The sequence below is a fragment of the Lepidochelys olivacea genome, assembly GCF_965140295.1.
Source record: "Lepidochelys olivacea isolate rLepOli2 genome assembly, chromosome: 10".
In the NCBI taxonomy this organism is placed as follows: Eukaryota; Metazoa; Chordata; order Testudines; family Cheloniidae; genus Lepidochelys; species Lepidochelys olivacea.
Window position 1 is genome coordinate 83,524,466 of NC_140420.1, and position 123,432 is coordinate 83,647,897.

At 41.0% G+C, this 123,432-nt stretch overlaps 2 protein-coding genes across 3 annotated transcripts; both read right to left on the bottom strand.

The window, feature by feature from the left end:
• Positions 1–1,282: 1,282 nt before the first annotated feature.
• On the bottom strand, positions 1,283–22,098 carry EIF3J (eukaryotic translation initiation factor 3 subunit J). The gene is made up of 8 exons (XM_084641781.1): positions 21,959–22,098; positions 21,769–21,875; positions 10,438–10,495; positions 10,084–10,175; positions 9,353–9,467; positions 6,175–6,333; positions 4,421–4,494; positions 1,283–2,330 (listed from the first exon to the last, which is right to left on the bottom strand). Exons 1-8 carry the CDS (start codon positions 21,981–21,983, stop codon positions 2,199–2,201), a joined length of 762 nt encoding a protein of 253 aa, XP_084497907.1. The 5' UTR covers positions 21,984–22,098; the 3' UTR covers positions 1,283–2,198.
• Positions 22,099–38,185: 16,087 nt separating this feature from the next.
• On the bottom strand, positions 38,186–109,657 carry CTDSPL2 (CTD small phosphatase like 2). Of its 2 annotated transcripts, none has more exons than XM_084641367.1 (13): positions 109,477–109,657; positions 76,143–76,352; positions 70,578–70,716; positions 68,818–68,967; positions 68,131–68,346; positions 67,236–67,314; positions 66,828–66,939; positions 65,805–65,891; positions 48,427–48,489; positions 48,243–48,322; positions 44,497–44,623; positions 40,221–40,316; positions 38,186–39,722 (listed from the first exon to the last, which is right to left on the bottom strand). In XM_084641367.1, the coding sequence occupies exons 2-13, from the start codon at positions 76,326–76,328 to the stop codon at positions 39,657–39,659; spliced, it is 1,401 nt and encodes a 466-aa protein (XP_084497493.1). In that variant the 5' UTR covers positions 76,329–76,352; positions 109,477–109,657; the 3' UTR covers positions 38,186–39,656. The 2 variants fall into 2 exon arrangements, with proteins under 2 accessions (XP_084497493.1, XP_084497494.1); XM_084641368.1 differs by lacking the exon at positions 109,477–109,657 and adding an exon at positions 83,665–83,780.
• Positions 109,658–123,432: the final 13,775 nt, after the last annotated feature.

The window sequence follows — 123,432 nt, forward strand, 5'->3', positions numbered from 1 at the left end:
CCCCATGAGTTGTAATACTGGGGAAAAAGTCAAGAAAATAAAGACTGATCACAAAGCTAGAATGATGCTAATGCCTTTCAGAGCATGTAGAAATACACTTGAGATAAAAAGGATGAAGGCTGTAGAGCTAGCTGCACCTCTGACCACCACTTGTCTCTAGATGCATCCACATCTGACTAAGCTCTAGCCCTGCGGCAGTGCACAAGGCAGGCTTTGCTTCTGATCCTCCAGCAGAGATGCAAGAGAGCATGTTTGCCAGGAACAGCTCTGCCAGCTGCATCTCCCTCTCTCAGTAATGACTGTTTAGTGTCCTTTGATCTTCAGGCTTCCAGCTTTGGTTGGCAAAACAAGTCTTGTAACTTTGGCTGGAGCCTGGAATTATCACCCCCCCAACTCATAGCTTGGGCATTATCCAGCAATGACCCCCCACCATGTTTCCCAAGAGATGGCTTATTGGGAGACATTGTATCCTCTCCCTCTGGGGTTTTGCATACATCCCTGCTATTAAATATTCTAATATAGCCATAAACTATCCCCATAACCAGGTTACATACAGTATTCAGGCCCATGCCCTTCAGACATTCCATTAAATAAATAGTTTTAAACTACAAATCTGGCCCTTAACAAAATTCCAGTTTTGTTTAAGCTGGAGCTCTGTGTAATGCAGAAATAGAAAGACCTGAGACTACAGACTGAGCAGAGATGTCACATCTAACATTCTTTCGCCCTTTAGTTAAGGGGCAAGTGATACGAACTCCCACCATATGGAAATCTCCAAAGGTCCACTAAGCCCAGGCTTAACATTCCTGACATGAAGGTTAAAAACTAAACAAAATTTTGTGCACATGTATCTGAATTCAGTGTTAAGGATGATGTCCCAAGTGGTTTTGTAACCTTTCCTTGCCATTGTTTTTAGTAAGGTGGGGTGTAATAGTATGTCTTGTTTTAAATTGCTGCTTTAGATTCAACTAAGGTGTGGAAACAGATTTCAAATAAAGGGTCGCAGTGCTGAATACACTGCAATCCCATGCCCCAGTTCTGTTTCATTATACTGCCAATTTCAAGGTTCATTCATTTGGAACAGTGAAGTAAGCCACACCAAGAAACGGGACATGCATACTAGACTATAGGGACAAGCTGTCTGGTGGTCACTCACTGAAGCAAGCAGCCACTTCATATTGAAGAGACTCCTCTTTCCTCTTGTCAGCTTAGCTATGTGGCCCAGAAACACTGTTCTAGAGCTTAGTTAACACTAAAATAAGTACTCCCAATACACAGGCTCTGAAGTCCTCACAATAGTGATTTTATTAAATTAGTTGCTTTATAAAACATTGCAGATGTCATAATTGTTAACATAACAATTTGCCCAACTGTAGTAACTGTTGCAGTTTGCTAAGCAGGTTTTTGTAAATGAAAGAAAATGGTAAAGTCCTGTGAGAGTTCTATCGCAGCCCATGAGAACAAAGGAAATTTGGTTCTCAGATAGACACTTAAACCAGGCAGTTAACTGTTAGAATAACCAACCCATACAGCTGCATTAGTAGAAATATTCAGATAAATGTAAACTGCTTATACTCAAGATACCACAAATCATTTTTCAAATGCAACAAGGAACTATTTTCTTGTTTTGACCAAAATAAGTTTTATTTTAAAATGTCATGCTTTGAAAGAATGGGTGCGTATCAAGTGATTAATTTTCAGGTGCAGTATCCTTACTTTGAAGTTAGCAGTCCCCTTCACAATCTATTTTTAAAAAACCCAAGCTCTAACTTAGACAAAGCAATTTTAATACTAAGTGCACACCATGCCTTTGCTGCAAACTGCTTTTGTTCACAAGGTAAATCATTCAAGGAGGTACAGTTAAGGCTGCATTACTAAACTGTGCTGGTAATAATACAACTTTTGCTGTGTTGAAATTCATGTCCAACTTAGTGGTTTTGTTACTATGAAACCAGATAGCAACAATTAAAAACATTATTAGAATTTTGTTTTTTCTGTGATTTATATAGGAATGGAGTTTCATCATTTCAACCCCTTGACGACACAGGTATCCCAATGCTTTAGCACCACCCTGTCAAAGAGTTAAATAACCAGCACAAAGATACTGCACTTCCAATTGTAGCATTTGGCAGAATTTAAAGGAAAAGAAGTTGTGCTACATGTTTAAGGGCAAAAGAAAGACAACACAAGGAAAGATGTCACATGAAGTCTTCAAAATCTTGTACATATCCTCCGTCATATCCTCCATAATCTGCCAGATCATCTTTCATAGTGGCCTTTAAACCACCTCCAGGCACAACCCCTTTTTTCTTCTTTTTGGCTTTACTTTGCTGAGGAAAGACCAAAAAAGCTTTGGTTTATTTTAGAGTAAGTATTAAATGTAACATGCTAATTTCCCTGAAGTGCTGGTAAAAAATATGAAGAATATTAACCCGAGCATCCTGACAGTTTCCTATCTGGGAACTAAATACAGCACACTTCAATTCCCCTGTACTTCTGATCTGTTAGCTGGCAAAAGTGTTCACTTCCTACCACGTAAGGCGTGTGCACTACTGCTGTTGAATTTTACCCCAGAGGCAACTGAATTTAAGTTCAACTCTTATTCATGGCAAACACACTATGTCTAGCAGACTCGCCTCACCATAATCAGAATAGCAGCATGTACTCTATGGTACACTGGAACACCCTTCACCGAACTTATTACACTATCTGCAGCATAAGCTTATTTTCCTGAAGGAGGGGAGACACTTCCCAAATGCAAAATTACAGATGTTCAGGTTTATACGGTTACTGATTTAGTTGGTGGGAATCTTTATTGTAGAGTTTTATATGGCTTCCCATCACCATAGTATCAGAGCACGTAAAGTCAGGAGCAAAATCCCGAGTGAATTGATGGAGTGTCTGGTTCTTCTGTTTTAAGGTAAAAACTTTGCTCAGGTCTGGTCTTTTTGGTTGGCTGATTTAAAAAAAAACGAAACATGATTCAGCCAAGATCACTTACAAGTGGTACGTTGTGAGCTTCCTCCAATATTGTACATTAATACTCCAAAGAGCTACAATATTGTGAGTTACTGAGTTGAGGGGCAAGCTATTTCCTGTATGCTAACATTAACCACTTTGGTAAATTCTTCGTAAATGGATGGGGCAAAGGTGCCAGGCACAGAAGGATTAATAGAAAAGTTAGCTAGACCAAAGAAATAAATACCTGACCTCCAAATCTGAGATTTGATTTAAAAAAAAAAGCACCAAGTTTAGCATCCTGATGAAACTCAGCTACCAAAATCAGCAGTGAAGCACAAACAGCATAACTACGTTCAGCCACAACTGCACCTGCCCTTCTCTTAGCTTTGTAAATAGACAGGGAAGTTCATCTCACTAAAAGTCTAGTTCTATTAGAAATGCAGAATTAGTTCAATATCACTCTACAGATGATTTTTATAGCCAAGTTTACACTGTTACTCTTCTTTTGAACTAAACCATTTATTGTACATTGCCACGAGAGCAGTTTGGAGCACATGCCTAGAAAATGTTTCCAATCACCCACCAATTTTGGGTAGAAAGTAGCAGAGTTGTGCATTTATGGAGCATTTATTATTCACGTTGAAGGCCCAGAAGCAGGTTGCTTCCTTCAAAGAACTCTCTAGTATAAGTTTTGAAACCAGTCTCATTTCAGTTATCTGCTAGGCAGTATGGCTTGGATTTGCCAGTTAATGTTCAGTTAACTATTTTTTAAAATTCTGGTCTCATTGACCTTTAGCTATGCAATTCCCTCACAACTTTAATGTTATAACTTTTGCACAAGAAACATTTTACACAATCTGTATAATCACAAAGCACCAATTATCCTATAATCTGATACAGTGTTATCACTCACTTAATGCTTTTTCCACTTAAGTTGTATGGCACACCAGAGAGGCATACTGACATGCTAGCTAGTTCTGTTATCTGCTGTTAAGTCACTCTGATCACATTGATCTTAGTTTTATTAAAGGTTGAGGATAAAGATTCAAATTACTTCCATAAACACGTTTAACTGATTCTAGTTTTCTGGTTTTAACTAAAATATACGCTTCTCCCACCTTTCCAGGACAACTGGACACTTCCACTCCAGCACAGAGGCCAAAAAATTGAACAGAATCAGTGCAAATATGCAAGGAGGTAAAGTTAAAGATTACTGGCAGAACGGTGCTTACTTTACATGAGTGTACTTACGTTTGAGACATTCTCAAGTTTAGCTCTAGGACGATATCCCAAATCAGAATTTCAATTTCAACCGTCTTCTCATTAACAGTGTTAAGTCAAAAGCACATTTGAATTCAAAACCTAGAACCCCTTAGATTTATAGAAGGTGCACATCTTAGTGCATACTGGGATTATGCAAGTTATGGAAAGACAGTATAGAAAGATGCAGAAGTCTTACCTTCTCTTGTTTTTGTTTTTCACTGCATAGCACTGTCAAAGCATTTGTGATCTTTTTCAAATCATCAACTTCCACTACAAAGAGGAAGAAAATTAGACTTCTACCAATGTAGTTTTCAGAAAGCCTTCAAATAATCATTGAATCCTCTAAAATCCATTAAGTGGAGATTTATATCTGGTAGTTTACCCCTTTAACTGGAGTCAAAATCTCATTGTTAACACTAGGGCAATGTTGATTCTTGGCATCACAGTCGAGGATCTCACATCCCCTTGATAACTTGTGTAATGGGCAGCATAAGATGGCCAACATAATAATCAATACATTTAGGAGGCCAACATTTGAACACAGTTACATCTTATGTTTCTAAAGCTTATGCTTCAAGGTTTCAGTCTGCCATTGGTAGGGGTCAGCAAGTGATTCCCCCTCCCCCAAATCCATGTTAGTTTTTAAATCTTCTTCCTCTGGATCAGGAATGGCAATGGCTGGGGATGGGACATTGGGCAAGGGGGGTTAGGCCTCTGAGATGCCACTGAGAATTCTCTCTCAGGTGCATGGCTGGCTGGTTCTTGCTCACATGCTCAGGGTCTAACTGATCACCATATGTGGGGTCAGGAAGGAATTTTCCTCCATGTCAGACTGGCAGTGACCTTCGGGGGTTTTCAGCTTCCTCTCCTGTGTGGGGGTACTGGTCTCTTGCCAGGATTATCTGGGTACGTTTCATTTTCCTGCCATTATGGGGGCCTCAAGCCCTGGTGCACTTCAGTCCCTCCTATTCTCTATCTGTGGCACATAAATCTAGTCTCCTGTAGGCTGTAATACCTGGTCTCAATTGGATTGTTCAGTATAGCTTGCAGGTGCTGGGGGACGTTGGAGGCCCATGATATACAGGAGGTAAGACGAGGTTATGTGGTGGTCCATTCTGGCCTTAAACTCTATGAGCAGCACATTATGCCGCTAGATTTGTAATATGGTCAACTGTTTGTGCCTGAAGGTAAATGTTTTGCCTAAAATAAGTTTGAAGGCTCAGAGAGAGAGAGAAGCATCCAGGTGGAGAGGGATGTTACATGCACTTAATGCTCAGTTTGACACTCCTTCATGTTAGAGGATTTGGACTCCAATCTAACAGTTCAGCATCTGTTGCAGTAGGCCAACCACCCACAATGTATTTATATGACACACGCCACAATATCAAATTGCCACTACACTGAAGGACAGGATGTACAAGCACAGGAAAAAGGGAAGTCTCAAAACAGAATTACGCACCAAATATCTCAGCCATCCAAAGCAGTCAAAACAAGTCACCTGTAGTTTTATTTCAACAGACAGTTACGTTTTGGAATTAAACTGCTCTAAATTTCCAGTGTTATAGGATCTCATTCCCCTACTGAGCTATTTAGAATTAAATGGATCGGGGAGCCTTTTCCTCTTCTTGAATAGAGGTTCTGCAAGGCTGTGTAAGACTTAGATCAGTACAAAATTTGCCTATATGTTTAAGTGGGCTATCCTGACCTGACAGCACCATTCAGAGAAGATCAATCACAGAGGAAACACCACCTTCATTAAAAGATTAACAGCATGCAAGTACTGATTCTCAGTCAGGTAGTAGTCAAAAATAGTCTCTGGGAGGGGTATCAGTGCATCATTTAATGTAGGACTGCATAAATCCCAATTCAGTTTTACTTGATTAATATGTTTACTACTTTAGCCCTCCACGGAATGTGCTAGGAAATCTCACACTTGAAATAAAGACTTACATGAAATACATACGTCTCGAACTAATGCTTCCAAAAAACTGGCATAATGTAGAGATTTTTCATACTGTGTAATTTTTTCTTTTAATAATTTGCCAAACTCCGTAAAGTCATCTTTTGAAGATGGATTCATGGCATCTATTCCACAAGTATTATTTACACCTGCAGTGAAAAACATAGTATCAGAGAAAATATTGGTGCATTTAACTGTAGTTTGTGTGGGAGGTGAGACTGACCACACAACGTAAGCCCTCTAGCCACAGAGCAGGTAATTTATCTCTACTCCCCTTCAGTTCCTTACCTCAGCTGAAATGACCAACAAGGCAGCAAGAGCCCAAACAACTTCAGTTACTAACAATTCATGCTGGATTTGAACTAGTGATTTAAGTGAAAGGCTACATATCCCATGAGTTGTACTGAACCACCTACTCTGGAATAGTACTGGAGACAGTATTTTCTCCTTACATAAATTCTAGGCCTCAAGCCTGCAGTACTAGGTTTAGTTGGGATTTTTTAAATTGACTATTAGGATTGTGACTTTTCTCAGGCTGTCAAGCGATTAAAAAAAATGAATCGCAATTAATCACACTGTTAATAGAATACCATTTATTTAAATATTTGTGGATGTTTTATACATTTTCCATTATTGATTTCAATTGCAACACAATACAAAGTGTACAGTGCTCACTTTATATTTATTACAAATATTTGCACTGTAAAAAATAAAAATAGTACTTTTCAGTTCACTTAATACGGGTACTGTTGTGCAATCTCTATCATAAAAGTTGAACTTACAAACTAAACAGAATTATGTACAAAAAACCCTGCATTCAAAAACAAAACAACGTAAAAACTTCAGAACCTACAAGTCCACTGAGTCTGACTTGTTCAGCCAATTGCTCAGACAAATAAGTTTGTTTACATTTACAAGAGATAATGTTGCCCACTTCTTAGTGTCACCTGAAAGTGAGAACAGGCAGTCGCATGTCACTGTTGTAGCCAGCATCGCAAGATATTTACATGCCAGATGTGCTAAAGATTCATACGTCGCTTGATGCTTCAACCACCATTCCAGAGGACATGCATCCATGCTGATGACAGGTTCTGCTTGATAACGATCCAAAGCAATGCAGACCAACGCATGTTCATTTTCATCATCTGAGTCAGCTGCCACCAGCAGAGGATTGATTTTCTTTTTTGGTGGTTCGGGTTCTGTAGTGTCCGCATCGGAGCATTGCTCTTTTAAGACTTCTGAAAGCATGCTCCACACCTTGTCCCGCTCAGATTTTGGAAGGCACTTCAGATTCTTAAACCTTGGTTCCAGTGCTGTAGCTATCTTTAGAAATTTCATATTGGTACCTTCCTTGTGTTTTGTTAAATCTGCAGTGAAAGTGTTCTTAAAATGAACAGCATGTGCTGAGTCACCATCCCAGACTGCTCGAACATGAGATCTACGGCAGAACGCGGGTAAATCAGAGCAGGAGACGCACAGTTCTCCCCCAGGGGTCAGTCACATGTAATTTACCCCTTATTTTTTTAACAAGCATCATCAGCGTGGATTCGTGTCCTCTGGCACGATGGCCAAAGCATCAAGGGGCGTATAGATCTTTAGCGCATCTGGCACGTAAATATCTTGCGACACCAGCTACAACAGTGCCATGTAAATGCCTGTTCTCACTTTCAGGTGACACTAATTAAGAAGCAGGGAGCATTATCTCCCATAAATGTAATGTGGCAAATTGCTGGCACTACTTTGATGGGTCTCGCGCTCTCTCTTCTTGGGGAGGGTTCAGGGCACCATTTCTCGCCCCTGAACTGGGGTATTAACTGCCTCACTAGTGTCCTAGAGGAGGGGAGTGGAGAGGGAGGGACCCAGGCCCACCCTCTACTCCGGGTCCCAGCCCAGGAGCCCTATGGATAGCGGTAAACCACTTGAACTAGCGGTTCCTTCCCCTGGGCTACTTCCCTCTCCTGCCCTTCAGCTTGTGGGGCTTCCTGCCCTCCCTCTGCACAAACCAGGTGTCTTTTTACCTAGGGTCTTAGACTTCTTAGCCCACCGCAGCACTTCTCCAAACTCTCCTCTGCTTCCCTCCAAACTGCTCTCTGCTCCAACACCAATCCACTCTGCTTCAACTCCTTCCCTTGTCTGATTGAAGCAGGGGGGTTTTATCAGGTGACTGGCTTCAGGTGCTTTAATTAATCTATAGCAAACTTTCTCTCCTCTACAGGGAATAAGGCTCCCTTCTAACACTCTCCTGCTGCCCTCTGGCCATGCTGTATCACATAAAACAAACTTGTTTCTGTTAGCAATTGTCTGAACAAGAAGTAAAACTTAGTGGACTTGTAGGCTCTAAAGTTTTACATTGTTTTGTTTTTGAGTGCCGTTATGTAACAAAAAACCCTACATTTGTAAGTTGTACTTTAATGATAAAGATATTGCACTATAGTACTTGTATGAGGTGAATTGAAAAATACTATTTCTTTTGTCAGGTTTCAGAGTAGCCGCCGTGTTAGTCTGTATTCGCAAAAAGGAAAAGGAGGACTTGTGGCACCTTAGAGACTAACCAATTTATTTGAGCATGAGCTTTCGTGAGCTACAGCTCACTTCATCGGATCTGATGAAGTGAGCTGTAGCTCACGAAAGCTTATGCTCAAATAAATTGGTTAGTCTCTAAGGTGCCACAAGTCCTCCTTTTCTTTTAGTTTCTAAAGACATTGTGTGGTGCTTGAAATGAGAGAGTCATTATGATCTATACTTCCAGATATAAGTAGACATGTCATTTGAACACAAACTTCTGGCTGATATCAGCGTAACTCACATCCACTGTGACGTTTGTAATGTCGGACTCCAAACTATCGAAAGTAATTGTGCTAGTTATACAACACACATCACAGATGTTCCCCCAAACATACTGTGTCTTAAAAGTTCTCAACACCAAAAGGCACTGATTCTTACCTACGACTGTCTAGACAGTTATGAAATAGCTTTAGCTGGATGCCAAGTTTCAGCCTGATATTTTTATACCAGTAAGAGTAATATCACAGCAGTCCTGCTTTTTTTGATCAATATACTGCTTTACTTGAAAACTAGATTTAGAATTGATTGCAGTTAACTTTCTAAATTACTTCTCCCATACTGTACCACCAACTACTTGCTTGGATTAGGTGTATCCACACTTACCAAACGTTTCTTTCGCTAACTCAAGATCTGACTCCTCTTGTAATTTCTTTAGCCGTAGTTTGTCTGCTAACTGTTCTTCTGGTGTAAGTTCTTTAGCTTCCTCTGGTGCCTCTAACTAAAAAAAAGTATAAAAAGTAGCATGATTGACCCATGGCAAGTCTTCCATTTTGGTCATTATTGCTAACCAAGCATAAGCAATCTACTTAACTAAAAGTCTTCAAATAATGTCAGCTTACATTGGTGGCAAGTGAATTACATTTCTTGCCCAGGAATGGAGCAGCTGCAGGTGTGGTCATTTCAACAAGCTAACTGAACAACATGCTTCTGCTTGAAGTAATTATTCCTGAAGTGCAGGCGTTCTGTTCTTAACAGCAAGCCTAACCTGTGTTTAAACATTCCAAGCTGAAATGCTGATAACCACAAGCATGCTACAGGCATAAAAATACCAAAACCCTCAACAAAAGTAATTTCACACAATGGTGAGTATTATAAACTTAATGTACACACTTAGAAGAAGGATGGAAATAGGATAAGTACTATTTCAAACTCTTAGATGTTCAAGTTCTTATACAGACTACATCAGGACTATTCTTTCCTAGATAACTCGCTGTAGGGCCACGTTGTAAGTATCAGTCCTTTAATTCTCAGACTACATTTGTTTTTCTAGACTGAACAATAAGCAGATCTCCCTCTTCCCATAAAAAGCTAAAATCCTGACAGTGACATCTTACTCTTTTTTTAATCTCCTCTTGCTTTTTCTTCAGCTGCTTTTCTCTCTCTTTTATTTTTTCTGCTATTTTCTTCTTTTCTGAAACTTTTGATTCTGTAAAACAGTGAACAAAGCCCTTTTAAAGAAATCTAGTGCATAAAGAACATTGTCACAATGTGGGGAAAAAAGCACCTAGAGCTACGATCCAATTCAGAAACCAGAGGTGACTAATGTGAAAAGCATGCACTGTCATCCACACATGCACAACCCTTGGTCTATTATGTCCCATAAATACAGTTCATAAACTTGGAACACAGAAGCCAATGTTCTTCTTTGTTCTGTATACAATGAAGTGTGCTCCTCCCACAGTCCTCACCTGCTTTTATCTCTGTCTCTTTTTCTTCTTCCTCCTCCTCTTCATCATCCCAGTTATCCTACCAAACAGGAAGGAGTATGAGTTATCAGTATTTATATCTTACTTCTGAACCACTAAAGGTATTGTGCAGAAAGAACTGTCTACACTGCACTTTCATCATTAAAACTTTTGTCGCTCAGGGGTGTGAAAAAAAACAACAACCCTGAAAGACAAATTTTAACAGCAAAAAGTGCTGGTGTGGACAGCGCTTTCTCAGCAGGAGCCGCTCTCCCATCAATGAAATTACCGCCCCTCATTCGGAGTAGTTTTATTTTGTCTCTGGGAGAGCTCTCTTCCGGTGACAAAGAGTGGCTACACTGCGCACCTTGCAATGGTGTGGCTGCAGAGGCAAAGCCGCACCATTATAAGATGCACAGCGCAGACATGGCCTTAACGTATATCGCAGTAACAGGCAAACTCATGTTCACCACAGTTACAGAAGCAAGACAAAAAAATGCCACAGTCCATTTGCTGGGCAAAAATTATTATAAGAAAAAAAATTAATTATGAGTAGATATCTGATAGAATGACTTGATTCTTCTCTATAGCACATCCGTCACCAGAAACAAAACAGGCGTAACAGAATATAGAGGACACTGATTTTGTGCCATAAATTAAGCATTACAGAATCAGGGCGGAGAGCCCTGGTAGCAGCAGCAGTGTTATTTGGTGATTAAATCTGAACATAAGCCACTTAGTGCCCATCAGGGTTTAAAAATGTCAAAAGCTGCCATGACAGGCATACCACTTAATGCACCAGGGGGATGACAAACTATCAGTATCTGTGACAGGAGCACTGTTAGATTCATAGAGTTAAGGCAGAAGGAACAATTATGATCAACTAATCTGTCAGTTTCAGGGTTAACTACACCTTTGATCCCCTTCCTGGTCTTCCTCGAGGGCACCCACTTAAGATTTTAGGCTTCCCAGCCATCACCGCTCTCACAGCGGAGACCTGCGTCTCTCTCCTTTCAGACTAGAGGTTTAGGTTCCCTCTGCACCTCACTGCGATTTTCCAGCAAGTCTGCCCAGGATCCAGCACCTGTGGTTAACTCTTTCTCCAGGGGCTATAACATTGTACACCAGGTACCAACCAGCCTTCACAAAGCAAACGACATTTATTCTTGGGGCAAAAGCATGACAGAAAAAAAAAATCTACATGCATGCTAAAAGCCTACCAGAGGTCACTTCCAGCCCCATCATGGGGCTCTGCTGTGCCTGTCTCTCAAACTCCACAACTGGGTTTGCACCCTTGGTTACATGTTCACATAATTTTTGGGATCAGGAACCAGACCCCAACTGGATAGTTCAACTATTTCTTTACACAGCTCGGGCCTTTGATCTCCAGTCTCAGGGAATTTTACTAGTCAATGGCCCTCTCCTCAGGAGTAGCTTCAAAGGAGGGGGGTTTACATAACCTGAGTTGCATAATTTGCATTAACCACTCCCTGGTTAACAACACTTATTGTCCTTAAAGTCCCTGCCTATCTAGTACATTCAATAGTCCTTTGAATTCCTTACACTTCCAGTTCTGACATGTCACACTGACTTCCTGCGTACCACAAAGACAGAATTTTGTCCAGTAATTCCAGCATTGAACCCATAGCTACTGGTTGAGCTGTTACAGCTTATCCTTTAGAACATCACTCAATCCTGATTTAAGGACTCCAAATGATGGAGAATCCACCATGTCCCTAGGTAAATGTTGTTCCAATGGTAGATTATTCTCACTTTAAAATTTGCACTTTGCCTAGTCTGAATTTTTTCAGCTTCAACTTCCAGCCACTGGATTTTGTTACACTTTTCTCCATGTGATTAAAGAGCTGTTTACTGTCATATCTCTTTTCTATAATTAAGTCACCGCTTAGCGGTCTCTTGGATAAACTGAATAGATTGATATTAACTCTCATCAAAAAGCGTATTTTCCCAATCTCAAATAATTCATGTACTTTTTCTGAACTCTTTCCAATTTTTTCCATCAGTTTAAAATGTCCCTTAATGGTCTCACTAAAGCTATACAGAGTGGTACAAACACCTACCTATCTCTAGTCAGCATTCACCTGCTTATACATCAAAAGATCATGTTAATTCTTAGCCAGTGCACTACATCAGCTCACGTTCAGTTGACCCCAACATTTCTTTCAGAGTCACTGCTTTCCAAAACATGGTTCCCCATTCTATAACTGTGATCAAAATTCTATTCCTAGGTGTATGACTCATGCATTAAAATGCACATTGTTCAAGTAAACCCTGCTTACCAAGAGAGACACATTGCTCTATAGAACTAACTCTTCAATTATTCAATACTTCACCAATTTGCATCTGCTACAAACTTTGCCAGCAGTGGTTCCTTCCAGATCATAAGATATTGAATAGATTAGGCCAGGAATAGATCCCTGCAGGACTCTGCTCAGAACATCCCCACTGGATGTGGATTCCCATTTAAAATTATTTTCAGATCAGTTTAAATGCATTTAATCTGTGCTGCTTTGATTTTGTAAAGGGTAATGTAGTCAGAATGTTAGGCAGTACTAAGTCAGCCTCCTTACAAAAATCTAAGTATGTTAACACAATTATATTCTCACCTACACTTAACCTCAACAAATAATATCAAGTTTCACAAGACCTGTTTTCCTTCAAAGCATGTTAATAGTCAGTGTGTTACCATACCAGATTACCAGGTGTAAAACAAACAAAATGAAGTATTACCTCACCTACCTTGTCCTTGGAATTGAGAGATTACTATAAGCCAAGGTAATCATAGGACTGGACGGGACCTTGAGAGGTCATCTAGTCCAGTCCCCTGCACTCGTGGCAGGGCTAAGTATTATCTAGACCAGGGGTCGGCAAACTTTTTGGCCCAAAGGCCACACTGGGGTTGCAAAACTGTATGGAGGGCCGGGTAGGGAAGGCTGTGCCTTCCCAAACAGCCTGGCCCCTGCCCCCTCTCCGCACCCTTCCACTTCCTGCCCCTATCAGAACTCCTGACCCATCCAATCCCCCCCTACCCTCTGCTCCTTGGCCCCTGACCACCCCCTCCCAGGGCCCCCAGACCCTACCCTCTATCCAACCCCCCCACTCCATGTCCCCTGACCCCTATCCACACATCCTGGGACTCCCACATCTATCCAACCCCACCATTCCCTGACCACCACCTCACAAACCACTGCCCCATCCAACACTCCCTGACAGCCCCCTGGGACTCCCTGCCCCTTATCCAACCCCGCTGCCCGCCCCCTTACCATGCCACTTAGAGTGGCAGGACTGGCTTATTGGAAAGCCTGGGCGGTGGGTGGGTGCAAGCCGCACTGTCCGTGCGGCGCCATAACTACGGGGGAGAGGGGTCAGGGCCTAGCCTCCCTGGCTGGGAGCTCAAAGGCAGGGCAGGACGGTCCCACAGGACGGATATGTCCCGCAGGCGGTAGTTTGCCCACCTCTGATCTTGACCATCCCTGACAGGGGTTTGTCCAACCCGCTCTTAAAAACCTCCAACATGGAGATTCCACAACCTCCTGAGGCAATTTATCCCAGTGCTTAACCACTCTGACAGGAAGTTTTTCCTAATGTCCAATCTAAACTGCCCTTGCTGCAATTTAAGCCCATTGCTTCTTGTCCTATCCTCAGAGGTTAAGGAGAACAATTTTTCTCCCTGCTCCTTGTATCAGCCTTTTATGGACTTGAAAACTGTTGTGTCCCCTCTCAGTCTTCTCTTTTCCAGACTAAACACACCCATTTTTCCCCCGCAATCTTCCCTCATAGGTCATGTTTTCTAGACCTTTAATCATTTTTGCTGCTCTTCTCTGGACGTTCTCCAATTTATCCACATCTTTCCTGAAATGTGGTGCCCAGAACTGGACACAATATTCCAGATGAGGCCTAATCAGAGCGGAGTAGAGCAGAAGAATTACTTCGAGTCTTGCTTACAACACTCCTGCTAATACATCCCAGAATAATGTTCGTTTTTTTGAAACGGTGTTACACTGTTGACTCATATTTAGCTTGTGGTCCACTATGACCCCAAAAATATGACTACTGTTACTGGAAATTCATGTCAACTAGTTGAAGTGTACTGGAGGGGAAGCTAGAATCAGTCTTACAAATGCCAAATAGTCTTAAATTAATATGTAGATGAACTTGGATGTCCTGGTACTTGGCTCATCAAATCACAGTTAAAAACTGAGGTCTGCTGTCTCATACTAGTGGTTAAAGTGAGGTATTGATGCTTAGTTCCATTATTGTCAGGGCATCAGATAAACACTGTAGCACAGCAATAAGAATGTAAACCTTGAATTTTGCAATCGCTAAGCTTACCTTAATGGGTAACTATAGATCAGTTAGCTTGACGTTGACCCCAGGCAAAATTATGAAAAGGCTGATGCAGGATGCAGCCAGTAAGGTAACGTCTACGTTGCAGCTTCGAGGGAGCCTCCCGGCCTGAGTAGACAGACTTGCGCTAGCTCATCTCAAGTATAGCAGAGTGGATGTTGTGACTTGCTGGCAGCTTGGGCTCGCCAGCCCACCCAACTCCCCGAGTCGGAGAGGTTACCCAAGTCTCAGCCGGAGCTGCAACGTCCATACTGCTATTGTCAGCGTGCTAGCTTGTGCTGAGCTAATGCAAGTCTGACTACGTAAGAGTGGCCAGACTGGGTCAGACCAATGGTCCCTCTAGCCCAGTATCCTGTCTTCTGACCGTGGCCAAGGCCAGGTGCCCCAGAGGGAATGAACAGAACAGGCAATCATCAAGTGATCCATCCCTTCTCACCCATTCCCAGCTTCTGGCAAAAAGAGGCTAGAGGCACCATCCTTGCCCATCCTGGCTAATAGCCATTGATGGACCTATCCTACATGAATTTATTTAATTCTTTTTTGAACTGTGTTATAGTCTTGGCCTTCACAACATCCTCTGGCAAAGAGTTCCACAGATTAACTGTGCACTGTGTGAAAAAAAATATCTTTTATTGGACCAACTTCTGTTGGTGAGAGAGAAGCTTTCAAGCGTACACAAACCTGAAGAAGAGTTCTGTGTAAGCTCGAAAGCTTGTCTCTCTCACCAAGAGAAGTTGATCCAATACAAGGTATTACCTCACTCACCTCTCTAATATCCTGGGACCAACATGACTACAACCCTGCATCTGTCAACTACACTTATTTCATAAACAGCTACTTTCACAACTGTTGCAAAGTACAGTTTACAGATTGCTTCCTCATCTGATCCCATCCTTCACAGATACACCCTTTCTAAGAGTGTGTGGTTGGAGTGAAATCCTCATGTAGAAGTGGGGTGCTGTGATCATGAGATTTTGCAAACTCATTTGCAGACAATAATGGGTCTGGTTCAAGCTGCTTGGTATCTTCCTGAGGAACCCTCTCTAAGGGGAGTTGTGGGCAATTGTTCCTCTGCCCCAAGGACTCTCTCATGGTATGCCACAGGAGCCTACATGGTCACCTCCCACTCAGTGTGCATATGCTGCTGCTGAGAGGTTTAGTGAGGACACATGGGCTGCAGTGCATTTAGCAGGCTGATGACCCCCAGCACTACATCTCTATCACATCTGACCCAGCTAGGACAAACCACATGGTGCCTAGATGAGAGCAAGCTGAGATTTAATCCAGACAAGACTAAGAATCTTCGCAGGCTGGGAAAAGCAGCTGGAAGGATTTGCAGAATTTGTATCCGCACCCCTTACAGAAGGATCACAATCAGTTGTAAGACAGGTAAACAACTTGGGGGTGTTAGACCCTGGGCTGCTCCTGGTCCATGAAGCGCTGCAGCCAAGAGTGCTTTCTTCCCACCTGTGCCTGCCAAGAAGAGTGTGACCTTTCCTCTCCAGTGCAGACCATGCCACAATTATCCATGTCTTGTCATCTCAAGATTATATTGCTGTGATGCACGCTACATGGAGCTTCCCCTTGACCTCATTTGGAAGGTGAAGCTAGCATAGAATACTGCAACTCACTTGTTAAGTTTAGTTGAACACTGGGAGCATATTAGACCAATGCTTTATCATCTGTATTGGGTTCCAGTGAACATCTGGTGGGAATTCAACATGTTGATTTTAAAATGGTTTTAAAATAGACCTGACTGTATGACTGAGCATCTCTCCCCCAGTGACATGCTGCCACAGTTGAGATTAGTAGAGGCACTCCAGCTGCACTTCTTTCTAGATGAATGAGGCAGATCTGCTAGCAGGGCATTTTCTGTGAGAGATCCTGTTTCAGGACTCACTGCCCCACCTTGGTCTGCCAAACCTATCCTATCCCCTTCCCCTGCCTCCTGCACTTCTCTAAACTGCTGGGGGGCACTCAATTGAGGTATATATATTTATGGGCAGTCCTTTGTGATTTTTTATTTATGGGATAGGTGTCCAGGGCTCAGGATGTGCACCTACAATTACATTCTAGAAATCTAAATACATTTCATTCGGAGAAAACAAGTTTCACCGTCTGTTCATTGTTATGCGAACTGAGAAGTCAAGTGACAACACATCCTTAGTTTTCTTCATTCCAATGTGACACTATTACAATGTAGTTTAAATCATTATAAACATATTTGATTAAGTTTGAAAGAGTTTCAAATGACTAAATGAGTAATAATCCAGCTATAACATATGGTTAGTGAAAATGTCCCCCTTTCCACATAAATGAACCCCATACCAAACAGAAGTAATCAGCTGAGTGCTATACATTTATATGTGGTATCATTTGTAGCTTTAATGCATGACAATTCAAGTTCTAAAAACAAAGCGTTCTTGGAAAGTGACAGGATACTGCAGTGTCTGAGTCCCTGATGACTTCTATTTTAAACAGAACTATCAGAAATATTGATCAAGGAAATCTCTAGACTGTTTCCCTGAATGTGTTTCCTAGTTCTGGCTCCTTTAGCGACAGGACTGCCGAAGAGCAAATACACAGAAATTTCTTGGCAGCAGGTCTGTTTTCCTGGTAATTTCTGTATTCCAGGTAACATTTTAGAATAATTTCCTTTTACTTTAAAAGGATATCTTAGTTGTAACTTCTGCAGCATCTAAAGTTTCTCCAACTCACTAGTTACAATAAACCTTGTAATCCAAGTATTTTCAGGGAAAAAAACAAGATCCCAACTCCTAAATTGGCAATACGAAACTCTAAAGAATAATGAAACACCCTAAAGAGAAACTACTAGTTGGAAAACACTAAGGGCCTATATTTAGGTCACTTTGCTTTTGCTTACTGTGCTGTAGTTTTCCTTTTTACTCGCCAATTTTGGAAGGAAAAAATATCTAGAGCCCAGGCAAACACCTAGCTTGCTGTAGATTCTTCCCAACTTCTGCATCTACTACATGAACACAGATCAGAGTACAACAAACAAGATCATTAATTGTAGTATTCCTTTTCCCCACTCCCTCCAAATACACCCTAAACTTTTTAATTTTAAAGCCATAGGCATTCAGAGGAGTACTAGTAGAGGAAATAAAATGTCTTATGCTAAAATAGCCACGTAAAGCAGGAGTCTTCATATTTTTGGAAGGACTACGATTTTGTCCAGTTATTGTTTACTGTCCTTCAAGAAGTAGACAGCTGGAAAGCACACTTAAGTAGCTGTTATTAGAAAGATGTTCAATTACAGATAGTAAACGCTTGAGTTTCAGGGAAAATGTGAAAAGTAAAGCCTCTTTTGCCAAAAGTTTTTGGGGCTGTGAAGCTCCAATCCAGGTTGTCAATACTCTTTTTAAAGATTGGTGTAAATACTGTGCCCTGAGATATCTTTAACCATTTTGCCCAGCAGGGTCATGTGTGTGGAAGAAAGAGCATATTTAAAAGCTATAGAGCGTCCAGTGTCAATTTGTTCTATCACATTTATTAAGCTTCACCTTGCAGAATAGGCGACATTACGCTAGCATGAACACCATCCAACCTTAAACTTTCAGAAAGCCTTTGACAACGTCCCTCACCAAAGGCTCTTAAGAAAAGTAAGCAGTCATCGGATTAGAGGGAAGGTCCTCTCATGCATCAGTAGCTGGTTGAAAGATAGGAAACAAAGGGTAGGAATAAGTAAGTCAGTTTTCACAGTTGGAGAGAGGGTCCTCCAAGTATCTGTACTGGGACTAGTGCTCTACAACATATTCATAAATGATCTGGAAAAAGGGGTAAACAGTGAGGTGGCAAAGTTTGTAGATGATACAAAATTACTCAAGACTGTTAAGTCTAAAGTTGACTGAGAAGAGTTACAAAAGGATCTTAGAAAACTGGGTGACTGGGCAAGAAAATGGCAGACGAAATTCAGTGTTGATAAATGCAAGTAATACACATTGGAAAAAACAATCCCAACTACACATACAAAATTATGGGGTCTAAATTAGCTGTTACTACTCAAGGAAGAGATCTTGTAGTCATTGTGCATAGTTCTCTGAAAACATCCACTCAAAATGCAGCAACAGTCAAAAAAGCTAACAATGTTGGGAATCATTAAGAAAAGGCTAGCTAAGACGACAGAAAATATCATATTGCCTCTATATAATTCCATGGTACACCCACATCTTGAATACTGCGGGCAGATCTGGTCGCCCCATCTCAAAAAAAAAAAAGATATATTGGAATTGGAAAAGGTACAGAGAAGGGCAACAAAAATTATTAGGGGTATGAAACAGCTTCCATATGAGGAGAGATTAATAAGACTGGGACTTTTCAGCTTGGAAAAGAGGTGACTAAGGGGAGGGGGGGGTGTATATGATAGAGGTCTATAAAATCATGACTGTGTGACGTAAATAAGGAGTGTTATTTACTCCTAACAAAAGAGCTAAGGGTTAACAAATGTAATTAATAGGCAGCAGATCTGAAACAAACAAAAGGAAGTATTTCTTCACACACAACACAGTCAACCTGTGGAACTCTTTGTCAGAGGATGATGTAAAGGCCAAGACTATAACAGGGTTTATAAAAGAACAAGATAAGTTCATGGAGAATAGGTCCATCAGGGGCTATTAACCAGGATGGATAGGGATTCAAAACCATGCTCTGAAGCGTCCCTAGCCTCTGTTTGCCAGAAGCTTGGAATGGGCGACGGGATGGATCATTCAATGATTACCTGTTCTGTTCATTGTTCTGAAGAACCTGGCATTGGCCACTGTCGGAAGACAGGATACTGGGCTAGATGAATCATTGGTCTGACTCAGTAAGGCTGTTCTCAGGTTCTCAAAAGAAGTCTTCACAACACAAGTAATACATTTTATCTATTTAGATTTATACTACATAGAAGAGCCCAAGCCCCCGTCACCACTGATGCTCAGAAATACAGTGCATGCACAAACGGTCAGTTATTACAGATAGCACTACCTTGGTGCAACATGAACAATCAGTGCCAGAGTCTTCAATTAGCAAGAATCAATTACTCTAATCTGAACTGCTTTCCTCTTCCTGCCCATGTCTGAACAAACGATAAAATATTAACCTTTTTCAGATATCTAGTGATCAGTACTAAGATTGTCTATAGCAATCGCTCAGTGTCTTGATTTGAAACAAAAGCATGATTCAATGTTTAACTTTGGACACTAAATTTACCAATTTTTTTGGTAAATACTTCCACAGAACCAGATACCCTTTTGAAGAGTCCTATATTCCAGATGTAGTATGTAGCTCCAGTTGCTGATATCTGCACTCATGATCTGTCCAAGCTGTAATAAAAAGATCTGGAATTGTTGAGGTATCTATCACTCAACTGATCTTTCTGGTTAAGGAACATATGGGAACTACACTGCATGGGATTTAGACATTTTAAATGTTTCTGATTTAATAGAGCAGATTTACAGTTTGACATTTAGTTCAAACTCTAATGCAAAAGACTAACACTGAAATACAGTGAAACCAGCTCCATGATTCTCTAGTAGATAAACCCCATTTTAACCATCTGAACACTACCTAAATCCTAAAGAAACCATGAAGGAATGCCTAGTTTCACAAGATTGAGAGGAAGTCAGAAGAGACAACACTAGGATGGAGGAAAGTTTCTGGCCTGTAGGAGATAGTGCCAAGATGGGACTATTTGGAAGAAGTTCAGATATTCAAGCCTCCCTCAGCCTGTCATCCCTCTGTACCCACCTCTTCCCCAGATGCTCCCTCAGGCTAAGAGCCTGCAAGGGGGCATGGAATAAAGAGCCTCTCCAGAGGAGAGGCCAATAGTTGAATACCATCTGGCAGATACCAGAGCAGTTCTGTACTGAGAGACCTGCCAGCAGCTTAGAGACAGCAGGTGGGGGAAAAAAAACAAACCATGACCCTCCATTCAATGGGACAACAGACACCTTTTGAGACTTAACTGACAGGGGTTTTGCTGTGGAGCTGGGAAAGAGGACTGGTTGCTGGGAAGGAAGTTACAGAAGGGAAACCATGTTTATTCAACTCAGAAACCTAAGAACAGGTACAGGTCTCAGTTGGGGGTTAAGCGGCCCATTTACAGAAATACATTCCAGAGGTTTTCTAGTCCTGTTATTTGACCTTCCAACTTTTGACCACCCATTGCACCAATTCAGACAGGTTTCAATGCATATGAAACTGCATAATACTGACTACAGAACTTCACCTAATAACGCCTACATCGAGCTCAATTGCTGATGGAACTAGAGCATATTTTTTAAAAGAACATACTATCTTAAAGACTTCAAGCGACCAAAAACCTGCCACATCACTGTCCACCATTACACCTATCACTCAGGCGCCTAGTGTTAGCATAACTTTGCCAGCATTATTCTGCCACCTCTCAGCGCACAAAGAAGGGTGAATCTAATCCGTCCCCACAAGCTCACCTGACAAGTTTTACTCATCTGCTAGGAGACTCCTTGAGTCTCAGTCTTAATTAGGCCGTTTTTAAGTCTCTCCTCCCCTTTCCGAAAAGATTTTGCTGACGGTGTCAGCGAGACGCTGGCACGCCATTGAGCCAAGGGGGCCCACGTTTCGACAGCCCCTCGCTCTCCGCCCCGGCTGCCCCGGGCCACCACCCGCCAAGCACCCTCCCGCCCCAGCCGCTTTTAAGCGACGGGTTGGCGGGCTCGCCCGGAGCGGGAGCGTAAGCAGGGCGATAAGGGCGCCGGAGCCCCGCCGCACCATCTGGCGGGGAGCGATGCGCCCCACCCCCGGCAGCCGGGCGCGGACACATGGCAGCCTGCATGGCCGGGGCCGGCTCCGGACAGACACCCGGGGGGGGGGGGCCGGGCCGCCCCCCTCGCGCTCCCCAGCCCCCGCTCTCCGCGCGCGGGGCGCCCCCGCCCGGAGCTCGCTCCTCCGCCCGGGCCCCCTCGCCGCCCCCGCCCGGGCCCCCACCTTCACTTCGTCCTCTTCATCCTCCCCGGCCCAGCGGTCCCCGCCGGCCCCCGGCGTGGGCACCAGGCGCTTCGCGACCGGCTCCGCCACCTCGAAGCTGTCGGCATCTGTGGGGGAGACGAGAGCGGGTTAGGCGGGCGGGCGGGGGAGGGGAGCCGGGCGGGGAACCGAGGCCGCAGCCAGCACCTACCCCACGAATCCGCCTCCGCCGCCATCTTGCCCCCGCGGAACAGGCGCCTCCCGCAAGCACAGCCAGAGCGCGGCGGCGTGAGTCAGCCCCAGCCGCGCCAAGAGCGTCCCGGCCAGCCCCGAGCGCGGGGCACGCCGGGATAGCGGCGGACGCACAGGGGGAGGGGGCGGGGACTGGCGAGGGGGCGGGGCGGGGACGCGCTGACGTGGCGCAGCGGCCGCCTTGAAATCCCGGCAGGGGGGCGGCGGTTGGACACGGGGCCGGCAAGTCCCGCCTGGGGGCGGATCGCGAGGGCGCGCGGGAGAGCGAGGCGCGGCCCCGCCGCCTCTGGCCGGGGCTCGCGCGGCCGGGCGTTGAGGGGGGTCCCCTCAGAGCGGCCGGGCGTTGAGGGGGGGCCGGGCCGAGGGTCCAGCGAGCCCCGGGACCACGGCCAAGTGCCCCAGAGGCAGTGAGACCCGGGGGTCACCCCGTGGTCCCTCCCCCGTCGCCCATTCCCAGCTGCTGGCAAACAGAGGCTGGGGACCCCCTCCCTGCCCATCCTGGCTACCCGCCCCTGACGGACCTGTCCTCCCTGAACGGATCTCGTTCTTTTTTGAACCCTGTCATAGTCTTGGCCGTCACAACATCCACTGGCAAGGAGTTCCACAGGTTGACTGTGCGCTGTGTGAAGAAATACTTCCTTGGGTTTGTTTTAAACCTGCTGCCCCTTAATTTCATGTGGTGACCCCCCCCCCTTAGTTCTTGTGCTATGAGGAGGAGTAAATAATACGTCCTTATTTACTTTCTCCACCCCGGTCCGGATTTTATAGACCTCAATCATATCCCCCCTTTGTCGTCTCTTTTCCAAGGTGAAAAGTCCGTGTTTTATTAAACTCTCCTCCTAGGGAAGCTGTTCTGCACCCCTAATTATTTTTGTTGCCTTTTTCTGAACCTTTTCCAATTCCAATATATCTTTTTTGAGATGGGCCGACCACATCTGCACGCAGTATTCAAGCTGTGGGCGTACCATGGATTTATATAGAAGCAATATGATATTTTCTGTCTTATTATCGATCCCTTTCTTAATGATTCCCAACATTCTGTTTGCTTTTTTGCCTGCCGCTGCACATGGAGTGGATGTTTTCAGAGAATGATCCACACTGACTCTAAGATCTCTTTCTTGAGTGGTAACAGCTAATTTAGACCCCATCTCAGGGGTCTAAAAGCTTGAGCAAATTATGAAAAAAATCTTAAAGCCATTAAAAGAGTAGATAAGTTAACATATTAAAATACATACTGGAGAAATTCATCCCTATTGGTTTCAGAGTAGCAGCTGTGTTAGTCTGTATCCGCGAAAAGAAAAGGAGGACTTGTGGCACCTTAGAGACTAACCAATTTATTTGAGCATGAGCTTTCGTGAGCTACAGCCAAGTGAGCTGTAGCTCATGAAAGCTTATGCTCAAATAAATTGGTTAGTCTCTAAGGTGCCACAAGTCCTCCTTTTCTTTTATCCCTATTGGAAACAGCTGCAACGTCTATCAACTTGTCTAGGAGTTGCACCCACTTACACCAGATTTCTCTCTCTTTTTCTAAAAAAGAAACATTTAAATGCAATCCACAGTGTTTTGAAAATGCTTTCCTTTATTAAACATATTTATACACTATTCAAGCAGAGGAAAATGCAAACAATAAACAACATGAATGATGAAAATAAATTAAGACTGCTACAGTTCTTTTAGACTTACCATCCTGTGCTGTGATGCAGTCAATTCTAAAACAACTCATCAGGGCTGAGCAGTGTCTGAGTGAGTACTAGGATGGGAGAGACGCAAGAAACCCACAGGTGCTGTGGTGAGTGGAGTTGGTGCTTTAGTAAAGGGAACCTTCTGAGAGCACGAATTCAGTACTGACTCAGTGGGAAGAATGCCACCTACTGTGCTTCTGTGGGTACTGTCATTTGCAGGAAGGTCTTGACTAGTGCTTGAAGATCTCCTTTGCAGTGTTGCAGCTGGGTTGGTCCCAGGATATTAGAAAGACAGGATGGGTGAGGTAATATCTTTTATTGCACCAACTTCTGTTGGTGAAGGAGAGAAGCTTTTGAGCTGCTCGCACAGATGTCAGGTTTCAGAGTAGCAGCCCTGTTAGTCTGTATCTGCAAAAAGAAAAGGAGGACTTGTGGCACCTTAGAAACTAACAAATTTATTTGAGCATGAGCTTTCATGAGCTACAGCTCACTTCATCGGATGCATGCCGAAAGCTTGTCTCTTTCACCAACAGAAGTTGGTCCAATAAAAGCTACTCCCTCACCCACCTTGTCTCTCTAAAGATCTCATGGCACTTTGAATTCAGCCAAGACATGAGGGTTAACCCCCTTGTCTTGCAAACTGAGCATTTACATCTTTCTTCTGAAATTCTATGAGTTTAAATTGGATTTCATATTCTTCACTTCCTGCCTTAGACTGTTTGCAGCATTGATGCATGTAGTTAAACAATTGTTACATTTCAGTCTAGAATTGGTTGTATTTTATGTAATATGTTGCATTTGATTATTTTTAAAGCACACTGAGATCCTTCAGGATGCAAGGGGATCTTTAAATCTAAAATATGATTTAATAATCTAAAGTATTATTGACAGGTAATGAATTTTTAATGCAATTTTTGTCTTGACAGTGACATCTTTTACTTTCTAAAGGTGAGTGGCTCATATATGTCTTCTTAGAAGCACTGAAGTGCTGTTTGTAAGCTCTGACTGGTTGAGCTCTAATTTCAAGTGTGCTGTGAGACATGCTTTTGATACTAAATTGGACAAATTTTTAAACTAGATATAAATTTGAAGTAAACCACCCAGCATGAGGATCATCCTTTGAAACTAGCAAGAAATTAACCATTTTTTCCCCTCAAGTCCTCCTAGAAGTAGTGTCCGGAGTAGGATGACCAGACAGCACTTGTGAAAAATCAGGACAGGGGGTGGGGAGGTAATAGGCTTCTGTATAAGAAAAAGCCTCAAATATTGGGACTGTCCCTATAAAATCAGGACATCTGGTCACCCTACCAGAGGCATCTGGAAATCAGCTTATACAGGAGTGTGTAATTGCAGTTGGTAGTTTATACTGCTTGATTTGTCATTTGAGAGTCTTTAGCAGAATACTTTTGGCTGAGGCACTGTGATCACCATATACACCAGACCCTCGCTAGAACATGCATCTATATAGTGCGAATTCGCATATAACGCAGTTGCGGCCATGGATCCCAAATTTAATCACTTTAATTGCAATTCATTTTAACGCGGTCCCCGCATTAACACGGTACCGCGCATGGATCCCAAATCCTGTGTTCTAGCGAGGGTCCGGTGTATGTACTTTTCATGTGCAGAGTAAAAAGAGGCCAAAGCTAGCCCAGAAAGAACAATTTATGCCATTCTTTAAAAACAAATCCAACTTTTATAAACATAGCATATAATTTAAGGTTCAACTCAATAAAAATTAGCCATCCCTACTGACTACCTCTGCGGTGGTAACTGCAGAATGCCAAAGGCTTTCCATTGCAGACAGCAACATGAAGTGCCAAGGGACAATGCTGCTTGAAGCTACTGTGTTGGAGGGAAGAAAGGAAGTACACCTTTCCTTGCTTTCTGGTGTGGCAAGGCACCTCCTTTGTCTCGCCAGAGTTAGCACTTCCCTCTCTGGCAATGGTGGGCCTGGGGTAAATTAGCCCCACTCTGGGCAGTGTGCCTTCCCTCTTCTGTGCTCTTTTGGCTGTGTTTTCAGGGTAGGCCCCAGGGTCAGCCTAAGGGGTGATCCTTACCCAAAGGAAAAAGGAAAGAGCGTCTTGTAAACCCAGAACCAAAAAGGGGATTCCTTTCCCTGCTTTCTCACTGAGGCAGGGTGTCATCCTGGTGCTTGCCTTGGGGTGTCAGTGCTTCCCCTCGCAGGCCCTTGAGTTTGGCCATTCCCCTATGGGAAAGAACACAGCCTCTCAACCTGGAAGAGCTGGTTTCCCTGATGCCACTAGCCTGGCATTAGCTTGTCTCTCTCTTCCCCTTGCTCTCCCTCAGAGGGGTTTTTAAAGGCCTCAGGCAGCCCTTAATTGGATTCAGGTGTCCCTAAGTGACCTGAGGTAACCCCTTCTCAGCTTGTCAGAAACAGGGCCCTTAACATTCTGCGGCTAAGATATTGGCCTTCCAGGACCCTCTTGCAGCCATCCGGCCTGACTTTGTCCCACTGGCAACTGTAGTTTAGGCATTGTCAAGGCTGATTCCCTACTCTGGCAGTTTGAATGCAGAAAGTGGTGGCCCACAAGGATTCTAAAAATTAATACTGGCCACTCCAGGCTTGTATTAAACTCCCAAGATTACAGCTTTTCTCTGACCTTGGATGGGTAGATGCTGCCACCACCCAAGTGCAAAACCCCCCTTTTTGGAACCCAGGAAGGTGCACTTGGGAATTCCTTCCTATGATGGGGTAACCTTAAACCCTTTTCCCCCCACTCCGGGGAAGGGCTGAGAAAGAAAGCAAAGGAACTCAGCTGTTGCCACCAGCTAATTAAACAACATGTACACAAACCTCTTAGGACACAAAATCCAATCCTGTTCTTAAAAAAGGTAAATTTTATTAAAAACAAAAAGAAAGAAAATACATTTGAAAATTCAGGCTATTGCTAGATTTAAAAACCCACTTACAAGAATTAAGCATCAAGAATAACCCTCTTGAGGTCCAGCTTAAAGGTTACAAGCAAAACAAAAGCATTTTCGGTTAGCACAGAGGAGTCCACAAACCATAAAGAAACAAACAGAGATAAACCTAATTGCGTCTTCCTGGACATTTCCTGATCTCCTTACGTATCTGGGAGTTTCAAGTGAGTAGTTTCTAGGTATGAGTCAGATGATTTTTCATACCTGGCCCCAAGCTTCTTACAGCATAGTTCCAGCCCTGTCTCTGCTTCTCCCTGAGAACAACAGACAGACAAACAGACAAAGGGGAAGTTTTTTCCCAATTTTAAAAACTTCTAGCTCGTTTGGTCAGGTGTCCATTGCCTTCCTTTTACCTATGCAGGGACATTTTTTTAACCCTTTACAGGTAAAGCAAGTAAAAAACAACTACTAAGAGGGATTTTATAGCTAACTGGCTGGTTGTCCATAAAAGGGAGCTACCCCACCACCACCACCACACACTCACACACACACCCCCTTTCATTTATCACAGGCATACACTCGATGACGAGAAAGGGGCTAGAGGAAGACACTGATTAGAAACACTGTGATAGGTATAGAATAGAAGAGTTTACACTGTAAAGCATTCATTTAAACAGATTTGTATGGGTCTAGAATGGGGTCAAGATAACATCTTGGTCAAAGACAGAGAAACAATCTGCAGGGTTTGAACGATTTACTGTTTGTTTTATTCACCATCCACATGCATGCTATCCTCATGTAAGGTTCTGTCCTATAAAAATACGTGTGGGTAGGAGTTCCTTTACTAGCATTCAGTTATTGTTTGTATTAGGTAATGCCTGGAGATCCCAACTGAGACTGGGATCCCCACTGTGCTGGACCCTGTACAAACAGAGTTGGTGACAGTCCATACCCCAAAGAGTTTACATGCTTAACAGACAAGACAAAGTGTGGGGAGGAGGGGAAACAACATTCAAACAAAGTGAACAATGTGATGATTTGCAAACACCAAGTTAGTTCCACTATTTTTGTTACTGCTTGTGTTGTTTAGGTTTTTCTTTTAAAACTATTGTGTGGGGTTGTGTTAGGAGAGGATTAGCTACAAGAAAAGACAAAGGAAAGGAGCAAGGATGTTGAGAGAAGGGAGGAGAGGAGGATGGAGGGCAGTAGAATTTCTGAGAGAATGTGAGATATGGGCATGCAAGGGAAAGGTTTGCTCCAGCAGCCAACTGATGGAAGGAATGGTCAGAATAAAAACTGTAGAAAGTTAACAAGATGACAATCGGTGTTGGAAGGTCTCTTCTCCTGCCAGTTGAGTCTCTGCCTTCAAGCTGGCTTCACCCTTGTCATTTTTTTTTATTTCACCGAGTTCCCATGGCTGGGACACTGGTGAGGCCATATGGGTCCTGGTGCCCCAATGGGACATGTTCTGGTTCCAGGGGGATTGGGAGGGAAGCGTAGCCTCATATGGTCTTCTGCATCCCCCATGGTGCTGCTACTGTTCTTGTCTGGTCCATGCCAGATTTAGGCTTGGCTGTGTTCTTGCAGTCCTGAGGGGAATATCAGGCTATGTGCATGCAGTCCTTAGCTTCAGCCAAACTGGCTCACATCCTATCTCCTCCTCCCACTGCACACGCTGCTGCAATTTTTACACAAGTTTAAGCACAGATCTTACCTATCTGCTGGGTCATATATAGAACAGTCAAACATCAAGGGAGATAAACTATTATGTATTTCTCACTTACATATCTGTCTTTGTAGGAGACAGGAGAGAGAAGGGGATTAAAAACAAACATTAACCAAACTGGGCCTCATTGGATTTGCTGCCAAGGGATCACTATTTTGATTGTAGAAAATCCTCTTCTTGAAGAAATCAGATTTTATGAGGAGAGAGGAAAGGGAACTTAAATTCTTACATAGGTTAGGGAAGAGTATCTCAATTTACCATGTTTTGGCATCTTTCCAGTTCCTAGTGTGCTTTTCCTTTTCTTTTATCTGACATAGAATCAGAAGTTGTTATATTCCTGTAGAGAATGCATGCTCTACATGTGTGGTTAAAACACAGAAGTAGTACAGAGACAATTCTTTCTGTTTCTGGCTAGCCAAAAATGATATGCTACCTTGAGCAAGTAATTTCATTTCTCTATCCTTCAGTTTCCGCATCTGAAAAATGGGAATAATATCTACCTTGCAGTGCTGTTGAGAGACTAATATTTGTGAAGTACGTGGAGATCTTTGAGTGTTATAGAAGTGTAAAGTGTTGCTTTTAGAAATTGGTCTGCAATTGTCAGTCAGAAATTCCTGTCTTCATTCCCTTCCTCTCATCAGACACAGATCCATCAAAGTCATGACAGACAACATGGCTTGCATGTTTTATATCAAGCGGCAAGAAAAGGCAAGATCACCTTCCTTCTGGGCAAAGGCAATAAAATGAGTGGAATTGGTCCATGAAGTATCACATAAGAATCTTAGCAACACAGCTGCCCAGCATACAGAATGTCACAGCTGACATGCTCAGCAGGTGCTTCTTCCAAGACTACAAATGTGAGTTAGATCCCAGGTTCTGGTTGGACTCTTTTGGGCTTGGGAGTTTCCACAAGTAGACCTTTTTGCCACAACTACAAACAAAAAATGCCACCTATTTTGTCCAGTGGGGTGGGTTAGATCACAATTCGCTGGAGGAGGCCTTCCCTCCTGCCATGGATGAAGGGGCTGTTTATACCTTCCCTCCAGTGCCTCTCATCCTCAAGGCAATAAGATCAAACAGGACAAGGCCTGACTCATTCTGATAGCCCTGATATGGTAAAAGCAAGCATGGTTCCCTTACCTGTTTCATCTTGCTCTCTATCCGATAAATCTCCCAGCTGCTAATTTCCTCTCCCAGGACTCTGGTCCTCTGATGCATCCCAACTTGGGCATTCTTTGCCTGAAGGCGTCTTTCCTTTACAGGTTCACAGGGCTAGAGTCATCCTGCTCTGTGAGATATAACACATACTATTAAATAGTAGAAAAGTTTCCACCAGAACGTCTTACCTTCAAAAGGAGACATGATTTGGCCACTGATGTGAACTCCACAATGCTGCTCCTGAATCTGCCCCACTTCGCTCATCCTCAAGCACCTGCTACATCTTAAGAAATCAGCATGTCTCATAATTCCCTCCAGGTTCACCTGGTGGCCCTAACAGCCTTTCATACTACTATTGAGGGGTTCTCTCTGTTTGCTAACCTCACAACTGCAGGATTTATAAAAGGCCTGGGGAATGTCTTCCTATAGATAAAGGTTCCTATCCCTGCCTAGGACCTGAACTTGTTTCTCAAAAGCCTCCAAAAACCCTGTTGAACTGACGTTCACCTGCTCCTTATTGGATTTGTCTAGTAAAACAGCCTTCCTAGTGACTGTTACCTCAGACTGCAGAGTCAGAGAGATTGGGGCCTTAATGGCGGACCTCCTCCCGCACGTCACAATATTCTACAAGAATCAGGTTTCTACCTAAACTAACTTCTGAATTTCATCTGAATCAGATCATATACCTACCAGTTTTCTTTCCCAAACCACATACTTCCAACCTTCCAAAATCATATACTTCCAATTCTAGATGTCACGAGGGCGTTTATCCTTCTGTCTGGATAGAACTAAACCATTTCGTAAATCCACTAGACTCTTTGTTTTGGTTGCAGACAGGTCTGCCATTTCTACCCAGAGACTCTCTAAATGGATTTCCAAGTGTATTGTAGTATGCTACTATAGTATCGACATTCCACCTCTACCGGCGCACTTGACAGATCACAATCTACCTCTATGGCTCTCCTTAAAAATTTTTCTATTTCAGAGATCTGCAGAGCCTCCACATGGTTTTCGGTGCATGCCTTCTCTCTAGACACAATATCCTGGTTGATGCCTCCAGATCTGACACTACATTTGGCAATGCAGTTCTCGCCTCTGTGATGGACTCCATTCTGAAGGCCCCTTCCCCTCCTTCTGGGAATACTCCTTGGGAGTCACCAAGAATGGAGCACCCATAGGGACCCTACTCAAAGATGAAAGAGAAGTTACTCACCCTGTGCAGTAACTGTAGTTCTTCAAGATGTATCCCCCTATGAGTGCTCAACTACCCACCCTCCTTCCCCTCTGCTTCGTAGTTTCTTCTGAGACTCAGTGGTGGAGAAGGAACTGAGGGGGTGGTTTGCCTGTGCAGTCTGACATAGCCTCGGTGCAGGGCATGAGGATACCAACAGCACTTGCGTGGGCCAAACGGACACTGCTAATGAAAATCTCCAATCAAGAGTGGAGCACCTATAGGGGAACACATCTCGCAGAACTTCAGTTACTGCACAAGGTAAAAAACCTCTGTTTATTCACTGTCACCCCACATCCTTTTTCAGGAATCACAAGTTATATATCTAAGAACAAAGAATGTAAGTCACATTTACAGGACACAGTCCTACAACCTATGAGTGTGACTAACATTGTTTGTTCCTAGTAGTATAACCTTTCATTTTCCTACATGAATGTATCTTTTTATCTGTATCTGTCTTGTAAAGTGTGCGCTCCTCGACTGTGAAACTACATCTTGTATAGCACTGAATACATTATTAGCATTTAAATATTTTCTGTAGTTATACAAAGTGGTTGAATCTCTTTGAATATAGATGTGTGAGCTTTTGGAAAACATCATGTTTGAATTAATTTTCCTTGCTATGCTTTTTAAAAGGATACTGGCTTTTTGACTTCCTGGAAAGACGATGAACGTGCTCTTTCACTAGCTCTTTCTCTGTGGCTTCGCTTGAAGTGAGAGATGGGAAATTTCTTCTTCCTCTGAAGACAAAATATCAGTCTGGCTTTTAACAACTGGAAGATGCTCTGAAGATCTATTTTAATCAGTTGGAGAAAAAAAGACTTCAAAATATATGGTTTCCTCTTCCGTTGCCCATTTACCTGGCATAGGAGCAGAAGTAATAGAAGCACAGACACAACTAAATGTTAAAACCATCAAGTTCAAACACATTTTCATAAGCTCCACGGTAGGAGTCATCTTTATGAGACCACCATGAAATATGGGGTGGGGGAGAAGAGGGCATTGTTAATTATAAAAATACTATGCACTTCTATAGCACATTTCACCCAGGACCTCATATTGCTTTAAAACATCCAAGTATTATTCCCATTTTACAGAAGGGCAAGCTACAGTACAGATAAACAAAATAATCTGCCAAACATCACCTGCTGCATCAGTGGCAGAATTATGAGTCTCGGACTTCAATTCCCTCCTATCTCCTAGGCCACACACTCTCATTTAATATAAATGCTTTCCATATCTAAAGGTTCCTGCTTAGAAGATAATATAGGTCAGAATTGCTCACCTAAAGCCCTATGATAGTTATACAAAAGATATGCATTGGACCGTGTACAATATATAACATCAGAATCAAATCAAGACTAATCAAAATGAACCAGCTATAACAATTTTATCAGATAAAGTACATGTATTTGTTTTTTTTTCTTGTTTGATCTCCATTACTGACTTTAAAAAAAGAACAAGTTTATTTTTCCTCCAATTTTAGAGCCTAAAAGTTACATAAAATTCATATTCTGAAGAAAACTGTTTCTGCAGGGAGTGTAGGCAAGAAGGGCATTTGCTGATAAATGCCAGATGAAAGAATTAACATAGGCTAAAAATCCCAATACAGTAGCTAAAACAAATATTTAATACAAATCTTGTGATTCTTAGTATTAGCAGTTTTGTCAGAAGCAGCACAAATTGGTAGATCCGTTCTCTATAAAAATACCTACTCGGGATTCAGCACTATTCAGTACCTGAATTGACACAAGGATCAATCAGAACAAAACAAATTGTTTCATGTTACCATCCAGGGTTACCAAGCTAAAATTTTATGTGCCTCAACAGTGGACCAAGTGAATAAATCTTCACCTTCATCCATCTGTCCTTGCCTGCTCCCCACACAAGAAGAGAGAAAAAGATTGCAGCCTGTGCTGAAAAATATCAACAGCATAATGAGATATTTAATTTATAGTACACAAAATGGTACAGGTATGCTACTTCCTATCAGATACACACTGGTTCATTTAAAGTTTTTGTTTTTTTTAAATATTCAGTATCAGGAACAATGGTGTAAATCTAGAGTGACACATGGTTAGACTAAGCAATCCTTGAGTGCATCCCTTTAGTTTCTCCTAGAAAGGCTGTACTATTGAAACCTAACCTCAGGTGAATGACTTCAGAAGAAATACTTTTCCTTACATATTTACGTAGATTGTAAGCCCTCATCTTTCTTCTAGCCTGGAAAACACCATTAACACTTACAATCCTATACACACTTGTATCGTCAGGGATAGATTAATGGTAAAGGGATGCTAATCCATTAAAATCACTTCCCCACCCCTCCTAAAAAAAAGGGGGGAAAACAACTTTGAGGCACCTCTCCCTCCCCCAGACAAATAGTTGTCTTTCTCCCAAAAGAGGAAGTTTAGTCTACCTCACAAGGCAGCTGGCCAACATCAATCAGCTGTGCATGGCTGTCTAGTACCCTACCTCTGTGGCTCTCGACCTTTCCAGACTACTGTACCCCTTTCAGGAGGCTGATTTGTCCTGCGTACCCCCAAGTTTCACCTCACTTAAAAACTATTTGCTTCCAAAATCAGACATAAAAATACAAAAGCATCACAGCACTCTCTAACTGAAAAAGTGCAGACTTTCTCATTTTTACCATAGAATTATAAAATAGATCAATTGGAATATAAATACAGTACTTACATTTCAGTGTATAGTATATCGAGCAGTAGAAACAAATCATTGTATGAAATTTTAGTCTGTACTGACTTCACTAGTGGCTTTTATGTAACCTGCTGTAAAATGAGGCAAAGATCTAGATGAGTTGATGTATCCCTTGGAAGACCTCGGTGTACCCGCAGGGATATGTGGTACCCCTGGTTGAGAACCACTGCCCTACCTCATTGCTCCATCTGGGTCCTTTTTGACCAGGGCCTAGATCCAAAGCTCTTGCATTAATCTACCTCTGTGTCAGTCTTTAAGTAGTTTAAAAAAATCTTGAAGGGGTTATTTGCTTTTATATAACCGGAACGATTATTGACTAGTTGGATGGCATGCTTTCCCCTGCCACGTATATATACATAATTTCCACACTAGAAAAATGCTGCAGCTTTTGAAGTCTCACTATCAATGGAATAAAAAAAAAAGCATTGAGATTGGTTTCTCTCTGCACCTGCTGCGAATGTAGAAACGCAACTTGTCAGTCTGAATTTGTACAGGAAGACAAGTAGTCAGACTTGGTCACTTTTTGTTTTTTAATTGGTAGCAGGTTTAATATCTACATACATGCTATGGGTAGTGTTATCCTGTTAAGCATCTTTTATCTAAATCTAGAATTTTATATTTCAATAATTTTGAAGTTTATTAGTTTAACAAAGGCTTCTATAATAGGGTTTACCAGTTGAGCCACACAGCTGCCATCAAGGAGTACTTGGCGGTGCTGTGGGATGGAAGGAGCGTGCAAAGTCACCTATTCCATTCCCCCAATTCCATTCTGTGCTAGTCGTCCCCAATCATAGGGGAAGGATAGTACCTTAGTCACAGATCACCAGGGCAGATGGAGGTTATAGCCACACCCCATAACTTGACCACAGGGACTCACTATGGCTCTGCAACCCAAGAATCCTGTGAAGGGAAGACTCTCTATTGATTGGATCCACTGGATTTAGGAGTGCTTTGCACCAATGGAGTGGTGCAAAATAGATTGTGTGCTGCCCCAAATTGGGGCCACTTTAGCTCTTAAAAACTTAAAGGAATTAGAAAAATTATGCTAAAATGACAATGGCTCATTAATTCTGGCTCATAGCTGCTGACTTTAGTGACAACAATAAGTTTATACTACTCCCATTTGCCCTCCAGAACCCACAAGGTGATGGGAAAGTGAAATGAATTCTTATCTGTCGGTTTCAATGTCAGAAATAAAGAAAACATATTCTTGTCAATTCTGATCAAGTAGCATCAGATGATGACTTAGGAATTTGAAGTTAAAATGCCAAATGACCTGTAATACTTAGAATCAATTGTAATATGATAACAGAATGGAGCTAGATGTTTAGACAAAGAATAATAAAGGAATGTGATGAGCAATTCGAACACTCCAAGGAAGCTAGGGCCAGAAGAGAAAGCAAAGGAAAATGGATGCACACATGACTGTTTACTTTCTTGTACAATGTTTGTCAAATATCCAAAACAAGCTCTGTGAATGAAAGCGTGATTCAATAAAGCACTTAAACACATAATTAACTTTTATCAAGTGTTTAAATGCTTGAATCGGGGTCTTAGGGAAGTTGACACAGTGTCCTTAGTTTACACTTGGTTGACAAAGAACTGCCAACAGAAGGATGCCTTTGATCAATATTTGATCAGGCCTCAAAAAATTCAGACTTTTAAAAGTTTCTGAGTAATAATGAAAGATATTTTACTATGTAAATGGAAGGTGAAATAATTGAATGTGAACAAACAAAACAATAAAATCGAGACAGTTACCCTTCTACATAAACAGTTAAATTTAAAAAAAAAAAGCTTCCACATATATTGCATGTTGCAAAATCCTAAGACACTGTAATAATCTTTCACCCGAGCATAGTTCTGCTGTCAGAAGTATCACAGAATCATAGACTATCAGTGTTGGAAGGGACCTCAGGAGGTCATCTAGTCCAACCCCCTGCTCAAAGCAGGACCAATCCCCAATTAAATCATCCCAGCCAGGGCTTTGTCAAGCCTGACCTTAAAAACTTCTAAGGAAGGAGATTCTACCACCTCCCTAGGTAACACATTCCAGTGTTTCACCACCCTCTTAGTGAAAAAGTTTTTCCTAATATCCAACCTAAACCTCCCCCACTGCAACTTGAGACCATTACTCCTTGTCCTGTCCTCTTCTACCACTGAGAATAGCCTAGAACCATCCTCTCTGGAACCACCTCTCAGGTAGTTGAAAGCAGCTATCAAATTCCCCCTCATTCTTCTCTTCTGCAGACTAAACAATCCCAGTTCCCTCAGCCTCTCCTCATAAGTCATGTGTTCCAGACCCCTAATCATTTTTATTGCCCTTTGCTGGACTCTCTCCAATTTATCCACATCCTTCTTGTCGTCTGGGGCCCAAAACTGGACACAGTACTCCAAATGAGGCCTCACCAATGTCGAATAGAGGGGAACGATCACGTCCCTCGATCTGCTCGCTATGCCCCTACTTATACATCCCAAAATGCCAATGGCCTTCTTGGCAACAAGGGCACACTGCTGACTCATATCCAGCTTCTCGTCCACTGTCACCCCTAGGTCCTTTTCCGCAGAACTGCTGCCTAGCCATTCGGTCCCTAGTCTGTAGCTGTGCATTGGGTTCTTCCGTCCTAAGTGCAGGACCCTGCACTTATCCTTATTGAACGTCATCAGATTTCTTTTGGCCCAATCCTCCAATTTGTCTAGGTCCCTCTGTATCCTATCCCTGCCCTCCAGCGTATCTACCACTCCCCCTAGTTTAGTATCATCCGCAAATTTGCTGAGAGTGCAATCCACACCATCCTCCAGATCATTTATGAAGATATTGAACAAAACCGACCCCAGGACCGACCCCTGGGGCACTCCACTTGACACCGGCTGCCAACTAGACATGGAGCCATTGATCACTACCCGTTGAGCCCGACAATCTAGACAACTTTCTACCCACCTTATAGTGCATTCATCCAGCCCATACTTCTTTAACTTGCTGACAAGAATACTGTGGAAGACCGTGTCAAAAGCTTTGCTAAAGTCAAGTAAAAATGATCAAAGCTAGACTGGAACATGTGCAGAACACGTAAAAGTACTATACAAACAGCAGGCTGTAGTGAAAGACGGCAAATAAAATCACCAAGAATTTACTGTAGAAAGAGGATGTTATGCTATGCTTCTGATAAATTCTCTAAAAACAAGAAAATCAAAGTGATACAGTTACAAGATTAATTGCATACTAGTGAGGTAACTCAAAAAGGGCCAAAGCCTGAATACCTTGTACACCCAAAACCCACCCAGTTATCAGCAATAATTATGGGTTGTAATTAGCTGTGTATGATATTCTAAGATCAGAGTAGTATTTAATTCTTGTCATTCCACCCCATCATAGAATCCAATAAAATGAAAAACAGGGGAAAAAATCTGATTACATCTAAGAACACAAGATGGAAAGATAATGTAGATCAGAAGTGTTTGACATTTTTATAAGCTTAATTTTTTTTAAAAAAGACATTCTCTCAGCAAAGCAGGATTATAATTATAAAAATCAGATTAGCAGCATGTTAACATTCAAGTATTTAATATTTTTATGGAGCAGTCTATACAGATTATTTTTGTTGTGCATCTAGGTAGCACCAAATCACCAATTATCCCTACATTTCCTAGAAACCAGATTGCAATATCTCACATTCTAATTTTCCTCAGTGATCTGAAATCATGACACAGATACATGTATAAAATGAAATGTGTACTTTGGCTTAACCAAAAAGACCAATTTTTTAACAGTTTTACTCAAAATGGCGTAAATTAGAACGCAAATGCTTAGGAAAATGATTCTAATCGGTGGAAACCTTGTACCATTTTATTGAGTCACAGAGAATGTCCATGATTAACTTATTCAAGGTAGTTCCATTATGCTAGATTTATTTAGCAATGAATAAAAAAAATCCTAATAAGGTATAGCATATTATTTATGGTAATTTGGAAGAAGTTCCATTCTGAAGAGGAGTTCATTGTTAAATTAACTTTAAAAAGTCTTAGATTTGCGTTTGAGAGGGAGATTAAAAAATAATAATAATTTAAAAATTGTGGGAGAATCTTGCAGCAACTCAAACACAAACCAACCATTTTCAAATCAGTAAGGGTATCCATTATATTAGCATAAAAGCAGCAGGGGTGGGGGTAGTTCTGGGGTTCACACGTCTGCGCAAAAGCATATATAAAGGTAATGTTATGTACATTTTATTTCAATAAAGACATAAGACAAACAGCGTAAAGATGCCCAGATGCCCTAAAGATAAATACATTTAAAAGATTCTCATTAAAATGAATCTGTAGTATTTCTTTCCTGCAAGCAAAATACCTTTCTTTAAATACAAAAAAAATTAAAAAAAAAAAAACAGTATTCTGAATTGCAAATGCTTTTCACTTTTTTTTGCAGAAAATCTGCCATGATGACTTTTTTTTTAATGAATACGGATTTTCCACAAAACAGGCTTGCTCTACATGCTAATTTTTTTTAACAGTTCATTGACACAATGTGCTAGCTACATACACAACAGATAATATAGTAAGAAAACACTCAACCTGATGAAAAGTTAAAATCTTCATTAATACACTGGAAAAAGTTGACATAACTCATGCCTTTTAAAATCAAAAATACAAAATTAAATGTTTTCCTAAAAAGATTTTCCTTATTTTAAGGACTCATTTGAAAATGAAGCTGCATGTAATTTGTACAATAAAATTGTACAAGTAAACAGGTAATATACATAAAAAATTAATTGACATACTTCTCAATTATCAGTTGTCCACCTTTAATTTCCAATACTGTACTTTCTTAACAAGCATACAAAATATCAAACTTCTCTTTAGAAAAAGTGCCGTTCTGTGACATCCTTTACACAAAAACAGTCCAAGCCTGTGGCATGTTAATGCAGTCGAGAGGCAAAGCATCCTAACTTTTACAAATTATACCTTCCATAAAAAGCCTCCTGAAAAGGAGAGTACACACCATTATAAAAATATCAACCTCTTGTGGTAGCTGCATTAGAGAACCAGGGCTTGAAGACTATTTCCATATAGCATAGAAAACCACTATGATAGCATATTAACTGCATTGGTGGCATGGGAGTGTACTGTATCACAGGATTATGCATAGTTACTATTAGGTACCTTCACTGTTACACAAAGTTTAAAACTGATTGAAACAAACAGCATAACAGGAGGTACCACCAGCCCATGCAAAACATCTTAAAATACTGAGCCACTGTGCAGAATACTTCATTCTTGGGGGAATCCGAAGGCAGCAGTAATTGATTTGCATCAAACCCAACAGGTGACCAAATAATTCTCCTTAAAGATTTGTATGCACAGTATAATCTGAGGTATTCCTTGTCCATCAATTGAGCGTGCCACTGCAAGATATTGTCTGTCCAGAGTACATGCCATCACAATGGTTTAAATATTCTGAATATTAGTAATTCTTATATTCTTATCTAGCCAGTCTCTTGATTTTTGAAAAGATTTCAACTACAGTAGAATATTACAGAAACAAAATATAAATGCAGGTATTTCTAAATGAAACTTACATGGACTAAAACTAGAGAATATTTTTAAACAAATATACAGTATGCAGGCAGACAAAGCAGGAAAACGGCCATTCAATTGTATAATAAAAAACTAATAAAATTTGGCTATTTCCAGAAAAACTATGAAGCGCCTCAACTAAAAGGAATGCATAATGAAATTCTAAGCTAATACAGGTCAAAAATGTAAAAAGGTTATAAACCTTAACAGGAAAAATAAAACAACTTTTACTGGCCATTCCTGTTGAAATGAGAATCTTAAAGTAACAGAAAAGTGGCTACAAACCCACTTAGAGCACCGAACAGAGAGAAAATAAGAGTCCATTTTCAATCTCTGTTATATCATAAAATCCTGTGTTTCTACAGGTCAAACTGCTGGTGGCAGAAACAGAATTCTTTATAAACTGCAGATGTCCTGTACATAAAAAAATTTCATTGGAGTTGCACTAGTTCTAAAGACTTTTCTGTTCTCGCCTACCTACTGTATTGTACTGTATGTATTCAATCTGAGATATAGAAAGTCTCTTTCTGTAACCCTTGATTACTGTTGGGCACCAAAGATAAGAAAAGCAAGACGGGGTACAAAAATGCAAAATTTCAACAGTAATGGCAATGTTTTTGTTTTAGTCCAAAAGGGTCCTGCATTTTCTCCCCCTTCAGTAATTTGATAAAAGGCTTGTTTTTTAATCTGGGGGTAGCAAGTCATGCAAGCGAAATCTGTCTCTGATGTGAGGTCGGACATCTTCATTCTGCAGAAAAAAATAAAATTACAGTTTTTAAAATAATAGAAGTATCTACATGTCAGATTTTAAGAGTTATGTTTTTAAATTATGTTAGTATACATAATAATACAACACCATTTACAGTGATTTATATTTTCAAAGAGCTTTACAACATTAACTAATTAACATTCACAAAAACCCAGTGAGATAAGTAGAATCTCAGTTTTACAAGTGAGGAAACAGATGTGCAGGTAGCCAAATCACTTAACTGAAGGTCCCACAGGTAGTGTCAGAGCTGGAACTAATCTTCTAGCCATGTACTCAATCCAATACATTCTGCTTTTTACTAATAAAATAAGTACTCCCTATACATATTTTGGATTATTGTCCAGACAAGACAGTTTTGGAAAGTTCCTAAGTAAAACATTTTCAGAAGTTTCCAAGTGATGTAGGCTCCTAAATCACTTAGACAATTTTGAAATTTTACCTAGAGTGTATATGAAAAAAGATGAATACATTACTCACCAGCTCTACAAGTTTCTCCAGAAAAGGAATTAATTTTAGCAGTTCATTGTCATTTTTATCCATGAACCAGCTCTCTATAGGAATTCCATTTGAAAGCTAAAATAAAATCACAGATATGTTAATTTTTATGCTGAATATCTCCAGAAAAGACCACTGATGACATAGTGCATTTTATGTAAAATATATTTTGTGCCAACAGAACTTAACAATGCATATTTTTTGTTCTAGAAGTTGTTTTAAAATCCACTTGTAAAAAATTTCCCTCCTTTGCACAAAACTGTTAAAAAGGAACACTAGTGATACTCTACATCAATGCTGACCTAAATAGCACTAAAACCTCTGCTGGACTGAAATACATAGAAATGTTCAGAAAGTGTTCAAATACAGGCAGATACTGCAGACTTTTGTAAAACCAATGCTGACCCCAGTTTACATACACAAGTGAAGTTGAGTTTAACAGCTGCTCACTGAAATTAATGACATATAAAACTGACAAAATTTGTATTTTGCTAATTGTTGAGAACATATAAAATTCCTTCAAAACCTAACAGCATTAATTCTGACATACAGAGTAAATACATTTTTAATTTCACCGTTTTAGACCGTTTGAGTATTTCTGAGGAAACCCACTGCCCATGTTGACCGTTAACGGACAATTTATAAGGATATTACCATGCAAAAGGCAGAGAGGCCCCTGGAAATAACGGCATCCAAACACCAGTACATATTAGTAACTGTTGACTAAGCAACCAGGTACCCAGAGGCTGTTCCCCTTCGCTCAGTGAAAACTACGGCTATAACCCCTGAGCTCTTGAAGCTCCTCATGCATGGGATTTCCCCAAGAAACACTAACAGATAAAGGAACTAATTTCACCTCCCAGATGATGCACAAGGTACGTGCCTTTCTGAAGCGCAAGTCCCTGAAAACCTCTGTGTGCCACCCACAACCAGCATACCACCAGAGCGCTAATAAGCCTACTGGAGCAATTTAATAAAACTCCACAGGGGATTTTGAAAAGCTTTGTTAGTTATGACCCCAAGCACTAGGACTGGCTAGTCTAACCGTTCCTTTTTACCGTAAGGGAGGTCCTGCAGGCCTTTACGGGGTTCTCTCCCTTCAAGTTATTTTATGACCACCAGCCACAGGGAATTTTGGACTTGCTCTGAGAGGGCTGGGAGGAACAAGACGTAGGTGCTTTAAGTGTGATTCAGCACATCATACAATGAAGGGAATGACTCGGGGACGTAGGGGTATTCACCAGAGGACATTTAAGAAAGGTTGAATAAGTGCAGGTGCAAAATTATAATGGAGGGGCATGACTATGGGTCTTTTACCCGGGTGACCAGGTCTTTTTACTGCTTCCTTTGGCCGAGTCAAAGTTAATGCCCAGTGGCAGGGTCCATTTGAATTTATTAAACAGGAAGGGCCAGTGGATGATGAGATAAAAATGACAGGCAGAAGGAAGGAAACCAAAATTTATCATGTGAATCTTCTTAAACCTTAGAAGACACAAGGAAAACCTGCTGTTCACTCCCTTCCCTACGGAGCCTGAACTAGGACTCCAAACACCCAGTGGCCAAAACCCGACACCAACTCTTGCAGATTAGGCACTTACCGCTGTAAAGAGGAGGCAACTCTTCCAATTGACCAGTGACTTTGCTACTGTATTTTACTTCTGCCCAGGGAGAACACAGTTAATCCAACACTACCTAGAAACCACCTTGGGCTAATGTGTCAGGAAGAACCCCAAGCCCTTACTATGGAGGTGGTGGGACACAGTCTGAGAAGTCATGATCAAGGAGGTTGGGATAATCAGGGAGTCAAAAAGCGAATGGAAGAACCCCATAGTTGTGGTTCCCAAACCAGACGATTCGATTTTGCATCAATTTCAGGAAAGGTAACTCCATCTCAAAATTCAATGCCTATCTGATATTATGGGTAGACAATTTATTAGAGTGGCTGGGACCAGTGAAGTACCTGAGCACTAATAAACTGATGAAGGATTTCTGACAGATCCCTTTATTCCCATCCTCGCAAGAGAAAACTTCTTTCTCAACCCCTTCAGGCATTCAGAACTCCAGGGAGTTGCAACCATTTTCCAGCTGTTTACGAATAAAACCATCAGTCCGCTAGGGCAGCAGTTCTCAGCTGGAGGTCTCAAACCCTTTCGGGGGGCCGCAGGGCCCCGCGGCTGAAACCCATCAGCCCCAACTTTTCCCATTCATTCATACTACATGCAGGCACCTCGGATGTTGACCTTGGCACCGTGCTCTTGCATAACTTGGAGGGGGGAAAACACCTGATCCTATATCTGAGCAGGAAGCTATTCCATCAAGAAAAGGCTCACTCAGTTACTGAAAAGAAGGCATTAGTGATTCAGTGGGCTGTGGACTCCCTCGATATTACCTGCTGGGCAGCCCCTTCTCCTTAATCACAGATCATGCTCCTCTATGCTGACTCCATGACATGAATGACTGGAACCTGCACATAAGGTGGTGGCACCTAACCCTACAGCCCTATAGCTTCAGGGCCTGCTCAACCAGAAAAGTAAAGCTCATCGCATGTGGCAAAATGACATCACACCAGCAGAAAAAAACGTCATACAAGCAACTCAAGGCTCAAGCCCAAAGGAAAATCCATGACATCAGAAATAAGTGGTGTCGAGAAAGGCCAAGGAGATGGAGCTTTATGCTGATAAACAGGACATGAGTAGTTTTGTTTTTTTTCAGGCAGTAAGGGCCATTTACAGTTCATGCTCCCATGGATCCACACCACTCCAAGCCCAAGATGGGTCAACGTATTGTAAGGACAGCAAAGCCAGATGGAAGGAGCATTTTGAGTTTCTCCTGAACAGTGAGTCAACTGTCCCTGATGCCAGTATCGAATCTATACCTCAACAACATGAAAAAGAATCTCTTGCTGAACCCCCTCACCCTCGAAGAAGTAACGCGAGACATTATGCAAACTAAGAACAACAAGGCAGCAGGGCCTGATGGCATACCAGCTGAAGTCTACAAGTTTGGAGGTGAAGAACTGGTAAGGAAGCTCCACAAACTTTTTCTTCATATCTGGTATAAGAAGAAGATTCCAGACAACTTAAGAAACGCTAACATTGTTACAATCATTAAGAAAGGAGATAAGTCAAAGTGTGGAAACTATGGAGGCATTGCCTTGTTATCTACAGCAGGGAAAATTCTGCCCGTATCGTCTTAAACCGATTATTTCCCCTTGCTGAGGAAATATTGCTGGAATCTCAGTGCGGTTTTAGACTATCCCGTGGGACAACCAACATGATCTTCGTTGCCCACCAAATCCAGGAAACGCCTCGGGAGCAAAATCAGGACCTGTATTGTACTCATTGACATCAGAAAAAGTCCTTTCCTTCAATTAACTTCAGTGTGTTCTGGATCGTGATCTTGGTTCAGAAGCCCAGCTTACAATATGAGATTGAATCGTGCTGACGCCAGTTGGGAGCCGTGGATTTCCCTGAGCCAGTGCAGAATTTATAGACAACAAAACTGTATCACTAGCTTTTGAACAGGTACTGAAAACGGTTGAGACCCCCCTGTGGCAGACCGCTGTTTTCAACCCTAGTTCTGTTCTCTAATGTAGAGGGACTCTGGAGATTAATCTCTCCATTTCCCTCATGTCTATACAATTATGGAGACTGGATCTGAGAGAGAGAGAGAGAGAGCGCGAGCGCGCATATATTTGGACTAAATCTGGATCATGGAATGTATCTTGAACACCTCTAGTATACAGGAGTCTGATAGTTGTATACACTTCACCTCAACCAGCAATTTATTTTCTCATAATTCTTCTGCTAGTTCTGAAAGGGTGTATTTTGTGAACACGGCCCAAGTCAGAGTAGTCCTAACAGACTGGAATTTTCTGAATTTCTAGAAGAGGTAATTGATTGAGTAAAAGTGTTAAAGAATTAAAAATAATCAAAATACAAAGGAAATGTTGTGAGTATGGTGAAGTATTCTGAAGAACGTTTGCCACACAGAAATTCTTTTCACTTACATTATTTTATTTTTTAAAATTAAACTATTTTTGAAATGCTCAAGGAACACCTAAAATGCGAAAATGTTCCTATTAAAAAAGTACCCTACATATTTTGAGGTGAATTTATTACAAATGAGTGAGGTACTTTTTTTTTTTTTACACCTACCATTTTCTGAATTTACCTAGTTAAATTAAAAGTTTTTGTTTTCATTTTCAGAGAAGGTTTTTACAAATTCTAAAAAGTGTGACTATCACAAAAATGCTTACCTGATAGGCAAAGGCTTGTGGTGAATTATCAATTATGATCGTTTTTGAAAGATCTCTACCAAGGATATTTAAATCTTTTATATAATTTCCTTGTACACAAACACAATGCTCACGGAAAAGTCGATGCCTATGGGTTAAAGGAAAATTAATTAATTTAGTAACTTAAAAAATATGTTGCACAGAGAAAAGGAAAATTAAATGCTGCCAACTGTTATGGAAGTTAAAATCTTAACTTTTCTTTCTTGATGTGCTTAGCTCTTCTTAAGAACCTGCCCTTTTATAAACAGGCTCTCTTTTGGGCTATTCTTTCATCATCAAAATTCTTAGCAAATAGGTAGACCTTATATTCAAGTATTGCCATGCCTTAACATGGAACTTGTGTGTTTCTCTAAACATATAATGTTTAAAACCAAAGAGAGGGATTAATAAAATTCTGTACTTTCTTTTGTAATTCATTTGCCCATGACAGTTAAGATGCAGCATCTGGCTGTCAGTGAGGTCCTGCTTTTTAACCAGTTTTCCAGATGAGCTGACAGAGGCATACAAGGAGATCAAGTGACTTCCCAAGGTCACATAGTATGTCAGGGGTTAGCCCCTCAGTGGAACCCTGGCTTCCAGTCCTTTGCTCTAACCAGTAGAGAATAGAGCCTCCCGATCCCTGTACATGCCAGAATAGACAATATTAGAAGGAATGTTTTCTGTTGAAAGTTACTTGTGTTGGCAATTAACCTATTTCAGTTACAACAACTTAAGAAAAGCCTCAAGGCCAAAACATTCCATCAACTGCTTTTTTCCCCCCCAATTGCCCTGCTCCCATTTAATTCAACAGAGAGAGGCTGTATAATAATTAGAAATGTTCGGATAGTGCTCAAGGAGTCAGGTTGTTTAAAGTAGATTAAAAATACAACTGAAGCTTCATCACCTTATCAACTATAGAATAAACTGACTTTCAAATATAGGTTACATTAAAATCATATTACAATCTAAGTGCATCTTTCTAAGCTTTAAATTTTCTTATTATGACAATCTCTCTAAGGCTGTTCAACAACTTAGGAAACCTGATTAAACGAAAATTTTAAAAAAAAGCTGTATCTGAAATGTTTAATTTCACAAAGGGGTGGAGCTCCCACTGTTACTATGGAAGAAAATAAGCTGATGGCTCAGTGACAAACAATTTGATATGTAAATTCTGAGTCATAAGTGTGGAGTGCCTGAGAAGTTTACCTTTAGGCTAAAGTCAAAACTAATCAAGCCTTGATGTCAGCTTTTCAGTGGCATATGAATCACAAGTGTCGATCCAGTGCAAATTCTTAGAATTTAGTTCAGATGCACCAGCCCATTCCATTATATCTATCCTGTCCCAATAAGTTTAAAATTGCATTCTGAGTCATAAAAATTAGAGCTGTAAAAGACTTTTTCAGAGACTTGTGAAGTATTACATAGGTTACTCCCATTAAGAATGAGATAGCGATGTAACCTCCCACACATTGATGGGATAGATTCCTTTAATACTTACAATTACTTTTTATGTTATTCATATTTGATTCTATTTAAAGACTTTCATCAAAAACAAATTTATAATGCTGACTAAATGAGATAAAATGCATCTAAAAACATTTGTTTAGGTTTCCTAAAAAGAGTCCAAAAAGAATATTATTACTGCATGTTAAGGAGGACACTGGCATGATGAATATAACAGTAGTGAATCTGTGAATAAATGCCTTTTAAAAAGGTACAAGAAATATGTCCAGATTCCACACACCAATACTGAAGATCTATTTAACTGAAACTCACACAGTTTAGATTCCATAAATAGATAAAAAGTACTTCTGTATTTATAGTCCTTAAATATAAGCTCATAGATTCCAAGGCCAGAATGGCCCATTGTTATCACTTAGTCTGACTTTCTGTACAACACTGGCCATACAACTTCCCGAACATAATTCCTAGAGCTAGGCTAGCATATGGCTAGGGTTGGCAGGATTAGTAAATGTCTGTAAATGTTGATTTCACACACACAAACTGACAACAAAAATTTATATTGTTAATAATCAAAAAATGTAGATAGGCAAAGTAAGAAAAATGCTGCTTGAGAACTTATTAGAGCTTGATTTGAGGGTATTTATTTTATATATTTTGACATGGGATGTTGACAGTTAGTGTTTTAACAGTTATAAAGCTTTAACTTTTTGAATCTTAATAGCGATCATTAAATTACTGTCTGAGAACCCTATTATCTGACTTTCCCATAATCTCCTGCAACCACGAAAACTTAAATCAACAAAAATTAAAGAAAAAAATGCCTAAAAATAAACAGATATCTCTCAAAATTATGAAAAAAATAAACATCAAATTCTGCCAGGCCTAAATATAGCTTTAGCTTGGGTGCAGAATCTATACACTGTAAAACTTTATTATTATTTGTATGACTATAGCATGTAAGTGTCCCAATCATCGACAAGGGCTCTGCTGTGCTGTACATACAGGTAATAAAAAGACAGTCCCTACCCCAGAGTGCTTAGTATTTACATAAAAATATCAATTAGGTGAAATGCTAGTAGAATACTGAAGTTTTAGAAAGTATAAAATATTTGAATTAAAACAAGTTGATAATATATCTTTAAAGCCTTAAAGTAAATTATGATTGGTGTCCCATACTTTAAAAACAACAGGAGAAATCCTGATCTCACTGAAGTCAATGGGAGTTTTTCCATATACTTCAATGGGGCTGGGATTTCACACTGTTTTCTGAGCTAACATGATGCAAATGAGAAGTTTACAAATGAGCTCTTGGGCATAGTATCTTGCATTCCCTAATCAGAGAAGGCGGAAATTATTTATTCCCTTTAATAAGGATATCACATTTCGGATGGATCCCTGAGGATTTCCCCTTTTTTTCTGCTTCAACTTTCCCATCCAAAAAGTCTGTCATCCTTCCGATGAGGATCACTATGCAAATCCCTCCAACATTTCCTTAAAAATCTTGAGGAATTGTTCTTGAGCAATACAAGACACTCCCCTACATCATAGCCCAGGCTTCAGGTAAAGAGACTAGGAAATGAATAAGGCTAAATAACTGTTACCAGAATCATCAACAAATCATTTCATGCTTGAATGAAAGATGCAAATATTTTGATCCTGCAGATAACAGATTTAAAATTAGTTTTATGAATTGTCCTATAAAAAGTCATTTTAAAAAGTCATCAAATAATGAATTATTTTCTGACAAAAACAATTTGTTTTCTTGATATACACTTAAAAATGAGTCAAATATTGATGATGTAGCAGAGAAAGAGGTGCTAGAAGAATTACATTTGTAATGAGTGGTTTCAGAGTAGCAGCCATTTTAGTCTGTATTCACAAAAAGAACAGGAGTACTTGTGGCACCTTAGAGACCAACAAATTTATTTGAGCATAAGCTTTTGTGAGCTACAGCTCACTTCATCGGATGTAATGAGTAAATCTCAAATATGTTATGATGGATCAAGGGATACATACGCTTTAAGCGTCAGACTGGAGTACAAAAATGGCTAGGATTTATGTCACTAGTATCCCTTGTACAATAATTCAATTACCTTTCCACCTCTCATTTTCCCCCTTCATGCATACACACTAGGTCAATTTAGTGAGGCACACTACAACGAAGTAGTTAATGTGTAATGATCCATTTATTTTTCACAAAATTATAATTAAGAAATCATTTAGCCTAACATTAGATATTTACACAAGTTTTTAATCAAGTTTACCTGACCAGTTGCTTTTTAGGATCTAGTATGTTCAGTAACTTGTCTGCATACACCTTCTTAGAAGCAGTAAAAAGAATGATCTATAAATTAGAGGAGGAAAATGTTGCATCATTATTTAGCATCATATATAAATGAGTAAATATAATATAAAAAAACTTTCAGGGAGATATCTAAGTATTATTACCTCATAAATCTGAGACATACGTTCCAGGAATTCTCTGAAGAACGGCCTTAACCGCACATAAACCTATAGAAATAAGAGATGGATTTAAATAAATAATACAGAAAGATTCAAAGTGGCTTTACTGTAGGGACAGTTGAAGCTATAGACAGTCTGTACAGATTATTAAAGAAAAATGGTCATTATGAATACACTGAACAGAAATGATAGATTACTCATACAGTAATATTTGAACATTCAAAATATTTCAACTAACTTGCAATATCAGTCAACTCTTCTATGAGTGAAAAGGTAAAATGGTAAAGTAATCTTTAACTGACTTACTGGAAAACTTGATGCAGTCAGAAATCATTTTAAAAATACAGGAACCAGGTAATAATTTCTTAACTAAAAATTGTATTTTGCAACTCTGATCAATCTGCTTCAGGTTCTGTCAGTCAGTAGCCACACGTTACAAGACGATGAATGTCAACATCTAGTTAGTCAGCCTTCTCAATGACCTTCTTCCATTAAGAATTACACATCTGATACACAGGTATCAGAAGCCAATAAAGAAGTTCCACCAATTCAAATGCCCCAGGCTGACAAAAACATAAGCATACTTAGTAACTCAGTAAAAATGTGTATGCGTGTCTATATTATATGGAAAAGGAGTACTTGTGGCACCTTAGAGACTAACAAATTTATTTGAGCATAAGCTTTCTACAAGCCATTACCCTCTGATCCCACTGAGGGTTACCAAAAGAAACGACACCTTTTGCTCAAGAAACTCCCTGAAAAAGCACAAGAACAAATCCACACAGACACACCCCTGGAACCCCGACCTGCGGTATTCTATCTGCTACCCAAGATCCATAAACCTGGAAATCCTGGATGCCCCATCATCTCAGGCATTGGCACCCTGACAGCAGGATTGTCTGGCTATGTAGACTCCCTCCTGAAGCCCTATGCTACCAGCACTCCCAGCTATCTTCGAGACACCACTGACTTCCTGAGGAAACTACAATCCATCGGTGATCTTCCTGAAAACGCCATCCTGGCCACTATGGATGTAGAAGTCCTCTACACCAACATTCCACACAAAGATGGACTACACGCCGTCAGGAACAGTATCCCCAATAATATCACGGCAAACCTGGTGACTGAACTTTGTGACTTTGTCCTCACCCATAACTATTTCACATTAGGGACAATGTATACCTTCAAATCAGCGCACTGCTATGGGTACCTGCATGGCCCCACAGTATGCCAACATTTTTATGGGTTTCAGAGTAGCAGCCGTGTTAGTCTGTATTCGCAAAAAGAAAAGGAGTACTTGTGGCACCTTAGAGACTAACCAATTTATTTGAGCATGAGCTTTCGTGAGCTACAGCTCACTTCATCGGATGCATACCGTGGAAACTGCAGCAGACTTTATATATACACAGAGAATATGAAACAATATCTCCTCCCACCCCACTGTCCTGCTGGTAATAGCTTATCTAAAGTGATCATCAGGTGGGCCATTTCCAGCACAAATCCAGGTTTTCTCACCCTCCACCCCCCCACACAAATTCACTCTCCTGCTGGTGATAGCCCATCCAAAGTGACAACTTGATTGTCATGCACATTGTGTAAAGAGTTGTCACTTTGGATGGGCTATCACCAGCTGGATTTGTGCTGGAAATGGCCCACCTGATGATCACTTTAGATAAGCTATTACCAGCAGGACAGTGGGGTGGGAGGAGGTATTGTTTCATATTCTCTGTGTATATATAAAGTCTGCTGCAGTTTCCACGGTATGCATCCGATGAAGTGAGCTGTAGCTCACGAAAGCTTATGCTCAAATAAATTGGTTAGTCTCTAAGGTGCCACAAGTACTCCTTTTCTTTTTGCGAACATTTTTATGGCTGACTTAGAACAATCCTTCCTCAGCTCTCGTCCCCTAATGCCCTTACTCTATACTTGTGCTACATTGATGACATCATCAACATCTGGACCCACGGAAAAGAAGCCCTTGAGGAATTCCACCATGATTTCAACAATTTCCATCCCACCATCAACCTCAGCCTGGACCAGTCCACACAAGAGATCCACTTCCTGGACACTATGGTGCTAATAAGTGATGGTCACATAAACACCACCCTATACAGGAAACCTACTGACCGCTATTCCTACCTACATGCCTCCAGCTTTCATCCAGACCACACGACACAATCCATTGTCTACAGCCAAGCTCTACGATACAACCGCATTTGCTCCAACCCCTCAGACAGAGACAAATACCTACAGGATCTCTATCAAGCATTCTTACAACTACAATACCCACTTGCTGAAGTGAAGAAACAGACTGACAGAGCCAGAAGAGTACCCAGAAGTCACCTATTACAGGACAGGCCCAACAAAGAAAATAACACAACGCCACTAGCCGTCACCTTCAGCCCCCAACTAAAATCTCTCCAACGCATCATCAAGGATCTACAACCTATCCTGAAGAATGACCCATCACTCTCACAGATCTTGGGAGACAGGCCAGTCCTTGCTTACAGACAGCCCCCCAACCCGAAGCAAATACTCACCAGCAACCACACACCACACAACAAAACCACTAACCCAGGAACCTATCCTTGCAACAAAGCCCGTTGCCAACTGTGCCCACATATCTATTCAGGGGACACCATCATAGGGCCTAATCACATCAGCCACAATATCAGAGGCTCGATCACCTGCACATCCACCAATGTGATATATGCCATCATGTGCCAGCAATGCCCCTCCACCATATACATTGGTCAAACTGGACAGTCTCTACGTAAAAGAATAAATGAACACAAATCAGACGTCAAGAATTATAACGTTCAAAAACCAGTCGGAGAACACTTCAATCTCTTTGGTCTCTCAATTACAGACCTAAAAGTCGCAATATTACAACAAAAAGACTTCAAAAACAGACTCCAACGAGAGACTGCTGAATTGGAATTCATTTGCAAACTGGATACAATTAACTTAGGCTTGAATAGAGACTGGGAGTGGATGGGTCATCACACAAAGTAAAACTATTTCCCCATGTTTATTCCTCCCCCTTCCCCCCCACTGTTCCTCAGACGTTCTTGTCAACTGCTAGAAATGGCCCACCTTGATTATCACTACAAAATGTCCCCCCCCCCCCCGTCCCCCCGACTCTCCTGCTGGTAATAGCTCACCTTAAGTGATCACTCTCTTGTTACAGTGTGTATGGTAACACCCATTGTTTCATGTTCTTTATGTATATAAATCTCCCCACTGTATTTTCCACTGAATGCATCCGATGAAGTGAGCTGTAGCTCACGAAAACTTATGCTCAAATAAATTTGTTAGTCTCTAAGGTGCCACAAGTGCTCCTTTTCTTTTTGCGAATACAGACTAACATGGCTGCTACTCTGAAACCTATATTATATGGGTTTGGGCTTGAAGAAATACCTATAGCACTAGATTAGGAGTCATGAAAATTACCTACTTGAATTTGTACTTCATTTGGGAAAAAACACAAAAAAGAAATCTCACTGTCAAATTGCAAACCACCAGTATTACCCAGCATAATCTTAGCTGCTACATCTTGAACATGGCAGAAAATCAAAAATTTAATTAAGACGACGGATTCTTAGACAGGATTTTAAAGTGTCATATACCACCAGCCTTGTGACACTAGATTTTACAATTGGCAAATGGAAATTTCTACTACTGTTGAGCAGGGATGAGATCCTGGACACCAGGATCAGGAAGGCTACCAAAGGGCTAGGAGGGGGATATTGTCCTCTGTTTACCTTTTTTACAAACTTGTTTGCATATAGAGTTGCACCAGTTTAAGTAAAGGTGTTATTTTAAACCAATTAGTTAAACTGGTGCAAAAGACTGTGCAATTTTATTTTGATTTAAATCAGCTTTATTTTTGTATACCCTTCAGTCAATTAGGAACAAATTTAAGCTAAACTTAAATTAGTCACTCTTGTACCAAAATAAGAGTGTCCACGCAGGGTTTGCACTGATTTCACTAAACTGGTGTAAATTTTCTGTGTAGGCAAGGCCTGAGTACTCAGAAGGAACAAACAGGGAACTCCACAGATTAATAGGAAGTTCTATATCATCAACAGTCATACTGCAATGGATCTTGGTCTTCTGATGGAAGCATCCATTTCTTGACCACTGAAAACCTGGTCTTACTTGAACAGAAAGCTTTCTACAGTGTTTGTAGCCATAACCAACCTCTTATCATGTCTAGAATTTTTCCTCAGCTTTCCAAATCGGTCTTTTGTCCTATTCAAAAGATCCCCTTTATAGGTCGCATATTGGACTCAACAGCAGGGAGAGCCCTTCTCCCAGAAGACAGATTTCTCAAAATGGAGCAATGCCTACTGAAGATCCGAAATTGCCCCACATTGATGATAAACTTCCTCCTGGATCTCAAAGGGGTTTACAGCAGCCATTATCTACATGACTCCATTTGCCCTTCTGACAATGATACCTTTGCAACACTGGACATCCCTATCTACAGTCCAAATTTGGACTGTCTTCAGTTGTCTCTCACCATGTCCCAGAAAATTACAGCCTCTCTACGCTGGTGGTCAAACGGGACCAACATGCTCAAAGGTGTGCAATTCACTCCTCCAGGACCATGCTGGACAGTGACTTCAGATGCATCAACAAAGGATTAGGGAGCACACTTGAGCAACTTAATGGTTTAAGGACACTGGTCTTCTCAAGAAAGAACGCTGCACAGCAATGTACTGGAATTAAGAGCTGTTCACCTGGCCCACAGATCATTCCTTCTTCACTTGCAAGGGAAGATTGTGCAGGAAGTAACGGACAATAAATCGGCAATGTATTATATAAACAAACGAGGTTGCTCACTCTTTGTGTGCAGAGGCAATAAAGAAATAGGATTGGTGCATCCGCCACAACATTTACCCTGTAGCAATACATTTGGCAGGGGAAAACAATGTGGTTGCAGATCGCCCCAGGAGAGATGCCTCACAGATGCATGAGTGGTCCCTGAAGAACCAATTGGTTCAGACCTTTTCCAGATGGGCTCAACCAATCATGGACTTGTTCATGACAAGTTCTTCTTCACATGCTTGCACATGTCCATTCCATTGTAGCCATGCGCATGCCCCAAGTACAGTCACTGGAAATTTTTCCCTTAGCAGTATGCATCTGGTCAGCCCTGGCACCTTCTGGTGCTGTACGTCCACAGGGCCAGCATAAAGAACCTCGCTGACCTAGATGCAAGCTCTCCTTAAGTCCTGGCCTTGAAGGTGACTTTTCTGTTCTTTTGGAGTTTCTCGCCAGGGAGTGGGGTCTCTTCCTCTTGGAATGGTTCACTTCTGAAGCTGACCCATGGTCCTCACTCAACAAGGCTGAAGGCTCTGGCACAGTCAGAGAGACCATGGCCAAAGGACGCAGAACTCTCCCTGACAGCAGAGACAACGGAATCACTGTCACTGAGGGGAAAAGACCTTTGGCAGGTCTAGCAGGTTTTAAAGCCTGGGATCTTTGGAATAACCCAGGCAGGAAAATGACAGAAAAGATGCAACGGCTGAAAGTGAAAGTTCTGACAAAGGAAAGGGATTAGATGTGGGAACCGTTCCCTCAAAAAAGCATAAATGTGTGCTAAAACATTAACAATGAAAAAACATATTAAAATAAAATACTAAGCAAGAGCAAGGAAGCTGTAAATCTAGCAGTGGACACTGTTAAGATACATCTTGAGCAAAGGACTATGGAGCGGGAATTGGAGTGGTAGTGGGTTTGCACCTCCTTATAAACCTTGATACTGGAGCATGATGATGGGTGGTGTGCAGTTGTGTATTCAGACACTGCTTGCTAAAATCTCCAACTGAGTGCACACAGGCACTCACACACACTATGTTGGAGAACACATAGGGACACATACTTGAAGAACCTTAATACACATCATGATAGCGGTCTACTACAGATCACCTAACCCAAAAAGAAGGTGGATGAGGCTTTTTTAAAAAATAGCTAACAAAATCATCCAAAGCACAGGATGGGGAACAGTGTCAGAGAGACTGAGTGACTTGCCCATTGTCACAAAGGCAGTCTGTGGAGGGAATTGAACCCAGGTCTCCCAAGATCTAGGTTAATCACCTTAACCGCTGGGCCATCGTTGCTGACTAGGAATCAAGTGCCTTTGACATCAACAACAGGGTGAAACAGGGTGTGTCCTAACCGCTGTGTTTTTTAACTTCTACTTTGCATTCCTGCTCTCTGATGCATTTAAGGACAGCAATGATAGAATTTATCTTCGAACCACACTAGATGGAGGCTTGTTCAACATAGCAAGAATTAGAGTGAAAGCCAAGGGGGAAGAGCTGGTTCTGAGAGATTTCCTATTTGCAAATGATGCAGCTTTGGTTGCCCATTGTGAATCTTCCCTGCAAAATCTCTTGGGTAGATTTTGTGTGTCATGCAAGAGCTTCAAGTTGACAATTAGTTTCAAGAAGACTGTGATCGTGTACCAAAGGGTGGAAGAACCAATGCCTGACATCACTCTGGAGGGTAAATCTCTGCGTTGTTGACAGCTTTTGCTACTTGGGTTCTATGATCAGCAGAAATCTTGACCATCAGACTGAACTAACAATCAGAAAAGCAGCTAAGAATTTTGGGCTATTACAGAAACGTGCATGGAATAACAGCAAACTATTGGCAAAGGTGAAGATGTAAATCTATGAGACTTGTATGCTGTCATCCCTGCTTTATGTTCAGAAACATGGACTACATATGCTAGGCACATTAGGAGACTGAATAGCTTCCACATGAGATGGCTGGGCAAGATCCAGAAAACAGAGCAGGAAGACAAAATACCAAACACAGAGGTGCTGGAGCGCACATGATAGATACACTTAGAAACTACTATCAAGAAGAGGAGGTTGCAATGGCTCAGTCATATCAGGAGAATGGAAGGAGACCATATCCCCAAGAACATTTTGTACAGCAACATTCGAGACAGCTTTAGAAAGTGGGGTCGCCCTTTATGGCAGTACCACGACATGTGCAAAAATTATATGACATCCTTTTACATCAGTGTAGAAAGCTGGGAGGACCACACAGAATCCCATCCAATCTGGATGGTCATAACAGGTCCTTATGCAGAAGGTGATCCAATTGGAAATCCTCCGCGAGGACACCGGAAAGCACTTCATCCTATCCGCTATAGTGATGAAGAGCTGAGTTGATTTACGGAAAGGCTTGGTATGTTCTAAGTAAAAAGCCAAGGCCCTTCGGACGTCCAGTGCATGAAGACACCTCTCTTCGCTGGTCTTGTGCGGTTTGGGACAGAACACCAGGTGGAAGAAGTCCTGGTTCATATGGAAGGTAGACACCACCTTTGACAGGAAAGCTGGGTGGGGCCACAGATGAGCCATGTCTTTGTAGAAGACGATGTACGACAGTTCTCAGGTCAAGGCTCTAATCTCAGAGACTTGTCTCACCGATGTCTCCGCCACCAGGAACGCGAGCTTCCATGACAGGTGGGAAAAGGAGCAGGGGCCCAGCGGCTCAAAGGGCGGGCCAGTGAGCCTAGAGAGGACCAAGTTAAGATCCCACTGTGGGACAGGAGTCTGTACCTGCGGGAAGAGTATATCAAACCCTCTCAAAAATCTGACTGTCACGTCATGGGAAAACAAATGTCTGTCCTTGGGGGTGAAAAGCAGGTGAAAAGTGGAGATGGCTTTGAGATGTACTCTAAGGGAAGAGTGTGCCAGGTCCTAGTTCCTCAAATGAAACAGGTAATCTAGGACAGCCTGTATGGAAGAGCACAAGGGAGAGATGCCATGCTCGGATGCCCAGCGGGAAAATCTTGTCCACTTGGCCAGGTAAGTCAGTCTAGTTAGGGCTTCCTACTTCCCAGGAGGACCTGTTGGGAATAAAACCCCGTTCCTGTACTCTAGAGGAACTTCCTCCACGGCCCCCAGCTGCAGCAACCCTTGAACCTCCTGTACAGGGAGAGTCTTGTGAGAAGGGTCCCTGAAGAGGGACAGGGAAGGGGGTGCAGAAGTGGGGAGCAGAAAGAAACTGGAGGGTATAGCCCTGCGCCACTGTGTTCAGGACCCAACAGTCTGAGGTTATTGCAGTCCATGCAGGGAGGAAAAAGGAAAGGCAGTTGGGAAAAAACAGAGAAGATGGATCCAGGGAATAGTCTGGTAGGTCGCCCTTGGGTGCACCCTTAGAACAGTCACTTGGCCCCTTGCTTATTCCAGGTGGAGCCTGACTGAGCATGGGGTGGCTCGGGTGGCACTTTTAGCCCTTGACCTTTTTGTGAGGCGGGTCCTGCCAAGGTTGGTTCCCTTGTCCCTGAGGCTGCTGCGGTTTGAACCGCTTATGTGCCGGGCCTGGGACATACTGCCCCAGTGTTTTCAGGGTGGTACAGGAGTCCTTTAACCCATGCAGCTTGGTATCTGTTCTGCAAATAGGGTCTGGCCGTCGAAGGGAAGGTCCTGCATCGACTGCTGAGCCTCGGTGGACAAGCCCGAGAGGAGCAGCCAGGAAGCTCGCTGCACGGAAATAGTGGAGGCCATAGTGCGGGCTGCAGAGTCTGCCGCGTCTGAAGCCCCCTGGAGGGCCACTCTGGCAGCTGTTGTGTCCTTCTCGAGGATCGCCCGGAATTCCTTCCTGGACCCTTCAGGGAGCAAAGTCTTGAACTTAGCCATGGCCTGCCACATGTTGTAATCATAGCAGCCAAGGAGGGCCTGGTGATTGGCCACTCTCAGTTGCAGGCTGGGAGCAGAGGACATCGAACACAGAGTCTGACATGCGACCCTCTTCAATAGTTCCTGGTGCGCCTTAGCGTCATCTTGAGGAACTGGGTGAGGGGGTTCTGTGATAGCCTCATCCAGCAATGACAAGGACGATGCTGGTACCACAGGAGCATCCATGTCCATTGGTGGTCCAGCAGGCTGCTCCCCTGCATCCTCCTGGACCTGTGGGGTCCTTCCTCCCGAAGTTCCGGGCACTGGAGGAAGTCAGGATGTTGAGGCCACTGGCCTGTCTGAGGCTGCCAACACTGAGCGGGCAGCCTGGGAAGGCTGGGTGAACCCCCAGGGGTTCTATGGTTACCATGATGCTGGCCACTGTGCTTGGGGCCATGGGACAGGTTTCGGTGCTGATGATGTAGGTGATAACGCAGGCATCGGAGGTTGCCCTGCAGTTAGGAAGCCCTGCTGGATGCCGGAACTGTAGCCAGAGCAGTCACTATCCAGCGACCAGGATCTGGCGGAGTGGCAGATCTTATCTGATCAGTACTCGTCGCTGAGTCTGGAGGCAGACTTGTCTGAGCGAGACGAACGTCTTGGTCAGGGCCTTGGGGACTGACGGTGTTCAGCTGATCGGTGTCGGAAACCTGGCTATCTACACCTTATGCTATCTGACTGGTACTGAGACGTTGAGCAGGACCGGGAGCTATCACGTGCCAGTTGCCGGGAGGAACTCCCCAAATGTGGCGATCCCCGTCTCAGAGACTGACAACGGCAATCCGGTGACTTCAATCCCTCAATTGGTCCCAGGATGTGTACCGAGCTCTCTGCGATGCAGGGGTTGGTCTCAGTGCTCCTACCGGGGGGTGGGGGGAGCATGCCTCAGTGGATCTGTGCCAGGCTACCGTCGAGGTACGCCTCAGATCCTGCTGTCAGTGCCCAAGGTCCAGGGACCAAAGAGGGCTCCGCTGAGCCTGCCTATCTGAGGCATTATGGATTCGGGCAGGCAAGTGGTGGCAGGACGTCCCACGCAATGGGGAACGGTACCGCTGGGGCAGGGACATATGCGGAGATCCCAAGGCGGGCTTACCCCAAGACCTGGGTACCGCTGGAGCCGGTGTGGGCAGCACCGGAAGCGTCACAATCTCCTGAGCTGCCTGCAGAGCCTCAGGCATCGATGGCACCTGGAGCTGACAGAGGCCTGTACCACTATCTGGAGTCACAGGCAAAGCATGGGATGGACTACACTACTTGTCTTGAGCTGGGGCCTGACTTCCCGAACGGGGCATTGAGCTGCCCAGTGTGGGTCTTGGCTCACCCCCAGCCCTCTCTTTTCCCTTGCAGGAGGCAGGGGATCTTCCCCTTCCTGTCATCTTGGCCGGAGCCACAGAGGGGCACTGGTGGCGACTCATGGATGTCGACGGCGGAGCACTGTGCACTGATGCTGCAATGCTCGGTGCCAAGTCAGATTGTTGCTCCAGTGCCGGAGTGAATGCTGACTCCGTCAGGAGGGCCTTCAAGAGATTGTCCTGATCCTTTTTTGTGCTGGGTTTGAAGGACTTACAAAGACAACACTTGTCGCTTATGTGCCCCTCACCGAAGCACCTACTATGAGGATCGCTGACGGGCATAAACTGTTTGCAACAATTGCAGGACTTAAAGCCTGGCGACCGGGGCACGCCCCGTTCCCCGGCTGAGTCCTGTTCGGGACTAACTAAGAGTTTGAGAACTACTACTAAGGGTAACTAATTCAACTACTAATTATATACAACTATATTACAGGTTTTCAAGGTTTGCAAGGACAGAGAACGAAACAATGCTAGCCGAAGCAGCAGATGTTCCAGCACCATCACTGCAGCAAGAAGGAACTGAGGGTGGGGGGAGCCAGCGGTGCCCCTTATACCGCGCCATGCGGACGTCACTCCAGAGGACGCCAGAGCTGGTCCCCTACGGATCCTACTGAGGGGAAAACTTCCAGCACTGGTGCATGAGGCAAGCACACACACCTAATATGGAATGGACATGAGCAAGCACTCAAAGAACACATGAATCTGTGAAATTTGTAACAAGCTGGGTCGCTCCCGAATTCGGCTGGTTAACCAAAAGCGGATTCATCAGGCACCTGACTAGACATTTTACACATACACCATGATCAAACAGTTGCCTATAGGATTACAGCATTCTAGTATTGCTGGTCCCAGGTTAGATTAAACTGATTTTTATATGTACATTAGATTTTAACACCCCCCCTCCAACCCCGCTGTCATGTTGCTGGATTCTCCTCCCTTCCCATTTTGTCAGGGATGTTTTTAGTAAAAGTCAGGGATAGGTCATGATATCCATGACTTTTTGATCTGTCCATGACTTTTACTAAAAATATCCATGACAAAATCGTAGCCTTACTGATATGTATTTTCACCCTTACCTCCATATTAACATGCCTTTCTCTAATGGTATATCTTCACTACCTGTCGGATCGGCAGGCAGCAATCGATCCAGCAGGGATCAATTTATCGCGTCTAGTCTAGACGTGATAAATCAACCCCTGAGCACTCTCCATTGACTCCTGGACTCCAGCGCCATGAGAGGCGCAGGCAGAGTTGACAGGGGAGCGGCAGCAGTCGACTCACCGCGGTAAGTCGATTTAAGTACGTCGACTTCAGCTACATTATTCACGTAGCTGAAGTTGTGTAACTTAGATCAATTCCCCTCCCCCAGTGTAGACCAGGGCTAAGAATTTCCCAGTTTGTTTTTAATTTAAAATTTCATAACCCAAAGAGAATGTTATCATGTGTTATTTCCAATTGTTTGAAGATATGAAGTATCAACCTTAAAAAAAAAAAATAACTTTTATGGTCAGTTCACTGGTGTGCTGAGACTCCTTTATGGCACTCTGCAGCAAGAGCATACTAGCCAGTTAAATTGCATTTACAGCTGCTTTGTTTCACCAGAGCATAGTAAAGCAACAGGAGAGTATATCCCACTTTCCCCATCCTACAAACCTGCCCTTTCTCTTGTCACTCCCTACATTATCCCTGTGCACAGATGCCAAATGCTCCCTCCCTACTTTCTTCTACATTCTCCTTCATACAACCCAAGTTTCCCTCTCTCCCCTGCACCGTAAATTCCCTTGAACACACAAACATGTGTACCCTTCCCACCTGCATCCCTTCATTGTCCTGCATACTCACACCCCACTTTCTGCCTACCCTCCTTCACTGCCTACATTCCCTTGCATGTGCATGCACACATAAAGTCTTGCCCCGCCCCGTCCCGTCCCACCCCCAACTCCGGCGTTTTCTGGTCCACCATGTAGTTTTTGAAAAGAAATAGCTATGATTAATGGTCATTTTTGCCATTACTTTCCATAACTGAGACAGAGAGATTTCCTCAGTTGCCCCAGGCCACACTGAGTCAGTGGCAGAATGACGATGAAAACTTATAAGAATACTAGACTAGACTGTCTCTTACTTGCACAATAAAGTATTGTCTCAATGTAGAGAGGTACTAGCAGTGCCTCATGTTTTCAAAGTAGTAGGGTGTAGAGAGTAAGTTACAATCATAACAGGTAACGAACACAAGGCTTGATTGTCTAATCTGGTGTACAAGAGCAGGGAAAGAGATAATGACACAAGGAGCCTGACCTCGATGTGCCCTTGTAAAGGGACCAGGAACAATCCCAAGGGGAAATGCAGGCTCTGCTCCTGGCTAGCCCACTAGGGGCACTAGGTGCCTAAATTCTGTGGCTCCACTCCCACTGAGTGAAGAGGCAGGTACACCTATTGAAAGGGTGGTGGAACTGTCCCTGCACTACCTAGAACCCCTGAGAGGGAACACCAGCTGACTAAATCAGGATTCCTTATGGGGTTTCTGCAGCACTGCACCCCTTCAGCTCGAGCCATGACTTAAAAGCCACAACATGGACCAGAAAAAAGAAAAGGAGTACTTGTGGCACCTCAGAGACTAACAAATTTATTTGAGCATACGCTTTCGTGAGCTACACCTCACTTCATCGGATGCATCGGATGAAGTGAGCTGTAGCTCACGAAAGCGTATGCTCAAATAAATGTGTTCGTCTCTAAGGTGCCACAATTACTCCTTTTCTTTTTGCGGATACAGACTAACATGGCTGCTACTCTGAAACACTGACCAGAGCATTTTTGAAAATGTATACCAAATTTTTCAAGCCAGCTGTCAGACTTTAACTATTAGCCAATCTCGGTTGAGAAAACCAAAATTATTTGTAATTATAAGTGTTTCAAAATGTCGTCAAGTGGCTAATTTGGAAAAAGCATATAGCATTTATTTTATTTGATATACAGCATGAAACAAATTCTTCTAAAGGAAAAATAAATCAAATGAAGAGCTATGGAACTCAAGAAACTGCACTTTTTAAAGTGATTCTCAGAATGAGTAATCTATATTTTTAAGACAAAAATGATCAACTACAAGCTTCAAAACTGGTAAGAATGAAAAAAGTAAACAGATATTTTAAAATAGTTTAATAATGATATCCAATAATTTGCAAGAGCAAACAGAAAAATTAAACATGATCTGGTTAAGTTAGCTAGTTAATCTTCATTAAAGAAGTTATTTTGTTTTTTAATGAAAACCTTACATTCTCTTAACAAGGAAATAGAGACATTAATGATCATAGGCTAAAATTTGTGCCATGCAGTTTTTTCCTATATATAGTCCATGTAACTGTGTATATCTGACCTCCATCCATGAAAACAAGTACAACCCCTTCCCCCACAATGTTTCCATATTGTTACTATGTTTTTTTAAACAACAATGCCAGCAGCTCAACAACAACAAAATGTTTGTGCAGAAGAGGGGTAGAAACTGGTAAGGACATGAATTTTAGTTAAATTTCTAAGGAATTATTACAAACAAGAAGAGGAGGAGAAAATATTCTGTAATATCATAAACACTCTGACACAGCTCTAAATAAAAATCCTATAATTAGCTAGACAATCATTAAGACTTTATCATACCAGATGAACTAACTACTTATTTTTCCCTTCCTTCTTTCATGTCCCACAGAAATATATGTCTGGTTACCCAGATATCATATGATGACGACTACTAGTAGCTGAAAGCCCATGCTGTTGCACAGATGTGAAAGTTGGGCCAAGTAATCCACCATCTGTACAGTCTCCCTCATTCAACCAATGAAACCAGTGCATTCTATTTAGCTATAGCATAAGGGTCGTGACTGGCTCAGTTACTTCTGATGTCACAACGGTCTGAGACTCTTGGCACGGCATAGATACATGCCTTGCTTTCACATGGATGTAATTTGTAAAGTCAAATGGCTGAGAACTTTAAAACTGGATGGTAACCTGGTGACATTCTAAACAAAAAGAGCTCTCAACCATGTTTGTAGCTGTTTCCATTGCTTCACACTTACTCAACAGACATTGTAGGCTTCCGAATGACACACAGAGTGACAATTCAGGAATCTTAGATAAGCAGCAGCAACCTAGCCAAATAAACAGTCTTGACCTGTATTTTAATGCTATTTTACTAAAGGAAGAATGTAACAGGAGCAGAACTCCAGATGTGTATTTCCTATTAAATTAGATGTCCACCACTCTGCAGTGCTTTAGGGGTCTTTTTCCTCTGTCCTTGAAAGAAATGCTGAGGAGTTATAGGTCAATGAAGTTCAGCAGTTCTGGATTTGCAACTAGACTCATCTTACCCAATCGTAAAAGACTCAAGATGAAGATCATCATACAAAGGAACAGAAACAGCAGATTCTTAGTTGATTATGGCTCTCCAGGTGAGAAAAACATAGTTCTAGAAGTCCAATTAGATCGAGGCTAAGAGGTCCCAATCTGATCGTAGCTTTCTTTGTGGGTGTCTACCACAGACTGAAGCCTGAACAACTGATCCAAAGGCTGCTGGTTTTGTTGCTCTTTTAGAGAAACTACTGGAATAGCATTTCACCAAAAGGGGAATGAAAATTCTCAGATACCCCTGCCACATCCTATCATAGTAATGAGTTGAACAATCCAGTTATGTTTGGCTGCAGTGGAGTAGAATATGTGAAATGTCTTTTGATCAGCTACTATTGGGCTATGTAGCTGAAACAGGAAGATCAGTGAGACTCTTGAGCCCAAGAACTGAGTGAACAGAAAGAAATCTCTTGACTGAGTAAGGCCTACTTGTAAAGGGAAGGTATCCTCTGGATGGAGGAGGGAGCAAGATGACCTAGTGTCTAGGATTGGTGGCTCTGCAGCATAAACTAAATACAGTGCAAACCTCTTAACCAAGTAACAAAAGGGAGTGTCTGACACAAAGTGCTAATACATTATGAAATAAATTCATACACTAGTACTAAAGAATTAAATATTTACTCTTGTTCTCCAGAGACAGAAGTATTGTAGCATTCAATGGATACTATATTTATAATCACTTCATTCCTGCATCATTGTTGGCCAGTTTTGGAATATACTTCAAAGTAAGCTACTTGCTCATCCACCCTCCCACTACTGCAAAAGTATCGGTTCATGACCTTCAGTTAGGTAGAGAATTCATAATGGTATGAAGCCCAGATCTCCATTTGCATAATTATTAGTGAAACTGGGTGTGAGAGAATGGAGAAATCCTGTAGGAAAAGAAGTACTGAGCTAAGTTTTACTCTTTCTTAAAAAAAGATTTAAGCATGTTTTTGATCATTAATTTCATAGTATTTCTTAAAAGAGTCTAACTGAAGGCATTAAATGTTCAGAGACTAATAGAAAACATTTTCACAAACTGATTTTCCATGTCAGGTATTGTTTTCAATGAGCTACACTGTATTGTAGTTTATAAACACATAACAGTATTTTCTTACCTAATAATTTGTCTTCAACTTTTGCTCAGACATTTACTTCCTCCTTGCCAGCAGGAGGAGACAATACCAGTGAAAGCTTAAATGACACTCTGTGGGCGAGTTTGGAGATCTGAAATTCAGATGGGCCTATTGCATAGGAGATGACCAAATTGATAATTGAAAGAATCACTTTTCAAAAGCAGATGAAATAGCTAGCTATTGTCTACAATACAAAGCTAAGAATGTATGTAATATTAACCAGTTTCTGTTCAGGAATTACCTGAATTTTACGGTTATAACTCAATTCTTGACAGTTTAGTCTCCTGCTTATTATCCCTCACGTAGCAAGAGGTGAATGTTTTCTGGGTTGCCATGTCTGGTGTATAAGCACTTCAATAAAATAAACAGATGGGCAAGAATCCTAAAACAACATACTTGATGTAGACACAGGCTGTCCTTATCAAGTCTACTTTGTGAAGGTACTGCTCCTTTGCAATTCTAAGCTTGGGACATAACTAAGGCACAATAGATGAAACTGCATTATCATCTTATTGGATAAAAAGAGGTACAGGTTTACGTACAATGTTATTAAATACAGATACAGAAACCTTGTAAGATAGTTTTTTCATTGACTTAAATTTCCTTTTGATTAGACCCTAAGCTGGCTCTCAGCTACACTCAGTAAAACACACCATCACCAAAAGAGCATAGTTACAGCCAGAAATACTCAAATCATACTGAGATCCTCAGAGAGGGAAGGAAAAAACAGGCTTTAATCTATTTGCCCCCAAAGAATTAATTTGAAGCTTCCTTTCCAGCTCATCCAGGAGGAAACTGAGAATGGCAGTCACCAAATAGGAGACAAGTTAAGAAACCCATTAAAAAAATTATTTTAGTTTCAAAATTCCAAGGGGTTTTATATGCAACAATGAAGGAAAACATTTTTAAAATTAGGAAAAATACCTGGACAAGTGTCCTTTTAAGGTGCCTGATGACTGGCTCATTCTCCAAAGATACTACAGAGGGGTCCAATATCGTGCGAACTACATGGAGGGGAAGCTGTTGCCTCTCCCAGGTACATCACACAAAAGGACCTGAGAACAACAGCCTGGGTCAGTGCAGCATCTTTGGCAGTTGCTGGAACAGATCTCCTCTTTCCCATGCTTGTTCCTCTATGGTATGTCAATGTAAAACATATAAAGCTAATAATACTGCCTGAAGCAGGAAAAATGACTAGCAGTTTCCACAAGACAATCTAAAGTAACTGTAATCACCAAGTAGAATCTAGCTGGGGCGGAAGAGGTGGAAACGTTACCGGCAAAGGATATGCAAGACTAGGTGTGCTAGATAGAAGCTAGTTAACTTCAGGCTCTGGAGATTAGCCTTTTTCACAGTAAGAAATGATCAACCAGCACGAATTGGTTTTCCCAGGCAGGGAAGAAAGTTAACAGTTTGTGGCAAACTATTACATGGGAAACGATACTGCCTGAACTCTCAATGTTCCTGCCTCCATCTGCTGGTAAGGAGAAAGGCTGCTATAGAATACTGCTGCTAAAAAGAATATTTACATTTTCTTACTAACCATTGTTGACATTTTTACTATTAATCATCATTACCACGTTGTAGTAATAAAAAGTACTCCACAATACTTCTAATACATGACCACCTGCCTAACAAAATTTCAAATCTGCAATGTATAACTCAAATGGCTGTTTAGATGCCAATCAATGTTTATCTCTCTCCTGACATGAAGATATTACATAGGCATGATAACTTTATCTCTTTATCTATTAAACAAACAAAGAAGTATATTTTTCCTATATATTTCTAATTACCTGGTAAATGACATCTTGGAAAAGCACTGGAAAAGTGAGTGCAGCATCTTCTAGCTCGTTTAGACTACAATGCACTAATGTTTCATCCTAGAAAAAATAAAATAAAAAGATCATACTAAATTAAGATGATTTTGTGACAGGACTGTTGAAAAGGACTATTTGCTTCTTTATGTTCTTTTGGAAGGGAAATATACTCTATAATTCAGTCTGGTCAATTTAATTTTTAATGTACTGCTGCTAAGGTTTGAAAGATAGCTATAAGTATATTATACAATTCATTAATGTTGCAAATCTGAAAGAATTTCATTTGTAACTGTGGCATTAACACAGTGCTTATAATATCAATCTCAACTTTAGCTGTTATATAATGAGTCTTCCTAGAGTTATTTGTTTTTTCCCCCATTTCATTAAAAAAATTAGACTTCTTTATTCATTAAATGACAACTATATATAACCAGTGACTGAATTATCCAGTAACAACTGCTTAAATACAATAAAATGGATCAACAGAGGGTGAAAACAAATAGTTCTAAAGAGAAGCATGCTTTCTTCTCTGTGAGAAAAGTTCTCTCAGACTTAAGGGAATCTCACTGGGAGACGCATCCTTTTGTAAATATTTCATCAAATACAGGTAATGCTGAATTTTCTCCTTTATTATATCTGATTTTCTCCACTACTCCTTTGGGAAGGACCTCTGGAGGGTCAGCTAACTTTTATTCATGAAGATTTAAAAAAAAATTGAAATGTTTAAGAAAAATGTTGAATCATGCAACAAATGCAGTGAATTTTCCATTCTTGTTACTCAGTGACAGTTTCTCAAATTATTTCTTTATATTCAGTGTCTTTTTAATTGAAAATTTTTAAAGCTTTTTGAATAATTTATAGTCTTTCAACATGTGCATTTAATAAGGTCTCTTTTTAATAATGAGAGCATCATGTTCCCAATGTGTCCAATATGTAAAATAAGTGGAACATAAATTCACTCTTCCCCCACTACTAACTTATGTCTATATGCATATTTACCAAGTCTAGAACTAAAGAGAATTCTGGTGTGCTTCTTGTTTTCAGTGGAAGAGCTGGCTTCCTATTAAGTTGTTCTTCAGTTAGTGGTGGAACATGTTTGATGAAATAATATCTAAAAAGGAAAGAGAATTTGTTGTGTAACTATATTCACATTACCTTAACTGACAATGCAGTAAGTCAACTAAAGTAATTTAAAGTAATTAAGACAATGTAAGAAACAATTTAAACTGAATATAACAAGCCATGAACAGTCATAATATACTAGTTTTACAATTAGCAGTTTTAAATAGAGTTCACCACAGCAAGCAAGTTCTAAACATGACAAAGCACTTGCTCAAATAAAAGGCTTTTTTTATCCAATGCCCAAAATTATAAAAGTAGTGTTTCAGTAAAAATATTAACACTTACGGATCAAAGACTTCCCAGTCTTCTTCATAGGTGGCTTCCGCATGAGCTGATGAATAACCACTGTCTGGAGATACTGGTGCTAAAATTCAATGGAAAAAACACAAAACAAAACAAAAAACCCCACAAGAGCTAGTCTTATTAGTGCAGTTTTAAAATGTGAAAATTTTGCACTTAATGCGCAAGTCTTCATAGCAGCGTGAAAATTCTCCACCTTCTTCTCCTCACCTCAGCCCTACGTCTTGTAGGGTGAAATTCACCTCCCAGCAGTGAACCCACACAAAGCTACGCTCTACTTAAATACCAATTTTGTGAAACTTTAAAGTGAGACTTAAATAGTGCATAGGCTTGTGATGGCCCTGTGCACAATGGTAAATTTAATGTTTCAAGAATTTTCATCCGAAAAGAACATGATGATTCTCTTGAAGGAAACACTGTAAATTAAGGAGGGACCTATATAAATCTGTCATTTGTCTATGTTATTTTGGTGACAGCAACCAAAGGGTTGGGAACTTTTTTTTGGTGATGGGCATTTCAAGAGTTTACATTTTATTCTAATACATTTGGCATTAAAATATTGACTCAGAAAATCTGACACCTGGAATCACAATATTCATTTGAATTAGGCTTTATTTTAATTTGGAAGTCAATTGAATCACACCAGGAATGGATTTGGCCTGAGAAGTTTACAATGAGATTCTATTTTTGGCGAATAACAAAGTGTGTTTCCCAGGCTACTGCTCACGAAAATCAATATGCAAGTAAACGCTTTGCGGAATCTTTGTTTATATAAAATACAGGAACACTCTGGGCTAGAAAGCTTCTACTCAAATGTAGAAACATATTTTTATTACTGCATATTTAACTTAAGAGTACCAGGAAAATGCAAGTTTCTTACCTGTAAGTGGTGGTAGATCACGATCAGTTGTTTCCTCCACTTCTTCCAAACCGTTGTTGATAGTAGATCTAACTTGCACTGCTTGGCTAGTGTAAATTGCTCCATTGGTCGATGTTGCAGTACTGGTAGTGATCTCATCCACCTGTTCCATATCAAGCTGTTTGACTATTTCTTCAGCTTCAACAGCTTGCCCAGGAGAATCTGATCCTGATGTTCCTGAAATGAGGTTTCAGTACAATCATTATCCTAACGTCGAATTACTTCACAGAATATCAATATTCGTAGATGCAGAGATAATGTGTTCTGGAATAACTGAAGATGTCCCTAAATTAATTCACGATATTAAAATACAAACCAAAAGTGGGTGGAGAAAGAGAAATCTATTTTGGATAGGGTGAAAAATACCAAATTAGTTTCTTACACCTTGTAAATCAAAGTGAAGTGTTAGACATATACAACAAGGAAACAAATATGTTAATGCAACTAAGCCCATGCCTCCTCTTATATAGCTCAAGCAACCCTTCTAATAGTTAGGTACAGTTTTCTTTATGGCAACTGTAGCTCTTGCTCTGCAGGTCAGCAAGAAGGATCATCTGTTGCATAAGAGGTCTAGACAACTTTAAAAAAATATGAATTATACTTAGCTTTTATGTTAATATATATTATGTAGCTTTAGATAATAATTACCATTTTTATTTGCTGGTGAGAAAAAATTGAAAACAGGAGAAAATATGGTCCCCAATAATGTAGTCCGGGGCGGACTGCCAGTGGCAGGATTATCTTCTAATTTTCCGTTTTGCTTTACATGTTGATTTGTCATTTCATAACTTCCAGCTTCTGTAAAAGAAAAGGAGGAAAAAAAAGATATAAAACTGCAATGGACTGATTTTATTCCTCATGTCTACTTGCGCTCTTTTCTTGTTGTAATTTTTATTATATGAGCTACAGTGAATTTTCCTCATTCTCCACCACAGGTCAAATAAGCTGACATACGAATTTTACTAAAAAAGAACCATCACTTACTGAAAATTAAATATCTCACCATCAAAAATAACATCAGTTTTCTATAGCACTTTAAATAAGGAATCAAAATTAGCAAGAATCAGTTATTATAAAGAGAAAAAAAAGTTAAAATTAATGAATCTGGGAATCTGAGATACCAAAAAAAGTGGGGGAGAAGGGGAAGAAGTAAGAACAGGGACAAGGACGATGAAACACAACTACAAAAATAAACTGTTTTCCTCAACCTATGTATTAGCAGCTCAATCCAAAGCCCATTAAAGTAATTTCATTTTGGGATACTGGTGACAAACAGACTATTCTGGTCTAAAATAGGATTCATGGTTTAGGTCATTATCACCAGTTTCGAATGATGGAATTATTGCTTTACTAAGTAATTAAGAACACATTATTCTTTATACAACTATTTTTCTTGTCAAATATAAGAACTTGTACTCAACTGATGTAAAATAATGAGTTCATTAAGAAAATTTTGCACTAAGTAATCCCTACATTCTCTGAAAATAGAACATTCCTTTGTTACTGCACCAGACAAGTCATGGCTAGTTAGAAAATAGCTTGAAAGCTGCAGTCTGATCAGCTGACAAAGAATTCCAAGTCATGTAATTATCCCAATAAACACACAAGTTGAAAATAGAAAGTCTATCTATCAACCAGATCACAAAGCTATTCAACAACCCTTAAAAAGATTTTAAAATGTTTTAAATAATCCAAAGAACAAGACACTTCTGGGTTTGCTTTTCAATAAAGCGGGGAGAGGAAAGGGGGGGGATTTTAAGTTATGAGTTCAGTGGGAAATCTGTTTAAAGATGAAGCCTGACTTTATGGAGTAGGTTAGGGCTAGAACAGCAGAGGTGGTTAAGAATGTTAAAATATGAATATAAATTTTACATTTTAAAATTGGCATTACTACAAGCACAGAATAATACATGCCTGTGTGTGCTTTTGTGAAAGAATTTCATTTCTTGCGCTTATTTGACCAAGTGCCTTCAGCACCTGCAAAGTGGAATGATTCTTATACAAACTACCTGTTAAGGAATGACATTTCACTTGTCGTAAAACACTGTGAAGATGAGCAATTTCACATAATGAGTATTCCTATTGTCTTTCTAAGTGGAAAATACCATGGCTAAATAGTTCCAAGATATGTGGTGGTTTTCCCATAACTGAATGGTTCCTAAAAAGAAAAATCATATTAATCAGATTGTTTCTCAGTCTCATCCACGCCGTATACTTACAATTACTCTCCAGGAAAGAATACTTCAGATACTGTGAGTCCAACTCTGCTCCCACTGATGTTAATGGCAAAATTTGCATTTACTCCAACAGGGCAGAGTCAAGCCCTGTATTAATATGTCACCATGCAAGTATTAGATCTTGACCCTCTAACTGTGTCCTATTAATATAGGAATGAAATATTTACAAACCTCCATTTACTTGACTTTTCCGCCTTACTCGAGAGATCTGTTTGTTAGGCTTTTCTCCTGTTCGAGGTGTGGAAGTAATCAAGCTGTTATCTATATCACGTTCAATTCTACTTCTCTTTGCCGGATTTTCTCTTTCTTCCTTAAAACAGAAAAGGAAAAACACACTGAATAGTGTCCTTTCTTCCACTAAATACACCAGAAAATTCTAAAAATACTAGATTTCATGGGGGAGACCAGCATTTCTCAAATAGGGGGTCCTGACCCAAAAAGAGTTGCAGAGCGGGTTGCAAGATTATTTTAGAGGGGTCACAGTATTTCCACCCTTACTTCTGTGCTGCCTTCAGAGCTGGACAGCCAGAGAGCGGCGGCTGTTGGCCGGGCACCCAGCTCTGAGGGTAGCACCCCGGCACCAGCAATGCAGGAGTAAGGGCAGCAATTCATGCCACCCTTCCTCTTGTGCTGCCGCCTTCAGAGCTGGGCGGCTGCTTCCTGAGGGCCAAGCTCTGCAGGCAGCAGCACAGAAGTAAGGTGGCAATACCATACCATACCAGCAGCAGTGCAGAAGTAAGGGTAACAATACCACACCCCTTCCCACAACTCCTTTTTGGGTCAGGACCCCTACAATTACAATACCGTGAAATTTCAGATTTAAATAGCTAAAATCATTACATTTATGATTTTTAAGTTCCTATGACAGTGAAAAGAAAAGGAGTACTTGTGGCACCTTAGAGACTAACCAATTTATTTGAGCATAAGCTTTCGTGAGCTACAGCTCACTTCATCGGATGCATACTGTGGAAAGTGTAGAAGATCTTTTTATATACACACAAAGCATGAAAAAATACCTCCTCCCACCCCACTCTCCTGCTGCTAATAGCTTATCTAAAGTGATCACTCTCCTTACAATGTGTATGATAATCAAATTGGGCCATTTCCAGCACAAATCCAGGTTTTCTCACCCCCCCATGTGTGGGTGGGAGGAGGTATTTTTTCATGCTTTGTGTGTATATAAAAAGATCTTCTACACTTTCCACAGTATGCAGCCGATGAAGTGAGCTGTAGCTCACAAAAGCTTATGCTCAAATAAATTGGTTAGTCTCTAAGGTGCCACAAGTACTCCTTTTCTTTTTCCGAATACAGACTAACACGGCTGTTACTCTGAAATATGACAGTGAAATTGACCAAAATGGACCATGAATTTGATAGGGCCCTATCCATGAACCTTAATAGAATGTTAAATCTGAAACCTAAAGATGACAATCTGCAGCATACTGAAACTATAAGGTAGATTGTTGGGCTCAAGAGGTAGTGATCAATGGCTCCATGTCTAGTTGGCAAGCGGTATCAAGTGGAGTGCCCCAAGGGTTGGTCCTGGGGACCGAGTGGCTAGGCAACAGTTCTGCAGAAAAGGACCTAGGGGTTACAGTGGACGAGAAGCTGGATAGGAGTCAACAGTGTGCCCTTGTTGCCAAAAAGGCTAACGGCATTTTGGGCTGTATAAGTAGGGGGCATTGCCAGCAGATTGAGGGACGTGATCGTTCCCCTCTATTAGACTTTGGTGAGGCCTCATCTGGAGTACTGTGTCCAGTTTTGGGCCCCACACTACAAGGATGTGGAAAAATTGAAGAGAGTCCAGCAGAGGGCAACAAAAATGATTAGGGGGCTGGAGCACATGACTGTTCAGTGGCCTAAGTGAAAAGCATTGGTGTTCTCATTCCAGTTCCTAGTGGACAGATACAGAATCATCACCAAAAAACACTATCATGACTGGCACCTAGTGGAACTCCTATTGATAGTCTCAGAAGAGAGGCAAAGAATTGAATGAGCATGGAGACTGAACTACCCTTTCATCCTAGAGGTGGTCCCTCCAAAAGAATAGACCACGGTGGTGTGGGGAAGCTACCACTGCTGCTGCCCTGGCTGTAACTGTTCTGTGGAAAATGGATTTCAGTCTCCAGGACTGTCAATTTTGCACCTCTCAGGAGCATTACAGTCACTAAAAAAGTTAAAACCCAAACTGTAGAGACAACTTTCCTTTTCCTGTAAGAAAAGCCAAAAGAAAACTCCACCACTTCTAAAAGATATTTATTTGATGAAAACAAACAAAGAATTAAAATAAAATATCCAGAGAAAAGACTAAAAGCAGCAAAACAAATAAATACAATAAGGAAAGAAAAGCCAATGAACAACAGCGGTTCTGGCAAAATCATGATCAACAAAAGTGGAGTTAAGTGTCTGTCAATAGCATTCAAGAATAAAATGGCACAATATTATGTCATTGTTCTATGTGCTTTATATTAACAAATTTCTACTGTAAAGATTTCTGTTTACAATTAATATCCTGAATATATCCAATTAGTATTACTAATTGCATCATACTGAAACTAATATGGCAATGTCACACTGATATCAATGGGATATCTGTTCTTTAGATTTTTCAGAAACCATGGAATAAAAATGCAAGTTAAAGAATGGGTTGCAATGATTCCAAAGAAGAGGATGCACTGCAAGTCACAAAAGCAAAGCTAATGTAATTTATGATGTTACCAGAACCCACAAACAAAATAAATTTGGTATAACTTACTTCAGTCAATTTGTTGTAATTTTTCAAGTTTTAAAACTTTTTAAAAAATATTACTGGATGTGTTATCATTAAAAAAACCTATCATCTTAAACTTCTTAGAAACTGTTAAAAATGCTTTCTAAACAGGGCTCAGTCCTGCAAGGTGCCTGATCTAAACGACATCCTTATCTGCATTAGTTTCTCTATGATGTCAGACTGGTGGTCTGTAACTCTGATATTAGAATTAGTATGACTGTTTTAAAGTTATCTATTCACTTAAATGGGAGTTGAGAGCATTATGTAGATTATAAGATAAGGCCCAATGTCATCAGAATTTTATTAACCATATTTTAGTTACTTTTATGTAAGTAAATAGCTTGAACTTTTTGGGGGGGGTTAATGACCCACCCCCACAAGCCATCAGTATGATGTCAGAGTAATGGACTATGACTCTGATGTCAGAATTAGTATATTTTAAAGTATATGTTGCTATACATTTATTGCCACAGATCCATACAATCTATCTCTTAATTTATATTATAATATACAGGTAACTGAACTATTGTATAATATAACACACATACCACCTGAAAGAGTTCTGATGTTACCATGGTAACCACAAGACTACTTTGTGTTGTCATGAGAGCTTTGCAGTATAGCCCAGCAATATCAATCAATAGCATGCAATGTTAATGCCACTGCCACTACAAGTGCTGTTCTGGACACAGAAGACAAGACAGACAATATTTATGAAAAACATGGAATTTTATATTTAAAGGGAACTTGTGAAGATAAAATTTAGGATGAATATTTACGATTAAAAAAGGGATGGGGGAATTTTCCAAAATCTAAATCATCAGAAATCTTCCCAATTATTTTTTTAATTCCAATGAAAACTGTTTTTGTTTGCACTTAACCATATCCCTGAAGTGTTCGCAACCCAAAGTATTTTGCTTTGTGCTAGAGCATAGGAGTCAGAAAGTGAAATCGATTTATTGCCTGAGTTTAGTAATATGCAAAATTTAAACAAACAGTTTTAACAATACAGAATTTTCCACAGGTAAAAAAAAATGTTAACATATATATGATTTTACAGTTCCTTTAAGTCAGTGCCTATTTCCTGCTACAATGGGTGCTGAACAAATTCCTAGGACACACTGAGTTGCATGGTATCTAAGAACATAAGAATATCTATACTGGGTGGAACCAATGGTCCAATTAGCCCAGTATCCTGGCGAGTGCCAGATGCTTCATAGGGAATTGAAAGAACTGGACCATTTCAAGTGATCCATCCCCTGTTGTCCAGTCCCAATTTCTGGCAGTCAGAGATTTAGGGACATCCAGACCATGGGGTTGTGTCCCTGACCATCCTGACTAATAGTCATTGATGGACCTATCCTCCAGGAATTTATGTAATTCTCTTTTGAATCCAGTTATGCTTTTGGCCTTCACAACATCACCTGGAAACAAAGTTCCATAGTTTGACTGTGCATTGTATGAAGAAATATTTCCTTATGCTTGTTTTAAACCTGCTGCTTAGTAATTTCATTGGGTGACTCCTGGTTATTGTGTTATGTGAAAGGGTAAACACTTCATTATTCACTTTCTCCACACCATTCATGATTTTATAGACCTCTAACATATTCCCATGTAGTCATCTCTTTCCTAAAATGAACGGTCCCAGGTTTTTTAATCTCGCCTCAAATGGAAACTGTTCCATACCCTTAATCATTTTTATGCCCTTCCTCTGCCTTTTCCATTTCTCATGTATCTTTTTTGAGATGGGGCAACCAGAACTGCATGCAGTACACAAGGTATGGGCATACCATGGATTTATATACTAGCATTATGATATTTTCTGCCTTACTATCTCTCTCTTTTCTAATGGTTCCTAACACTGTTTCTCTTTTGACTGCTGCTGTAGATGAGCAGATGCTTTCAGAGAACTATCCACGATGACTCCCAGATCTGTTTCTCAAGTGTTAACAGCTAATTTAGAACCCAACATTTTGAATGTATAGTTGGGATTATGTTTTCTAATGTGCATTACTTTGCACTTATCAACACTGAATTTCATCTGCCATTTTGTTGCCTAGTCACCCAGCTTTCTGAGACAATTTGATTAGAATTTTTTATACTTCACTGCATCTTTACGTATTATTTTAACTATAATGCAAAATTACAAAACTGCCATTTTTAACACTTCACTTTAACAATAAAAAACATGTTCTAGTCTAAACTAATTTATCTGCCATGTATTTCTCTGAAATATTTTTGTATGTTTCTGGCATCCTGGCTCTTGTTCTTTTAGTATCTACAGTTTTTAAATGGCAACATCAGAACTTCTAGACTGATAAGACTTACTGAAGAAAGGTTTTATAAAATCAGACCATCTTTTTAAAAAACAATAAAAATAACAGTTTTGAAAACTATTTCAAAGTGGCACTCACTCAAAAAAAGTAACGTACTGTATATAATCTTCCCCTAATAATTTGCACTGAGCAAGTTTTAAATATGAAAATCTGTGTGCTTCAGATCTGTGTCTAGATAGAGTTGAAAGAGATTCAGTAATTTAGCCTTGAAACTTCATGTCTAAGGTGCGATAAATAGGCACAAAATTCACTGAGGCACTCAGAAATTATACCTGATTATACTATAGCTGAATTTGGCCTCTTGTATTTATAAGGCAACATTTCTTATTTCTCCAATGGAACATCTGATACTAAGTCCTCAAACTTACGGCACTATCATAAACGTCTGTAATTGTTTTATACAGAGTTGGATAGTATCAGCAACTTTGCAATTTAACTTCTATATCTGAATTCACACACAACTATTATGGGGCAATTTGTGTATTCTATTGTTTATAAAGCTGTTCTGCCTCCATAAAACATGCCTTTTACAAATGCTTATTCTTCTTAAGACAATACTTGATCAAACTTTAGAAAAAATGAATACGACTCAAAAATTTTAAAAAAAGCAACAAAACACTGAGCTCATACCTTGGTCGTGCTTCCTTTAATAAATTTTTTAATTGATGACAACAGGCCGGTTTCATTCTGCTGTGGTTTTCCTCCTCCAACAGGTAAGCTCTCTTCTACCTCTGAATGTTTCCTCTTTGCTCGCAAAGCACGCTGGGTGTGAATTTGATGTGACTGCTGAGAGGCCTTCCGCGTTCTCAGCCTCATTTTCTACGTGTACCACATGTAAACCTGTAAAAAGGGGAAAACAAGAACAGTAGGTTACTGAGGCACTGTATTAAGCCTGAAAGTATGAATCCCCCGCAGGCATATATTTACAAACATTCGTCTGATGCACTGTGCTTAGTTTTTCACTCACTATGTATCTCCCTTAATGTAAAGAATACTGCATATTCAGGCAATAGAGCTAATTTGGTGTCACGCTTTGCATCAAAGTATAAATCATAGTAGAGACTGTGCATTAGATGTGTGTTAGGCTATCACAATTTACCAAAGGAATAGAAAGCTGATCTCCTGGACTACCATACCTGGAGTTATCGTAAGAGACTGATGTATATGTCCTAAACATGTTTACGACATAGGATTTAGTTATAAAATACGCATCACATGGTTGTTGTTTTTTTCTCAGAAATTTCTTTAGTGCTCATCTAACTCCAACTGCTGAGTAGACAGATGAAATTACCTATCATATGTAGAGGTTTAGGTACTACAAAACAACAACTGTTCTGAGGATTTAGGAAAAGATACCAGCAGGGAAATGGATGGTTCATGGTCACAATGATATGATTCTGAGCTTTTCACCCGTAGGCCACTTCAAATCCAACCCAAGTAAACAGTGATCAAAGTTACAAAAAAAATGCTGGCAGTTGAGTAGTCTCAACTCGATTCCTAGTACAGAGATGATCATGTAACAAAAAGTATCACTACCTACATGCTTTTCAGTAGACTCAACAGGCAGCAAAGTGATGAACTGGCAGGGCCTTTCAACAGAACAAGGTTGAACTGCATTAGAATGATTTATGCTGCTGCTAGTTATGTTGTACTTTCTATAACTGTTGACAAACATTGACATCTGTGGGAAATGAAGCCCTATCTGGCACTTTTAACCAGCACCAAATTCGCCAACTATTATATCAAAGAGTAAAAGGAGTTAAGGTTTTTCAAAGACTGGAATAAATACTTAGTGTTCTCCAAAATTTAATGAAGGCCCACAGAAACTGTAACACAAATTTATAAAAATTGACCATTTATAATCTTGTGTGTATCAAGTAACAGAAGCATTACTACTCAGGGTCTAGGTTTATATGTCTTCATATTAATATTTACAATAAAATCACATTTAGTTGTGAAAAAATGTATACAGAAAGGTTAAGGCAAAGAAATAATGAAAACCTTCTATAAGACTTTAATCCATTTTATCTTTTCCCACCTATTCACCAAAAGAGGAGGTTACTTACCTGTAACTGGAGGTTCTTCAAGACATGTGGTCCCTATTTGCACTCCACTGTGGGTTACTCATGCGCCCCATGAGGCTGGAGCTGTGCAATTCAAAACCAGCGTATTTTGATCTGCGTACACGCCCTGGCTCAGCTCATACCTCTGACTGAGGGGATAAAGGGCAGGGTGAACCAATCGCTTTTCCAGTTCCTTCTCTACTGTGAATCAGATAAGATCCAAAGCAGAGGGGAAGGAGGGTAGGTAGTGGAATACAGATACACATCTCAAAGAACCTTCAGTTACAGGTAAGTAACCTCCTCCTCCTCTTTGAGTACTGGTCCCTATTGTATTCCACTGTGGGTGATTGACAAGCAATACCTAAATATGAGGAGGGTACGAGGACGTAGACGGAAGGGCTGAGCGGAGTACCAACACCCCAAAGGAGGCATCAGCAGAAGAGTCCTGCACCAGGGCATAATCCCTTGCAAATGTGTGAATGGAACTCCGGGAGGCCACTTTACAAATGTCCAGGAGGCCTTACCTTCTGAAGAATCTCTACAGTTGTTGCTTGCATGCTTGTGGAATGAGCTCTTACCCCATTGGGGTAAGAGATGGGCGGGGGGTTGAGAACTGATAGCAGGAGTAGAATGCAGCTGGATATCCATTTGGAGATTCTCTGGGTAAAGATGGCATGCCCTGACTCCTTCTGCTACAGCAACAAACAGTCTCAGGGATTTCCTGATTGGTTGTGTTCTCTGCAGGTAAAAAAACAACGCTCATCGAACATCAAGGGAGTGGAGTCTTCATTCTTCTGCAGAAGAATATGGTTTCAGGAAGAACACAGGTAAGTGAATGGATTGGTTAAGGTGAAATTCCAAAACTATATTAGGGATTAATTTGGGGTGTAGATGTAAAAAAACCTTATCCTTATGGAATACTGTGTATGGAGGCCCTGCCATCATTGCTCCAAGTTCACCAACCTTCTTGCTGATGTGATAGCTATGAGAAAAACGACTGATGGAAAGGAGGGACATGGAACATGTAGCTAAAAGCTCAAAGGGGAGCCTTGTTAGCACTGAGAGAACAAGATTCAGATCCCACCGGGGTGCAACCTTCTGAACAGGTGGAAAGGTTCTTACTAAGCCTTTCCAGAATCTTATGGTCAGCGGGTCGGCAAAAACTGAGTAGCCTTGAGAAGGTGGATGGTATGCATGATCACGGCCAACTGGATTTGTAAGTGTTGATGGATAAACCTGCAGTTTTCATGCACAGGATATAGTCTAAGATGAGAGGAATATCTATAGTCTCTGGTAGAATGCCTCTTTGTTGTGTCCAAGATGAAAAGCATTTCCATTTAGCTAAGTAACGTTTTCTAGAAGACTCCTTTCTACTATTAGAGAGAATGTCTCATACAGCTGAAGAGCAAGAACATTCTAAGGATGCTACCCTTCCAAATGTCAGGCCCAGAGGTGGAGCAGCCATGGATTGGGGTGTTTGATCTTGCTGTTCCACTGGGTAAGTAGCTCGGGGAACTTTGGGAGGATGATTGGTTGGCAGGATGACATGCTAGGAGGTTGGGAAACCAGAACAGTCTGGGCCAAAAGGGGGTGATCAAGATGACTCTCTGTCCTGCTTGATCTTCCATACGACTCATGGCAGGAGCGGTGGAAGAGGGAACGCATAGTTGAAGGGGTCTGACCAATTAAAAAGCAGAGCATCGTCCTGGCAGTGGTGACCTAGGGCTCCTCTGACGCAGTATGTGGTGCATTTGCCGTTTGCTTGAGAGGCGAATAGATCCCTGGTCAGGGTTCCCCATAGAGTTAAAATATTGCGGAGTACTGCATCATGAAGCTCTCACTCATGGTCAAGTGGAAAATGTCTGCTGAAGGAGTCTCCAAACATATTCTGCTTTCCCAGAAGGTAGGCTGCTCATAGGGTGCTGAAGCACCAGTTCCAGAGGCTGACGGCCTCTGCTCCCAAGGAGGCAGACCTCACTTCACCTCACTTGTTGATGTAGAAGACAACTGTAGTGTTGTCTGATATAAGGACACGGTGAGCACGGATGGAAAAAAAAGACTTGCACACCTTCCATACTGTCCGTAGTTCCAAGATATTGATGTGCATCTTGGCCTCTCGAGCTGTCCAAGCCCCTTGAGCTCAGTGGTTGTTCTTGTGCTCTCCCCAACCTATTTGGGATGTGTCTGTACCAATGATCCTGTCTGGAGAGAAAGGGGACCCCCACACATACTTGATGAGGAATTTGTCCCCCATAACAGGGAGGACAGTACCTTGGCTGGAACTGTCACCATGGGGTTCATGGAATGATGGCTTGGGGAGCATACTGACTATAGCCAAGTTCAAAGGCAACAACAGTGGAGACTTGAGAACAGGGTGATATAAGTGCACAAGCCATGTGACCTAGTAGGGACAGACATGTTTTGACCAGTTCCTGAGGGTTGCTTGTGATGTGAACTATGATACTGTTCATGGTCTGAAATCTGTCCACAAGCAGGTACACTGTGACAGAATTTAGGGTTACCCTGATGAAGTCTAATCTAATGCTAAAGCTACTGTTAAAACTGCTAAAACTATAAATGATTAAGATTGATAACTATTTACAATAAGGTTCTTTATTGTTTGTAGGTGAAGTCAAAGCTGCAGACACTAAGGGTTCTGACCTGGACCATGCAGTGGTGAGAAGGAAGTGGAGAAGCGAATGATCTGCCCTTCTCTTTATCCCCTCCATCAGAGGCACGAGGTGAGCCAGAGCTCACATGTGGACCAACCATCACTACTTTCAAAATTTCCGGCTCCAGGTTTATGGTGCACATGCATAAGCCACAGTGGAATATAATAGGGACCATCACTCGAAAAAGAACATGAAGTTATTTTCAACTTTTTTACATGAAGGTGTAAAACAGCAGCATTTACTAATATAATTTGTTTCTTATTTTTCTTCTTTATGATCTGAGGCTGCTAAATTCATTTTTTGTGTAATCTATAGTAGGGGCACTTTAACAGGGTAAAAAGAAAAGGAGTACTTGTGGCACCTTAGAGACTAACAAATTTATTTGAGCATAAGCTTTCGTGAGCTACAGCTCACTTCATCGCCGTCGAGAAGTGGCAGCGGCAAGAAGCGTCGCTGCCGAAATGCCGCCGAGAAACGACAACACTTCTCGGCAGCGGGGTGTGCTATGGGCGCACAAAAATGTCCCGGCGGGCGCCATGGCACCCACGGGCACCACGTTGGGGACCCCTGTTCTAAAGGCTCTGTCTGCATTGTGCATGTTCCATTTGCTCACAGCCAGTGTTCCCTCTAATTTTTCCCACCCATGTGCAGAATGAATTTTGTTATGTGCACCAATATGGAGGTGATGTGTGACACATCACATCTGTATTGGTACACATAACAAAATTCATGTGCTGGGGGTGGGGCCAAGGGGTTTGGAGTGTGGGAGGGGACTTAGGGCTGGGGCAGAGGGTTGGGGTGCACGGGTGTGAGGGCTCCGGATCAGGTCGGGGATGAGGGGCTTGGAGTACAGGAGGGTGCTCCAGGGCTACGGCGGGGAGAGAGAACCCCCCCCCAGCTCTCTCTCCCAGCAGCAGCATGTCGGCTGGGCTGCGGGGGAGGCGCCTCTCAGTGGCACAGCAGCTCCAGGGCTGGGGATGCAGGATAGGCACTCCTTCCACAGCATGTCCAGGCCAGGGGAGGTGCCCCAGCCGTGCCTGGGGCCGAGCTGAGCTGCGCCTTGGGCCAGGCCAGGCCGGCTGCGCCGCTCCAGCCGCAGCGGGGCTGGGCACCCCGGCCATGGCAGGTCCTCCAGACCACAGCAGAATTGAGGCCGGCAGAGGGGCACCCCAGCCACAGCAAGTTGGGGGCTGGGCTAGGTTGGGGCTGGGGGAGGGGCGTCCCATCTCCAGCAGGTCCCCGGGCGGATTCCCTAAGTGCCTGCACAGTGCTAAACAGGCTGCTGCATGGCCACGCAGCTTACAGAGAACTTAGCTCATAGCTCCTATGCACCATCCTCATAGAGCATGCTTCATCCTTGGGCTGCAGGAGTTGAGCAGGATTTTTCCTACAACTGTTCTTCCAGCCTCCAGGGGCCACTCTGGCACTTTGCACAGTGCTGCCCCGGAATGGAGGAGTGTGTTATCCCAGAATTTGAACAAGCTAATTGCAACCATATTGTGTGCATTCAGCCACCATGAATTAATACAATAGAACACCACATAGTTAAGGGTTAATTTGAACAAGCAGAGCTTCTGGAGGTAAGGTTAAATACTAGCTGCAGGCCTGCAGTTTCTGCTAATCAGAATGGGAGAAGGTGAGAAAAGGGTCAACAAATAGAGACTGAGGGAAAATAAGTGGATGGAGATCTTGAGTTTGGCCACCTTTGATACAGAAGCTTATTATGACTAAAGCTTTGCCTACACTAGCAGAGGTGTTAAAAAAAACACAAACACCCCCCCCGAAAGACAAACGTTTTGTCGAGGAAAAGCACCGGTGTGAACAGCGCTTTGTCGACAGGAGCGTTCTCCTGCCAATAAAGATACCGCCACTCGTTGGGGGTGGAAGTTTTTTGTTGGCAGGAGAGCTCTCCTGCTGACAAACAGCAGCTACACTGCGCACCTTTTAGCAGCACAGCTGTAGCGGCATAGCTGTGTCGCTAAAAGCTGCGTAGTGTAGACATAGCCTAAGACTGTTAGAAATGTTTTGTTGATAAGTAGTTATTGAAGTTAGGAGAAGAGATGACCCAACAGAGGTCACTATGAGCTATGCGTTTTCTAAAAATTAGTTATAAAAAGACTAGACAATAGAGTGTACTTTGGAGCAGTTCTCTGAAGCGAGCCTGAGATTTTTTTCCTGACACCATGCTCCCTGGTGGGTAAAAAAATGGCCATCGCTAACATGCTGCTAATTACTCAGTACCATCTCAGATTCTAGGTAATTATTTGTGATGTTCTAACCTATTGCTTATGTCTATGTGTACTTAAATCTAAAAAACAGTACTTTTAGATAAGAGCACGCTTACTTGCATTAATCTTTCATCAGCCAAAAGTGCTGTGCTCCCATTGATTTATTCCTGATACCACCTGCAGTGACAGGTTTCAGAGTAACAGCCGTGTTAGTATGTATTCGCAAAAAGAAAAGGAGTACTTGTGGCACCTTAGAGACTAACCAATTTATTTGAGCATGAGCTTTCGTGAGCTACAGCTCACTTCGTCAGAGCTGTAGCTCACGAAAGCTCATGCTCAAATAAATTGGTTAGTCTCTAAGGTGCCACAAGTACTCCTTTTCCACCTGCAGTGAAACAGTTAAGTTACCTCTGCTTTGGGTTCTGAAAACCCTGGGTAACAACAGGAACTGAGAGACTGTCTCTCTTCAACTCTCAATGCTCCCCCTCAAAGACAGAAATATAAGGCAAAATCAAGCTCTCAGAAGTTAGGAAATGCTGAAATTAATAATGCCCATGCAACCCTAACTCATCTCCTTTTTGCTTGTGCATTATGATTCATTTTTTAATTACACATGCATATACACGGGGGGAGGGGGGGAATTAAGGTTGTACACAAAACATTGATTCTGGCATTTTCTAACTTTTTGAGAGCTTGACTTTACAATTACTACATTCTTTTAAGGTAGTTTATTAGGATGATAAGTATTTAATACATACATTACTAATTAGCGATGTAAACTCTACTACATATTATAAAGAAACAGAAAAAAAATTCAAGCAAAACTAACCAATACCATTTCCAGCCTGCATTCTTACTGTATAAAAACAGTTGTAAAATAGCTATATCTGAAAATCAAATAAGAGTTAAGCCCAGAATCCTAATCAAATTCTAATTTGAATAACTATAACCTTATGGCCTTAAGAAAAATCTGTGAATCTATTTAAATTTCTCCAGTAGTTTCAATCTAATACAGTATTCCTAAACCGTTATATAGTATTGCAGGGTGTTATAAAGTAACTGCCAATTCCACCCCAGAGATGGCTGCAATGATTCCTAAACAGGCAAAGTTTACATATTGCTCCAGGTCTTTTCTGGTATTCAAGATGCTATATAAACATAATATATAATTACGAATAGGGGTACCCACAGATATATCGATGGCCAAATTACTGTGACAGAAAGGTCAAATCTGACACATTCCTCCCTTCTTGCTCATCAAGATTAAGGTACTGGACTGGAACTCAGAGATCTGGGGTCAATTCTGCCACAGACTTCCTGTGTGATCATTGTACATCACCATTTTTCTGTTTCTCAGCTCTCCTTTTTGAAAAGGGAGATAAATATTAGTCTTCCTCACTGGGGTGTTATAAAAATAAATTCACTAGTGTTTATGAGACAATCACACTAATGTGATGGGAGGTCATAAGTACGTAAACTGATCAATCTAAAGAAAGTGAAACTTCCAATAACATATTCCATGAACTCTAGATCTTATACTTTAGGAATAGTTTTCATCAGATCATTCAAACATTCATTATCTCCTAATTATATTATAAAAAATTATACTCAAGTAGATTTTTTTTTGTCTATCTAGTCCAAAACAAAAAACAAAAAACAGCACAAGAACACAGCAGAACCTCACTAATTCACATTTTTGACTGAGATACCTATCAAATACTGATTACTACAAGTTAGGTATTAAGTGAATAAACAATAAAATAAGGTATGGTTTAATATATCCCAAAAGTTAAACTACAGTTGTTAAAATAAATGAACAAATTTTATTTATGCTTCATGAAGTCCTAGCAAAAGTACGGCAGTATATTTAGTGTAATAACAAACCTTAATAATATGACAGTTCTACAGCAATCTTCTAATAAAATTCTGATGAGAAACAGAGAAAGACTGACATTTTTGGGGTCTGAATGAGCTAAGTTCTACTGTAACAAGCAAATGTGCATGTATATGTTTATACAAAATACCTGTAAAATTCAGATACCAGAAAGAATATTTAATTACAAGAAACATTAGTAATATAAACATAGAACTTGTGAAGGAAATCTCTCATAAAATATACGATAACTACAACTTATGTAGCCTGTTTCGAAAAGGGAACAAAAATTAAGAAATCAAAATATGAACTGAGTTAATGTTTCCAAATGGTATATATATATTTATCCTGTTAAGGTACTGTTCAACTCATCCGTACATTAATGCCACAGAGTTCTTTGGCTTACTTCACATCCTGGGTATCAAGCCTCAAGTTATAAATATCCCTAATGGACTTAGCAACAGTTACCTACAATCCTCTCAATGACAGAAGTTTGCTTTCCTAATGCTCAATGCAGCCAGCAGTGTGCTGCTTTTACTTGTATTACTTTTGTGTGATTTTTTAAAACATGCACAAAACAAACTGACTTACTAGACTGTGTACAAATACTTTAGCCTAAACATGCACATGAATTTCTTTGCTCACACACATACTATTGAGATAGTGACCATAGTATCCTATTAAATTAAGAGCCTGAGCAATATATTATGTAACTGAACATTTCACTTAACCACATTCTGCTAAGACAAGACTTGCTTGTATCTTTACAATGTTAGTACAAAAGAGGATGCATATAAACTATATATTTGTACTGCCTTTGGGATTTTGGTAGAAAAAAATAATTTGAACAAACAAATTCCTTTGCAGCAGTCTCTTTCAAGAGCAGATAGCTTGGCCAATCTGGAATTCCCACCTTATAAAATAACATTATTTACATAACATCATGAAAAGCTCATAAAGGTGTTAACATAGCACAAAGAGCTTGAAGACTAATAAATACATTTACCGCAGATGTGCTCAACACTAAAAGATTAAAGTCATTGGTGTCCCCGTAATTTATTTATATAACATAAAAATTCTGAGAAATATCCTGCCTCCCTTCTTTCCTTGTCCAATTCTTAAAAATTAAACAATAACAAAGTAAACATATGATGAAAGGTTGGAGACAAACTATGAGTTCACAATATTCTGAAATTCATTCTTTAAAGAAAAGGAATGGGTAGAATGGGATTATAACCAGGGTGAATAAAAATCAATTATTTAAAAAAATAAAATGTTTTTATTGTGTTATTTAATTTTAATAAAATTGTAAACCTGTTTAAAATGAATAAAATCAAGGAAGCCGGGGGTGAGATCTACTAGTTTTAAAAGTTTGAAGGATAGCTGAAGTAACTTAGGAAACTGTCTCATTTTCAAGAGAGTCAGGCAAGCAGGAACTTAAGCTCCAGTCCCTTTCACTTAGGCATATCTGAAAATTTTCCCAGGCTGACCTGAAATAATCACTTTAACTAACTGACTACAATGTGAAACATACTTTTATAGAAGTTTATGTGTACAAAACATTTGTTTTGTTTAATAAAAATAAATCATATTTGCTATTGTGTGTTTAATTCCAAGCACCATCCTAATGCAGCTTGACACAAATCATGAGCAAAAAGTTAATTAACTAGTAAATAAGCAATACATCTTTCAGCATTTTTAACACACTAAAAATGTAAAATTAGTAAGAATCTGAAAATATTAATCTATATCATTGCTTAAATAAATGTATATAGTTATAGTTTACCCTCCTAAGTAGCAAAAAGAGGTACCAAATCTAGTGTAAAGGTTCTATTTAGCTGTAAATCAACATGTTTTAATGGTTTATCAACCAATAAGAATTCATCTGAATTTAAAAAATAACTGTAATACAAATGGAAAAATTTATTAAAATTATTTAAATCAGTGCTTTCCACCTGGTGATTTAAATCAGGTTGACTCACACAAATCCATCCTGATTATAACTGCAACCTTGATTCGGCACTCTGTGACAGAGGGGAAAATAAGTAATAAAGGAACAGTTAAAACCAAGAAGTTTAAAGAGCTTTTCTCTATTCCCTCAAGTTCTTACGTACTGAGTTGTAAAGGTTCACCACCTTTTAAATATTATCTCTGTTCTACAGCTTAGATATTGTGCGTGTACTGGAAAGAGCCTCCTTTGTATGACTAGCATTTCTAAATAAAGAGCATATTTCTGCACAATTTTAAATCAGGGATGAATTTTTCTTAATTTTTTCCGTCACTGATGTTGGAGCAGGATCTAATTTTCTATGAAACTACTAAAAGCAGATTTAAGTGTGCACATACCATTAATTTAAAGCTCTAAAGACTGCTTAAGGAAGATGCCACCCAAATTGAAAAGTTGGAAGACAAAACAGTTAGAAGGTAAAACAGCAAGAACAATGTTACACATGACAATGCTAACGGTAAATTATGCTTGATAAGAAAATTAAGAATTATGGAGGTGACCAGACATGTTGGACTGCCATCCCTCAAGAGCCTATATATTCCAAGAATAAGTATGGTATATGCTGTAGACGATTAATAGCAGCACTGCAGGAACTGAAATTAAAGTCACTGCTGGTGTGTGGTTTAAATGAGTGGCAGGAGCAAATGAATTCTAAGCAAAGTATGTGAAAAAGTTTGGAGTTGTTTTTCATTTGTTTGTTTGTTCTTTTCCTACAGCACCCATCATTGTAGTATCTAAGCCGGGGCGGGCAAACTACAGCCCGTGGGCCGAATCCAGCCGGCAAACTGTTCTAAGCCGGCCTGTGAGCTCCTGCTGGGTCAGGGGACAGACCATGCAGCTTGGCCCCACTCCAACCGGGCGCTGGGTCAGGGGCTGCCCAGCGCTCCAGCCGGCGCACAGGGTCGGGGTCGCACCACGCAGCTCCCGGAATCTGCGGCATGGTCCCGCTCTGGCTCCTACATGCTCCAATGGCCCCTTGCAGAGCTCCAATGGGAGCTGCTGGGGTGGTGCCTGCGGACAGGGCAGCGTGCAGAGCCACCTGGCCACACCTCTGAGTAGGAGCTGGAGAAGGGACATGCCACTGCTTCTAGGAGCCGCTTGAGGTAAGCGCCGCTCGGAGCCTGAACCCCTAAGCCTCTCCCCACGTCCCAACCCCCTGCCCCAGCCCTGATCCCCCTCCCGCCCTCCTAACCCCTCGTTCCCAGCCCAGAGCATCCTCCTACACTCCAAACTCCTCATCCCCAGCCCCACCCCAGAGCCTGCACCCCCAACAAGAGCCCTCATGCCACCCAACCCCTATTTTGTGAGAATTCATGGCCCACCATATAATTTCTATTCCCCAATGTGGCCCTCGGACAAAAATGTTTGCCCACCCCTGATCTAAGCATTCTCTGCTCAGATTAGATATGTAGACCCAAGTGCATTTCAAAAAATCTCATTCTTCTCCCTGCTCTGACTAAGGAGATTCTGCTTGGCTGATGTCAGGAAGAGGCTCTTCCTGGCCAGCAATGACTTTTTGTGGAGGAGTGGAACATCCTTTGTTTAGGGTAAAGGGTTGGAATGGAAGAAGGAAGGTATCTTTATACTATACTCATCTGTGCTCAAGTCTTAGAGTTGTAGACTGGCATTTTCCCACACTGCCCCATCCATGCATCTCTAACAATGTTCTCAAAGAGAAGAAGGTAAATCAGTCTCAGTAATCCCTCTACTGAGACTATTCATAAAGATGTCAATTACTGCCATTTATAATGTGGACACTTGTCTGTGATCAACTCACTTTATATAGAGCAGTGAACTGCTCCAATGACAACTTTCTGTTACTATTAACTTAGTCTAGATTTGAACCTGTGACCCTAGAAGTGAAAAGCTCAATATTCCATTAACATTCACCTCAGCTAAACAGATCTCATTGATAAGAAACTTTGTCAATGTTACTTTTAAAAGATTTGGGACAAACAGTAACACAAAAGCCAGACTCAGAGATACAGAAATTTAATTAGAGTAAAAGTTATCTTTGAATTCCTTTTAGATGAATCATCCTGGCCAGATCACATCAGCAAGTTTCATTGTTGTGAGGTGACCCAAGTTTTAAAAATTAAAAACTTAAAGACTCACTCGTTGGACTGCTGAAGTATTCATAACTATCATATATCAACTCCATGTCACAATAACTTTCTGCCTTCTTTAGAAAGATTATATCTTTGACTAGGAATGAAGAGGGTTTGTTTGTAATTAGCACCTGTTCACAGATTCTACATTTAGATTATTCTTCTTATCTAAAAATGATACACTTCCATGCATTCGCTGGCCCTTGCTTTGCCTACCTATGTAGTTTTGTTTGCAAAGTTGGAGTTACAAATTTCTTCACTAATAATGCATGATCTCCCAGCCTAGAGAGCCCAAAAAATGAAATGCTGCTCTTAGTTTATTATTTTTCCATACAAAAGTCTTCTCCCTGTAACAAACGATGCACACTCACCTTGATCATCTTAATCAATCAGTCCTTCAGCCCTCGTATAGATTACGTCAATCACAACACGTCTTCCATTCTTCTTGTATCCTGGCCTTCCTTCTCCATGTGCAGCCATGTCTTTTCATAATAAAATCTTCCCATCTCTTTGGAGGTCAGCCGAGTGGTCGTTTCAGGTCCCGTGGGTACCACTCAGCAACAGATGCAGTCCATCAATTGCCAGTGAGCCTTGCTATATGCCCAGCCCATTGCATTTTACTATGCCTGCTCTCAACAACGACGTCCTCCACTCCACTCTACTGTCTGATCACTTCATTGGGGACTTGGTCGCGGATTGAAATTCCCAGCATTCTTCTTTCCATCGCCCTCTCCATGAGTCGCTGCTCCTCCATCTTGATCAGCGCCCATGTTTCGCTGCCGTACAACATTGCTGGCAGTACTGTTGAGTTGAAGAGGACATCCTTGATAGAATTGAATGCACACCAACCTGCTTTCTTTCTTCTCAAGAGATCACCTTCCTGATCGTGGAACATGTTAATTTCTTGGCCCAAACAGACATATGGCTCAACTTCTTCTATTTGTTCTCCCTTGATTGTTATTTGGGCTTTTGGCGAGGTATCAAACCACATAAATTTCGTTTTGGAGTGGTTAATTTTCAGTCCGAGTTGGCTGCTTTTTATGTTGACTTCTCGCAACATTTTCTGTAGTTTGATAGTATTTGATAGTATGATGCACACTAAAATGATAAAAAGTAAGTCTTTGTATTTTGACTCAGACGATCCCCAGTGGAGATAAGTTGAGGTTGAATCTATCTTAAAATAGTTAACATATATCAAAATTGGCTGACAGTCTCAAATAGCAGAAAGAACATATAATTTAGTCTTATGTAGGCTGGGAGACCATATGTTATAAATGAAGAAATTTGCACCTCCAACTTCTGCACCATAAACAAAACAAAACTATATAGGCAAAGCAAGGGCCAGTGCATGGAAATGTATGATTTTTAGAACAGAAGAATAATCTAAAAGTAGGATGTCTGAACAGTGGTGGATCTTTCTGAAAGTCAAACGTTCTGGATTAGATGACCAGAATGCTCTATTTTAAATGAGTGAATTATAAATTCCACTAAAACCTGCACTATTCCTGTTGTGTTTGTGGAATGAACCAGCTTTAGACACATTAGAGACACTGGACATTTAATTCATGCTGTAAGGCACGTAGAGGCCTATTTTTGGAAGTCTTGTTACAATCCTGGTGTAGACCAGGTTGCTAAACACTTCCTGAACATATCTAACCGGCTGTCATGGAAAACTATGACCTCACATAATAATTTTGTTAGTACTTTTGAACTATTCATGTCCTCATGAATGTTAGTAAGTTTAAATAAAAAAGCTCAGAAATATAGGAAATTCTAGAGGTTCTTCTTGTCAACAGCTATGGTTGTTCATAGGGATTTTTTTTTTAAATAAGCTGTTATCAGCTTCCACTCTGTGCTGTAATATATAATATTATCCTTGACATATTTCAAAAGCAGTATCAAAGCAAAACAAAAACCTAGCATTATATGGTTATGCAGATTCTAAGGACTTAGGGTTGGGTACTACAGTCACCTTATTGAATTTCTTCTGCAGAATATGTAGGTACACCTGAATTCTCTAGAGGAGCTGCGTTAGAGGAAGCAGACAAGCTATAAAATATAGAAAAAGCACTGCTTTTATCATCTCCTGTGCCTGTCTTAAAGTCAATGACATCTTAGAATCAGAAACATCTTGAAGATATGTATGGACCTCCATGAACAACTCTCTTTCCTAAAGAAGAGGTCTGAGAAAGTCTTAAACGCAAGCTCAGATATGCCAGTTGTACTTGGAAAACACGTTTATTTAAAGATGTTAGGAAGTTAAACTGTGTTGTGGTGAGAAGACTATGGAATAGCCCCCCTATATTTGTGGTGGAAAGGTCATATGCACTGCAATACTGGGGCAAATAAGAGAGCCTTGTTTGCTTGAGTTTCATCAGGAAAATTTTTTTACTCCCATTTACCTTTATCTTCCCACAGCATTAGAGACACAGCCACATATTACATATATGTGATGTCATGTGTGTTATCTATCTTTTAGAAAGCTTACGACAAATGATATGAAGGATCTGTTACCTTGGCTCCAACAGCAATATACCTTCTCCTTGTAGAATGAGACTCCTTTAGAGTAAATAAAGAACAATTTTATTGTTTCCCTACAGAAACACCTGAACTTTAGGTTTGGGTAAAAAAAAGAAAGAGAATTGGGTTCCTCCAAAATCCTGAAAAAACTACTTAGCATAAAAAAATGCCTTTCTCCATAGCACAATTGGGCTGGAGGTATAAAAACCCTTACAGAGGGAAATCTTATCTAGTCTGTAGGAAGAGAAGAAGGGCACAATGTATCCAAACTCCTGTACATACTCTTCTTTGATTATCTCCAATAGAACGTACAATTAAATAGTTCCCTAATTGTTCCATAGCTGGAAACACAAAAATATAATTACATAAACTTAAAGGTAAGAAGGATTTTTAAGTGTGAGAGTATTGAGGAAATGCACATCATTAACATCCTTGAAATTACAAGTTTCAAAACATCAGTAACACACACACAGCTTCGTTTTTATTCTACTGCCTTGTTGCAAAAAAAATATATTACCACCACAAATATTTTAAACTACTTTTAATTATTCTCTTCCTCCATTTGGGACTATTCAGAATGTTCCTTTTGTACAAATTTTCTGCTAAAGGAAATGAAGTCAATCAACCTCACTGTGAAAAACCCCCAAGATACTACCACATTCAAATTTTCTTATTTTATAGTTAAAATTTGAGTTTTTTTCAATATCAATTATTGACACCATATATTCAATATTTGTATATATTTCCAACACATATTTATGCGGATATAAATCTATTCTTCCTCTGATCAAATTTGGTCCATTTTTTATTTCTCCCTGAAGAGCTGCATTATTGTCAATTTCATACAGGGAGATCCAAAGTGACTTGCTAATATATGTGTGCACACAAAAAATTGTGTTAATGGATCATTAAGGATGCCCAGTTAAAAAATGCGAAAAGTATTTTTTCTCCAAGAGTTAAGGTTCTAATAGCTATATTAACTTTTCAGTGCTGCTTTATACTGTTTATTTTAATATATATTTTGACATAACAGTAAAACACTGAAGAGACATGGTAAACTCCAAATTTACTCAGTTTCAGATGAGTCCCCTAGCCAATTTTTGTGATTTAGCAACCTTATTTTCCTATTTTGTTAAATGATTTTTCCTCCCCATGATTGTGTGACAATCTATTCAGAAAGGGCAAAACTGACTGACTATGTGGGGGAACAGGTTGTAGCTGTAAGACGTGTTTGGGTGCTACTAAAGTATAAATACTAAATAATGATTAAATGAATTATCACAAAGATTTCCCAAGTGCCCTAAGAAAAAATGAAAAAAATAACAATTCTCTACATTAAAGTCTGTCTTCAGCTACATCAGTATGATCCCACTGTTCTCAAATTCTGCCCTGAGCGGCACTTAAATTGATTCAATCTAATTGGCTCCAGTTTATTCTACCAGTGATGACTCTGCCATGTTAACAGGTGTAAAATGTAGTGACATTGTATTTTTGCACTATAAAAGTAAGCAGAGGTGACTCAAAATATAGAGGAACCAGATCTGTTGAGGAAGAAGATGCCATTTTTATGTTGTCATTTTTCAGGGTACAACAACAAAAAACATCACAAGTTGCCATTTATTCCCCCCCCCACTCCCCCCCCCCCCCCACTGTTCCTCACACATTCTTGTCAACTGCTGGAAATGGACCACCTTGATTATCATTACAAAATGTTCCCCCCAACAACCACCCCCACTCTCCTGCTGGTAATAGCTCACCTTATCTGATCACTCTTGTTACAGAGTGTATGGTAACACCCATTGTTTCATGTTCTCTATGTATATAAATCTCCCCACTGTATTTTCCACTGCATGCATCCGATGAAGTGAGCTGCAGCTCATGAAAGCTTATGCTCAAATAAATTTGTTAGTCTCTAAGGTGCCACAAGTACTCCTTTTCTTTTTTCAAGTTTAAAAAGTTCCTCAGAAAGGAGGTGCTAGAGAATTATTAAATATTACGATTATTAAATCAATACAACACGGACACATTCTCAAGTGCTGAAAATGTGAACAAGTTGGTATTTTAGTGTAGTGTGTAACTTGAGATTTTTTAGTTAACATTTATGATAGACCTGCAAGACTAAGGGCTTGTCTACACTGGCACTTTACAGCGCTGCAACTTTCTCGCTCAGGGGTGTGAAAAAACACACCCCTGAGCGCTGCAAGTTTCAGCACTGTAACATGCCAGTATAGACAGTACACCAGCGCTGGGAGCCGAGCTTCCAGTACTGGTACCTACACCCCTCGTGGAGGTGGGTTTTTTTAGAGCACTGGGAGAGCTCTTTCCCAGCCCTGTTCCGCGACCTCACAAGCCATGTTAAAACACCTCCACGGCAGCACTTTAATTATTGCATCTTTTAGGGCTTGTCTACACTGGCAAACAGTACTTGTGAATTTATGTGGTTCTTGGATTTTTCAAATCCTTCCCTGCTGTGGAGGCAGCCCCCCGGGAGGGGGGAAGAGATGGAATGCCTTGCGTCTCTCATCAGCAACCCCTCCAGCTGTTACTCCTGAGGGAATTCTGCACCAAAAAATTAAAAATTCTGCACATCATATTTTAATATTCTGCATATTTTATTTGTCAAAATAATGCAATATAATCACGCCGGTTTCAATTATTAGGTAATGTGTTCAATTATTAGGCAATTTATTTAAACTACAATACAATGGATGAAGAATGGGAGGGGGGAGCATTGGAGGAAATCCCCAAGCCCCCTTGCCTAATAGTAATGTAGCTAGGTTTGACCCTTTATTTCTAGTTATTAGTCAACAAATATCTGCATCCATATGCACAGTGTTACTTCATAGGCAACTGAAGAACAAGTGAGGGCTGGGGAATCAAACTCACAATTTATATCGACTACTGACCATCTCCAGAAAGATCAGTAGCAAACAGTTCATGGAGTACATTCTGATGAGAAATTTTTTCAGTCCAAAAATTTAGACCAGTTCTCATCACTAAAGCACCATAAGCATTTATAAGGCCATACTGTCCTTTACACCACTCTGGCCGTGTAAAGGAGCTTTAAAACTTTTACACCTGTTTTATGCTCCTGGGAGAATTCACAAAGACAATAGGAACAATTCACTAAGCAGGCAGGCTGCTACATTCTGCTCTGCCTGAGGGGACAGCCTGCACCACACCTACTTCCTCAGACACACTCCGAAGCCCTGCTCCTCATAGAATCATAGAATATCAGGGTTGGAAGGGACCTCAGGAGGTCATCTCCTCCAACCCCCTGCTCAAAGCAGGACCAATCCCCAACTAAATCATCCCAGCCAGGACTTTGTCAAGCCTGACCTTAAAAACTTCAAAGGAAGGAGATTCCACCACCTCCCTAGGTAACGCTTCACCATCCTCCTAGTGAAAAAGTTTTTCCTAATATCCAACCTAAACCTCCTGCACTGCAACTTGAGACCATTACTCGTCTGCTACCACTGAACAGTCTAGATCCATCCTCTTTGGAACCCCCTTTCAGGAAGTTGAAAGCAGCTATCAAATCCCCCCTCATTCTTCTCTTCCACAGACTAAACAATCTCAGTTCCCTCCATGATAAGCGTGCCACAATAGTGAGCGAGAGGGACAGAGTCTCTCTCTCTCTCATGCACGCCTGCTCACCCCTTCACACACCCCAGCTGGTGATTTACATCTCTATTGGCTGCTCTGGGCACCCGAACCAACCTGCCTGTGATGCCAGGGAGGGGCACATGACTGCTCTTGCAGTTTTCTTTTGCTCCCCCATCAGAAGTCATTTTTCTGCAGGGAAGCAAAGAAATCTGCGGGGAACATGAATTCTGGGCATCTACAGTGATGCAGAATTCCCCCAGGAGTAAGCAGCTGTTTAGGGAATAATGATGCCAGGCTCCAAAGGGATTCTAGTCTAGTCCTCCTTGACTATTAGGATGATTGCAGTGATAGAGTGATTTATATAAAAGTAAGAGATACAACTGTTTGGGGGAATCCTCTGGATTCTAATACAGATGAGAATAATCGTTATCTTCCTTTCCCCTCACTCATAACAAAAAATAACCTTTATCATCTCATATTTTCAAGTTTCATCGAATTCATTATTTTCCATCCTTATACACAGTTGTATACAATATACTGATGTATATATATTCATATGGCACTACAAAACTGTAGAGGGAAAACAGACCTGCAAGGATCAAAAATGGGCTTGTATTCTTTGTTGTTTACGACATTTAAAGGAGATCTTACTGTTAGTGACTTGTGGGTTTGGCGGGGAGGTGGGGGGTTTTGGTGCGGGGAAGGGTGAATTGGGGAGGCTTTCTAATTTTTATATTAGAAATTCAGGTCTTCTCTAACATAGGAGACTTTATGGCAATTAGAAAGCTAGAGAAATTTTGACATCATAAGAAACAAGTTTCAGAGTAACAGCCGTGTTAGTCTGTATTTGCAAAAAGAAAAGGAGTAAGAAGTGAGCATATAAGACAGGAAAGGATAGTCACACTGTTTAAAATGCCAGATATTTTTGTTCATTTTTGTTAACTATTAACTTCACTGCTTAACAAATACTTGGAACAAAAGGTAGTCATCACCTCTACCTCTTCAATTAAGGTGAGAGCTCACAATAAACATCCTGGGGAATTCTTAAGAAGCTCACCAGCAAAAGCAGGCAAGACCATTCTTGAAATTCTTAATATTTCTCATGTAAATAAGAGGAATATCTCCTTTCACCCAAACACCTCTTTCAGGCCCTTCTTCACTATACATCATGACTGAAGGGGGGGCGAGGGGGAAGGGAAAAAAAAGAAAAAAAAAGATAAGGAATTTTCTATACAGGGCCACTCAAGAAAATGAACCCAATTGATATTAAAGGTGTGAATTTAAAGTAGATAAGTTAAACTGCTTTAAACCTCTGTGTAGATACTCTTATTCAGAATTAAAGTGGCCTTAATTCAGGTTAGCTTAATTCAATTTAATTAATTCTGAATAAGAGTATCCACACAGGGATTTAATGTGGTCTAACTACCACTTTGAAAGTTAATTCAGATTAACTTTACTGAGGCCATGCCTGAATTGCCCTGCAGTTCAGACCACTGCAGGTATGAATAGCAAAGCGCATCAACGTGTTTAATGTTTTAATGTGAACTAGGAACCTTTTGGTTTCTGCAGGCAGTGTCCAGACAGGGGAGCCTCCATGCAGTACTTTGGTGCACACTGCTGTTGACAGCCCCATAGTCCAAACTGCAGGGCAGCACAGACAAGCCCTGCATGTAGGACAAGCCCACATATACAAGTCCGTAAGTGTTAAATCAGTTTTGAAGAATGTTAGACATTAATTTCTAGCTTCCTTATGTCCTGTACACAGTGGGCTTGGAACCAAATTTGGAAATAATGCTTGAACAAAGTCCAACACAACTGACTTCTAACATTTTAGTTGGCTAATGTGAACAAGTTAAGGATGTTTTTTTAAAAAGTGCATTCTAGCCTAGGCAGAGTTTGTTTTAAACATTTAACAAAATTTGTCCCAACTCATAATTACTTACAAAAACCTGTTGAGAAGCCATTTTAACTATACCATGCTTTAACACTTTCCCCAAGCTCTGTTCCTGGCCATAAGGCGCTCTCATGGTGTAAGTGTCACAAATGTGGACCCTTTTTAGCAAGATAGTTACCCACCAACAGCAAGCTCAGAAATCCCAATTATTTATAAAAAAACAACAGCCTTATTTTCAAATACTTATAATTTTTAACAAGTAGGCAGAGTAGCACGTAGCATCAGAGACAACAATGGTAGAACACTCCCACAAAAAATGTTTTTAAAAGTCAGAGATTGAGGGAAAACAGATTGAAGAATGCATTAATCAATTCTGCAGAGCTTTGATTGAGACCTCATGCGCTTTTTGAATATCACACACGGTGGATTTGATTTAAATCAAATTGATTAAAATAATTATTGAAATCATTAGTCAGGAAGACTCGATTTAATCATGGATTTCTACATAAAAGTGCATTCTGGAATACGCTGCTCAAACAGTTTCACTTTTGTTTCTACTGCCTGTCCCTCCCTTCTCACATTTATCTCCAGACTGCTTCTCCTTGCCCAGCTCTATTCCGCCACCAACAATCTTCTATTCACAGAATATCACAGAATATTAGGGTTGGAAGGGACCTCAGGAGGTCATCTATCCAACCCCCTGCTCAAAGTAGGACCAATCCCCAATTTTTGCCCCAGATCCCTAAATGACCCCCTCAAGGATTGAATTTACAATGCTCAAACCATTGAGCTATCCCTCCCCCCCAATGGTTCCATTTTCTCCTGTAGGCAAGTTTGAGTGTACCCTTATCACCACAAAAAGAAAAGGAGTACTTGTGGCACCTTAGAGACTAACCAATTTATTTGAGCATAAGCTTTCGTGAGCTACAGCTCACTTCATTGGATGCATACTGTGGAAAGTGTAGAAGATCTTTTTATATACACACAAAGCATGAAAAAATACCTCCTCCCACCCCACTCTCCTGCTGGTAATAGCTTATCTAAAGTGACCACTCTCCTTACAATGTGTATGATAATCAAGGTGGGCCATTTCCAGCACAAATCCAGGGTTTAATAAGAACGTCTGGGGGCGGAGAGAGGGGGGTAGGAAAAAACAAGGTGAAATAGGTTACCTTGCATAATGACTTAGCCACTAGAGACTGGGAGTGGCTAAGTCATTATGCAAGGTAAAATTTAGGCTTGAATAGAGACTGGGAGTGGCTAAGTCATTATGCAAGGTAATCTATTTCATCTTGTTTTTTCCTCCCCCCCCCCCCCCCCACGTTCTTGTTAAACCCTGGATTTGTCCTGGAAATGGCCCACCTTGATTATCATACACATTGTAAGGAGAGTGGTCACTTTAGATAAGCTATTACCAGCAGGAGAGTGGGTTTGTGTGTGTGATGGGGGGGGGGGGTGAGAAAACCTGGATTTGTGCTGGAAATGGCCCAACTTGATTATCATACACATTGTAAGGAGAGGTTTCAGAGTAACAGCTGTGTTAGTCTGTATTCGCAAAAAGAAAAGGAGTACTTGTGGCACCTTAGAGACTAACCAATTTATTTGCTGTAGCTCACGAAAGCTCATGCTCAAATAAATTGGTTAGTCTCTAAGGTGCCACAAGTACTCCTTTTCTTATTGTAAGGAGAGTGATCACTTTAGATAAGCTATTACCAGCAGGAGAGTGGGGTGGGAGGAGGTATTTTTTCATGCTTTGTGTGTATATAAAAAGATCTACACTTTCCACAGTATGCATCCGATGAAGTGAGCTGTAGCTCACGAAAGCTTATGCTCAAATAAACTGGTTAGTCTCTAAGGTGCCACAAGTCCTCCTTTTCTTTTTGCGAATACAGACTAACACTGCTGTTACTCTGAAACTTATCACCACAGTTCATTTCCCTTATTATTTCCACTAGGAGCTTATCAGGATCTGGCTAGGTTGGTAACCCCACCACGGCTCCAGAGACACTATGACTGCCAGCTCATGCAAATGCACCTATTCATTGAACTTTTTGAAACTTTGCACTTTTAGAGAGAGGTGAGGGATTCACTCTGTGTACACAAATTTGCAGAGGGACAATAGGGTTGAGGTCTGCTATTTCTCACCTCTATATATTATTTATTTATTTTAAAACATTTTTGCTGTTAACAAGCATGTTATCTCTGGGGACACAAATCCACAGTTTGAGAACTGCAAAACTAAGCATCTCTGATGGTATCTTCTGAGCACTGAGTCCCATTGGGTAGATAGAAAGATTAACCTAAATAATCTATACAGAGGCCCCTGAAACCTCATAAAACTGGGTCTCTAATCCATGAACTACTGAAACTCATTTACAAAACTTTTCTTAAACATTACATGAATATATTGTCTCATACTATACAATTAGAATTTATAATCCCGATTCCATGATGAGATATCTTTGAGTTACAATGTATCTTAATAAAAACTATCTTTAGATCAGTTTTTTCCTCAAAAAGCATTTTATCAAAAAAAAATCCTATTTAAATAAAAAAAATCAGATTTTTCTGATTTAAAAAAAAACACACATTGATTTTTATCCACCCTGATATCAAATTAAGATGTCACTAATTCTGAACTTCAGAGGGAGTGTCCCGGTCAGACACTGTAGTTTTTAATTTGTACTCTGAATCTGAAAATAGGAAAATACCACTTCAGTTGTTCCACTTTGTGTTAAGGAAATGTGACACTGGGTGCAGAATCATCAAAATCTTTTCTTACAACCCCCCAACTATTATTATTTCATTTTTAGTGTGGGAATTTCACAGAATGATCAAATCATTCATGTGGAAGAGTGCTGTCCTGACTGAAAGCAGCCACAGAAGCATGAGACCAACTGGTTTTACACTATCTACACACCTTTTCTGCATACAAAAGCTGTACTACTTCAGCGGTTCTCAAACTTCATTGCACCTCTTCTGACAACAAAAATTACTACACGACCCCAAGAAGGGGGACCAAAGCCTGAGCCCAAGCCCAAGCCCTGCTGCCCCAGCAGGGGTGGAGGGGGATGGGAGCCCCAAACCAAAGTCTGAGGGCTTCATCCCCCAATGTCGGGACTGTAACCTGAGCCCTGCTACTCAGGGTTGAAGCCGAAGTCTGAGCCCCACCACCCAGGGCTAAAGCCTTCAGGCTTCAGCTTCAGTCCCGGGCAGTGGGGCTCAGGCTTTAGCTTCAGCCCTCGGCCTGCGCAAGTCTAAGGCCAGCCCTGGTAACCCCATTAAAACAGGGTCACGACCCACTTTGGGGGCCCAACCCACAGTTTCAGAACCGCTGTACTAACTTAACTATACTGGTATAGTTAAAACAGTGCAACTGACCACAGTACGGGTGCTGTTATGCCAGTATAAAAGTGATTATACTGCTATAACTATCTATACAGCAAGATGAATAATCTATACCAGTCTATTTGTGTCCTTACTAGGGGTTGTACAGTATAATTATTTTGGTAAAAAAATAATCAAACCCCTAATTGAAATAGTTATGCCAGTACAAAATTTGTGTGTAGTTGAGGCCAATTTCCAATTGCCCCTACCACTGGAAAAGTGTGAATATGCAGGAGCACACTTTGTCACACCTCCATCTCTAAAGTTGCTGCCACCTGAAACAAAAAGGAGAAGAAAGAAATATATGGAGAGAGGCTGCAAGAGCACTCCATTTGGAATATCTTTTTAACATGAAAAGTAGGGAACCATCTATGACAGACCTCTATTTCCTGATCTCAAGCCACTTTACAGTTTGGAACCCTACTTCATGCACTGGTCCAGGACACATTTATACTGGTTATCAATCTTTGAAGGTGAACACTATGCTATGTTTTTTGAAAACCTAAGTGCAGTAAATCAACTGAATTTCCCTATCAAGCAGAAATACCTCTAAATAACTCCAACAGTTTGGTTAGCAGGATACCCCTAAACTCAAGTAACTTTTTGACACTTGTTTTAAACAATGGAATCATGTTTGCCACGTTCAAATTCTCAGAAGTTTCTTCCAAACTTACTGATCTTTTAAGAATGTCCACTAAAAATGTCAAGGTTCAAAGAACTTCCTGGCTCACTTCCTTTAACAATCATGGGCCCTGTCTTGATGGGCTAACAGGGTGTTTTTCAACCATGTTTAAACTAAATCAGTTTAAAAAAGTATAATTGCTTTGTCTTTATTAGTTTTAAAAGGTGTTAACTAGACTGAATTAAGTAATTCAATCTAATGTCATACCTTTAAATCTAGTCTAGGCAAGGTCTGTAAATACATTTAACTTTTTAATAGCTATTTCTGTTATCTATATATTACCTTTATCTACTGTAACTTCCTGTCTGCTGTTTCCAGAAAACTGATCTCTGACTTATGGCCTCAGGCAGTCCTAATAATCCTTTTCTTCACAGAAGCAATGTAACTCTTTCACAACTATGCTTTTTTAATTATTCTGATAGAAGCTTTCATTTTCAAAATGTATAAATAAAGTGTGTACCTATACATACATGCACTACAAGCATGTGCACATTGCTCCAAACAGCCAGAATACCACAGTTTGGGCTGGTCCTTTAAGGGAGATGGGCCCAGCCCCACAGGTGATGGATTTGGGCTTGAGCCAGTGGTTGGGTCAGGTGAGCAGGCACCTCATTATAGCCCAAGGGCAGTCCTTCCTATAAAAGGACACCTGCTGCCTCAGAGGTGAGGAGACTAAGGGCTAGAAAAGAGCTGTCATCTAATGCACTGAGCTATAAGGGTAAAAAGGAGAGAGAACTGGAAGGAATCCAGAGGGGACCCACGGAAGAAGCTCTTCCCTACCAGCCAGCAGGAAAGCTGGAGCTATGGAGAGGGAGGGGCAAAACCCTTCAGATGGAATGAAGGAGCAAAACAGATTACAAAGCCCTGAGAAGAAGGCTGGGACATTCTAGTTTTAACTGTGTTTCATGTTAGTAAACCAGATTATCGAGAAGAGACTACTTCAAAACCACCAGCAGTTTATGGAAGGAGATACACTGAAGGCAGCAGAAGTGTTGAACAATAGATGAGGTAAGAATCTATTACACAGGGTAATTAAACAAATTTAGGCCAGATTTTAAGAAATATTCAGCACCTGCAATTATCCTGTAGTTCTATTGTAGTTGCAGATATCTAGACAAGAATTTACAAATGTGATATTAGACTGAGTAACTTAGCTCAATCTAGCTAATGCTTTCTGAACATAGTTTAAGTCTAAGCAACTGAATTTTAGCATATGGTTGTTAAAGCATGGTTGTTAACCTGAGGTAGGTAACTACATAATATTACACCTTTAAAGTCTAGTCTTTTAAGTCTAAGTTTGGCCTTGCGTACTTGCTGCCTTCTGCTACTTGCATATTCCACAAAGTCCAAATGTGTTGCAGATCACCAGCTTGATCACTTGACAACATCACTCACCACAAAAAAGCAATAAATATTGGAGCCTACCTATGAAGTAAGAATTTCTAAATAAATTTAGAATTGTCTTTATAATTCTTTTATAAAATTAATTTTATACCCCAGCTTTTGGGATGAGATGGGTAGCAGCAGCAGGCATCCTGGGGCATCACATCAAACAGGAGCTGGTAATTCTGCAAAGTGAAACTCACTGTTGACCTGAAAAAAGCCACTTTTTTTTTAAATGAGGTGAAGGCTTGTTTAATCATGGGAGAGGCATCTCACTAAATAATTTTATACCTGATTAAACTACATGAAGGCAAAATAAGTATTGCAAATTCAAAACTGGAAGAAAAAGGAAACAAAACATGTCAGCTTGTACCAATATTTCCTCACCTATGTCCTCCATGATTATGGAGATGCCTGGTAACAACTCCATAGTTACTACGCACAGTAAAATGGGCTTAAAATGAGGCATAAATTCCTGTTTACCTAAAGACAGGTGGAAGAACAGTGCGAAATTTCATGAAGAGTTAATTTTTATGCTTTCTGTGTATCTTTTGCTTGATTTCTCCAACTTTTAACAGGAAGTCTGAATGTGAGCTCTGAAAGAAATTTTCTATGGCCTACATTTTCATAGTTGACCAACACTGTCTGCCTACACAAAACTTAGGCCATGTCTATACTCCTACATTAGGTCAACCTATGTAGGTGTCTCAGGAGTGCGAAAAAGTCACACACCCTGAGTGACCTAGTTAAATTGTATCAGAGGGGTAGCTGTGTTAGTCTGGACCTCTAGAAGCGGCAAAGAGTCCTATGGCACCTTATAGACTAACAGACATATTGGAACATAAGCTTTTGTGCATGAATACCCACTTTGTCAGATGCACGTCCAAGTGGGTATTCACCCACAAGCTTATGCTCCAATACGTCTGTTAGCCTATAAGGTGCCACAGGACTCTTTGCTGCTTTTATAGTTAAACTGACCTAACCCCAGGTATAGACTGCCCTAGATTAATGGACTATTTTTTCCATTGATCTAGCTATTGCCTCTCAGGCAGGTGGATTAACTAAATCAATTGGAGAACCTCTCCCATTGCTCTGGTATGTGTCTACACTTAAGTGCTACAGCTGGGCCACTGTAGCATTTCAAGTGTAGACAAGCCCTTAGGCAGTGGATCCCACTTAGATCTGCTGCAACATGTAGGGGGTTCTTTAAACATTGTATTTAATGTTAGTTTTAGCAAGCCTGGTTGATGGGGGGGCTGGGTTCTCATAAAACCAGCTGTCAGGAGCTACACTCATTAGATTTTCCACTACAACAGAAGGAATCACATGCAGCTGCTAGTAAAGAGAATATTCATAGAATATCAGGGTTGGAAGGGACCCCAGAAGGTCATCTAGTCCAACCCCCTGCTCAAAGCAGGACCAATTCCCAGTTAAATCATCCCAGCCAGGGCTTTGTCAAGCCTGACCTTAAACTTCTAAGGAAGGAGATTCTACCACCTCCCTAGGTAACGCATTCCAGTGTTTCACCACCCTCTTAGTGAAAAAGTTTTTCCTAATATCCAATCTAAACCTCCCCCACTGCAACTTCAGACCATTACTCCTCGTTCTGTCATCTGCTACCATTGAGAACAGTCTAGAGCCATCCTCTTTGGAACCCCCTTTCAGGTAGTTGAAAGCAGCTATCAAATCCCCCCTCATTCTTCTCTTCTGCAGGCTAAACAATCCCAGCTCCCTCAGCCTCTCCTCATAAGTCATGTGTTCTAGACCCCTAATCATTTTTGTTGCCCTTCGCTGGACTCTCTCTCCAATTTATCCACATCCTCCTTGTAGTGTGGGGCCCAAAACTGGACACATTCTTCAGCACCAGCTATACTTCTGCATCACACAGGCTTGCCCATAGATCTTAATGCTTTATAAACTACAATAAATCATTTTACTGATCAGGAAACTGAATCACAGAGGTGGTGATTTGTTCAGGGTCACACAGCAGGTCATTCGCAGAGCTGGGATTAAACCAGCCTCTTGACACTCAAGAGTGTCACTGGGCCATCCTATCTGAAATGTCCCCCTCTTCCCTCCCCAAATCTCCTTCCCTAGACAACCAGGTAAAACCAAAGCCACTTACAATATTTTACACATGACTAAGGGCTTGTTTACACAGGGACACTCAAAGCTAATCAGAATTAACTTAAAGTTTGAATTTAAAGTGGATTAGTTAAACAACAAGCTCCTGTGAAGGTGCAGTCTTTCAGAATTAAAGAGGTTGGTCTTCAGTTTACTTTAATTAATTTCCTAAACCAAATTAAGGTCACTTTAATTCTGAATAAGAGCATCCACATAGGGGTTTATGTGGTTTAACTAATTCACTTTAAATTCATACCTTCAATTAATCTGGATATATCTCTTCTGAATGGCCCTGTGTAGGCAAACCCTAAGAAAGCCTTGGTTGAACTAATCCCTGAAACTGACTTTATGGAAATCACTTAACATAAAATGAAATATGCCAACAATTCAAAATCCACCAATCCCATTTTTTTAAGTGATCACAATAGGGATCCATGAAGTGTATGGATCGTCTCTTAATTTTTCAATAGTAGTTGAAAAATTAAGACCTTCACCTAGAAATGTAAAACTGATACTAATAAATCCACTTTATATTTTAAAGTAGTGGCAATGTAGACAGTTTAACACAACCATACATCAACAGATTTGTTTCCAAATAGCTTGATCTATGAAAAGCAAAACTAAAAAAATACAAATCAATACAACATTACTCTGCAACAGGCATTACATTTTAGCATAACAACCTACAATATTAAGAATGTTTTACAGGGCTTGACATTTTGAATGCCAAAGGCAATGTGAACCAGAATTCTACTTTACTGACCAAGCTTATAGGGAGAATTTACTATTCCGCTGGAGAATCAGAGAAGGATTTCCCCAACAAAAAATTCCATCCTTAAGTATAACTTACTATGAATTTGATTGGGAGAGTGTGAAATAATAAAGAAAAGCTCCTTCTAATGACTGGTAATGCAAAGTGCTACTACATGAAGGAACAGAATTTGATTCAGGCTTAGTCCTTCTCCTCCTGGGACAGTAAAAGCTGGGAGCATCAGTGTCTGATCCGTTCGTGCATCACAACAGCACTTTGTCAACAGGAATGCTCCTAAGACAAAGCAAGGAAGGGGAGTGGAATCAAGAGGGAAGAAAACTTGGCAGCCTGAATTAAAGTCCTGTTCTGACATCAATGCAGTCCATAAACAGTGTGAGATACTCCGTGGCTGGCCAGGGGAGGCCAGGCTAAAATAGTAAGCACACCAGTTGGCAGCAAGGGGGACAGAGCCCAGGAGTTCCAAGAATGAACAGACGAAGTTAGGGAAATAGCCAACAAAAAATCCATGAGTACATGTTACTTCACTTCTGAAAGTTCCAGTTTGTCTTCTAGTAACAAACAGTACACAATTCTGCAGAAACAGAGTCTCTTATTTCTGTGTTTGAAAGAACAGAAATGGTAAAAATCAGCCCAGCAAAGGATATAGCTTCTAGACAGGTTTCAGAGTAACAGCCATGTTAGTCTGTATTCGCTAAAAGAAAAGGAGTACTTGTGGCACCTTAGAGACTAACCAATTTATTTGAGCATGAGCTTTCGTGAGCTACTCACGAAAGCTCATGCTCAAATAAATTGGTTAGTCTCTAAGGTGCCACAAGTACTCCTTTTCTTTTAGCTTCTAGACAGAATTTGGCTCTTCACTCAACATGAAGTCAAGAGCTAAAAGTTCTTTAGATTCAGAACACCTGTCCCTCTTTGGGGAAGAAATCATTATTTTATACTTAAGAAACCTCTCCAAGTGACTCCTCAGGGTAGCTTTAGTTTGGCTCTAGAGGAGGTCATGTCCAGTGGCCTTCAGCTAGATGAAGGGTCACTGCTACATGGGGTTCTCAAGGATGGTAAAACAGGAGAGACCAGAAAACTATTTTAAGCAGTCTATGTATATGAGCACATCAGACAATCTGTCCATGAATGTCGTAAACAATCCAAAGAAACCATTACCATCTGCTCATAAATACATTGTTAATAAATATATACTCAATTACTCTAAAAACTAAAACTTAAATGAAGTTAACATACATTTCAACTCTTCAACCTATTTATCTGGAGGTGGTAGAAATCTCCTTCCTTAGAAGTTTTTAAGGTCAGGCTTGACAAAGCCCTGGCTGGGATGATTTAATTGGGGATTGGTCCTGCTTTGAGCAGGGGGTTGGACTAGAAGACTACCTCAGGAGGACCAACCCTGATATTCTATTTTGGGATTCTCTTCTCCACCTCTTCAAAAATTCTGATTAAAAATAGTTACTATTCAAAATTAACACTCAAATTTTGAGTCAAACAAACAAGAGCAAAGGGTTACATTTTTGCTGTCACCCCATGTGTAAGCTGTGCCTGTTACACCCCCTACTGCAAAGAGTCTCCTAACAGTGATTTATTTTATATATAAACCATGCTTCATTACCTACCAGTTACAATAGGACAGGCCTCAGTCTCAATTTCAGTTTTAATTTTGTATTTCCTTGCTTTTATTAGTGTCACAACCTTAATTTCACTAACTGGTGTCAAGAAAAGAAATATTCACTTATATGAATCATGAAAGACTGCTACTGACAAACACAGTAAAATTAAGGGTGCTAAATGGCTGAAGAGGATAATGTAATTAAAAAGGAAACAAAGAACACCACTCAACTTGGCTATTCCAAAAATAAGTTTTGTCATTATGTCATTCTTTTGATGAACAAAGTAAGACTTTTTTCACAGTAACTTGTTAGTGCCATCTTTCCCTCCAGCTTTAAATTTACACTCTATTGAAGTAAAGTTACCTTTAGGTTACTGAAATGCATGGACATTTACAAAATAATATCCTCAACTTCTATAATACCCCTCACAAGAGATCTCCAATAACTTTACAAACATTAAAACTCTGAAAACCTGTGTGGCGCAGGAAAGGGATATCTAAAGACAAATCCCTGAAATGCAGTCATATGAGACGGTACAGGGTAATGATTAGGAACTTTATTCTGTACCCCTGAAGTCAGTGAGAAGTCTTGACCAAAATGCCACACAATATTTTAGGAAAGAAAGTGAAAAACGCTTTACACAGTGTAAATATCCTGGCAGGAATAACAGAATTTAGAGAGGCGAAATGCAATTACCTGAGTTTGTCCAGAACCCTGGGGCACACACCCCTAATTCTTACAAAAAGTGCCATGACATCTTTAAAGTCTACAAATGGGCAAGACATGTGTGCAAAACCAAAACTAAGTAAAACAAAATAGCTTCACCAAAATCATAACACTTCCTAGGACAAATAACATCTGAGAAAATATTATAATATACCCATTAGACAGAAATAAAAGTAGTGGGGTTCTCTTGTGCTCACAGCATGTAAGAATTAAGGTTCCAGGATTTTATTTTTGCCACTGTCAAACATTCAGTGTAACTTTGACAGGTTTCAGAATAGCAGCCATGTTGGTCTGTATTCGCAAAAAGAAAAGGAGTACTTGTGGCACCTTAGAGACTAACAAATTTATCTGAGCATAAGCTTTAGTGAGCTACAAAGATTATGCTCAAATTTTAGTCTCTAAAATGCCACAAGTACTCCTTTTTTCTTTTTGTGTAACTTTAAGTCATAACCTCGCTATACCTCAGTTCAGCCATGTGTAAAATAGGTACAATATAACTACCTTACCTCAGTGTGCCATGACATAATAATAATAATAATAACATTTATACAGGTCTTTTTATCTTCACAGCCCTTCACAAACATGAACTAATCAATCCTCACAACACCCCTGTGAGGTGGTATTATTCCCATTTTACTGATGAGAAAACCAGAAAAGAGGTTAAGTGACTTGCCTGAGGCAACAGAGCAATAATTAAGTGCTTTGAGATCCTCTCATACACCACAGCACTATAAGAGTGAAAAGTACTCTGTCATCATCCAAAAAAGGAAAGAACCAGGCATATGCAGCATTGTGATCCTCAGTATTATTTTTTAAATGAAAAATAAATATATGAAGTTGTGAAACCAAATATTCTAATAAAACAGAGTGAGACAGGTACTGAACTACATCCCCAAAAATCATCATCATGAAAGGGAACAAACACACCCAGCAATGCACTCTTCGGTATTATGATAAAAGGAGTGATAGCAGGTTCTGACATAGAGCCTACTAAATTGTTGCAAAAATGACCATTGTACCCATTCTGTGATGCAGGCCCAAGTATTATTGTAAAATGAGCAACAGGCAAACCCACTGCTGCACTCCCCAACATTATAGAAGTGAGCAACTGACACATTCAGTGCAGCAGTGCATTCCCAATATTATGATACAACTCAGTGATGGGGACATCTTATGCAGTGGTCCCCAATATTATCATAGTGAGTGAGACATGTCCACTGTGGCAGTTCCCCAATTAATTACTGTAAAAGGCTACAGGGCTGTCTACCACTCCAATAATATTACTGTAGTCAGTTACAGGAATGTCCAGTGATGCTCTCCCCAATATTATTCCTTTAACAGTCAGCAACAAGCACATCCAAGGTTATGTTCCCCATTATTATTACCAATAGACAGAGCAACAAGCCTATCTGGCACTACTCACCCCATTCCTACTATTGTTAAGAGTCAAGGGTAGGGACAGCTGGCACTGCGCTCCCCAATATCACAGCAATAAGAGTCAGTGACAGGCATGCACAGGCACAGCGTTCCCCAGCATCATTATTCAGTCCAGGACAGGCTCATCCCATACTACAGTGCTATTACTTTCAGAGTTAGCCCACAGCCATGTCCAGTGCTTCACTCCCCAATATAATTGCGACAAGAGTCAGCAACAGGCAGGTCCGGTGTTGCACTCCCCACACTTCCCCCTGTGTGTGCGCGTGTTTGTGTGTAACATGGACTCGGATGCAGCCAGCAGAGCTACGCCCCCTAAACAAACCCAACTTGGGATGCACACAAGCCAGCAGCAGCAGGGGGGTACCCCCCACTGGACACCCAGGCAGCCTACCGAGTCAGAGCATTAACCATACACACCGACCCCCCAGAATAACCGGGGGCAGCCCGGAGGTGGGGGAGCAGCTTGGGGGAGGCATCTGGGATTCTAGGCGGAGTCGTCTCACCATAGGCCTAGGCCTGAAGGGGGAGGCTCGGGGTGTCAGGGGGGAGGTGACAGTCCCCCAGCCCCCTCCCCCAGCACAGGGAGGTTCGGGGGGGGAGGCTGGGGCCCCTCTCCGGAGGGGGGTGCACTGAGTGGCCTCTGAGGTGGGGAGGGAGGGCGACCAGGGAAGCGGTGTCTCCTCACTCCCGGGGCAGAGGAGCCCCCGACGGGGAAGGGTTTACACCGGGGGGGGGAGCCCGCTAGTAAGGAGGGGGGCAAGGCCCGGAGGGGGGGCTCCTCCAGGGCCACTTTGGGAGTGAGCCCCCTTGGCTCCCCCCGATCCCGGGCGGGACCCCGCGCTGGCTGGGAGGGGGTGTCAGCTACCTGTGGGTGCGGGGTGCCGAGGAGGAGGCGGGCCCCGGTATCCGGGGCCCCGGCGGCCAGGCCGGGCGGACGCCGCTGTGTTTACACCGCCGCCGGGGCTCCGCAGCCGCTCAGCAGCCAGTCGCCATTTCCCGCCTACCGACCTGCTACTCCGCACGGAGGGACCCGGATGGGAGAGGGGCCGCCGCGCAGGCGCAGCCCTGCCGGGGGCGGGGGTCGGGACGGTGCCGGGGAGGAGCGGGGCCTCGCGCGGGGGGCAACGCCGAGGGGAGCGGGCGGCTGAGGCGGAGCGGCCGACACCGGGAGGGGCTGTCCGTGGGCGGTCGGGCTGTCGGGGGGGGGGCTCACGCTGGGAAGGGGATTGTGGGGCGCCTCACGCTGGAGGGGCTGTCAGTGGGGCGAGAGCTGTGGGGGGGCGCCTCACACTGGGGGGGGCTCTGAGTGGGGGTTGCCTCACACGGGGGGCGCCTCACAGTGAGAGGGGGCTCTGAGTGGGGGCGTTGCCTCACACTGGGAGGGGGGCTCTGAGTGGGGGCGTTGCCTCACACTGGGGGGGGCGCCTTACACTGGGGGGGTTGCCTCACAGTGAGAGGGGGCTCTGAGTGGGGGCGTTGCCTCACACTGGGGGGGGCGCCTTACACTGGGGGGGTTGCCTCACAGTGAGAGGGGGCTCTGAGTGGGGGCGTTGCCTTACACTGGGGGGGTTGCCTCACAGTGAGAGGGGGCTCTGAGTGGGGGCATTGCCTCACACTGGGGGGGGCTCTGAGTGGGAGGGTTGCCTCACAGTGAGAGGGGGCTCTGAGTGGGGGCGTTGCCTCACACTGGGGGGGGCGCCTTACACTGGGGGGGTTGCCTCACAGTGAGAGGGGGCTCTGAGTGGGGGCGTTGCCTCACACTGGGGGGGGGCGCCTCACACTGGGGGGGTTGCCTCACAGTGAGAGGGGGCTCTGAGTGGGGGCGTTGCCTCACACTGGGGGGGGGCGCCTTACACTGGGGGGGTTGCCTCACAGTGAGAGGGGGCTCTGAGTGGGGGCGTTGCCTCACACTGGGAGGGGGGCTCTGAGTGGGGGCGTTGCCTCACACTGGGGGGGTTGCCTCACAGTGAGAGGGGGCTCTGAGTGGGGGCGTTGCCTCACACTGGGGGGGGCGCCTTACACTGGAGGGGTTGCCTCACAGTGAGAGGGGGCTCTGAGTGGGGGCGTTGCTTCACACTGGGAGGGGACTGTCAGTGGGGGGGCACCTAACAGTGAGAGGAGGCTTGGGGGGGCGGCTCACACTGGGAGGGGGCTGTCAGCGGGGGGCACCTCACACTGGCAGAAGAGGGTTGAGTGGCGGGGGGCACCTCACACTGGAGGGGGAGGCAGGCCTGGGTGAGCACTGCACTATACACTATAGTGTGAGAGAGGCCCATACTCCGGCACTGTGAGGAGGCAGTGGGTTCAGATACCCTTGTGATTGGTATGGGATAAATAGATGGACAGGCATATTCGAGAGACACGGTGGGTGAGCTAGTATCTTTTATTGAACCAATTTCTGTGGGGGGAAAGAAACTTTCAAGCTTACACGGAGCTCTTCTTCGGGTCTGGTCTGGTCAGCAAGACGTGAAGAAGAGCTCTGTGTGAACTTGAAAGCTTCTCCCTCACCCACAGAAGTTGGTCCAATAAAAGATATTGCCTCACCACCTTGTTTCTGTAATATTCTGGGACCAATGTGGCTATAGCAACACTGATAGACAGCCTTTTCCCCAGTTTTTCCCATGGGTGAAATGCAGTTGGCAGTGCTAGAACTGACAGGCACAGTCAGGGCAGGAGTCTGGCCTACTGCTGACAGCAGCAGTAAGCAACGCAGTAAGATGCAGAGCCCTGTCCTGACTTTGTCCTCACCCATAACTATTTCACATTTGGGGACAATGTATACCTGCAAATCAGCGGCACTGCTATGGGTACCCGCATGGCCCCACAGTATGCCGACATTTTTATAGCTGACTTAGAACAACGCTTCCTCAGCTCTCATGCCCTAACGCCCCTACTCTACTTGCACTATATTGATGACATCTTCATCATCTGGACCCATGGCAAAGAAGCCCTTGAGGAATTCCACCATGATTTCAACAATTTCCATCCCACCATCAACCTCAGCCTGGACCAGTCCACATAAGAGATCCACTTCCTGGACACTATAGTGCTAATAAGTGAAGGTCACATAAACACTACCCTGTACCAGAAACCTACTGACGACTATACTTACCTAAATGCCTCCAGCTTTCATCCACACCACACCACACCACATGATCCATTGTCTACAGCCAAGCTCTAAGATACAACCACATTTGCTCCAACCCCTCAGACAGAGACAAACACCTATAAGAGCTCTATCAAGCCTTCTTACAACAGTGGTGATGAGAGTGATCCATTTCAAACTGTTGACAAGAAGGTGTGAGTAACAGTAGGGGAAAATTAGTGTGGAGGAAATTAGGTTTAGGTTTTGTAATGACCCAATCACTCCCAGTCTTTATTCAGGCCTAATGTAATGGTGTCCAATTTGCCTGGCACTGAAGTTAGATTTACCAGCCTGTAAATGCCAGGATTGCCTCTGGAGCCTTTTAAAAAAATTGGCATTATGTTAGCTATCCTCTGGTCATCTGGTAGAGAGGCTGATTTAAGTGATAGGTTATATACCACGAAGTGCATCCGATGAAGTGAGCTGTAGCTCATGAAAGCTTATGCTCAAATAAATTGGTTAGTCTCTAAGGTGCCACAAGTACTCCTTTTCTTTTAGCACCTCAATCGTCTAGTGGCCCCACTGCCTGTTTGGCAGGCTTCCTGGCTGTTATGCACGTACTTTTTTTGCTTTTAGTTTTTGTGTCTTTAGCTAGTAGGTCTTCACATTCTTTCTTGGCCTGCCTCATTATACTTGACTTGCCAGAGTTTATGCTCCTTTGTTTTTCTCAGTAGGATTTGACTTCCAGTTTTTAAAGTTTTAAAGTTTTTTGCCTCTAAACCATCTCTTTTACTTTGCTGTTTAGCCATGGTGGCATTTTTTGGTCCTCTTCCTAATTTATTTTTTTCATTTGGGGTATACATTTAGTCTGAGCTTCTGTTATGGTGTTTTTAGTTGTCCCCATGCAGTTTGCAGGCACTTCACTGTTGTGACTATTCCTTTTAATTTCCATTTAACTAACTTCCTCGTTTTTGCATAGTTCCCCTTTCTGAAGTTAAATGCTACTGTGGTGGGTTTCTTTGGCATTTTTCTCCCTACAAAGATGTTAAATTTTGTTACATGATGGTTGCTGTTACCGTGTGGTTACGCTATATTCACCTCTTGGACCAAATCCTGTGCTCCATTAGTACTAAATCAAGAATTGCCTCTCCCCTTGTGGGTTCCAGGACAAGCTGCTCCAAGAAGCAGTCATTTATGGTGTCTAGAAGTTTTACCTCTGGATCTCCTCTTGAGGTGACATATACCCACTCAGTATGAGGACAGTTGAAATTTCCCATTATTGTTGTATTTTCTGCCTTTAGCCTCTCTGATTTCCCTGAGCATCTCACAGTTACCATTACCAGCATCCTGGTCACATGATTGGTAGTATATTCCTGCTGCTATACTCTTACTGTTCAAGCATGGACTTTCTATCCATAGAGATTCTGTACAGTTTGATTAATTTCAATTTTACTTTATTTGACTCTGCTTTCTTTCACATATAGTATTACTCCCCCACTAGTGCGACCTACTCTGTCATTCCTATGTACTTTCTATCCTGGTGTTACATGTACCATTGATTATTCTCATTCACCAAGTTTCCACAATGCCTATTATATCAATAACCTCATTTAATGCCATGCTCTCTAGTTCACCCATCCTAATATTTAGACAGTGTTCAGAATAATCATTTCAAGTCACTGACTACAGATAACACTTCATTTGTTTCAATAAATCAGTTTTAAATGCAAAACATGTTTTGAAAAACTTATTGGTTCTTACGTATCCAGCACACTCAAGATAATTTTATTTAACTAATAAAAAATGCTGTTTTGTGCATTTTAAATTGAATTCCAGTTTCTATCCAAATACAGTTTGATACAAATCGTGAGTAAAAAAATAATTATCATGTAGTAAATAAGAAATGTATCATTCACCATTTTCTAACATTAACAAATGTAAACATTAAGAATCTGAATAAATACTACATAATTGTTTAAATAAATGTTTATAAGATGTAGTGTTTGCTACTGGTAGCAAAAAAGCAGCTAATTTACTGTAAAAGCTATATTTAACTGCAAATCAAAATGTTTTAAAGGTTACCAACCAATGAGACTCAACCTTTCTTCAGGAAAAAAAACTAAAAAGTATAAATGCAAAACAAGATTAAAATCAATTACTTAAATCAAGGTTTCTTGTCTGCTGATTTAAATCATGATTAAAATTGGTGATTTAAATTGCTTTGATTTAAATTATTCCACCCTACTGCAGACAAATTATTTGTAAGTCTCAGATGATTCTGTTGAATAAGAAAATCTGATGATAAATCTGATTTTGGATGTCCCTAACAACTGAGGATATCCAGAAAGCAATTTTGCTTTTTGGCACAACAGTATTTTTACCTGGGCAATTATTACATGGTCTCTCAGTAGCGACTATGGTACAATTAATTTTGGGAAACTTCTAGACTAGGAAAAAAATTCTGGAAGTTGCTTTATGGGAGTTTGTCAATCCCAAAATTCCCCAGTTGACGTCAGGGCAATTTCCAGCATGATGTCTCAGTGCAATGACAATTTGTCCTGTTCAACACTTTTGTGACCCAGTGGATTGATACAGAACATATTAGCTACTGAAACAAGAAGAGAGGAAAACATAAAATATTAAATTCTGAAGAAAACATCCAAATATGTATGGATATTTTGCACACATGGATTTCTAGTGTCTCTTCTATTGAAGGATGAGTATATTTTTTGGGTGGAAATCTTTGTGTGGTGGGTTGTCTTGCTAAATGATTTTATTCAGTTTTAAAATAAACTAGGTTAGGAAAGGTTTCAGAGTTACAGCCGTGTTAGTCTGTATTCGCAAAAAGAAAAGGAGTACTCTCTAAGGTGCCATAAGTACTCCTTTTCTTTTTAGGTTAGGAAAGTGATTTTGTAATAGTTGGTCCCTTTTACTATATGTATCATCTCACTATATTTTATATATATATATCATTCATTTTGTGACAGAAATCAGCTTACTGTTGTCAGCACTACAAAGAGCATGTTGTATTCTGTTCTCTTCCAAATCAGTAGGTTTGCCAGTTACACTAGAATTCCACAATTTGTATTGTGGATATATGAAGAAAGCATGCAGTCTGAGTTTTAGGATACCACATTGAGTTTGAGGTATAGAATAAATTTAGTTAGGAATTCTTCCAGTGGATTGAAAAATCAAGAATAGGTAAGGAGTGCAACAATGCCTGGGGGTTACACCTTCACAAACTTTTCCAGGTCTATGTTTTAAATGCAGAATTATTTGGATAAGTTAAGAGACCTGATTAATGACTACTAGCTGTATTGTTGATACAGCTGTGAGTTGGAACTAATTATGCTAATTAAGCAGTAATGAGAAAGTTTATGTTGCAGTATGCCTTAGGTATTAAAAGCATGAGATTTAAGAAAGCCATCCAAGAAGTGGTTCTGTTATAGCATAACACATGCCCTGTCGTGCCTAACTACAATTGCAAAATTGCAGTAGATTAATATTAGAAATATTCCTAGGATTTCAGTAGGCACAAACCATAAATACTATTTTGTTTCACACAATTTGCTAACATCGTTATTGTTCAACAATAATTACTATTCAGTCACAGTGACGTGCTCTTGAACAATTAGTCACCTTTTAGATTTGTCTTTGGACAATTATTTATTTAAACCATACCCCAAAAAGTACAAGAAGGTAACAATGCAGAACTTGCAAAGCAAGAAGAAGATTATTGTTATATTATAATTGGATGTTAATGGCACTAGCACTTCAGTGTTTAATCATCCCCTAAAGCCGATAAATGGCCTTGTGTACTATCTGAAATTTTCAAAAAGCACCAGTCAGCATAGCATCTGCTGTGCCATAAACAGCTGTTAATATTGCTAGACAAATTAAGATTTCCAAACTTTAAAAGGTTTTTGGTTTTAAAAGCTGCTTTAACTTTTTTTTAGGTTTCTAGCTTAGTAGGAGACACATCGGGAAAGTGCCAGAAAAGGGGGCAACTAAATAAATATACTACTTTGATTTCTAACTTGCAGAGCTGAAATCCTTAGTATGTATCTCTGTCTCCATTTTCTTTTCTGGAAGGAAAAATAAATGAAAAGAGGGATTGAGGAGGAATATGGAAGCAAAGCCCTGAGCCAAAGTTCATAGCAATACCAAGAAAAGGTAACTTTTAATTCAAACTGTAGTATTTTCCCCCAACTTTTCAAATGTTCTTCCCTTCTCAAAGTAGGTGAAGCCAAACAAGATACAGAGAGGCTGCTTGGGCGGTGGTGGCCTCAGTATGTTAATATGAGATGCTCAGATAGAGTTAGGGACATGATGTAAGACAGCGGCTCTCAACCTTTCCAAACTACTGTATCCCTTTCAGGAGGCTGATTTCTCTTGTGTACCCCAAGTTTCATCTCACTAAAAAACTACTTGCTTACAAAATCAGACATAAAAATACAGAAGTGTCCCAGTCCACTATTACCGAAAACTTGCTTACTTTCTCACTTTTACCATATAATTATAAAATAAATCAGTTGGAATAGAAATATTATACTTACATTTCAGTGTATAGTATATAGAGCAAGATAGACAAGTCATTGTATGAAATTTTAATTTGTACTGACTTGGGTAGTGCTTTTTATGTAGGCTGTTGTAAAACTAGGCAAATATCTAGATGAGTTGATGTACCCATTGGAAGACCTTTGTGTACCCCAGGGGTACATGTGCACCTGGCTGAGAAGTACTGATGTAAGAAAATAGAGTTCAAAGTTCTATGTCTCTTTCATTGAATCTGAACAGTGCAGTGTCTGCTTCCCCAAGTGCCAGAGCAAGATACATTAAAATTGGTTGAGGAAATTGAAGAAAGTTGTTGCTCAGTGGTTGGGGGAAGCCTTTATAAAAACTCTTCTCCTCCTTCCCTCATTACTGACATGGTTTTGCCTCCCTTTGTCTGTGAGGTGCACTGTTTGGATACTCCCACTTCACCAGTTTCTCCTAGACTCTTGAAAGGCTGCAGTAGCCAGTTCATTTCTTTCATCAATAGTTGTTATTTCTATTATGATAGGACTCAGGCCCCAGCTTGGTCAGGGCCCCATTGTACTAGGTACTGCACAGATGACAACACGAGTCCCTGTCCCAGAAAGCTTACAATGTAAATTGGGCAAAACACAACAGTTGGGTATCAAATAAGTGGAGAGGGAGAGACAAGGGTGACAGTGATGACACAAGGTTATGTATATATATTAACTGTATAACATGGAAGCATACATTTTGGTAGTAAGGTAAGTGAATGCTTTGTTATAAAAATCACTCTCAAGCCACTTGTCTAGCTATTATCATTAGGCAAAAAGAAAAGGCGTACTTGTGGTACCTTAGAGCCTAACGAATTTATTTGAGCATAAACTTTCGTGAGCTATAGCTCACTTCATCGGATGCATGCAGTGGAAAATACAGTGGGGAGATTTATATACACAGAGAACATGAAACAATGAGTGTTACCATACACACTGTAACAAGAGTGATCAGGTAAGGTGAGCTATTACCAGCAGGAGAGTGCGAGAGGGGGGGAGGGGGGAGACGACGAACCTTTTGTAGTGATAATCAAGGTGGGCCATTTCCAGCAGTTGACAAGAACGTGTGAGGAAGAGGGGTGGGTGGGAGGGAGGGGGTAAACAATTTGTCAGTCTTTAAGGTGCCACAAGTCCTCCTTTTCTTTTTGCGGATACAGACAAACACGGCTGCTCCTCTGAAACCTGTCATTAGGCAGTTTCCAATGGGCTTTGCCTCAGTAAACCATTCCTTTATAGTACTGACCACCTCGCATGTTTAAAATCATGAGATTTTTAATAAATAAAGTTTGGATTCTTTTAATTTGTCTTTTTAAAGCTGTTAAGTTCCCATTTTCAAGTTTTTCTTCACAATTATAAAGACTAGAAACTTTTTTTAATGAAAGGTGAGAGTCTCACGTAACAATAATCCAGGAACAGGGGCTTTAAGAAAAACATTAAATATAACTAGACCTGCAATTTTGGCAACACTGCTTTTGTCACCTCCACAAAGTTAGTACAATTAGCTCCATGTGCAGCTATGCTTGCAGGTAAATTGGAAATTAAAGCTGTTGAAATATGCAGTGATCTAAACCTGTAATAGTGCTCCAGAGGTTGCAGTTTTCCTATTCATGTCTAGGTGATATTCAAAGTGTTCACATTGATGTTTACACCCTTGCATGGTTTGGTCCTTGCTACCAACGGGACAACTTCTGCTGTGTATTACCACAACTACTGAGATGCACTCTCACCCACAGGCTCTACCTTTGAATTTCTGGGTGCAGCAGATGGGGCTTTTTCAGCATATAGCTCTTGTGGCTGGAACCTACTTCCCTCATTGCTCTGACAGAGCCCACATTTGCTGAGGTTCAGCAAATGGGGTAAAACTAATCTGGTTACTCAGGCTTTTGTCTTAGGGAATCATAGAATATCAGGGTTGGAAGGGACCCCAGAAGGTCATCTAGTCCAACCCCCTGCTCAAAGCAGGACCAATTCCCAGTTAAATCATCATTAACTGGAAGTGGTAGGTTATATATATTTTTATTTATTTATAGCAGGGTGGAGGCAGAGGTTTGGTTTGTTCAACATATTCATTTACACAGATGAATCTAGTATCAGTAAGAAGCACATTTAAAATATAGGCTAGGGAAAAAAACAACTTGGCTACTTCATGTTATTTTCCTTTATTGGCTCTACTGCGTGTGTGTCAAAAGAGAAATAGTAGTATTCACAAGACCTTATTGAAAAAAGTTAGGAACTAAAAATTTTTAACTGAAAAATAGTAAACTATTGCACTACTTCACACTCTCTCCCTTTTATCTCCCCAAAGGGAAACTATTGAATTTAAGTCGATGGCAAATTACTTACTGGAAAGCCCAAACACATAGTCAGTTCTCACCTCAAGGCTTTTTACCTAATTTAAGGAGCTGTGTTTAAAACTCAAATACATTTTCAGTTAAAATTATTTCTAGAATGTTTTAGACAACCAATAGGAACATTTGTAAAATATTTTGAGGACTAGTGTAGCACTCTAGTGTAGAGCAGGTGGCCATTTTTGCCATGCCTCTATTTTCCTACTGTAGACAAGGCCAAGCAGTTAGTGATACAAGCTTTAGAGGAAGAACGTAGCATTTAGTGTAAGAGAATCTAATTTGAATTTATGTAAAGCTTTGAAAAAGGATGGCCAGTTGGTCCTATTTGCTGCTTTCTAGAGAGAGTACTTTGTTGTGGGCATTAAAACAAGAATTTGATGAGCTGAATACCATTCTAGCTGTGTGGGTATATGATGCGCACACAGATCAGGACTAGCTTGACTATTTTAATTTTCTTATTTACATCAACGTATAGAGAAAACCCTGGTGATGTCCTTTAAAGGTGCTTTGTTTTAATTTTTCTTTTAAAACTAATACTACAGACTGTGGGAATCAATTTAATTTTGAAGTCTAGGTGGTGTTTTTAGGCAAGCAGGTGTTCAAGAAGCAGTGTCTCTGAAATCTGTCACCGTTTTGTATGCTGCCATTTCCATGGAAACTGATACTGACTTAGCAAGAATGGTTTCGGTATTTCTAAACTACCCATTTTTAAAAAACTGGATAGGTTAAAGTCACTTATGTTTTTGTTGACCGTGTGTCAGTTTTAATTGTAGCAGGGGATGGAACATAGCTAAATTTCAAAGGCTCTGTTCTATAGTTGCTCCTAGGAAAGCAGTCAGCTCAAATGGTTCTGCAGTAGCAAAATCCTGTGATTAAATTAATTTTTTTAAAATATTTTTAAAAAATTGATCCACTTACTTAAAAAAAACTTTTTAAAAAACCCTTGCACCAGTCTCCTCCTTTCATCTACTTGAAGGAAGATAAGATCTCGCAATGCACTCACATCTCACTCCCCATAAAAGTCAGATTAAATATTTTTATCTATTGAAATGAGTAAGAAGTACAAGCGTTCAGCAATTTGTCAAATTTACAAAATTAATCTTCCAATAGTGAGTTAGGGAGCCCTAGACCTTTAAGACTTCTTGAGAGTTTGAACCTTATCTTAGTAGCATCTAAAACAATGGTTCTCAACTAGGGGTCCAGGGCCCCCAAGCAGGTTTCAGGGGGTCCACCAAGCATGGCCGGCATTAGGCTTGCTTGGGCCCAGGGCAGAAAGCCAAAGTCCCACCGCACAGTTATGTAGCCCTGGTTGCCAAAGTCCCACCACACAGGGCTGAAGTCAAAGCCTGAGCAACTGAGCTTTGCAGCGCTCCCTGTGGTGTGGAGCCCCAGACAATTGCCCGGCTCTCTACCCACTAACACCGGCCCTGGCTTTTATATGCAGACAAACAGCTGTTGTGGCCCAGCGGGGTCATGGAATTTTCACAGCATGTTGTGAGGGTGTCAGAGAGAAAAAGGTTGAGAACCTCTTGACTAAAAAAACAGATTAATCATATATCTGCATGGTCATTCTCTCCTCATGCTGGAGCGAGTGGTTTGAAGATTCTATGATTAGAAGTGAATCTCCTCTATGAATACCTCTTTTACAGGCAAGAGTGTTACTTATAGAACTCATTGGTGCCACAATATAGTTAGCTTAAGCATTAGGATTGAACTAGCCATGCTTATAGCCACTCAGGATATTGTCCAAAGTATAAATTCTATATTTGAGATGGGACTGAGCACATAGAATCGTAGGACTGGAAGGGACCTCGAGAGGTCATCTAGTCCAGTCCCCTGCACTCAAGGCAGGACTAAGTATTCTCTAGCCCATCCCTGACAGGGGTTTGTCCAACCTGCTCTTAAAAATCCCCAATGATGGAGATTCCACAACCTCCCTCAGCAATTTATTTGAGTGCTTAACTACTCTGACAGTTAGGAAGTTTTTCCTAACTGCCCTTACTGCAATTTGAGCCCATTGCTTCTTGTCCTATCCTCAGAGGTTAAAAAGAAATTTTTTTCTCCCTTCAACAACCTTTTATGTATTTGAAAACTGTTGTCGTGTCCCCTCTCCACTTTCTCTTCTCCAGGCTAAGCAAACCCAGTTTTTTTTCAATCTTCCCTCAGATGTCATGTTTTCTAGACCTTTTTTGTTGTTCTACTCTGGAAGTTACTGGAGAATGAAGGTGCCGCTGATTGTAGCTTACAGCTTTAGTTTTGTTCTCCTGTTTTCTAGTTTAAGTAGTGGCTGGAGTGATGTCTTTTTTGGCATGAATAGATCATCATATAGCCTCTAAAGAAAAACTGACAGTTTCCCATAACAATGCAGAGTTTTTTTCACTGAAGTGGGATTGGTTTGACAGTATAATTCACATTGGGAACAAAATTCTTTAAAAGTTGGCTCACTAAAGAATGAAGGGTAAAGTGCTCAGTGACCTAAATTAGGTTCCATAAATTGATACCCTGTGACCACCAAAAGATGTTTCTATTGGTTATAATTAAATATTTTCCAAAACTATGGAGAAAATGAGATTTCTACCTCTGTACTCGCTTTGCTATAAAGGGATAGTCAATCTCTCTCCACAGTAGTCAAATATAGCTGGAACCTTCCTCAGAGCACCCCTGCTAAAAGCCCTCAAGAAGTGGAATTCTCTCAGTAAGAGATCCAGACACCAATATCAGCATGCACTATGTTTTTCTGGACTCCTACTCCAGGAGGCAGGATTAGACTCTTTCTGACATTTTTCATCGTCATTCTATAGCTTTGATTAACTAGGAAATAAACTGTGGAAGCCATACCTATTACTTTTGTCCTTGGAATCTAAATTTAATTCTTAATATAGGGCCTTATTTCAAAGAAGAATTGAGTTACTCATAATGAGTTAATAGGTTATCCCTTCTAACAGTACCAACATGAAACTTCCTCTGTTTTCCTATTAAAACAGCATGAACAAGTGTGGACATGTATAGTTTCTTCTGCCTGTCTATATGATGTAAATTATTGGCCTGTATGCATACCTAGGAATGTGAATGTTAGGACTGGGCAATGCACAGTCTCACTGGTTATGATCTGACAAGTCATTTTGACTACTGTAGACAGCCACTGTCACCTGAATGGTTTGGCCAATACTGAATCTGTCTGAAGATCACAAAAATGAAAACTATATGAAATAAGTTTGACAATGACTATCCCTGCATTACAGTTAGGACCCTTTGTTTTTGATTTTCCACAGGAATTTACTGGTGTTTATTACAACAAAACCAGCTGAAAATCAGTGCAAAAAGTTAGGAATTTTTCTGGATAAATATCAGGGTTTACTTTAGTGGACAGGATAGATTTTCATTTTCTTCCCATTTTCATGCATCAAATCTTCAAACCATTATCTGCTAACAGCTTGAAATGTGTATGTGGGGACCTGAGATTCATCAGTATGTTCAGATGGACATACACACATTGAACAAAGAGGCACACAAGCTCTGATGTGTATCTTCTGGCCCAATAGAGCCTTACTTCAACAGGCAGCTTTGCATATACACACAGACGAATGTAGCATCATAATAAATATCTCATGCAATGTACTGTATTTTCCTCCTAAGTTTTTTTATATATTTGAATGATACAAAAGTAGAGTAAAAATTGGAAAATGCATGCTTCTTGTAAAACCCAGGAATTTTCCCCATAAAAATCGGATTCAACTGAAAACAAAAGGGCTTAATTATAATTCACAGCAAGAATGGTATTAGATGGTGAGTACACCAACCATCCCATATGAACTGTATCCACTTTAGTGATTTTACTAGTGTCTAAAAATGGCAGATTGCATAATTTCCTCCATTTATAACAAATGTTGCCAGGCAACAGCAGCCACAGAGGATGTAAAATATTGGGACCTATTCTAGATAGGATATTTGTTCAGACAGAGCTACTAACCATATCAAGATGTGCCAGTGCATGGCAGAATATTGCACCCAATTTTGGTGCAAGACATTTTTTTAAATGAGACAAGGTGGGTGAAATCTTTTCTAGGACCAATTTTTTTTTTTTTTTAAAGTAGACAAGCCATTGTTTCACAAAATAAATATTCAAAAAGGGGCAGAGTCCCAAATGTAGGTAAGAAAGTTATGATTGTGGAGTTCCTGATGAAATGGTGTAACAGAGAGAGACCATCACACAAATCAGACCTAGAGAGGACTGAACATTTAAATCTGAAAAACAAACACTTGAGTTACATAGTGACAGATTTATGTAATAGGTATATGCAGTGTTGTCAAGTTGGTGTTTCATTAAAGAAGGAAAGAATCATATCAATAAAGTTACTCTAAGCCAGTGGTTCTCAACCTATTTACCATTGTAGACCACATCCAATACTACCTGTGTGGCCCTGAGGATGTCACATGGGCCGCAGCTGTGCTGATTGGGCTGAAGATTGAGACCCACTGCTCAAAAGGGTTTGTTTTTTTGCACTTGGGTGGTGGCAGCATCTACCCATCCATGGTCAGAAAGAAGCTGTGACCTTGGGAGTTTAATACCAGCCTGGAGTAGACGGCGTTAATTTTTAAAATCCTTGCAGGCCCCACCGTCTGCACTCAAAGTGTCAGAGTGGGGAATCAGCCTTGACACACCTACTTTACTGTTTCCACAGGACATTAAAATATTTAGTGTCCACATTTCATTCTGGCATTTGGTATTAAGGGAAAATTATAACTTTCTTAAACCAACCTAGAAGGGGAGCTAGGTTCTGCAGTGGCCTAGCCTTTCCGCATATGAAAATCTAGGTTAA

Excerpts from the sequence above, each read along its gene's own strand:
- EIF3J (XM_084641781.1), bottom strand. The coding sequence starts at position 21,983 with ATGGCGGCGGAGGCGGATTCGTGGG. Across the intron at positions 9,468-10,083 it reads AAGAGGAGATTAAAAAAAGA|TTAGAGGCACCAGAGGAAGC; the intron begins GTAAGATGTCAC and ends ACTTTTTTTTAG. Across the intron at positions 2,331-4,420 it reads AAAAACAAAAACAAGAGAAG|CAAAGTAAAGCCAAAAAGAA; the intron begins GTAAGACTTCTG and ends GTCTTTCCTCAG.
- CTDSPL2 (XM_084641367.1), bottom strand. The coding sequence starts at position 76,328 with ATGAGGCTGAGAACGCGGAAGGCCTCTCAGCAGTCACATCAAATTCAC. Across the intron at positions 65,892-66,827 it reads TCTCTTTAGTTCTAGACTTG|GATGAAACATTAGTGCATTG; the intron begins GTAAATATGCAT and ends TATTTTTTCTAG. Across the intron at positions 44,624-48,242 it reads CCTAAAAAGCAACTGGTCAG|GCATCGACTTTTCCGTGAGC; the intron begins GTAAACTTGATT and ends TTTAACCCATAG.